The sequence below is a fragment of the Coffea arabica genome, chromosome 9e (genome assembly GCF_036785885.1).
Source record: "Coffea arabica cultivar ET-39 chromosome 9e, Coffea Arabica ET-39 HiFi, whole genome shotgun sequence".
Lineage (NCBI taxonomy): Eukaryota > Viridiplantae > Streptophyta > Magnoliopsida > Gentianales > Rubiaceae > Coffea > Coffea arabica.
This window is the reverse complement of record NC_092327.1, coordinates 38336757-38441033: the sequence shown is the minus strand read 5'-3', so window position 1 is coordinate 38441033 and position 104277 is coordinate 38336757. Positions and strand designations below refer to the sequence as shown.

General features: G+C 35.1%; 11 protein-coding genes and 2 long non-coding RNA genes across 14 annotated transcripts; 8 read left to right on the top strand and 5 right to left on the bottom strand.

Moving 5' to 3' along the window:
• Positions 1-7958: 7958 nt before the first annotated feature.
• Positions 7959-11706, bottom strand: LOC113709406 (caffeoylshikimate esterase-like). 2 transcript variants are annotated; one of them, XM_072066293.1, is made up of 2 exons: positions 10914-11706; positions 7959-8520 (listed from the first exon to the last, which is right to left on the bottom strand). In XM_072066293.1, exons 1-2 carry the CDS (start codon positions 11550-11552, stop codon positions 8140-8142), a joined length of 1020 nt encoding a protein of 339 aa, XP_071922394.1. In that variant the 5' UTR covers positions 11553-11706; the 3' UTR covers positions 7959-8139. The 2 variants fall into 2 exon arrangements, with proteins under 2 accessions (XP_071922394.1, XP_027087963.1); XM_027232162.2 differs by lacking the exon at positions 7959-8520 and adding an exon at positions 9737-10303.
• A 7590-nt stretch (positions 11707-19296) lies between these two features.
• LOC140014717 (uncharacterized) lies at positions 19297-20061 on the top strand. Its single transcript, XM_072065820.1, has one exon. It carries the CDS (start codon positions 19297-19299, stop codon positions 20059-20061), a length of 765 nt encoding a protein of 254 aa, XP_071921921.1.
• A 9547-nt stretch (positions 20062-29608) lies between these two features.
• LOC113709407 (caffeoylshikimate esterase) lies at positions 29609-31536 on the bottom strand. The gene is made up of 2 exons (XM_027232163.2): positions 30756-31536; positions 29609-30126 (listed from the first exon to the last, which is right to left on the bottom strand). The coding sequence occupies exons 1-2, from the start codon at positions 31392-31394 to the stop codon at positions 29773-29775; spliced, it is 993 nt and encodes a 330-aa protein (XP_027087964.1). The 5' UTR covers positions 31395-31536; the 3' UTR covers positions 29609-29772.
• A 3432-nt stretch (positions 31537-34968) lies between these two features.
• LOC113710648 (U-box domain-containing protein 35-like) lies at positions 34969-39023 on the top strand. The gene is made up of 9 exons (XM_027233764.2): positions 34969-35235; positions 35887-35984; positions 36118-36236; positions 36395-36636; positions 36724-36778; positions 36871-37126; positions 37316-37417; positions 37502-37840; positions 37964-39023. The coding sequence occupies exons 1-9, from the start codon at positions 35046-35048 to the stop codon at positions 38723-38725; spliced, it is 2163 nt and encodes a 720-aa protein (XP_027089565.1). The 5' UTR covers positions 34969-35045; the 3' UTR covers positions 38726-39023.
• Positions 39024-42546: 3523 nt separating this feature from the next.
• On the bottom strand, positions 42547-44619 carry LOC113710329 (aquaporin PIP2-4-like). The gene is made up of 4 exons (XM_027233275.2): positions 44180-44619; positions 43389-43684; positions 43130-43270; positions 42547-42996 (listed from the first exon to the last, which is right to left on the bottom strand). Exons 1-4 carry the CDS (start codon positions 44484-44486, stop codon positions 42874-42876), a joined length of 867 nt encoding a protein of 288 aa, XP_027089076.1. The 5' UTR covers positions 44487-44619; the 3' UTR covers positions 42547-42873.
• Positions 44620-50384: 5765 nt separating this feature from the next.
• Positions 50385-63432, bottom strand: LOC113710400 (uncharacterized). Its single transcript, XR_003452862.2, has 2 exons — positions 59498-63432; positions 50385-51868 (listed from the first exon to the last, which is right to left on the bottom strand). It is a non-coding gene; the product is annotated as an uncharacterized lncRNA (long non-coding RNA).
• A 3720-nt stretch (positions 63433-67152) lies between these two features.
• Positions 67153-69178, top strand: LOC113710649 (exopolygalacturonase). The gene is made up of 4 exons (XM_072066388.1): positions 67153-67501; positions 67608-67916; positions 68080-68595; positions 68705-69178. Exons 1-4 carry the CDS (start codon positions 67307-67309, stop codon positions 68954-68956), a joined length of 1272 nt encoding a protein of 423 aa, XP_071922489.1. The 5' UTR covers positions 67153-67306; the 3' UTR covers positions 68957-69178.
• Positions 69179-72654: 3476 nt separating this feature from the next.
• Positions 72655-74432, top strand: LOC113710650 (polygalacturonase-like). The gene is made up of 4 exons (XM_027233766.2): positions 72655-72823; positions 72983-73294; positions 73405-73920; positions 74016-74432. The coding sequence occupies exons 1-4, from the start codon at positions 72692-72694 to the stop codon at positions 74268-74270; spliced, it is 1215 nt and encodes a 404-aa protein (XP_027089567.1). The 5' UTR covers positions 72655-72691; the 3' UTR covers positions 74271-74432.
• Positions 74433-78773: 4341 nt separating this feature from the next.
• On the top strand, positions 78774-80598 carry LOC113709394 (polygalacturonase-like). The gene is made up of 4 exons (XM_027232143.2): positions 78774-78945; positions 79108-79419; positions 79529-80044; positions 80140-80598. Exons 1-4 carry the CDS (start codon positions 78814-78816, stop codon positions 80392-80394), a joined length of 1215 nt encoding a protein of 404 aa, XP_027087944.2. The 5' UTR covers positions 78774-78813; the 3' UTR covers positions 80395-80598.
• Positions 80599-82443: 1845 nt separating this feature from the next.
• Positions 82444-85889, bottom strand: LOC140014519 (uncharacterized). Its single transcript, XR_011821277.1, has 2 exons — positions 85526-85889; positions 82444-82711 (listed from the first exon to the last, which is right to left on the bottom strand). It is a non-coding gene; the product is annotated as an uncharacterized lncRNA (long non-coding RNA).
• Positions 85890-88804: 2915 nt separating this feature from the next.
• On the top strand, positions 88805-90626 carry LOC113709396 (polygalacturonase-like). The gene is made up of 4 exons (XM_027232149.2): positions 88805-88976; positions 89136-89447; positions 89557-90072; positions 90168-90626. Exons 1-4 carry the CDS (start codon positions 88845-88847, stop codon positions 90420-90422), a joined length of 1215 nt encoding a protein of 404 aa, XP_027087950.1. The 5' UTR covers positions 88805-88844; the 3' UTR covers positions 90423-90626.
• Positions 90627-94877: 4251 nt separating this feature from the next.
• Positions 94878-96700, top strand: LOC113709397 (polygalacturonase-like). Its single transcript, XM_027232150.2, has 4 exons — positions 94878-95050; positions 95210-95521; positions 95631-96146; positions 96242-96700. The coding sequence occupies exons 1-4, from the start codon at positions 94919-94921 to the stop codon at positions 96494-96496; spliced, it is 1215 nt and encodes a 404-aa protein (XP_027087951.1). The 5' UTR covers positions 94878-94918; the 3' UTR covers positions 96497-96700.
• Positions 96701-101022: 4322 nt separating this feature from the next.
• Positions 101023-102845, top strand: LOC113709392 (polygalacturonase-like). The gene is made up of 4 exons (XM_027232141.2): positions 101023-101195; positions 101355-101666; positions 101776-102291; positions 102387-102845. The coding sequence occupies exons 1-4, from the start codon at positions 101064-101066 to the stop codon at positions 102639-102641; spliced, it is 1215 nt and encodes a 404-aa protein (XP_027087942.1). The 5' UTR covers positions 101023-101063; the 3' UTR covers positions 102642-102845.
• The last annotated feature ends 1432 nt before the right edge of the window (positions 102846-104277 follow it).

Below are 104277 nucleotides of genomic sequence, written 5' to 3'. Positions count from 1 at the left end.
CTGAAAAACATATATCAGTGCAAAAAATAAGGACCTCTAGTTTGCATTGGGTGATGTTCAAATTCCAAATACAATATTACAGGTCACAGAATATTTAATTCAATTACCACCACTTTCCTTAGGTGCAAAACAGATGCAAAGAAGATATTGCAACATCTTCCAGTATTTCAATCTAAAATGCTTTTTTTTAAAAAAAAAAAAAAAAACTATACAGAGCATGTCTCTTTCATTTTAAGACTAAAAATAATCATTATCTAATTAGTCCATGAACATAATGCTACATGTCCACATAAGTTAAACCTTATTAAAAAGTATACAGTTGGAATACTTAATTGATGAGCTAATAACATTCTATGGATCCTTCCTACCACCTTCACCATTGGTGGTATATACCCACCACATAAATCAATTTATTGAATGTATCAGAAGTGTAGAGAGAGTGCACATAAATTTAAGAAAACTCCTTCGACTAACAAGAGACAAACATAAATTAAGGAATGAAAACTAAACAGAGTAAATAAATGTTATAAGTACTTTGTCTCGTGAATGTTCATTTATTATTTATTTTTAGTTCCAGTTTTTTGCCTTTTTTTATTTTCATTTGATGTTTATGCTTTAATGGTTGTGCATCATACATTTCTCATGCTTTAATACAGTAATATAGTCCTGTTTTATTATCTATGCTATTCAATTATCTGCTACTATATCTATTACTTGTAACATTTCTAAATAGAATCTGTCGATCAATTAGATGGATAGGAATGCTTGTCGGCGTAAACGTTATGCAGAAATGCCATTTACTGAAAAGGATGCATTGTTTCGACACTGACTAGAGGCTTATGCAACAAAGAAAATGAACTTGCCAAATATGGCTTGATCCTCTGCTGCTCCTACTGGAATTAGTATGACAGGTTTAGGCCATGTTAAAACTGGAATTTGCTTTCCAGAACCTAAGTTTGAGGCTCAATGTCAGCAAAAACAAGCTGAAATCGATAATAGTTATTATAATGCTGAGACTTCTGTTTCTGCTACCACTACTTTTGCCACAAACTCTAAGGATTAGTCCTCTTGTTTTCAAAACACTCCTTGTTTAGATGATTCGCAATTAGCTCAACTCTTTGAATAAATCCTCAACAAACTTGATACTGATCAGCCTACTTCAAATCCTGACACCTCTTTTAATCCGGAACAAGCTTCTACATCTGTAGATCATATGCACATTTCTAATTCTAGAGGTAAAATATAATTCTTTTTTTTTAAATCCTTGCTCATCAATGGATTTTAGATCCTTCCTGTGCTACACATATGTAATAAAATTTCCTCACAATCTCCTTTTTACGTATACACCAATAAACTACTGGTTTTTTCTTTTCTTTTTTTTTTATAATTTTTATCTTCACACAATTTTTCTATTGTATAAAGGTTCATTCTTTGTAACAATCTCGGGTTCTTCTTCGTCAAAATTTAAGACATTGCAGCATGTCTTAATCAAAACTAGGAATGTGCTAGAGAATTCCTCCTCTTCTGCAGCTAACAGAGTTGGGGCTGATCAAAATTCTGGAAAAGCAACACAGTCTTCCACATTAGGTGTTATAGATTAGTTAGCTTTCTGATAAACCTCCAATTTTCCTAGCTTTCTCCTTTTACCTTTTAATAATCTTCCAAATGCCCTTCCTTCACCAGTATCCAAATCATTCCAATCTGCTGCAGTGAATAAACATCCACGCAAAATAGGTTGATATTCTATTTTTCCCTTCCTGTTAGTCATTTGTAGCAGCCATGGTTTAACAATACTAAAGTTTTGTTTTCCTTCGAATCTCTTTTATTTTCTCCCAGCATCAAAAAAAGGAAATAGGGGTCAGCAAAAACTATTTCCATTACATTCAGTTCCAACCAAGACTGAAAGAAAGTGTGCTATAGTCATTAGAAGACTTGCTACAGTTAGCCCTAACGAGGGCAAATGCTATTATCTTAAACTCCTTTTCTCGCATATTGCAGGGCCAATCTCATTTGAAGACTTGGTGATTGTTAAAGGCTTCCAACTTGCTTTTTATAGAGAAGCTGCTTTACAATTGGGTCTCTTGAGCTCTAATAGTTATATAAAAGATACATTTGAAGAAGTTGCACTTTACCAAATGCCTTCTGCTCTCATATTTTTATTTGATGTTTTACTTGCATTCTGCTCGCCTAACAATTCTAAGCTTCTTTGGAAAAAATTTGAACCAAATTTTTCACAAGATTTTAACAGTCTCGAACATATACTGTTACACATCAGAACAAATTAAGTCTTAAGCTCTTCATGACATTAATAGATTCCTAGAGCAAATGGGGAAGTCGCTTAATGAGTATAATTTAATACCAGCATTTTCAAGTCTTACCCACCCGGAGAATTTTACAAAAGAAATTTTAGCTGAGTAGAATGTTTGCTTCCCAAATACAGACTTGCTTCTTGCTTCGAAATTAAATGCAGACAAAAAAAAGCCTATGATATTATACTCAATAGCGCCTTTTCAAATGCTGGACACGCTTTCTTTGTTGATGATCCCAATGGGACCGGTAAAACTTTTTTGTATCGATCACTTCTTGCTACACTAATATCACAGGGCTATATAGCTCTTGCTATAGCTACATCGGGAGTAGCTACATCAATCCTTCCAGGAGGTAGGACTGCACATTCAAGGTTTAAAATACCTCAGGATTTATCTGCTGTAAAAACCTGTCAACTTAACAAACAAAGTAGTACGGCAAAGTTGATTCAACAAGCTAAGCTCATTCTTTGGGACGAAACTTCTATGGCTAAATGTGATACAACAGAAGCATTTGATTTCTTGTTAAAAGATACCATGAAAAGTGAATAGCCCTTTGGCGGTAAGGTAGTTGTTTTTTGTGGGAATTTCCAACTAACGTTGCCTGTTATTGACAATGCACCAAAAGAGGTGCAGATTCAAGCAAGGTTAGTAAACTCACATTTTTGGAACTCTTTTCATAAACTAAAACTTATAAGAAATATGAGAGCATTATATGATCCAGCTTTCTTTGATTTTTTATTGAGAATTGGAAAAGGTACTGAACCAATGGATGAAATTAGAAAAATCACTCTACCAAATGATATGGTTATTCCATTTGGTAGTAAAGAAACCTCACTACAAGGGTAAGAACTGATGCAATACAGTAGCACCTTTGTTTTTTCTTATTTTATATTATTGTTCTTGTGAATAAATTAACATTTCCTCCTAACAATCATATTTTCTCAATAGCTTACTCAATTCTGTTTATTCCAACCAGCATCTCTATTCAGAAGATCCGTATAAGTTGATAAACAAATGTCTGTTATGACAAACCACTTTCCAGGTAAAGCGCATGCTTATACAAGTACAGATAGAACACTTGATGAACGCTATCAAGGAGACTATAAGGATTTCCTTAATTCCCAAAATCCAAAGGGCCTTCTACCCTACAATTTGGTCCTTAAAAAGAGCTGTCCTCTAATACTTTTAAGCGATCTCAATCCAACCGAAGGCCTTTGCAATGGAACTCGTTTAATTTGTAGAGAATTGAAACCAAACACTATCTCTGCTAAAATTGCTGCTAGTCCTCACAAGTGGAAACAAGTTCTACTGCCTAGAATTCCGCTGCAGACTCCTGACAATGACAAGAATAGCATTCCTTTTAAGAGGATTCAATTTGCTGTTAGGCTTTGCTTTGCAATGACTATTAACAAAGTTCAAGAACAAACGCTTGATTATGTGGGAATATATCTTAGAGAACCTACTTTTACTCATGGTCAGTTATACGTACGTCGCTCTTTCTAGAGCTAAGACTTCTAACTCAGTTAAAGTTTTGATTGTGCCAGAAACTTTTAGTGATCCCAAAAAAAAATTGTAAAACTAGGAATGTAGTCTATCAAGAAATTCTAAACCTGTCCAAAGCATAGCATATATTACCATCTATATATGTATGAACACAAATGTTGTTACATTAATTTAGTCCATATTCTATTGTCCTTTTACTTGCCTTTATAACTAACTTGAGTTTGCTATTATATTAATATCTTTTAACCAACCTTATTGCATCATTTATTTTCCCATAGAATGGATGATTGCTTATCAATCGAAGAAATTCAACCAGGAATGAAGTCTTGGTCAGCGAAAATAATTGTACAAGAAAAACATCATCCTGCTACAACAAGTGCTTCATCGACTTGGTTGATGCAATAGTTAAAAGCTTCTTTCTAAAATAACTTACTCTCTTGAAAATTATTGCATTTTCTTTTTATTCAGCCTTGTAATTAGTTGTATAATATTTTATTGATATTGATACAATTGTAGGGATCTCGAGTTGAAAGAATTCTCTTCAATCATATCCTTCAAGTTATGGGGCCACATCTTACTGTTTTCAAAAGATACAAAATCTCAAATGCTAAAATTCGGCTTGTTGATGAAAAATACAGAACTGATGGCTTAACTACTCAATGGATCATTTCTACCAAAATTATTGTGGAAGAGCTGCCTGATGATACAAATATAATGCCTACAAGATTCTCCTATACTATGTTCAAAGATCTCGCACAGTTTATAGAGCAAAAAACCAATTTGTTGGTTAGTAACAATACTTCCTTTATATTTATCTAGAATATCTTTTTCCTATCTTAACTGCTAATTATTGCTTGTTTCATTTCTTAGATATCCTAACTGTGGTTATTTTTGTATCACCAGTGACTTCTTTCATAAACGAATTTGGAATTGGAAGCATACAAAAGTTTGTAGTAGTTAATGAAGAGTTAGTAAATCTACAAATATTCTTTTTATTTTGTATTTCCTTTAAAAATGCATCTCTTTATCTTATTAACTAATCAGTAATAAATTCTATTCTCACTAAAAAACAACAGGAAGTTAGCTCTCCAACTATCACTATTTAATGAGTTCATCGATAATGAAGGCTAGAAAATTGGCGAGAACATGAACAATTTTCCAATTATAGTTTTTAAAAGGTTAAAGGTCAAGCCTTTTAATGGTAGTTAAGCCAGCTATCTTATTATACATTTACACACTATCCTTTATCTTACAACTGTATCATCCTACCTCTTACTCTTAACTAAGATTACTACTTTGTACTTTTTTTGCAAAAGAATTGCTCTATCTATTAGGAAATACTTAGCTATGTTGATTGATCCACCTATTCAGGAGGTTATGCAACTAAAAAATTGATAATCTCTACTTTTTACTGGAATAGTTATTGAGAGACTTTTCTTTTTTAAATTTTAGGTCCTAACAATAAAGAAATTATCACAGGGCTACAGAAAATGCAATGTTGTTTGTATAATTCATCAAAGATAAATCCTATGCTTGATAATAATCCTGACCTTTTCACTCATTTATTTCAGGCTTATTTACTTTCTCCAATCAACTCAAAAGGTAACAACATACGAATTTATACTCATCACCCTTTGTCATAATTATATTCCTGATCTTTACAATTTTCTTGATTTAGTTTGCATGGGTGAGAGCTTCTATGTCATTTGAGAACATTTTCCAGCGCTATTGGTATATGGCGTGTAAAAAATGCTTCAAAGCAACAGATGTCTCGTATGGATATTCATACTCATGCAATAAGTGTTCTGAGTATCAAAAAGCTACTCCAAGGTTTATTATGATTATAGTTGTTAACTTACTCTTATTTGGACCAATTTGCTATCATCACTAATATTAGAAAAATGCATTCTAAAACAGGTGTCGATTTGATGTTATCTTTTCTGATAAAAGTGGAAGAGTACCTGCAACTTTGTTTGGTGATTTAGCTGAAAAACTTTTAACTTATTCTACCTTGGATGCAATGTAGTACTTTCATAAAGTAATTTCTTCATTACATCTATAGTACTTATACAACTTTTATTTTCTGAAATGCACTTCAATAATAACATTCTATTGATTCTTGATTTTTCCCCAGAATATTGAGCTTCCATTAATGCATGTTCATGAAGCTTTACGGACTAAAGAATTTGCAGTTCAAATTCAACCAGCTGCGAACCATTATGGAGATCTTCAGCAGCGCTATACAATTCTTCATTACTATGAGTCAAATTTTGCTAAAATTTCAACACAGCAAACTATTGAATCTCTCGATTTTTCTTACTAGAATCTCCCTTGCAAAATCCTACTGCTGAAACACAAGGTATTTTTCCATAAATTCCAAAGTTATTCAACTGTATGCTGGTTTTATTATAGAATTCCCATTAATTTGGCATATAACATCGATGTTACTGGTTTTTTTTTGCTTATATTCTTCTGACAGAGATGTGCAAAGCCCTATCACAAGTGTTCGCATTAATCTGGCAAGCAGATTTGATGAAGCAGCCACACCTCAAGCAAACAGCCCAGAGACTAGCTCTGAAGTTATCTCTGCATCTAAAAAGACAAAACTAGCTTAATGCTCTCCATCTCTTTACTTGTATCTACAATCATGTTTCTTCATCAGGTCAAAAAGCTTTCATCCTTGAACAACTAAGTTCCAGGTAAAAATTTATTCACCTCTTTCATTCCTATTCTCATCCTTGTTTTATTTCTATATTAACCTTTTGTCTACTACATTCATACTAAAACTCAACTTACACTGCTTCCTGCTAGCTACTACAAAGGCCTTCATTGCTCTACCATGGCTATAAACACTGATTTTGCAAGTTCATTCGTACCATCAACACCAATGGACAATGTCACAAAATGTTGCTTTTTGCTAAAATGCAGCAACAAACAAAAGGTCTTCATATTTACTTTCAATACTCTATAGCTTTTTAATTAATCATATACTACATATTGTTTCACTCAACTCAATCTTTAACAAAAAAAATATTCTGTAGAGCCTTTCAACTGAATTCATCTTTCTATTGGAACATTATAAAAAATGCAATATTACAATTGTACAGAGCTTCAAGTCATGGAACCTTGAGGTTGATAATGGCAGCTTTGCATCTGGATGGTTGGAATTTAGAAAAGACAACCCGATCCATACAGACAGCAAAATACTTCTTTGACACAATGGAGACTTGAAGTTTGATCTAATGTTATTCTCAAAGTTCAAGATGAACACAAAATTCCCTTGGACAGTCCCACTCTCTGATATACTAAAGCAACATGTTCCAGGAAGCAATGGTATGTTAAGCTCAAATCCTTTTCTACCAAATCCAAAAAGATTAGCTACATAGTCATATCACACAAATTTTATTATTCATCACTTATACCAGATAAAAAGGCTAAATACATCTTATATCAACATGTTTGCTCATCAATAAAGCCAAACATAGTTCAAGATGAAGCAGATTCTATAGCTTTTTATCAAGTTTATAACAAGAAAAATAGAGACAAATTTGTAAGTCTATGTGCTCAGTCCTTTTATCATTTCCTTAACTAATCTCTTATACACTACTTTACACACATGAACTATTTTTCCCTGCCTTTTTCATTAGAAAATTCCAAAGTTTCTCGAACATATCATAGATAGCAATAAAACTCCAGTTGTCACTTTAAGAACTGGATATAAAGCTTTTTAAGTTGGAATGCAAGGAAGGCAATTCACAAGCTACTAGGAAATCTTCATCAAAACACATGAGTTGGAACTAGGCGAGACTTTGGTCTTCATCCCATAGTCCATTAATAGCTTTATAGTCTAGATTTACAAACCAAATGGAGTTGAGAAACTTTTTCCTAGGTATCAAGTATTATGTGTATTCTTATTTGTAGATTCCTTTCAGATGCTAACTATGAACAAATAATTCATCTTTTCTTCAAGTAAGATTCACTAATGTCTTTTGTCAATTGTATGACAATATAGATTCTTACTAACATTTATGTGCTATAACAGTTTAAGTTTTAAAGATTTTATTTACTTTGCTTTTCCTTCTTTATCAGATAGCACCAATAGATTTTTCCTTTTTAATTTGTCACCTTTTCATTTACCAAGTCATATACTGCAATAAACATCAAAACTTTATCCAATAATCTGCATAGATACACATGACCATTAACAACAAATTATTAGACAAATAAGCAACTACTTATTTAATAATACCACAACACATAAGCTATTAGCTGCAAGCTACAAAGTAATAACTCCAACATCTATCACACACCAATTACAGCAAGTTTTTTAGTCATTTTGACTATAGAAACTATGAGAACTCTCAAGGGAAGGTGATATTGGTTGCCGCAGCATTTGCTCTTCAACATCTGCCTTCATTCTTGAAGCAATTAGTTGCAACATAGGTAGACTTCTACCACTTACTAAAGCACTGTCCAAAACAAATCCCCAACTTTCATGCCTATAAAATTGCTTGAACAAATCATAGATCTCATTTTTTAGCAGAATACTATTTGCTTGAGCTCGTGCAAGAGGTTCAGCTTGCCGATTGTGACAACTATTACCCATAGGAAAACAAGCGCCACCAAGAATTGTCAATCTATTCAATTCTTCCTCCAACTCTAGATAATCATCTTGAACATTTGGAAACCCTTGACTTGCAGCTGCCATCTAAATACAAATAAACCGTACAAAAATGTTAGTTTCAAAAAAAGCTCATCAACCAACAAAGACCTAAATATCTAAGCATAAGATCCTTACCTCTTATCTAGAACTCACATCACATATATATTTTGCTACCTTTAATACAAACACGTCATACCAAGATTAATGCTGTCAAAAGTAAAAAATAACAGATTTCTACTGTGCACATGTGAATCCTAAAAGCAAACTTCCAGTGCCATCTAACTTCAATAAACACAAATTGGATGGCAAATTTTTATCCATAGGATTCTTCACGCGAAACACAACCAAAACTCTAATAAAAAAATGATGTGTCAATGCAACACAATTAAAGACAACCTTACGTTATTTAACTACTATCAAAGAAAAAATATGTTTAAATAAGCTATAATTTTAACCTATTCATTAAATGCTTATTTCAACCTATCCTCTAAATATAGACCTTAATTAGCCAATTAATTTCGTAAACATCTTAGTTATCAATATATTTACCAATAGATAAGTCACACAAATAACAAATATAATGTATAAGAAAATAATATATTACATTAATTTTAGATATCTTAATGATCTATTGCCATTTTTTTGTTCTAATCAATTCTCTCTCTTTTACATTTCAAATATCCATCCATACTAATTAAACTCAAAACAACTACATATTACAATATTTATACAAAACATTGGATTTATATTTAAAAAAATTCAAACCTTAATTCAAATCCATCCCTCTTCTCTTAATTTCATATTCCAAAACTAAATTAAAATTTGAGATTCAAGTTTTTTCTATTTTGCATTATGAATGTTTAATTAAGAACAAACTCTCCCATTCTATGTTTATATCCATAAATAAACACTTAGTTTAATATGCCTTTAATAAGTAATTTATAACAAGATTAATACTTGTCAAAAAAATCCTATTCCAAATGCTTTGGTATAAAATACAATTATACAGCGATACAAATTTCCAAACAAAAAAATTAAAAATCTTGTTTTATCTAAACATTACTAAGTATAGCTATCTTATTTCCAAAGAAATATTATTCACTTTAACTATTATTCATTAACCTAAGTTTTATTACAATAGAATTTACTACATTTATTCTACATACTATTAATACTTTCTTTTTATCATACAGAGTTATACATGCTTACAACATACAAAATGCACAATTTATTCACCACTTATATTCATATACGACATTCGTTCATTAAATTTATATTAAACATTAATGATCTTCTTTCCCAACCTTTGTATATCCATAGTCAATTACTAATATTCATATAACACTCATAATAGAACAAAATACAATTTTTTCAAAGATGAGCTGGCACAAATCTTGCGCTGCATCGGATTGCCTTTTTTTTTTGTATAGAATTCTTATAACCTAGTCTGGCCTAAGCTAAGGCTCTAACAACCATCTCCGCTGCCGTTCTCAATGTCTCGTTCAGCTCTAGTCCGAAGCCACTCCACAATGTCTCCAAACACGCGCTCGACATCCTCGTCAGACTCACCAACCAGCTGGTGCCACATGCCGGGATATATGTGGATGGTCTTATCCTTACTGGCAGCGCGTTTGTACAAATCCTCCGCACACGCGGGGTCGCATATTTTGTTATCACCACCGTGCACTATCAGAAGTGGCACCGTCACCTCCTCAAACCTGCCTTGCAATTCCCTGCTCAACCTCAGCAGTTCCTGCGCCGTGGCAGCCCGTGGCATAGCCAATGGCCTTTTTGGGCTTGCCACTGCTAACTTCCTCTTCCACTCCACCTTTGATTAACCAAAATGAACAAGAAATACGTGATGAAAACTTCGATTACTTGAAAAATTTTATGCCAAATCGGCATTTTCAATGAAACCCATTTCTTTTTCATATAGCTCGTATGATCATATGAACCAATAAGAGCATGCCGGACAAGATTTGTTGCTTGTTATTAACTTCATAAAAAGGGTACTAAATAAGTGTAAAGTTTCAAATTTACCTACAAACGAATGACGCTACTCGATTGGGTGTGTTCGACTTGTTAAGACTCGTTGGAACGACAATTAAGTCAGACTCCGATACGCTTAAAAAAATCATTAACAGAATCAAATCAAGCTTTAATGTTATAGTTTAGAGTTGTTTATAACCTAATTATGCAGGTCTAATTCATAAAATATCACTTTGTATTCGTAATAGCGTGCGTCTATTTTTTTTCTTGCACAGAAATGATCAATGTACCTAATCACCAAAAGGAACACAATATCATGCGAAAAACTAACAATTACTCCGACGAGGTAAAAGAGAAATAATTGCTAGAACACAATTGCTGAAAAGGAATCAAAATTACTAGGGAGTAGTAAAACAGTTGCTCTAAAAGTTTTCACGTAAGAATCTGACCTTGAAGGAGACCTCAGGAATCCTCCCGCGAGTGGGGATCACAGGCCAAGTGGGAACCACAGCGGCAACGATGGGAAGAAAATGCTCCAGCGGCCACGGCGGCTTAAACTTGTCGCTGACGCCACACATAGCTCCATTCAAAACGATGCCGTCGTACGGCCTTTTCAAGTCCTTCCGGAGGGTAATCAAGAGCGCAATCGCCCCACCAAGCGACTCCGAGTACAGAAACGTCGGCCAATCGGGAGGCGCATGGCGTTCACGGAAGTCATCAAAGAAGGCTGCGCAGTCGTCGACGACGGGATTGATGTCGGGAACGTGAGCCTGGAGACCCTCCGAGAACCCGTGGCCCTGGTGGTCGATAGCGCAGACCGCGAATCCCTGTTTGGCGAGATGGACGGAGGTGAGCTGCACGAACCAACTGGACTCGCAGGTGAAGCCATGGACGACGCAGACGACGCCGAATAGGGGCTTGGCAGAATCGGGAAGTGGGATCCACCATTGAGTAAATAGTTTAAGGCCACGAGGATTCGTGATGAACTCGGTGCCATGAGTGACCTTATGGCGAGCGTAGAATTCCTCCGGAGTCAACGACCCAAATGGGCTCTTCTCGTTAGCTTCCGCAACTGGGTGCAAGGACATTATCTTAGTTTCTTGCTTTCTTTTGATGATTATTTTGTAGGGGACGGAGGTTTCTGGCCGTTGAGCGTGGGGCGTGGAGTATTATATGCTAAGCCAACGCCCCCCGCCCCCTCTCTCTCTCTCAGTTGCTTGGAAACTCTGCTGCAAATGCCCTTTTTTTCCTACTGATGCATGCTTAAACATTAAGCAGTGTTTTGAAAACCGGATCGGATCGGCCGGTTGAACCGCAAATCGGTCATGGCACCGGTTCGATTTTATGTTAGTGTTGATTTTGTCAGAAAATCAGTCAAATTCGATCAAAATCATGAAAATTGCTGAATCGGATCGGACCGGATTGAACCGGTTTTCAAGTTTTCCCCCCCCCCTCCTTTTTTTTTTAAAAGTTTTGCAAAATGCTTCTATCAAGACCTTTGCAATACAAAACCAATATAGTAACCATTGCACCATCACATCTTATTTGTTTTTTTTTGATAACTTATATATAAATATATATAACAAACATCCATATTTCTTTTTTCCATTTTTCCTACAAAATCTCATTCTTTCATGACTCTTTTTTTTTTTAATCTTCAACACACACACACACACACACTCTCTCTCTCCCCTCTTTTTTTTGTCACTCTCTTTTTAATCAAACCTCTTTAGTTTTTATTTATTGATGTTTTCTTCCATCTTTTTAATTTTGTTTTTGTCCATTAAATTGAAAAAAGTTAAAAAAGAATTATTTTTCTTTAACCCAAATTATTTAATGCTACAACCACTCATTTTTTGTTTCTTATCAAGTTTACATTTCTATTTTTGATTCTCTTGACTTCTTCGAACTGCAAATTTTTTTTTTAAAATTGCAATCTCTAAATCCCAAAGACGTAAATTAAAATTTAAGTTCACAATGTCAAATTCTCATAGACTTGAATTTCGTATAATTTCAAGATATTGTGATATTTTTGGATTGGATTTAAGATTATTTTGGTAAATATAATTGAAATTGAAATGAAATTTATTTGTTTTAACTTATAATTTAAAAATTTTATTTTTGAAAATCCAAGTTATTCAAAAATAGTAAATTTTTCATCATATAAAGTTTTAAATTAGTCTATTGCATGTCTTATTTTGTGCATATATATATATTTATATAAATTATTTTTTTAAAAATTCATTGAACCGGGATTGAACCGATCCGACCGATTAAATCTCGATCCTTTCACTTCATCGATTCAATTGACGGTTCGGATTTTAAAACATTGACATTAAGTGTAGAATTGAGAAAACCAGAGCTGATTTGATAGCCATTGTTGGAAGAATTTTGATGGGGACGGAATCATGCAAAATGTCACCATAAAAGTTGGCCCAGCATCACAAGCTACCAAAAAGAGGAAGGCACTTTTTTTTGACGCGCAAAGGAGGAAAATTCAGACTAAGAACAGGAAGGCACTTTTTTTTTTTAGAATAAGAACAGGAAGGACGAAAATTGATGAGAAAAATGCTTTTTTCATCATTTCATATCTCCCATAATTATTGACGGGACTTCGCACCGTCCATGTTTTGGAGCAAAGATAAAGATGCCCTGGTAAATAGTATACGACTTTATGTGGGTGGACTGGAGTTGCCATCTAAGTAGACCCTTGAGAACATCTAAAAGTTGACAAGCCAGTGTCGCAGAGTTTTCTAAGAAAAAGGCAATAATTTCCATACCCCAGTTTCACTCTTCATCGAGCTTGAATCTAAGCTTAGCTCCATCGCCAGGGCCAATTTGTCATTTTCAATATTCTTGTAGGACTTTAGCACTTGACTTGGAAAAATTTTTAAAAAGAATTGTTGCAGTATTATTTCAAAAACTTTTAATCAGTTAAATTGATAGGTCGCAATTCTGTCATTTATTTTATAATTAATTCCCTCATATTATCTTATCAAATATATATTAATTGGTGAATTCTATTTACTTTTGGTATTTGTACTGATCACAAGGAATTAGAGCAAAATGTGGTAAAAATGTGCAAATTTTGCACTACAAATGCTGTTTGGCGTGATCGCGTCAACTCAGATCTTAACGTGTTCAGAAGGTGCGGGAAAGATGTGTGACACCAACTCTCATTTGGAAGTTCAACGTGGTGCCCGGAATATTCCATTAATGATTGTTTAATTTGAGTTGACAAAGGTAGTTTAGTAATAATAGGAAACTTACTAATTAGTAGTTTCCTTGTTTGTGGGCGGCGGCTCAATAGGAAAGGAGTCAAATTGGAATTTATGATTCCCAGTTTTATTGGTTAGTTTTTGGGAAGAGCCAGCCGCAGGAAAATGGGGGAGGGAGGGCGGGGGTTTGCTAGTTTTCCTACTATTCCATGGTGTGCCGCAGAGGCAATCAAAAAACTTTAGTCGGTCTTTTGACTTTGTAGTTTTTCCTTATTCTTATTCATTCGGATTTTTCATCTGAATTGAGGACGATGCACTCAACAATTATTACTGCAATTTTGCGTGGGATTATTCCAACAGAGATGAACTAAATCTTTTTTTCTAGTTAAGAAATAACAGAAACTTTGGTTCATCTAAAAATTGTGAGATTGAATTAATTTTATTTATTTCTTTTATTTACTAGTATTTACATATTCTCTGATTGTAGTACTTATGGTGGTTCTATTAATTGAGTATTCAGGACTCGGACGTTGAATTAATTTAGCAATCTAATGTCAATTGGAGCGTTAAATCCGTAATTGTTTAATTGTTTCAAAATAGTGACAATTAGCGTGATTGGATTTGTATCAGTGGAATACGCGGGCTAATCTAAAATAACCCTGATAGTGTGTTATTTGGTTAGAATAGGACTCTTCTAATACGCAAGGCAACTGGGGAATTAAATATTACGGTCGTACCTAGAATTATTTCTCGATTAAAGTAGTGATTCATGGTCGTACCTTAATCACCGACATAGTAAGGAGGAGTTGACTGTCATTGCTTGTTTAGCAGTTATAACTTATTTATTAGTCAATAATTAGAATTACCTTTGCATCGATGATCAATTAGGTGAACCATTGCTGAAATTATTTCTTGGCTAGAGCTTAGTTATTAATTTGGTTTTAATAATTTGCCGTTTAATTTTTAGTTGGTTATTTGTTTTTATTTGCATCGTTTAATTATTATCATTTATATACGAAGACACCCCCTTGTCAGTTTGAATTTCAAAAGAGACAATTATCCTTAGTTCCTGTGAATTCGACCCTACTTATCACTATCTACAGATATTATACTATGTTTGAGTAGGTTTTTATTATTGCACGGCTCGACAACCTATCAATTTTTTAAGTTAAACTGATTAATTAGTTATTTAATCAGTTATTTAACTGATTAATTAATTATTTAATTTATATTGTTCCCATATGTATGTTGCCGACGACGGTATAGACTTTGTCAAAGAAAACGAACTCCACAACATTGTGACACGTCGCACAAAATCACCAGCCATGAAACCACATTTAGCAATCAAGCAGCTCCTTCAGCTAACTCTTTCTTGATCAATTTTAACATGTCCAAAACCTGCATAGTGCAGTCATTTAGACGACAGACGCTAAGTAAAACTTGCAGGAGACAAAAAAGAGGCAAAAGAAAGCAGTGCAGGAGTGAAGTAAGCCTTATGTAGTGTTTCAGTATCTTACAAAGCCCAGCATTTATGTAAAACATAATTCTGCTCACCCCAAAATATGGAGATAGAACTGCTGAATATTGGCGTAGTATTAAGTATATGTTCTCGAGTAGGCATAGAAGTTTGCCCACTTGATTCCCAAGCAAATCAACCTGTACAAATGAAGAAATCGCTGGTCTGTAGGGTATAAAACATTCAAAGCTCATTGTAATCTTGAGCTTTTTTTTTCGTAAAATTCTAATGATATAGGTTCCGTTTGATAAAACTGAATGTGAATTTTGAAGTCTGAATTCTGAAATCTGAATACTGAAACAATTAATTTGCTGAATTTTAAGCACTGAAAAGAAATATATGAATATCTGAATTTTAATGCTAAACCTATTTATACCGTTTGATAAATTTTTATAACTGAATGCTTAATAAGTTTAATTTGACAATTTTACCCTTATATCTTTTCATTCAAAAAAGAAATAGAACCTATGATTTAATTAGTTTAAAATAATTAGGTATAAAAATGACAATATTTATTTTTAAATCAAATTAATATAAAAGATGAAATATATTATATGAGGAGTACGGAGAAAATGTGAAAGTCATTAAAAAAGGAGAAAAGAGAAACTGAAAACCATTAGATAGAAAATATCGAGTTGTTTAATTAGATAAGAATTTTGAACATAATTAACAAATAAGGGTAAATTTGGTAGATAGATAAGATATTTGAAATAATTCTATTGATTCTTATCAGAATTAAGCATTCAGTTAGGATCATTGTACTGAAAAAAATACACACAAGTTCAGCACTGCTTAACAAGTTTGGTAGATAGATTTTCATTTATCAAACACTCGAAACATCTGAATGTCTGAAAAGGTTCAGTTTCAGCGTTTTTTATGTTATCAAACAGACCCATATTCGATTATAGAAAAATATAGTAAACAAGAAGTAAGTTCTGTTTCAAGATAATTGGCAGCTAGTTTTTGAAAAATTCACTTGTGCTTTCAGCTACCTCAGTTTCAGCTAATTGCAAATTGTGGGATCTAGTTATGAAAGCCTTCTTGTAAAGCGACTTCTTTTTTCTTATTGAGGTCGCAAGCTGAGCTAATCCATTTGTTTGATGCTTCAGCGTCTCCACCCTGGAAACAGATTTTTAAAGTCTCATAAGCTTTCTTATGATCCCAAGATACAAATGCTTTCCAGCAAAATAATCAATTTACCTAAAGACAAAAATATTTGCAGACTAGTAGTTTGCAGACACCAAATAAAGAGATTGATCCTTCTTCCTTGGCTCAAATGGAAGGGTGCAACAATGTACAAGTTTTAGAATTCTTTCTTGAGATAAATTAATACGCTGTCTTGGTATAATTATTTATCACTGCAACCCAGGGGCCCTTAGAATTCTATAGTGGGGGCACTGGGACCTTTAAATTTCTATAGTATTCATAGAATTTTAATATAATTTCAAGTGTGTCCCCTAAAATTTTGTGTATCCATTGGTTTATATGCTTCTAATGTTGGCTTTAATTTTGTCTGTTGCTACAACTACTGTAGAAAAGATTTTTTCAGTTATGAATATAGTGAAAAATCGGCTACGAAATAGAATGGGAAACACTTGGATTAATGATTGTTTAGTTCTTTACATTGAGAAAAATATATTTCGTAAAGTTCAAAATGAGAAGGTTGTAAACCGTTATCAAAATATGAAAACTCGTTGTGAATAATTGTAAATGATTTAGTTTTCTTTTTCAAATAAATAATTATTACATTAATAATTTTGAGTTTGTTTTTTATGTTTTTCATGGAACATATACATCATTTGTACTTGTTCGTGAAATTTTTTTTTTTTGCCTAAAAAACTAGGAAAAAAGTAGGTAAAAAATTTTAGAATGACTTTTGCCCCCACTAAGAATTTTTTTTGGTTTCGCCGCTGGTGCAACCGCCCAAGTGCTAGCAATAACTCTATATAGTAGAGTACTAGGATACTGGTTGAAAATTTTAAAGATCTGAGTTAGATACCTCAAACAATACGATTCTAACTTTCTGTGTAACATTTGCTCAAAATCCACTACTAGTCGCTGAAATCCCACGACAGGGGAGAAAACAGATTGATTTTGTTGAAGCACTTCATTTTCTTCAACTTCATAGGCGTATTGTCCTTTGGAGTCAACCACCTCTGTAGGATATATCAAGGCATGATGATCATCTTCTTTTTGGTCTTTAGCTATGGAGCCTGAACTATTCTCCATATGTAGTACCGATGCCTTGCTTTCAAGCAGTTTATCTGATGATATTTATAATAATTCGCTCTTTGTACTGAAAGTTCTCTCAACATCATATGACAGTAATTCCATACTGTAATGCTCAGCCACCTCAACACAACGATCTCTGAGTTCCTTTGTCTGATTACTTGTGTTCACAATTTCCTCTTAATTGCAGTTCCTAAAATAGGAGTCAGGCTTTTCAATTAGGTTTTGCTCTTCATACATATCCAATTTTGTAGAAGGAAAATCTTTAGAAATTTGCATCCGGTTCCATGTTTTGGATTGTCCAATGGGTAACACAAAATTCTTTCACCAATTCAACCAAGACAAACTGATATATCTCCTCTTTTACTAGTATCTCAATGTTATAAGCATCTCTTTCTGTTCTCAATGTATTGAAAAGCTCTCCAAAGTACACTATATAAAGTCCTCTTTTAATAGGCTGCCTACAGTCTCTGGCACCATGTCACTGCTGTGGAGGTTATCAATCAAGGTTTCAAAACCTTCAATTTCTATTTGAAGTTGCCTTATAACCAAATTGCCACTCTTCTCAATACATTGCAATGTCTCACCAAAGACGACTTCCATCAGCTCTTGCTTCAGAAGGTAATCATCAGCATTTTGTTAATGTTCGTATCCAATTCAATAACTGTTTCCTGAAAGTAGACTGAATATACATTCTCCCTAATAGAGCTTTCCGGGTAATGCTGCAAAATTTCGCATGCAGTTTCTTCTTCAGATTCGCCTACCTTCTGAATTTGAAGATCGTTTATTTTGACTCCATGATCATCTTCGGAATCATTCAAAGACAGATTATGACTACCACCTCTAATGAGGCTCTTGTTGTTTTCATTCAAGAGAGCAAGGTCTAAGTTTTTTGCAAAACATACAAGAATTAATAAGTAGATTTCGTCAATGATGAAGCTCTGCAATTTCAGATCATCCCTTTCTTGCTCGAGTTTCCTTATTTTATTACTCAAGTCTACCCCACTTTCTGCATTTATGTTCTCATTAGCTGTTCTATCAATCTTTGTCAAACTTGCCTCCAAAACTGTTGTCTTATCACAAAATCCTTTATTATATCCTAGATAACCGTCCCACATCATAAGATTGTCCAGTCTCTCAATAACTTTCCGTATTCTACTTTCCAGTTCATCAGGATCCTTGTCTCTCTTAATAGATGAGGTCCCCTTCCTTCGAAGAACTTCTCTTGCTAGCCAATTCCACTCTTCACATTCACGCTGTTTCTGAATAAAGGACTCATGATTCTTTACCATCTTTGAAACTGTTAGGAGAATATCAGTAGTCTTGTAGATAATAAGTTAGTAAGGGTATTCTTGTAAATAGTTGGTTAGGTTTGTACTCCTATAAATACTAGTTGGTCACTCATAATACGGTGACTAGATGTTTTCCTCCCAAGATACCTGTTAACATGGTATCAGAGCAAGAGTCCTAAGGTTCAGGTTAAACATCTAGCAAAAGTATTGTTCACGCCGCACTGTTCATCGCGGCACTGTTCACGGCGCACTGTTCACGCGTACTGTTCGTCTCGAGTTTTGACCCTTTCTTGGGTTTGAAGTGCTATTCGCTATGGCTGAAAGTTTATCAAAAGGTATTGTGACGTCCACTAATATTATGCCAATGGTGATGCCTCAAATCACAAATTGGAAGCTGAATGATACCAATTATCAACAGTGGTCAAAAGCTGTTAAGATTTATCTGACAGGCTTAGGAAAGCAACGTTATCTCACAGATGACTCTCCTACGGAGGGCAGCAAGAAACTAATGTGGATTCAAGAGGATGCTTAAATTCTTGGAGCAATATGGAATTCTATAGAGCCACGAATTGCTTACATGCGTTCTCCTTGTGAGACAACAAAAGAAGTTTGGGATTATGCCCGATTATTATATTGCAGTAATCTCTCACGGATGTATGATATTTCTTTGGAGTATTTTCAGTTGCAACAAGATAACAAGACAGTAACTGAATACTTTGCTGATCTTAAGCGAGTCTCAGAGGAATTAAATGTTGTAATGCCTTTCTCAAGTGATATCACGGTTATGCAGAGGCAAAGAGAACAAATGCTTGTGCTCAAATTCCTGGCTGGTCTCAAGCCAGAATTTGAACCAATCAAATCTCAAAATTTAGCAGGTGAACAATTACCATCCTTTGCAGAGGCGTATGCTTGGGTCTTACGTTCTGCATCTAAGGACAATGCACAGGGTGATGGTGCTCTAATTATTGACAAATCTGCTTTAATTGCTAATAACAATCGGACAGAGCAATTTAATTTTGGACGTGGCTCTCGTGGAGGAAGAAGTAGAGGAGGTCATGGGGGTCGTGGAGGTCGAGGCACCCGTGAGTGCAATCATTGTGGTTTAAAGAATCACACTCGTGATACTTGTTGGGATTTAAATGGAAAATCACCTCGGTTTGTTAATACGGTTACCACTGACCAAGCTGAATCAAGTTCTTTAGCACAAGGGTCTCAGAAGACTGTTACCATATCTGAGAAAGATTATATCAAATTTCTGCAGTACCAAACTGTAAATCACGCATCTCTTCCCTCTACTTCTGTAGCACAAAAAGGTAATGCTATGGCTTGTCTCTCCACATAATCTAATTTTGACTCATGGATCATTGATTCCGGAGCTACTGATCATATGTCAGGTACCTCTAGAAATTTTTCTAATTTTCAAGAGTCTACTTCCTTCCCTCATGTTACTTTAGCTGATGGATCTACAACTAAAGTTAAAGGACTAGGCACTGTAGAAATTAACTCATCTCTTCTGCTGCCTTCTGTTCTTTACGTTCCCAATTTACCTTTTAATCTAATGTCCGTTAGTAAGTTTACTAAATCTCTATAGTGTTCAGTTATTTTTTCTCCTGATTTTGTTGTTATTCAGGATTTGAAGACAAAGAGGACGATTGGTGGAGGACATGAGCATAATGGTCTTTACTTTCTCAACTCTAATGGTCCGATTGCGTGCCCTGCTACTGTTTCTCTTCTTGAAATTTACTGTCGTTTGGGTCATCCGTCTCTACAAAATTTGAAGAAGTTGGTCCCTACTTTGAGTCAGTTGTCTTCATTAGAATGTGAGTCTTGTCAATTAGGAAAGCATCATCGTGTTTCTTTTGCTCCTAGGGTCAATAAACGGGTTTCGAAACCCTTTTTGTTAGTTCATTCTGATGTTTGGGGTCCTAGTCGAGTAACTTCAAAGTTAGGTTTTAAATATTTTGTAATCTTTGTTGATGATTTTTCCAGAATTACATGGCTTTATTTAATGAAAAATCGTTCAGAACTATATTCCATTTTTTGTGCATTTGTTACAGAAATAAAGACTCAATTTGGTGTGCATGTACGTATACTTCGCAGTGATAATGCGAAAGAATATTTTTTCACTCCTTTTGATACCTTTATGACTAAGTCCGGTATTTTTCATCAGTCCTCTTGTTCTCACACTCCACAACAGAATGGAGTTGCTGAAAGAAAAATTGATGCCTTTTGATGCAGTTTTAACTGCATGTTATTTAATTAATCGCATGCCATCCAATATTTTTGGAGGCCAACTACCTCACTCTATTCTTTTTCCTCAGGATCCTATATTTAAATTACCTCCTCGTATTTTTGGTTGTGTGTGTTTTGTTCATCAGCTTGCTCTCGGGGTGGATAAATTAGATTCTCGTGCCATTAAGTGTATTTTTCTTAGGATACGCACGAGCGTAAAAGGGGTATAGATGTTACAATCCAGTTTTAAATCATTTTTTCACTTGTGCTGATGTTATTTTCTTTGAATCCACTCCTTATTTTATGAAGCAAGGTATGTCTTGTGAGTTAGACCAGTGTTCCTCTTTTCCTCCTCCTGTTTTACCAGTCCCTTCATCTTTATTACCTGAGTTATTTGGTTCACCAGATTTCACCACTCGATTATCTCGTCATCATCCTCAAGTTTATTCTCGTCGTTCCATGGTTGAGAAAGTTCCTGATATGCTACGCACTTCACCAATTAACTCTCAATCTTCATATCCAGGTATGACGCCCTCCTGTGAGTTAGATCTTCCTATTGCTTTACGTAAAGGTAAGAGACATTGTACTTCTCATCTTATTTCTAATTTTGTCTCTTATTCTCGTATCTCTCTGTTATATTCTTCTTTTGTTGCATCTCTTGATTCGGTATCCATTCCTAAGTCTATTACCCATGCTCTCAATGATCCTGGTTGGAGGTTTGCTATGCAAGAAGAGATGCTTGCTTTGGAGAAAAATGGTACTTGGGATCTTGTCCATCTTCCGTCGGTAAGCCGGTTGTTGGTTGTAAATGGGTGTACACTATAAAAGTACAACCTAATGGTTCTATTGATAGATTGAAGGCTCGTCTGGTAGCTAAAGGATTTGCTCAGGTGTATGGAATCGATTACTTTGAAACATATTCTCCTGTTGCAAAGATTATCTCTGTTCGTCTTCTTATCTCTTTGGCAGCAACATATAATTGGCCATTGCATCAGTTGGATGTGAAAAATGCATTTCTGCATGGAGATTTGGAAGAAGAGGTATATATGGAACAACCTCCTGGATTTGTTGTTCAGGGGGAGAATCCGCGGTTGGTTTGTCATTTGAAAAAGTCCTTATATGGATTGAAGCAATCTCCAAGGGCTTGGTTTGGCCGGTTTAGTAGTGTTCTCATGGAGTTCGGTCTGACAAGATGTGGAGTAGATCACTCTGTATTTTATCGACATTCTAATGCTGGTAAAATTTTATTAGTTGTTTATGTGGATAATATTGTGATTACAGGTGATGATGTTGTGGGGATCCAGAAACTTAAATCCAATCTGCAGGCAAACTTTCAGATAAAGGATTTAGGTCATCTACAGTATTTTCTGGGTATTGAGGTAGCTCGGTCTAAATATGAGATTTATTTATGTCAAAGGAAATATGTACTCGATATGTTGAGTGAAGTTGGGATGTTAGATTGTCGACCTGTGGATACTCCTATAGATCCCAATGTGAAATTAGCAAGAGATCAAGGTGCATTACTTGATGATCCTAAGCAATATCGAAAACTTGTGGGTAAATTAAATTATCTCACTGTAACGAGACCTGACATTTCGTTTGCAGTGAGTGTTGTGAGTCAATTTCTTGATACCCATCGTACTAGTCATTGGGATGCTGTTGTACGGATTTTCAGGTATCTTAAGAGTGCTCCTGGAAAAGGGTTACTGTATCAAAATCATGGACACACTGATATTGAAGGATATAGTGATGCAGATTGGGCTGGTTCTGCCTCAGATCGAAGATCGACCACAGGATATTGTGTGTTTGTTGGTGGTAATTTAGTGTCGTGGAAGAGTAAGAAGCAAACAGTTGTATCCAGATCAAGTGCAGAATCTGAATACCGCGCTATGGCTCACACTGTGTGTGAGTTGGTTTGGTTGAAAAGCATGTTACTTGAACTTGGGTTTGAGCATAAACAGCCTATGAATTTAGTGTGTGATAATTAGGCGGCTGTCCATATTGCGTCTAACCCAATGTTTCATGAAAGGACAAAACATATTGAAGTTGATTGTCACTTCATTCGAGAGAAATTGCTTGACGGAGTCATCAAGACATCTCATGTACCATCTGTAGATCAATTGGCTGATTTGTTTACCAAGAGTTTAGGGGGTTCTAGGGTAAAATACATTTGTGACAAGTTGGATGCTTATGATATATATGCTCCAACTTGAAGGGGAGTGTTAGGAGAATATCAGTAGTCTTGTAGATAATAAGTTAGTAAGGGTATTCTTGTAAATAGTTGGTTATGTTTGTACTCCTATAAATACTAGTTGGTCACTCATAATACGGTGACTAGATGTTTTCCTCCCAAGATACCTGTTAACAGAAACATAGTGGCTTCCTCCTTGATCTGAATCCTTCTCAGGAACCTTACACAAAACTTCTGGTAAAGGCTTACTGGTTGTTCGCTTGATTGATGATGGGAAACGGGAAAGCTCATGCATTTCTAATCTTTTCTCCTCTATCTTACCCTGGCTGCACAAGGCACTTAGTTCATCGTGCAAGGCTCTTGCATCATTGATCAATTCTATCCATTTCTCCCTGCTGAAGCCAACAGGAAAAGACTAGCCTCTCTTCTCAAATCCTATTTTAAAATTTTGTTGAATGCCATTTATGAAGCCCTTAACTGAAATCACAATTACATCTTTCTCAATGCTTCACGTCCACTGCTTCTCTAATGGAAACACCTCAGCACTTTGCAACATCTTAAAGGCGAGATCTAATGTTCCTTTTAGAATATCTATGTCAAAACTCATCTGCTAAATCATCACATTGTTCTTTCTAGGGTTTATTGAATTTTTCAGCAACTTGTGTTAGGTTCATAATTAAAGGATTATGAATCATATTGATCCAAAAGATAGAGATAGAGCAGTTAACATGTAAGTAATGATCTGAAACCTAATAATTTAAACTTTTGGATCAGAGTTGGGTTTCTGACTTATATATTGGACTCTTTGGTGGATTCTTTCGAGGCGTTTTTCTCCATCAAATTGATATTAGAGTTTCAAATGGAGTTACGCATGAATGCAAGATTTGTTAGGTTTATGAGTAAAAGATAATGTCCTACATTGGTCCAAAAGAGAAAGGTAGATCGGTTAATATGTAAGTAAGGATTTAAAACCTAATAATTTAAATTTTTGGGTCATGGTTGAGTTCCGAACTTATATATTGAATTCTTTGGTGGATTCTTTCGAGATGTTTCTCCCCATAAACTTGAATCTTGAAACATGGTCGTGCACAAAACCTTGTCTTCTATCCATCCAGAACCTGTATATGTATCCTCGTCGAAGAGTTTGGAATAAAGTTCACTATCGAAAGACCTGGAACTTCTACCTCTAATCCTTCTTGTCAAAATTTGGTGCTCATCCTCCAATTTTTGCTTGATATTTAAAACTTGCTGATCCACGGAACTCTTCAATTCACGAATATCACCACCTTGGGCTCGGTCATCCTCAATATCTTCACTGCTTGGAATATAATCCGGGAGGTCTGCACCTGTGTTTTTAAACTCGGACCGGACCGGCCGGTCTGACCGATCGAACCTAGAACCGGCCAGGCATCTGGTCCGAGTTGTTCTTCAAAATCGGAAGACTAAAAATCCAGTCAAAAACCAGGTTTGGCCAGGAAAAAATTGGAAAACCGGTTCAACCAGAGCAATTTTTAAAAAAAGATCAAACTTTTTCAATATTATGTTTTGACCTCTAAATTGTTAAAACTTGTTAATATATCTCAAATATTTCATACTTTATAAATGTTGTCCTAAAATTTGATGTTATTTTTCAATCAAATCCATAATTTTAATTCTAAACTTGTTAATGTTCATTAAATAATATAAATTACTACTTGATCACTCTAATTTCTTTGTATTTTCTTGTTAAATATATTTAAAACATCAAATATATATAAATATATTTTTATTAATATTAACATACTTTTAGATATTTTATATACAATATAAAATTATGAGCTCGACCCGATTAAACTCGGTCGAACCCATTGACCCCTGAGCTCGACCGACTCTATACCCGGTCCGAGTCTGAAAACATAGGTCTGCACCCTTTGTTCTCTCAGTCTCTAGTTTCTCCCGTAAATAAGCCAAGTCTCTTGCATTTAACTCCGCTGCACGCCGAAGCTTCAACTCATTCTCTACCCTCTCCATTAGTTCCTTGTCTTTCTCAATTATCAAAATCCTCATTTCTGCAATGCATCTCTGCAGCCAGTGTTTGATTTCTGTAAAGTTAGAGAGCATTTTCTTGCGGTTTGTTTCTTGAATATCTTCCTCTTCTTCAACAATGTTGAGACTACCATCCACTAGAATTGCTGCCAATTCATAAAATTTTGATCTTTGAAGAAATTCAATAGGTCCAATTTGAGATTGAACTTTTTCATGTGCTTCATCCATAGCAGATCTCAAAAGCCTCATCACTATTGAGTTTGACTTCGAACTGCAATTGATTTCTTCAAAGAGGACATCCATTCTTAAAATTAGAAAAAGGGACCGGAATAATTCTTGAGCAAGTTCACAACTACATTAATTATTTCATTAGCACGGTATATAACATATAGTATATGTTAAAATTGAATAGTACAAGGACAATTAAATAGGTCTCCAAAAGAAGAAACAAATCTTGTAGTATCACTTCGTGGGCTAAGAAACTTAGAGTGAGGAAGAGAAGAGTGTTTAACTTGGTTAGTCTCCTAAAAAGATGGAGATTGAGGAGGACCTGTTCTTGCCTGTTACAAGGGCCAAGGGACTGAGCCACTTCACATTTTTTGGAGGATGACATGTACTACTCCACACGATTTGGCATTATCCCCTTCGGTCTCTTCTGTTTTATGTCTAAAAAATCCAAGAAGTCATAGAAAAAATAAGAAGAAGAAGAAGAAGAGGGATATTATTATTAATACATTTTCTGGGAAACTAGTTCGAGCTTACCAAATTGCCTATAGTGTTCATTGTGCTAACTCTAGGTTCAGGTTCCTACTCCAACATTTGGGGTGTTTGAGGGCTCATACACATTCACTTGTTATGGTATTTTAAAGATAATGAGATAAATCTCTAATACTAGTAAAAATAACTTCAATGCATACTATCACCATAAAAAAATTGTAGGAAAACCATCTTTTCTTTCTTATCCCATTAGAATCAATGGCTACCAATGGTTTATTATGGTTTGGCTTCAGCTCAACTTTTCCTTTTTCTTCCCTATTTTTCTTTTGGATGAAGAAAATAAAATCTTTCCAATGTTTTTTTTGGCATATTGAGCATATTTATTAAACTTTGCATGGCAAGGAACACTGCAAAAGGACTGAGCGGATGATTCATTGGTTCAATAGGCAAGTTGGTGGTTAAACCAATGGATCGCTAAAACAATATTTATAAATACTTGTAATATATTAGTTAGCTTAATATATGTAGAACTTATAAATAAACTAGTTTTAAATATTACTAATTATTACATCTAGAAAGATATATTAGAAATATATAAACATTAATAAATGGCTCAATTTTCTTATATCATCCTTTACAAACATAAAACATGTATTCAAAAAAATTATTTTATTTTGTAAAACAACAAACTTTGAATGAAATAGAATTAAAAAAATTTTAATACTTTACCTAAAAAATTATTTCTTTAATTATCAACCATTTTTACATAATAATACGAACACTTTTAGTATGAAAGTTGGATTCGTTATACAATAAAAAAGTAAATAAATACATCTGAACGAACGTTTCGTCAACAAGGATGAGATTCAAGGATCAAACTTTTACATTTGGCCCAAAAATGAAAAAAAAAATCAACCAATTATTGAGAATCCATTTGGATTCCTCGGTGAACTACTGAATCAAGTGGATTGCACCAGATTTGACTGGTTTGGCTTCTTATCCAATGAAATTAGTAACCCGATCTGGCCTGGTGATTGGTTCATCGGGTTGAGTGATTAACCGGACGAGTTTAATAATTATATTTGAATTTTATTTGTAAATAATTATTTGCTTGTGCCACAAATACGCTTTACAAGAATTCTTTTATCTTTTCAATCACATATTTTTTCAGATGTATCGCATCATAGAAAGTACTATACCAATTATTTCAAATAATCTACTATGTACCAAGGTTGTGAGGTCAGTTTCCTAATACACTAGGAATGGAAAATCAAATCACTCCTATTTTGACATACTTGAAATGGTTGAATATCAACTATTCACCATAATATAGATTTGAGAGTTTGGATTTGAGAGTTTTTGAAATACTTGTTTTTCATCTACAAATCTACAATAGTACACTCCAAAAATACCACTAAAAAACACTCCTTATATTTCAAATACAACTTAAAAAATAAAAATAAATCTAATCACCTTTTCTTCTTCCTCTAATCACCATCACCCACCACCCACCACCACCATCTACCACTTCCTCCTTTCTCCACCGTCACTATTACCTCCACCGTTGCTCCTCCCCCTCCCTTTTCCCCCCTCATTCCTCCTCTTCCTTCCTCCTTCCTCTCCTCTCCTCCCCCAAGAACCAGCAGTAGCTCCAGCTGCGACCTTTTGGTCACACTAGTCACAACCTTCTGACCGCAACTTGATCCGGAGGAAGGTCGAGTCAGCAATTTCAGGGTGGACCTACGGGGGAGTGGAAGAGAAGTAGGGAAGAAGGAGAAAGAGAGGGAGAAGGAGGGGGAGAATGGAAGGGGGAGGGGATGAAGGAGAAAGAAAGGGAAAAGGAAGGAGGGAGGCCCTGGTGGAGATGAGGGATGGTGGTGAGTGGTGTAAATTTTTAAAAAAATATCCAAACATGTTTTAAGTTATAAACATACCCTAAAATACATCCCAAATATCCCCAAAAATACCTCAAAAAATACCACCAAAAATAGGGGAGGGGATGAGGGATGAGGGGGAGGAGGGACGGGGAGGGAGTTGTGGTAAGATTTTATGCAATTTTAAAAATACCTCATTAAAATTTTAAATCTTAAAAATAGCCAAAATATATTTTCAAAAGCACCCCAAAAACACCATTAAAAACATCTACAGTAAAAGTTTTTCACATATATTGCTACAGTAAAATATTTCAAAAATACCCCCAAAAACAGCTAATCCAAACGGAGCCAGAATTTTTTAGATTGCAGCAAGCTTTTTGTGTTGGCATGAAAAGGTGTTATTAATGGCCCAGATTAATGGAATTTGAGGGTGGGATGGTACAGCAACATGTAAATCAACTCGAAAACAATACAAATTAGTAGCACATTTTTTGGGCAAAATGTCCCAGCAGCCCTAAAACTATTATAAAATTTAATTTTTGACCTTCTAATTATTAATTGATAAGTTTTAGCCCTCCAATTGATTAAAACATATAATTCTAACCTTTCTGTCAACCTAAGCCATTATGTTTAACAAAAATAGCAGGACATGCGCAGCAATAGCCCTCAAACTATTATAAAATTTAACTTTTGACCCTCCAATTATTAACTGATCAATTTTACGCCTCCAACTAATTAAAACATATAATTTTAACCCTTCCATCAATTTGAATCGTTATATCAAGCACAAACATCACCACATGCATGGTAAGGCAATAATTGAGGGATGTTTTCGTTTTCACAGGACATGTACTAGGGTAAAATTATTTTACCCCATTTGACTGATAAATTAATTTACCAAATCTCCAATTGCTGAACATGACCAAAATCAATTGAAAATCTAAAACCCAAAACCCTAAATAGAGAAATTTTATTAAGGATAGGCAACTTGAATTAATTGAGTTGATAGGGAAATTAACTCATTTTTTGGTATTGTTCCAAATTCATTGGATTCACTTGCTTCTCTTAATGACATAAATATGGCACACAATTCATTTTCTAGGAATATTCCATCAAGTCTTGGTTCACTTCCAAGTTTGAACTTTTTAAATCTCTCAAATAATCAATTCTCTAGTAAAATTCCTCCAAACTTTACATCACTATATCTAAACTTTCTTAATTTATCAAACACTCGGTTAGACACATCCCAAATTCTTTATTAATAGATATTTCTATTCAACATAACAACTCAAGTTGACGGAAAAGAGTAGAATTATACGTTTTAATTAGTTGGAGAGTTAGAACTTATCCATTAATAATTGTAGGGTCAAAAGTTGAGTTTTATAATAGTTTGAGAGCCATTAGCATCTCATGAATCCTTTTTCTCTGTTAAACATAACCACTCAACATAGCCACTCAAGTTGACGGAAGGATTATAATTATATATTTTAATTAGTTTGAGAACTAAAACTTATTAGTTAATAATTTGAGGGTTAAAAGTTGAATTTCATAATAATTTGAGGGTCACCGGCCATTTTGCCCTTATTTTTAATATGCACGGCATATATTAAAATCAATATGTATCTTGTAAACTAAATCATACATTTTTTTTGTCCGTCAATCAAGACCGTGAACCTTTCACGAACCGTCGCTATTGTCCAAATTCAGATTAAGGGCCACATTGGCTGGGCTGTTACGTGCGACTGCACATTGCCCTCATCGTCACTCAACCCCACAATCCCCTCTTGTCAAAATCCAAACACTAAATAGCCTCAATTTTTAGACGCACGAAAACTTTGCAATTGCAGATGTGAGATAATGCAGTGGTTAGCAGCCACCTGCATTCAATCAATAATGCGTACCCACACGTTACATCCAGTACCACCCACCTACTGGGTTTTCTACGGCTTTATTATTATTTACTCTAACCACCATTCTCCGGCGGCATTCTGCCCTCTCATTTCTCGTCATCTAACTAGGAATAGGATGAAGAGGCGGCGCGTTCAGCTCTAGTCCGAAGCCACTCCACAATGTCTCCAAACACGCGCTCCACATCCTCATCAGACTCACCAACCAGCTGGTGCCACATGCCAGGATATATGTGGATGGTCTTATCCTTACTAGCGGCGCGTCTGTACAAATCCTCCGCACACGCCGGGTCGCATATTACGTCATCACCGCCGTGCACTATCAGAAGTGGCACCGTCACCTCCCCAAACCTGTCTTGCAATTCCCCGCTCAACCTCAGCAGTTCCTGCGCAGTGGCAGCGCGCGGCCTAGCCAATGGCCTTCTTGGGCTTGCCATTGCTAACTTCCTCTTCCACTCCACCTTTGATAAACCAAAATGAACAAGAAATACGTGATGAAAACTTCGATTACTTGAAAAATTTGATGCCAAATCGGCATTTTCAATGAAACCCATTTCTTTTTCATATAGCTCGTATGATCATATGAACCAATCAGAGCATGCCGAACAAGATTTGTTGCTTGTTATTAACTTCATAAAAAGGGTACTAAATAAGTGTAAAGTTTCAAATTTACCTACAAACGAATGAAGCCACTCAATTGGGAAATGAATGAAGCTACTCAATTGGGCGTGTTCGACTTGTTAAGACTCGTTGGAACGACAATTAAGTCAGACTCCAATACGCTTAAAAACTATTAACAGAATCAAATCAGGCTTTAACGTTGTAGTTTAGAGTTGTTTATAACCTAATTATGCAGGTCTAATTCATAAAATATCACTTTGTATTCGTAATAGCGTACGCCTATTTTCTTGCACTGAAATGATCAATGTACCTAATCACCAAAAGGAACACAATATCATGCGAAAAACTAACAATTACTCCGATGAGGTAAAAGAGAAATAGTTGCCAGAAAAGAATTGCTGAAAAGGCATCAAAATTACTAGGGAGTAGTAAAACAGTTGCTCTAAAAGTTTTCACGTAAGAATCTGACCTTGAAGGAGACCTCAGGAATCCTCCCGCGAGTGGGGATCACTTGCCAAGTGGGAACCACAGCGGCAACGATGGAAAGAAAATGCTCCAGCGGCCACGGCGGCTTAAACTTGTCGCTGACGCCACACATAGCTCCATTTAAAACGACGCCGTCGTACGGCCGTTTCAAGTCCTTGCGGAGGGTAATCAAGAGCGCAATCGCCCCACCAAGCGACTCCGAGTACAGAAACGCCGGCAAATTGGGAGGCGCGTGGCGTTCACGGAAGTCATCAAAGAAGGCTACGCAGTCGTCGACGACGGGATTGATGTCGGGAATGTGAGCCTGGAGACCCTCCGAGAACCCGTGGCCCTGGTGGTCGATAGCGCAGACCGCGAATCCCTTTTTGGCGAGATGGACGGAGGTGAGCTGCACGAACCAACTGGACTCGCCGGTGAAGCCATGGACGACGCAGATGACGCCGATCAGGGGCTTGCCAGAATCGGGAAGTGGGATCCACCATTGAGTAAATAGTTTAAGGCCACGAGGATTCGTGATGAACTCGGTGCCATGAGTGACCTTATGGCGAGCGTAGAATTCCTCCGGAGTCAACGACCCAAATGGGCTCTTCTCGTTAGCTTCCGCAACTGGGTGCAAGGACATTATCTTAGTTTCTTGCTTTCTTTTGATGATTATTTTGTAGGGGACGGAGGTTTCTGGGCGTTGGGCGTGGAGTATATTATATGCTAAGCTGGTGGGGAACTTAGAGAGTTGGGGATGGGCAGAATCGGTGTGATCAGCTCAGGCATTATTTGCCACTACTTATAGTTGTATAATTATTGCTTACTATAAGGAGGAAACAATCAGCCAGCCCTTAAATTTTTCGCTTTACACGATTTGGCCCCTCAACTATAAAATATCTTAAAAATGCTCTTGAATAAAAAAAAAAAAAAAAAAGCTAAGTTTAACTTCTTTTGTCAAATTTATGCACTGGTGGTGGAATGAGGGGAAAACCCGACTGAATAGAAGAAGGTAACCCAAGAAATGAGTCAAAAATATTTTTAGAGCATTATTGTAGCTCCTAAACTAATGCTATAGCACTGTTGTAGCCCTTATACTCCATTCCATATATTTAGTTATGTTTGGGAATATGTACTTTTTATGCATAATACACTCTAAAATTTCTTAAAAATGCACTTGAAAAAAAAAGAAGAAGCTAAGTTTAACTTCTTTTGTCAAACTTATGCGCTAGTGGTGGTGGAATGAGGGGAAAACCCGACTGAATAGAAGAAGGTAACTCAAGAAATGAGTCAAAAATATTTTTAGACCATTATTGTAGCTCCTAAAATAATGCTATAGCACTGTTGTAGCCCTTATACTCCGTTCCATATATTTAGTCATATTTGAAAATATGTACTTTTTATGCATAGTACATTCTATTAAAAAGTTTTTTCTTTTGTTCCACTTTTACCTTTAATCATATGGTAGTCAAAGTAAAAAATGAAAAACAATCCCAGTACATTTGTCTTTATGCGTCATTAATGAAGGGCATAGGGAAAATTTTAGAGTATAAAATAGTTAGAAATGTCAAATATAACAAATATTTTAGGATAGCCAAAAAAGAAAAATATGACACTTTCAATAGGATACTAGTGATTTTTGTGTTTAGTCGATTTTGCCCCTCATTCAGCCACCAGTAGCATAGAAAATTGACAGAAGTCCTTAAACTTGACATTTTCTTTTGTTAGGGAATTGTTTGAGACAATTTATAGTTGAGTGGTCAAAATCTTGCAAAATGAATAATTTAGGGACTGGACGAATAGTTTCCTCTACGATACGCTAGCTGTTGAATGGGAGGGTCAGATCTGGTGTTTTGGAGTCTACCTGGAAATAATGAGGATCCACCAATTTTATTGCCTATTGGCTGACCAAAATAGAAAAGGTTCTTACCCGCCAACGCCCCTCTCTCTCTCTCTCTCTCTCTCTCTGTCGCCTTTATAAAACTCTGCTGCAAATGCCCTTTTTTTCCCCTACAGATGCATGCTTTTTGTTTGTTTTTTTTTATAAACATTTTGCAGCCTGTGTCATTAGACTTCATACTTTCTTTTTATGCTGTTTTCTTTAAACAATACAAAAGTCTTCGGAATGGACTCATATTCCTCAGGAAATGCTGTGTCCGTAGTCAGTTTTAGGCAATGCAAGAACAAAAGAATGCATTTTGAGAGTGCAAGGCAAAGACTATGACAGGGATTTGGTCTCATAACCCTGAAAATGGTGCTAGTTCTTCCTCAATTTGGAAATGCTGAATGGACAAAATGCACCACGAGTATTCTGTAGAAGATATGTCTCTGCTTATATGTGAAAAGCACATGATTCTTGTTTATCCTCAAGGCCACTTATCATTATGACATTGACACATAACTCTGTTAATCTTAAAAAAAAAGACATAATGTGGTTAAGATTCACTCTGAACTTTGTGCTGAGAGATGAGGACTTGGAGCTTGATGTAGATGCCTTGGTGACTACTGAATTTGATACTTGTTTTTCCCCCTCGAGCATTCTGTTCCTGCATGTTTCACAATAAACAGAACTTTTTTCTGTTGTGGAGGCTAAATTTTTTTGTCAAAGATGCACTGAGGCTGCAAGGTGGGAAGCAATGGTGAAGTGAATAAAGCTGATAACCTTAAACCATCCACCGATCTCAGCAACAGTCCAGTTTTCAAAAGGAAAAAGAGATAAATCTGCTGCTCTTTCCAGTACTACCAAGAAGAAACGGAACAAGAAGCATGCATGATATCTTAGCCGGTGAAGTCTCAAGACTGCATTAATACACCTCAGTGGCCATGTAGCTGGCTTAGATGAAATTTCAAAGTTAAATTCCTAGGAAGAGAACGGATGATTACTACTGCCCTATTAGGTCAACTCTACAGATAAGACTGAAGTGAGGAAGTTGAAGAGAATATGTCATCAATTTCATGCACCTGGAGATTATCATTATTGCGCATGAAATTTTTAACCTCAGGCTTTATAACTGATGCGATTGTTAACCTTTCCATATTAAGTCTGTGAAAAGATGCGAAGGTTCCTTCTTCAGCAGTCCATATACTGATTCTTGAAGTCAAAATCTTATGAAATCTATCCAAAATTAACCTAAAAGCCTTGATTATCTAAGATGATTTGACATGCCAGATTATATGTTTTGCTTGTTATCTAATATGGTATAAACACTGTTTTTTTTTTTCTGGATTTGGAGGCTAATTCCCCCGGTTGGGCAGAGTTTCGCCCCAAAAATACCCAACAACGATACTACGTGGGGGTCGAACTGGAATCTTGCTGTAACTACAGATGACCAGTCCCAGCCGAGCTATCCACGGGGGGAAGATTAATTTCTTTGTTAAGAAAATGAAATGCAGCACTAAAATGATAACTTCTGCAAAATTAATTACCCAAAAAAAAATGAGTGAAATTGGAAACTAGAAGAGTCAAAATCCATTTTCCATTCAAAGACTGTAGTCTTCTGTTATACATCACGGGAGAACAATCTTTTCCTATTTATTAGGAAAAGGAAATCGAAATGCATCTTGCTGAGCTGGCGTATATATTTTCTGTTTTAAATTATTTTCTTTTACTAGACAATCTTTTCCATAAACTCATTTTCCAAACAAAAAATACTAATGGGCATCGTTACCCAATAAAAAGTCAAATTAATTTTTATGAAATTAGTTCATGCAAAAAAAAAAAGAAGAAGAAGAAAAGAAAGGAGTCATTTTTTATCAATCACTTGATGATTGCTTATGGTTGACCAATAGTTAAGTTAAATGACATAAAAATATCAATGCATTAATTTGCTCCCAAAACGAAAGATGTTTCACTGCATTTGGTTTTTGTGTTTCATCTACCTTCAATTTATTAGCGGGAGTATGATATCTATCTAGAAAAGTTGACCATCACCAATTTCCATATCAACTGGTGGCAAGTAATGCATCCTAAGAAAGTGCAAAGCATTTTAAGGAAAGACACATAATTCTCCACGTCTGAAGGTGTATGGATTGAATATTTTCATATTCTAAGACAAGGTCGTTGCAAAAGAGACATTTTCGGTAACCTATGTAACCTTTACCCGAATACTTTCATTTTGAAGTCAACAAGGACTTGTGGTGTTACCAATTGTTCTCATTCTTTGGAGGTATTTATGTATGGCTATAGAGTTTTAGCGCAGGAAAGCTAAGGAGAAGAATTTTCTGTCACGTATTATTGAGAGGAAAAGTTACTATGAGTCAGAAGTGATCAGAACGAGGGTCGGGAAAAAACAAAATGTATGGTCTTAGCTCAAAAGCAAGCAATGCAGGAAGGAAACTGGGGAGGAATGGGCTGGTTGCAGTTGCTATTGACAAGGATAAATCGAGTCAATATGCCCTTAGATGGACAGTTGATAATCTGCTTGTTAAAGGCCAAACTGTAATACTCATCCATGTACTCCCCAGGTCATCATCCACAGCAGCAGGTAATCCTTCATCTCTCTCTCTCTCAATCCTCACGAACGTCCACACATTCTTGATTGTGACGAATTCTATTGATCAAGCAAAATTGTGATAATGGGCTCTTACAAAAGAGGATGTAGAAATGGAAAAAAATAAGAGAGAATATGCAAGATCGATCCTATGTGTTCTTTTATTCTCCGACAACCAATAGCTCTACGATGCTTTCCCCTTTACATTATAATGTAAAATCAAGTTTCTTCACTGCCTTTACAAGATATAAGATTTTCCAATGCACATGATCTAAAGCACCAAATTTGAAGAAGGGCCTAGTTGTAGTGTATATGAAATGCATTTTTGAGTTAAGTTGGAGCAAGTGGCTTACTATATTTGAATATGAGCTATTGACCTAATGCTTAATGTGATAGTATTGATTTGGTCTCTATGGTAAATAACATCCTGAAATGATATCAGATGTTGACTTTCATTAAAAAAGATGACTACCCGTATATAATCCAAATCAATAGACAGGAGAAATAGTTCCCCATCTTGAAGACTAAAATTGCGATTCTCAATTTTGAATGGTTGTATACCTGGTGGACGACTGATAAGTTAGTTTCCTGTGATTAAAAAAATTGAGCTAACGAACAATTTTTTCGGGCCATATGTGATTGCAGCTGGAAACATATGTGCACTTAATGATGCTAATCAACAAGTTGAGAAGCCAGCCAAAGATCTGTTCCTCACCTTTCATTGCTATTGCACACGAAAAGATGTAAGTTCTGGAATTGGTTCTTTCTTTTTAATGCATTTTATGAAGATGAATTCTTATTCTTCAAAGAAATGCTCTTGCAGCTTACCTTTTATTTTGTTTATTTATTTTTAATGTTTTCCCTCTGAGGCAATAGATACAATGCTTCGATGTTACACTTCAAGGCAATGATATAGCCAAAGCTATAACTGAATATGTAGCCCAAGGTGCAATCGAGAGTTTGGTTCTTGGGTCATCACGGCATGGCTTTATCAGGTAGAACTTTTCTCTTGCTTGTATCATCAGTTGCAGAGATGGTTTAGTTGATCCGCACCAGAGCAAGCAAGATATATAGTAATTTATCAGACTTGTAGAATCAACATAACTATTCTTCTAGTTAAATATCTGACCACATTTTCATCTTCATGATGCAGAAGATTAAAGACAATTGACGTCCCTACTGCAGCACTAAAAGGAGCACCGGATTTTTGCACAGTTTATGTTATCTCCAAAACGAAGATCTCCCAAGTTCGAAATGCATCTCGACTGGCTCCATTTACTTCTCCTATTTATAACCAAATAAACCAAATAAATCAAGTGCAAGATCAATTTCAAGTTAGCAGGTCTACTTGCACGTCTCCAGATCTACGTCCCAAGCAAATCCCCGTTATGAGAGGTTTGTACTTTTTCCTTTGTACCATATGAGAGGTTAAATTTTGCTTGTTTGCGCAACTCCATTAGAGATAAAATGAACTTGGAACAGGAGACGTCACTCCTCGAAGACCTTTTATCTCACGAGAGGACCATGAATTAATCAGGTAGGTTAGATATTGAGCAAATCATCTGTTTATTATTTCCGAACTTGGCCTGTGTATTTAAAACTGGGCTAACAACATCTTACGTGGAATAGGTCACCATTTGCTAGGGGAAGAGGTTTTACTGGGAAAACGTTTGGAGACCTGTCGGAATCAGAATCTGATATTTCATTCATAAGCTCTGAAAGGCCAAGTGTTGATAGAATGTCTGCACTTTACGAGGGTATGGATTCGGGGCGAACCTCACGGATATCAACTAGTTCAGACAGTAGCTTTGGCTCTGAACGTTTTGGATCTAAGGCCAGCGACTTGAGTTCTTTCTACGAATTCTCATCATCTTCAATTGAAACTGTAAGTTAATTATTTCCAGTATGAGACGATGAGTTGAAGCACATTTTACTTTCCTCTCATCTCAAATGAAGTTGTGGCAATTTTTAACTTACCAATCACAAGGATATGGTGATAATTGGATTCATTACTGTCAGTTTTATCACATCTAGATGATTGTTCCTGATAGTTGTTGTACTTATAAATGTACAGGATGATGCAGAAGCAGAAATGAGAAGGCTAAAATTAGAGTTGCAAAGAACTATGGATATGTACAGTACAGCCTGCAAGGAAGCTTTAACTGCCAAACAAAAGGTATCATTTTTAATAGCAAAAAGGAAAAGCTACATTGTGCATATATGAGATTCTAAGATAATAGGAAATCTGTATGTAATGCAGGCAGCAGAGCTCCATCGTTGGCGAATTGAAGAAGAAAAAAGATTAAAAGAAGCTCGACTAGCTGAAGAGGCAGATAAGAACAAATCTGAGTCTGCGTCTGAAACAGACCAAGCATCTCAAACAAGCCAAGCCCAAAGTCCTCCAATTTACTGCGGCTTTAGGTATAGAAGGTATACTATTGAAGAGATCGAAGCAGCAACAGACAATTTTAGTGAATCTTACAAGATTGGAGAAGGCGGTTATGGTCCTGTCTTCAAGTGTTATCTTGATCATACTGCGGTTGCTGTTAAAATCTTGCGTCCAGATGCTACCCAAGGAAGGTCACAATTTCAACAAGAGGTAATTGAAATTATGAATGTAGTAGTAATACGTATAGTAGGCTAGTAGCTGATAGCCTACTTTCATTTTGTTTAATACATAAATTCTAAGCTTTCCTTTCCTAAACAAGTGTATTGTATATAGGTTGAAGTTTTAAGCTGTATGCGGCATCCAAATATGGTGCTCCTGCTTGGAGCCTGTCCTGAATATGGTTGTCTGGTGTACGAATGTATGCCCAATGGAAGCTTAGAAGATCGTCTGTATCGAAGAGGAAATACCCCTGCTCTCACATGGCAACTTAGGTTCCGAATTGCAGCAGAGATTGCAACAGGTTTGCTTTTTCTTCATCGAACTAAGCCAGAACCACTAGTCCACCGTGACCTTAAGCCCGCCAATATTCTGCTTGACCAATACTTCGTAAGCAAGATTGGTGATGTGGGATTGGCCAGATTAGTCCCCCCTTCGGTTGCTGAAAATGTAACACAGTATAGAATGACATCAGCTGCAGGAACGTTTTGCTATATCGATCCAGAGTATCAGCAGACAGGAATGCTTGGAGTTAAATCTGATGTATATTCCTTTGGAATCATACTTCTGCAGATCATTACAGCCAAGCCAGCGATGGGGTTGACTCATCATGTTGCAAGGGCAATCGAGAATGGAAACTTCACTGACATACTCGATCCCAATGTGCCTGATTGGCCTGTTGAGCAAGCGTTAATCGTGGCAAATTTAGGCCTTCAATGTTCAGAATTGAGGCGAAAGGATCGACCTGATCTCGGCAGTGTTGTGCTGCCTGAGTTGAACAAGCTGAGAGAACTTGCTGATCAAAGTATGGGCCATCTTTTGCTTGGTGGTATTGGTAGTGCTGGCCACTCTCCCTACAATAGCCAAACTTCTGTGTAAGTAGTAGTATTAAGTTAGTGAGCCGAGGAGTGGTAGTGTTTATAGTAATGTGTAAAACCATTTCTGTAGGGCATACTTATGAAGACGTTTTCTAAATGTCCGAAACTCAGGGATAAACGTTGCTGCAAGTGTTCCGATGTTTGAACAAATAAGTGCAAACATCGAGGATAATCTGATCATCAATCTGACAATGTGTAGCTACTATTGGTTGTTATCATATCTCTTGATATTGTAACGATGATACTCAAAAACACTTTACCTATATAGCCAGAAAGTTTTTATTTTTGATTTTTTATCATATATAGCCAGAAAGTATGTTAAGAAAAAGTTTAGAAGGGTTCAATTACGATATCTACCATGAGTTAGAGTATGCCTTCGAAAGATTCTGTTATTTTATGATGCTTGTTGTGGCGTGCAGTATGCGGATATCATTTGTTTCGTATTCCCTAATAAGTGCGCTGGTTGTTTCAATTATTTTCCAGATCAAATTATACAATTTGGACAAGAAGTCATTTTGCTCTACTCAATAAACAATTAGCCAAGCTAGACTAGTCTCCTTGCACCCTCCATAAGACCAAAAAGAAAAAAAATTTTCAATGAACAGTTTTCTCCAAAAGATTACTTTACAATTAAAAAAGTTAATAATTTACAAAATAAGAGGTTTTAAAAGTTGTTTACTAAAATGTTTAAGATAAATTAATCATGAAGGTGGCAAGATTCTTTGAGATTAGGGATGTACTCGAGCCGCTATACTCGAACTCGACTCAACCCATATGTAATTAGGCTCGAGCTCGATCGAGCTAAAAAATCATAACTCGAGGTTTGATTCGAGAAAATCCCTTTAAACTCGAGACTCGACTCAATAAGGCTAGACCTTTAGTCAAGCCTTATCAAGCCGAGTCTAATCAAGCTTTTTGACTCGACTCGGAAAATGTACATTTTTCTAGACATTTTTTCTTTTTAGGGCTTTTTACAATTATGTTATTACTTTTCTGCCACTATGAAATTTTATTATAAAGAAGAGTATATTGTAAATTCAGTATAAATTATACCCATAACGGTCATTTTATAATTATAATACATATATATTATTTAAATATATTCCGATTCGACGAGTAGCTCGACGAGCCACAAGGCCCAAAATACTGACTCGAAACTTGACTCGAAATACATTCGAGTAGCTTGAGACTCGGCTCGAACTCGGTTTAACCGAGTTCGAGCCAAGCTATTGACCGAGCTACTCGCGAGCTACTCGAGAGTAACTCGGCTCGCATACATCCCTATTTGAGATTAGCGTATTAACTTTCACAGAAACTAAAACTACTGGTTTCTGGTGAGATAGAAGGAAAAGTCTCGTAGCCCATTTTACATTCTTCGGTTTAATCGACTTAAAGTCCAAGATCACAATGATGCATTGGGCTCGGCTGGATTTAATAAAAGCCCATAGATGCATGCCGATACTTTGGCACAGAAAAATGTCCCGTTGTTTTTCCTGAGGATTTGAACTTCGAGTTTTGGGCATTAGCACCACGGGTGAGGTCATCTTTGGCAATGACATGAGATCAAGAAATGTTTACTATAATCAATGGCGACAGAAACGGTTCCAGCGTCACGATTTGTGGAGAGTCGTACTGGTCATAGCTAAGAAGTTCGTTATCATCACGTTGAGGACTGCATGAATCAATATGCCTAGCAGCATGGTCACTTTAGAGAAAGGGAATCTGGAAACCAGCTGCAAGACGAAGCAGAAGCTTGTCAGGTTATGCATCATCAAGGCTTCAGAAAAAGGGTGGAGGAAAATCAAGATTGAATGTTCCAACAGGAAGCAGATGACTCTGATCCAGTCTAACATATTAGGGGAGAGTGGCGGAGCCAGAAAAAATTTTCAATGGGGGCAAAAGCAACACTAAAATTTTTTTCCTACTCTTTTGCTAGTTTTTTAAGTAAAAAAAAATATTCACCAATAAGTTAAATGAAAAAAAAAAAATTGAACTTATTTCAAAATGGAATTTTGTGACCCATATATTCTTTTAGAATATTAGTTCATGAACCAATTTAAAATACCACGTAATTCTTTCACTTATTTCATAAAAAAACTTTGAAGACACACTTAAGATAATATCAAAATTTTATGCATATTGTAGGAATTTAAGGGGGAGCAGTGGGGGCCCGTGCCCCCACCTTAAATCCGCCAGTGGCTACAATTATGGAAAATATCCAAATATTGACATGTTTTTGTTTCAGGTGTGCTCCTTTTGTGCAGTGGATGATGATATATGCATTGAGTCAATTGCAATTGAAAGGGGAACTTCTCAATTGCTAGCACCAATGTCCCTTATTGTGTTTATGTTTTGGCAAAATTTGGCGTGGATTCATAACTAGATGTCACCTTATTTTCCAAGTTTCCTTATAACGTGTAGATTTGATTGGGTGCTTCCATCAATGCTCAGTTGCTATGCAATTCGTTGGATATCTCGAGCTAACAAAAAAAAAAAAAATCGCTTAAAAGTTGTGTATTTATACTACAAATATAGACAAATTCTCACAAAACGAAGGAGAATTGAATAGGATGATAAAAGAAGCACGAGATCTTGAATTTAATATTCTCTACATATAAAAATAAAAAAGCTCACAGAACAAGTTGCATACCTAAAGATAGGACAAGGGGCAGGAACGGTTGCACGCGATTTTGATCATTTTCAACAGCACGTAACTTTGGTTGCACACGACATAATTTTATTTTCACAACGTGTAACTTTAGTATAAAATTTTGCGGACCCCACACACGTTATGAAAATTGATGTACAACTAGTGATTTGGACCGCACATTTTTTTTTTTGCCAAAATCTGATCGTGAACGGTTCAGGAGCGGTGACCGCTAGTGATCTGATGACCGCTCCCCTGCCCCTCATCCCTAAAGATACACCACAATACGGGTAACGTGTGGATGTGGTTACCTTTGCTAGGATGTGATATGATAAATAAATAAGGGCACCTTTCCATGGTGTCTTTAAGCAAAACCTAGAAAGGGAGTATGTTTGTTCGGATTCGTGCCTGTAGCTGATGATGACTCAAACAATTATAAATTATAAAGAAAAGAAAAAGCCCCCAGTTTTTATTAGACAAATGATGCTTCAAAAATTATGTTGCCTCTCTATTTTCATGCATCCAGCAAGCGTCTTCTAACAATCAAATTGAGGATGTGCGTAATGTCCATTCTCCAACATTGCAAAATTCCAATGGAAATTACAAGCAAAAATGTACCGAATTCCCATGAAACTGAACATCTGAAAAATGTACTACAAATCTTCTCCTAAATCAAATCACATGATGTGATTAGAAGAGGCGTTTACCAACTTCAAATTCACTTTAATTATCTCTTCAATTAATCCAGGAACGTTTCAGCAAGCTAGCGGTCATATGCCAAAGATGCTTGCTTGTGCAGAAAAAATATGCAGTGAAAATCTACAAACAGTTACTGCTTCCATTGACAAGATAGCTCCTGGACAAGGCAGATGGATTGGAAACTATACACCTGTAAAGTCCCTTTTTCCAGTCGGTGAGGATGAAATAAATGTCTAACAATAGACTAGTGTGTCTTCATTCAATTCGAGCTAAACGAGAATCAGATGCTTCTTTGTGCGTGTAGCACTCAAATTCCCATTTCCATGGACCACGTTTCCTATTTCCTGCAAGAATTTCACCATTGCCAAATTTCCCACCAGCGACGCACGCAGCCATCAAGAATTAAATGCCAAAATTAAGGAAATTTTTTATGCAGAACCAAATTTTGATAGAAGCCCAGTGCATATCTGACATCATTTCCAGGTAAAAAGATTCATTACACATAAATGGAGGACCAGTACAAATTCCATGCCCAAATAAATAGCTGGAGGAGGACAACAATAACAACAAGAGCAAGAAAGGAAGAGATTACAAAATGCTTTCTCCTTTCGAGTTTCAACGCCGAACTTTTTTGCTTTGTCTATACACTTCTTCCATGGCTTTCTTCCACTGCTCAAAAAAAAAAAACCTCCTAATACATAAAAGACTAGTAACATCGCCATGGCTTTTCTTATTCCTGGCCATGGTGGTTCTTGGTGATGGAAGAGCAGGTGTAAAAGAGGAGGACATTTGACTTGATCTGATCAGACGTGGGAACTGCTGCTCCTGAATGAACCAAGAGCTTTAACTGCTCCTGCTCTCAGGATGAATTGGTGGTAGAAAGCTGCAATTGCTGCACCAATGAAGGGTCCTACCCAGAAAATCCACTGAAAGGAGTGGTTGAAATTTGTCAGTATAATAAATAACTCATGGAGTACATAGTATGGTGTACCACTCTACTTATTACTGCACAAAAGCCAATTGACTACTAAGAATGTTATAAATTGGTATAGTACTAACTTGGTCATCCCAAGCTTTGTCCTTGTTGTAGATAACAGCAGCTCCAAGACTTCTGGCAGGGTTAATGCCTGTGCCGGTGACTGGAATGGTGGCCAAATGCACCATAAACACCGCAAATCCGATCGGAAGTGGTGCTAAAATCTACAAATGAATCAATCGTGCAGATTCAAAACTGTTAGTAACATATAATTCATTCATTATTCATCTGTAGTATTATTTAAGGAAGCTTAGAAGTCAAATCAGTGATATATATACTTACAGGGACATGGGAGTCTCTAGCACTCCTCTTGGGATCAGTGGCAGAGAAAACAGTGTAGACAAGAACGAACGTTCCGATGATCTCCGCAGCCAAACCTGTGCCGGTGCTGTAGCCATCCTGAAGCTGGTTGGCTCCTCCGCCGTATGTGACATAGTAGGACCTCTGGAAGGCCTTCACAAGCCCCACCCCGCAAATGGCACCTACACACTGGGCCACCATGTACGCCAGTGCTCGGGTCAACGACACCTTACGTGCCAGAAACAGCCCGAATGTCACTGCAGGATTAATGTGACCACCTACAACCAAACATACCAAAAAATATATATATATATTATTTTCTTTATGGGAACATAATTAACAATTATTGCTTCCTAGTTCTTCTTATTGTTTTAACTGTTTCCATTGTTATAAATAAACAGGGGAGATTCTACCCATAAGTAATTTACTAATGGTTAGGTGATGAATGAAAGAAGTATTATTATTGATCTTTAATAGATTAAATATTGTTAAATATTTTTAAAATTTAAACTATTTATCCTTGACGAGATATACAAGTCGAGGAAATAATATTCAAAAGAGACCATATAATTTTTCTATAAATAGAATACAGTATAATGTTTAATATGAAAAATACTTTCATGGACTGAGATAATTTTTTTTTTTTCAGCATAAGTGGGAGATTCTAAACTAGAATTTCTCATTGATGTAAAATATACAATCAATATTTTGTTTTATTTTTTCAGAAGGAAGGCGGTGGACAATGTAAGGGGGGAAAAAGAAGGAATTGTTACCAGAAATGCCAGCGGTGCAGTAGACAAGAACAAAGATCATGCCACCAAAGGCCCATGCAATTCCAAGAATTCCCACCCCGCCGCACTGGTCACCTTGGTGGGCAACGTCAATCTGGCTTTTGTAGCCAATGACGGTGAGAACAGTGATGTAAAGGAAGAGAAGGGTAGCTATGAATTCAGCAATTATAGCTCTGAAGAAGGACCATTTGGTCAGCTCTTCAAGGTCAATCAGCGGTGCTGGTGGTGGATCATGGTAGTCCTTGGTCGTAAAAGAACCATGCTCTGCCACCCCCATATCCTTTGCCATGGCTCACAATGAAAAAGAAAAACAAAATTTGTGCAAAAAAAAAGAATCCAACAAGAAGATGATAAAATGAAAGAAAGTGAGAAACAGGAGGAGTAAAGCTTTTTGTAGTGAAGAAGAAGAATAGAGTGTGGCAGTGGAGTGAGTGAGAGGCGTAGGGGTATTTATATATGGGGTTGGAGGGGGAAGAAAATTTTGTTGGTAAATGAATTTCTTTTTTTTTTATAATTTGATATAAAAATGGATTTCTTTTTTTACTAATTATTTCTAAGGAAGTTGAAAAATGGCCGTCCAAGAGTTATAGCATTAGCCGTTGGTGGGCGTGGTGATGATCAAGAAGATTTGGGCATCTCGCTTTCACCGTCCCACCAGAAAATTGCCCCACCACCTTCTCCCACTCTCTCTTTTTTCTTTAAACGGCTAGTCCCGTGCACCGCATTGATGCGAGTTTCTATCATGACTCGTTAGTGATTCTACCGCCACAAGAAAAAGGCCAAAAAAAAAAAAAAAAAAAAAAGAGGAATGGTTTTTCTGGTGGAAGATGCCGACAAGTTTCACCACATGCTAGAAAAAAAAGAAAAGAAAAAAGAGTGTCCGAGAATTTTTTTTGTTTGGATGATATGGCGATTTGCAGTCTAGAATGGATGCACAAAGTTCTTCAAAAAGCACGAGGCTTCACTCATGTCATGGAGAACTTTCCTCTGGCGATTTCCCAAAAGGTTACAGGGTCATAACTTTTAGGAATTATTGGGGTACCGCTTTTGAACTTTAAACGTTGTTGCTAAACCTAAACCTAAAGTAGTTGAACGGCTAGCTATTTCCAAACTCATTAAAATTTGGCTACACCCTCGATTAGTAAGTAGGTAGCAGGAAACTTAACAAAGAAATTAATGTTGGAGGTGAGAGATGATAGCAAAAGGTTCATCTCACTTTCCAACCCATCCAGCAAATCAATACAAATTAACAGCTAGTATATAAATAGACTCTATTAAGTCATCATCCTTTATTAAGCAACATTGCCCCAAGGTCAAGACTAGCCAGCCCTTCCCGCGAAAGGACGTACTCCCTGCGTTCCACTTTAATAGTCTTAGTTCTTTTTTCACACAGTTTAAAAAAAAAGTAGTTAATTTTGTTGGAACAATCAATTTAGGTAGCTATTTTTCTAAAATACCCTCACATTAATTAGAGTACAACTTTATGGGAACTTGAATTGATGGTAAAAAAAGAATAAACTCTCATTAAATGGGATAGGTTTATAGTAACAACAATTTACATTGAATAAGGGTATTTTAGGAAAATTAAAATACAACTACATTCTTCAATTGGAAAGTGGACAACAATTTGGAACAGACGAAAAAGAAAAATAGGACTATCAAAGTAGGACGGAGGGAGTAATTTTTTTGAAAGGAAAAGTCTAGAGTATGTCTTGTGCTTGAGACTATATATGCTTTTTGGGCAAAGCTAGCCAGGACAAAAGCAGATTAATCTTATAGCAAGTCTGTGCTGACCAAGAAATATGCATAAGTTCTTTTTCCTTGTTTGGATTGCTTGTTTCCGTCGGAAGTGTGTTTGGATTGTAAGTTATTTGAAATATTTTTACTGTAGCACTTTTTGTGATGTGATGTATGTGAGATAAAAAAGTAATTGGGAAGATAAAAAGGTGTATTGGAAATTGTAATGGTGATGTCAGCAAATATATTTGGCCAAATAATTGGCTGTCCAAACACACTCATTAATATTTTCCGTGATCACATTTCCCTATCACCTTTTTCCCTCACATATATCAAATCGCTACAGTAATTTTTCCATGAAAAATGACGGAAAATGCAATCCAAACACAAAGCTTGTTCGTTTTTGTAGTTTTAATGAATTGTAATTCTTCTTATCATCCATAAGTTCCTTCTTATCTTATCACCAAGAAATAAAAGAAGAAGAAGAAGCATAAATTAGTAAAAATGTATAAAAAAAAAAAAGATAGTAGTAAATAACAATTAATTGCAGTAAAATTGTCAAACATGTATTGTTAGGTATTTTATTTTCTTCTCCTCAAACTTGGAAGTCATTTCTGCTCATAGAGTATTAGCACATTGCTTTAAAAACTTGCACCGGCCATTGACTCATTTTTCTCATTTTCTGACCAGTTCATTTGGGAGACCAAATGGTCTTTTTCCATACTTTAATACACCATATATAGTAGACAGGACGTTTCCTCAACGGTACCTTGATGAGAGCAAATTTAATCAATGTTCGTGTCTTGACATATGATGATGCTTAGTTGAAAAGGTCTAATTAGAAAAGTACCACATGTTGGGTGAATTTTCCCATACTTATTGATGAATGATTAAAAGGTTAGAAAAATTGATGAATGATAAAAAAAAAAAAAAGAGTAGTCATACACCAAAACTCAACGTGTTTATGAGAATTGATACTTGAGAGTAATAGTCAATCTCTCTTCCAATGACTTGAGTAGGATCACGTATGAAGGAGTTATTTAATTAAGTGTTATTATCTTTGCTAATTTGCTGTATTGACCTTAGAGTTGCTTTGGTAGTTAGCCTAAAATATTGGTTTCACTGGAATTTCATGCTAATTAGTCATTTAGAATTGATAATAAGGCACCTACAATGTTTATTAATGAATTATACATAGTTTTCTACCATTGTTACAACTAATAATTGCCATTGTTGAATCTTGTAATTATTAGATTTGTGCTAATTCCATCCTTATCTAACTATGGTTACTCTTGTTCAAATTCTTGCCGATCCTTTTCCATTGTAATGCTTTGGGATTCGGTTTTCCTTTTCAAAACACAGAAACAAATAGGATATAATCGTTGCCTTTTTTTCTCTTAAACTTGCTTAAGGTTGCATGTTGAAATGAAATTCTCCATACCTGCTATTTAATATTTTTCTACCCTTTATTATATTTTTATTTGTTGATAAATTGCAGGGAGTTTGTCTTTCCGAATTTACTGATCAAACACGTCTATATATTATTACTTCAAATGAGTGGATTACCTCTTACAATTTTCTTTTGCTTTGTTTCATTCTCTTATTAATTATTAAATCATACTAATTTGTTAATCATTATTATTTCAGTAACCCTTTCTTTCACGCACACCGGGCGTATTGCGCGGGGTAGCAATAGAATGCCGCTTGCTCAAATTGTCCAGATAGGTACATATGGACGTTTTTGGACCAGTTATTGCTACGCTGGGGCCTACAACGACACAATTTCTGCAGCTTGTCGACTAATGCAAGGCTTGGATTTGATTGGCGGTTCGTCAAATTACGAGAATGTTTGGATTCTACAAATCTTGACATGTTTGGATTGATGTTTTTGACAATTTTTTTTAAGCTCCTTTGTAAGTACAATTTTTTATCTCGCGTGTATCAAATTGTAACAATTTACAAAAACTAACACCAAACGAGTTTGATTTCAAATTTTCTCTATTGGAGTATAGCAGATAAAATAATAAGGTTTTGGTTTTGTTTTACCTACTATTTTATTAAGAGTCTGGTGAACCCATCACAAAATAATAATGAGGGGTTTCGAAATCAGCTGATTTCTTCAACAAAAAAAAAAACATCCGAAATGATTTTATAAAGAGAATCCAATAATACTACTTAATTAAGCACAAAAACTAGTACTCCAATACACTAAACTATCATTGAAGAGCGACCCTACGTACACCTTTTTTTATTTTACGTGAAATGCTGAAATTGTCATTCTTAAACGGTTTGAAGTACAACTAGACTCACTCACTCATGCTTATAATTGCTTATGATCGGAGGATCTCTTGCTTGTACAACTCCAATTCAATTTACCTTTGCTCATACATGGCCACTAGTTTGAAAACAGCAAAATGCACACAAAGCTAGAAGTATATGTACATGTAATTTGGATCCCTTTTTATTAATCTGCTGAATTTTGAAATCTGACTACTGAAATAATTAATTTGCTGAATTTTAAGCTTAAATGGTGTTCCAGCATAATTTGAACCAGTCATGTTCTCTAAATCTTGCCAAAACCCAAAACACACAAAAGAACAAAAACAAAACTGTGAAGCACATGAAGCAAACCGTGGAAATCCTACTCGGATGGATCTCACCCCCCACCCGACAAATTTTGTCCAAATTCCGAAAGTTAACTTTTATTATTGGCAAAACTGATAACGCATCCTAGCAAGTAATGATAAAAGCAAGAAGCAGTTGATGGTTCACGGGGTCCAACTACGGCTATCAGGCAACCCGTGCATCTACGAAAGCAGATGTCTCAACTTCTCCACTATTCTATTCTATGTTGGCTTCCTCTTCATCAGAAGCAATGAATGGTAGGCACTCATTCATTCATTGCTTCAATATCCCACTTTTCCTCGTTACGAAAAAAAAAAAAAAAAACTTATTTCTTGTTGATAACTAGAAACTAGTGGGCAATCCTATGAATTCAGTTCCGGAGCTAATAAAGAAAATAGCACAAAAGGGCAATTTGGTGTACACAAACTACGAAGTCTTGAGATTAATTTCCGTTTGTAAGATCATGCCAAGCACTTAACAATAATGTCTTGAATGTGATTCTATTTTCTCTGTTTGTTAGCGGGACGTAGGGGGCAATCATTCGACTTAACTTTTTTTTTTTTTTTTAGCAGCGATGAGATGAAATTTAAGAAGCCGATAAGAAGAAGGGACATTTGAATCCTAAACAGATCATTCTTGAGTAAGGAATTTATTGATGCTCTCCTAGACTTTTATCTCTGTGAATGAGGATTTAAAGGGAGTCAGCTACCTATTTCGGCTCGCATAATTCTCTTATTCCTAACAAATGATCAAAGAATTTGCAGCCTCAAAAAAGGGAAAATACAATTAAAAGAATTTGCTTAGGAATGAGAGAATTTGGTTAGGCATGATATGCACGTGGTTTTTACAATTTTAACTAGCGTCGCGATCATCATCATATCCCTGTATGCAGAAAGCTGCCTCATCCATGCCAGCAATTATGGCTCTTTTAAATTTGTTGTGTGGCTTCTGGCCCCTACTAAAAACCACCGACTACAAAAGTTCCTTGGTCAAGTTTTGCTGCTACGGCCTACGAGCCACCAAGCCAATCCAAATTTGTCACGTCTCCAAGTTCATCTTTCTTGTACTGTCTGATGACAGATAGATCGTCTGCAATCTTAGTGAAAGTGCACTGTGATGTACCCAATCTTCATCTCTTACGACTCTCTTATTTCCAATGTCTGGCTTTTCCCGTTTCCTGCTGCAATATGATTAAGCACCTCATGTGAAAACGTTTCTATTTCTCCATCACTTGGACTTTGATTTTTTTTTTTTTTTTGTCATCACAGAGGGTATTTGGATCCATGGACTGGTAATACCGTACGACCCAACTAATCCCACTGCGTGACCAGGAGAGGCTGCCCAACATCACCGACCAAAGGTTATCCGAGGATTCGATCCCTGGACGTGACTCTCGCCCAACTGGACTACAACCACGGGACCGAACCCGAAGGGCCATCACTTGGACTTTGATTGTTTCAAGAGTGATTAGATGTGACTGTTGAAGATTCGGGATTATTATACATTTATACTATACATGAAATTACTCTTTACTTCATCATAATCTTGAGGATTTATCCCTAAGAATAGAATTTGTCTACTCAAATCTGTTTCACATTATGCCTAAAAACAAATATTTTATGCATAGAGACTTGTGTCTTGCGATCATAGAGAAAGGGAAATCAAATGGCAATGAACCAACCAAGATACATGATGTATAAGCAGTTCACAGGCTCAATTTATGTTTTTGAATCATGCCATTGCCATCTGTCATCAAACATCAAAACCAGAATGAGCAAATAGAAAATCACAATAGAGAACTCCATAGAAAACGTCAAAGCCAGAATGATTCCCGAGCGTCTTCTGCAAAATACTCATACCCAAGTCGAGAAAATACAAAGAAGATAAGATAAGCCATAAAAGGGAAAAAGGGATAGCGCCTATATAAATGGGGCTTTACCAAAGACATGTAACCCAAAAAACTGAAGCACAAGCACAGTAATGACTCCAAAAGAAAAGGAAAAAAAAAGTGAAGAAAGGTGAAAAGGAAAATCGGACCAAAATATAGGATAACACCAGTTAGGTATTATCCAACATATAACAGAAAGGAATACCATCATTCAATAGGCAAAGTAATACAGAAGATGCGTAGGCAGCATAACTGAAACTAAGCAACATGTCGTCTTTCAATAAGAATTTCCAGCATAACCAAAGACAGCTGCTGCAAAAACAAGCAAGAAAAGACAAAATGTATAATTCAATAGCGTAAATAGACCACACAACAGAAAATCTAAAGTAAACTAATCAATGTTTTAAAAGTAAGCAATAATAAGCATTCACTAATATTTTTTGCCCAGGATACTCTAGTTGCATGACTCAAAAACTCCCAAGTGGTTTAAACTTATGCCTTCTATCCCTTTGCAGCTTACAAAAAAAAAAGACCCATAACCCATCAAATGAATAGGCATACGAGTAGATAAAATAAGCCATAAAGGGCAGATGGAATAGTATTCAAACTACCGGGAGTTTGTGATTTAATCACCTACACTATCTGAGGCCAAAATATCCAGTCAATCATCTACTGGCTTCTTTTCTTTTTTTATTCTTTATCAGAGTATGAAACATGATATACATGCAAGCAGTTTTCAAGCTCAATTGATGTTTCTAATCATGCCATTTATCATCAGATATTAAAACCCAAATGAGAGAATAAAAAAAATTAGAATACAGAATTCCATATAAGTACTCTAAAGCCTTGAAGCATGACATAAACATGTACAAATAACTGGTGATCAATTTTATGCTATTTAGCTTCTATAGAAATAACTGGTAATCAATTCATTTTTGTCTTTCTATTTTTTAGTTTCAAAGTGCTTCAAAACAAAAACAAAGATTGTCTAGATCTCCCTTAAAACAGAACAAAATGAAGAGGCACATAGGAAAATTCCTAAGACCTTCAGCTTCTAACATGCAAAAACCAGAGTTAAACAAATTAAAAAAACAGCAATCTACACCATCGGGACTCAGTAGGAAGCAAGAATCCATAAATCGTGGTCTACAGCTACTATATGCAAACTCATGTACAGGGACAATATTCACAAATAATTTGGGATTAAGTCATAATTGATATCAAATAACAGATGAATCAGTTATATGCAGCAAGCAAGCATAGAACTCAAAAGAATCTAATCTACAAGAACGGGGGAAAAAGAAACACTAAAGAAATAATACTCATCTGAAAGCGTTGCTCCTCAAAAATCTTTCTCCACCGCAGGAAAAGAAAGCAATTCTCTTCACATGAACCTTTCTGCCCTTTCTCTCTCCCCCTCTCTGTTTTGAATTTTTGGAAGGTTAGAATACAATTGCAAGCTTTATGTAGAGGCTACTGGGTGTCAGTAAATGGCTAATTTTCACTGATGAGTGTCATCCGAATACCAATGATAAACTCAAACGGGTTGGTTTGGATGGATTAGTCATCATAAATTGGTAAATTGGGTTGAATAGAATATCACTCGGGAAAAGTTGAAATCTAATTGAGAGGTGTCTGTAGACAGTTGACATGGATAGTAAGTCAGTAATGTAGACAATAGTGAGGGTCAAAAATATTACAGAATTTTAATTCCCAGAAAAAAGGAGATAGGCAAGCACAATGGGCTCCTCTGGCACTGAAGATGGTGGCATTAATAGTAATACATAAAGCACTTTCATTGGAACCAAATTTTCAATCTAAGAATCAAGAATGCAAATATAAAGTTGATGTTGTTTGGATCAAAAGAGTTCATTTTTATGAGTTTAGACTATTGGAAGTACTTCATAGGTCAACTAACGATTTTCGTATACCTCTTTGTGAATTCTTGGCCTACTGATACGGATATGAAATGTTTGCAAGGGTACAAAAGTGCTTTCGATATGCTATTCCATTCCCTTGTGTCTTTAGGAAATAAGCGTGCCCAGGGAAGTGGATAGGTTTACAAGAAGATAAGATAACCAAAGGGATAATAGGATAGCATCCAAAAAGGGTCTTTAACTAAGACATGTAACCCAAGAAAGGAGCACGAACAGAATAATGATTCCAATAAAAGAATTGAAGAAAGATGAAAAGGAATATCAGACTAGACAAGAAATGATGGATAGAAAGGCCCATTCCTCTGGGCTGACAGCCAACTAAAAGTTTCATCCTAGAGAAATGACTCTCAGAAGCTATATCAAAGAAACTATGACAATGTTCAATGGTCTACATGAACTCCACAAAGAAATGCTAAATTGATTCGAAGAAATCGTAAGAAGACAACCTCCAAATGAACCTTGGTGCAACATGCTTTCTTGTAATTCTTCAGGATTTCTAGAATCTGAGATTCACTTTCTAATGACACCTTTTGGATCTCCAATTTATTTCTCCAGAACACTACTTATTCAACAAAAGATTTGTTGACTATCTCCCAAACTTGTAACAAACCCACAAATAAGTTCCAGGTAACTCGCCTATATTAATTTCAATTCCCTAACACAATATCAGAATCCAACAAAATGAAAATAACATCACTCCTCCTATCACCATCTAAATATTCAATTTAAATCCTTCAAGGCAACGTCCGTACTACAAGAGTCAAACTTTAACTTGCAAAGGGATAAAACTCTGCACAGTTCCACAAGGTACTTACTAAGCTTGGTATACTCTGGCTACCCCTTGCCTTAAACCTTGTAGACTGGTCAAAAACAACCTCCAAACGAACCATTCTATCATATGCTTTTTAGAAATTCCTCTGGATTTCCAGAACATAAGTTTCAAAGTTATTAACGTTATTTCTTTTCCCACACTAGTGCACAACTCATCTACCAAAAAATCTGTTCTCAATATTCAAAAATTATAACAAACTGACAGATGAATTTCAAGTCACTCAACTACATCAGACAGAATACAACAAAATCTCAGAATCTAATAAGACATAATACATAGTTCATTGTGTCACCATCTGAATACATAAACTCTAAAGTACGACGTTAGAAAGAGTCCTATATTTGCCAGCAATGGAACTAAACTCGGCACAAATGTAAGAATTTCACACTAAACTTAGTATGTTCTTGTTATTTTTTGCCATCAACCTCATAGAATGGTGAAAACCAACCCATAAACCTTGGTGCAATATGCTTTCTTGTAATTCTTGGGATTTATAGGACCTAAAATTCAGTTTCTAGTTCACCTTTTTTCTTTCTCCAAACGTGCCACTTATCTGCCATTGAAGTCATTGACAACAATCCAGACTTTTTTCAAACTCAAATAGATTCCAAGTAACTCACATAGATTAATTAGAATCCAACCAAAATCTCAGAATCCAAAACTATGCCCATATACTCTGTTCCACCTGGCACCCATTTAAATACTCAAATAAAGTGCTAAACTGCAACTTCATTACATGAGAGTCCTATATTTGCCTGCAAAGGGCAAAACATTGCACAATTCACCTAATTCTGGACAAAACCCATCCAAATGAACACTGTTGCAATATGCTTTCTAGTAATTCTTGGGATTCATAGAACCTAAGTTTCAGTTTCTCTAAAAAAAAATGTTTCAGTTTCTAATTGACCATTTTCTTTTCTCCAAAGGACCACTTATCAACCATTAAAGTATTTGAAACATTCAAAATTTTTAACAAACTCAAATAGATTCCAAGCAACGGACCTACATTAATTATAATCAGACAAAATCTCTAAATCCGAAGCACATATACTTTATTCCACCTGTCATGCATTTGAATAATCAAATCAAATGCCAAAAATGACAAAGAGCAATGGCATTAAATAAAAGTCCTATAATTTCCAGCAAAGGACAAAATTCTGGACAACTCACCTAAAATGAACCTTGCTACAATGTGCTATGCTATCTTGTAAATCTGGTTCTAGAAGTTCACTTTCAGATTCTAAAAACCAATTTTCTTTTCTTTGCTTATTGCACCACAATACTTCTTGCCTACCACAAAATCATTGGTAATACGGCAGATTTTAACAAACCCACAGATAAATTCCAAGTAACTCACCTAGATTAGATAGAATCCAAAAAGACGCAATACTAAGTTCCTTGTGTTGCTATCTGGGCATTCAATTTAAATCCCAAAACGCAACGTCCTTGAATATAAGTCCTCCCAAATTGCCTGCGAAGGAACCAAACTCTGCAGAAAGCCAACAAACTATGAACTAGACTTGGTATGTTCTGGTCACTCTTTGCCTTGAGCCTTGTAGAATGGTAAAAAAACCTCCAAATGAATTATGCTGCAATATGCTTAGTAGTAATCTTGGGATTTCTCGAAGCTAAGTTTCTTTACTAAATAACCTTTTTTCTTTCCTCTATTTAATTAACAAGAACACTACTAATTGATCATCAATACAGCAAATATTTAACAACCAACAAATAAATTTCAAGCCGCTAACCTAGATTAGAAAGAATCCCAAAAGATGCAATACTTAGTTCCTCATATTACCATATGGACCAATCAATCTAAATCTAGAAGTGAAATGTCCTTGTATATGAGTCCTCCAAATGCTTGCAAATGAACCAACCAGCAAACTTCCAACTGAACTTTGTATGTTCTGGTTAATCTTTGCCTTAAGCCTTGCAGATACTTAGTTCCTCATGTTACCATATGGACCAATCAATCTAAATCCAGAAGTGAAATGTCCTTTTATATGAGTCCTTTAAATGCTTGCAAATGAACCAAACTCTGCACAATATCCAACTGAACTTTGTATGTTCTGGTTACTCTTTGCCTTAAGCCTTGCAGAATGGAGAAAAAACAACCTTAAAATTGCCTTACTGCAATATTCTTACATGTAGATTTAGAATTTCCCAAACCTAAGTTTCTGTTTTAAATAACCTTTCTTTTTTTCTCCATTTATTTAACTAGAACACTAGTAATCAACTGTAAAATTCATTGGCAATACTCCAGTTATTTAATAACCCACAAATAAATTCCCAAAAACTCACCTCGACCAACGAAGACCAACAAGATACAACATAAACTTTGCTCTTCCTGTCACCATTTGTATATTCAATTGATACCTAAGTCTGCACGACACCAGTAAACTTCTAATTAAACTTGGTATGTTGTAGTTACTCTTTGCCTTAAGCCTTGTACAAAGGTTAAAAAGCAACTACAAATGAACCTTGCTGTAATATGCTTGCTTGTAATCCTTGGGATTTCTGAACCTAAGTTTCTGCTCTACATGACCTTTTTTCTTTTCTCCATTCAACCGGAACACCAGTAATCTATCATAGTATTCAATGACAATACGCCAAACTTTAACAACCTAGAAATAAATTCCAAGCAGCTCACCTAAATTAATTAGAATCCAACAGCACACGAACATACTTTGTTCCTCCTATCACCATTTGAGTATTCAACTGATACTCTAAAGTGCAATGTCCTTACTCAAGAGTCCTATATGTACCTGCAAAGGGCAAAACTCCGCACAATTCAAACTTCTAATCATCCTTGTCTATATACCATTTTTCTGATTCTAAATACCATTTCTTTTTTTGTCCATCTATTTCAATTCAATACTACTTCTACCATGAAATTACTGACAATACTCGAAAATTGTAACAAACCAGTAGATAAATCCTAAGTAACTCACCTAAACTAAGCAGAATTCAAAAGATGCGATATTCAGTTCCTTGTGTCACCATCTGGCCAATCAATTAAATTAGACTGAATCCAAAAGATGCGATATTTAGTTCCTTGTGTCACCATCAGGCCAATCAATTAAATCCCAAAGTGCAATATCCTTGTTTATGACTCCTCTAAATGCCTACAAAGGAACTAACTCTGCACAATTAACACAGCAAACTTCTAACTAAACATGGAAAGTTCTGGTTACCTTAAGCCTTGTAGAATTCTAAAAAATGTTTCCAAATGAACCTTGTGGCAATACTTGTAATTCTTGGGATTGCTCAAACATATTTTCTTTTCTCCACTTATTTAACCAGAACACTACTAATTGATTATAAAATTCATAGGCAATACTTCAAATATCTAACAACTCATAAATAAATTCCAAGTAATCAATTAGTTTGCAACAAGATGCACATACACTTTGTTCCTCCCAAAGTGCAACGTCCTTACATACGAGTCCTATATATACCAGCAAGGGATATAAAGTCTAAAAAATTTCAAACTTAGTGTGTTCTTGCTACTCTTTGCCATTAACCTTATAGAATCGTAAAAACCAACCTATAAACCTTGGTGCAACATGCTTTCTTGTAATTCTTGGGATTTCCAGAACCTAAGTTTCGGTTTCTAATTAACCTTTTATCTTTTCTCCAAAAGCACCACTTATTAAAGTCATTGACAACATTCCAGATTTTTTACAAACCCAAATAGATTCCTAGGAACTCACTGAAATTAATTAGAATCCAAACAAAATCACAAAATCCAATACAATGTGCATATACTCTGTTCCACCCACCACCCATCATTTAAATACTCAAATCAAACGTCAAGTTGCAACTTCATTACATGAGAGTCCTATATTTGCCTGCAAAGGACAAAAATCTGCACAATTCATCTAAATCATGACAAAACAACCTCCAAATGAACCTTGGTGCAATATGCTCTCTAGTAATTCTTGTGATTTGTAGAACCTAAGTTTCAATTTCTAATTGACCCCTTTCTTTTCTACAAAACACTACTTATCTACCATTAAAATCATTGACAATATTCCAGATTTTTAACAAACTCAGATAGATTCCAAGCAACTGACCTAGATTAATTATAATCAGGCAAAATCTCAAAATCCAACTTGCATAGACATTATTCCACCTATCACCCATTTGAATACTCAAATCGAATGCCAAAGTGCAACATCATTAAATAAAAGTCCTATAATTGCCTACAAAGGACAAAACTCTGGCCAATTTACCGAACTTCTCACTAAGCATAATATGTTTTGTTTACTTATTGCCTTAAACACTGTAGAATGATCAAAAACAACCTTTAAAATGGACCTCACAACACTGTTCTTTCTTGTAAATTTGGTTCTAGAAGGTCACTTTCAGATTCTAAGTACCAATTTTCTTATCTCCATTTATTGCACCTGCATACTTCTTGCCTACCACAAAATCATTGGTAATACTCCAGATTTAACAAAGCCACAGAAAAATCCAAGTAACTCACCTAAATTTAGATATGCAATACTTAGTTCCTTGTGTCACCATCTGGACATTCAATTTAAATCCTAAAGTGCAACATCCATGTATATAAGTCCTCTAAATTGCCTGCAAAGGAACCAAACTCTGCAGAACACCCGCAAACTACAAACTAAACTTGATATGTTCGGGTTACTCTTTGCCCTGAGCCCTGTAGAATGGCAGAAACACAACCTCCAAATAAACTTTGCCGAGATATACTCAATTGTAATCTTGGGATTTCTCAAAACTAAGTTTCATTCCCAAATAACCTTTTTTTTTCCTTTTCTCTATTTATTTAACCAGAACAGTACTAATTGATCATGAATTTCATTTGCGATGCTCCAGATATTTACCAACCCACTAACAAATTTCAAGCCACAAACCTAAATTAGAACGAATTCCAAAAGATGCAATACTTAGTTCCCCATGTTACCTTATGGAAAATCAATCTAAATCCTGAAGTGAAATGTCCTTGTATACAAGTCCTCTAAATGCCAGCGAAGGAACCAAACTCTGCACAACACCAACAAACTTCTAACTGAACTTTGTTTTTTCTAGTTACTCTTTGCCTTAAGAATTGTAGAATGGTGAAGAAACAACCTCCAAAATGCTTTACTGTAATATTCTTACTTGTAAATAATGGAATTTCTCAAACCCATGTTTCTGTTTTACCTAACATTTCTTCTTTTCTCCATTTATCTAACCGGAATAGAAGCAATCCATTGTAAAATTCGTTGGCAATACTCCAAATATTTGATAACCCAAAAATAAATTCCCTGTAACTCATTTCAACCAATTAAGACTAACAAGATGCAACCTAAACTTTCCTCTTCGTGTCACAGTTTGAATGTTCAATTGATACCTAAAATGCAATGTCTTCACATAAAAGTCCTATATACACCTGCAAAGGGCAAAATTCTAGACAATTCTAAATAGTACTTATCTCAATATCATTTTTTTGGATTCTAAAAATCATTTTTACATTCTCCATTTATTTCACCACAATTATACTTGTCTACTATAAAATTAATGACAATACTCAATATACCTAAGAAACACACAGATAAATCCCAAGTAACTCACCTAAATCAGATGGAATCCAAAAGATACAGCCCTTAGTTACTTGTGTCACCATGTAAACATTCAATTTAATCCTAAAGTGCAATGTCCTTGTTTATGAGTTCTCTAAATGCCCACAAAGTAATCAAAGTCTGCACGACACCAGCAAACTTCTAATTAAACTTGGTATGTTGTAGTTACTCTTTGCCTTAAGCCTTGTACAAAGGTTAAAAAGCAACTACAAATGAACCTTGCTGTAATATGCTTGCTTGTAATCCTTGGGATTTCTGAACCTAAGTTTCTGCTCTACATGACCTTTTTTCTTTTCTCCATTTGTCAACCGGAACACCAGTAATCTGTCATAATATTCAATGGCAATACGCCAAACTTTAACAACCTAGAAATAAATTCCAAGCAGCTCACCTAAATTAATTAGAATCCAACAGCACGCGCACATACTTTGTTCCTCCTATCACCATTTGAGTATTCAACTGATACTCTAAAGTGTAATGTCTTTACACAAAAGTCCTATATATACACCTGCAAAGGGCAAAACTCGGCACAATTCTTAATAATCCTTGTCTATATACTATTTTTCAAGTTCTAAATACCATTTCTTTTTGCTTCAGCAATTTCACCTCAATACTACGAGTACCATGAAATTACTGACAATACTCGAAATTTGTAACAAACCAATAGAGAAATCCCAAGTAACTCACCTAAATTAGACAGAATCCAAAAGATGCGACACTCAGTTCCTCGTGTCACATCTGGACCTTCAATCAGATCCCAAAGTGCAACATCCTTGTTTACCAGTCCTCTAAACGCCTGCAAAGGAACCAAACTCTGCAAAAAACAGCAAACTTCTAACTGAACTTGGAATGTTCTGGTTATCTAAGTCTTATAGAATGCTAAAAGAGGTCCAAATGAACCTTGTGGCAATACACTTGGGAAATTCTTGGGATTTCTCGAACTTATGTTTCTGTTCTAAATAACCTTTTTTTTTCCTGTTCTCCACATATTTAACAAGAGCACTACTAATCAGCATAAAATTCATAGGCGATATTCCAAATAATTCACAATCCACAAATCAATTTCAAGAAACTCAATCACTTTGCAACAAGATGCATATATACGTTGCTCCCCCTGTCACCACTTGAATATTCAATTCATACATCAAAGTGCAAAATCCTTATATGAGAGTCCTACATATGCTAGCAGAGAGTATGACTCTACCCAATTCACCTAACTTCTTACTAACCTTTGCATGTTTTCCGTACTCTTTGCCTTAAACCTTGTCGAATAATCGAGAACAACCTCTAAATGAAACTTAGTGCGATATGCTTTCTTGTAAATGTCTGGAATTTCTAAAAAGCTCACTTTCAGTTCCTAATTAACCTTTTTCTTTTCTATATTTATTTCACCACAGTACTACTTATTTACAATAAAATCTATTGATAACATTTTAAGCTTGTAACAGACCCATAAAATAGAATTGGAGTAACTCATCTAGATTTGATAGAACCAAATAGATCTAAGAATCCAAAAAGATGTAACTTTAGTCCCTCATATCATATTCAATTTAAATCCTAAATTACAATACCCTTACATAAGAAGCATACAAAGGCCTAAGCAGTTGACGAATGAAGTCTTTCCAAGAGTTTAAACACATAGGAATGAATTCTTTAGACCCAAACAACATCAAAAACAAAATTGCATTCTAGATTCTCAGAATTGAAACTTTAGTTCTAATGAAAGCCTTCAGTTCTCTACCCATGGCACCCACAGGAATGCTAGAGGAGTTAATTGCATACGTATTTTCTCTTTTCTGAAAATTAAAATCCTGCCCTTTTTTGTCCATCACTACCCTAAGCATCACCCAATGCTTTCCATTAAGTTCATTAGTCTCCATTAAAAATCTACAGCCATTTCTACATTAGAATCAAAATTTTCTAATGCGATTTAGGATTATCTCTGTTGGGTTTCAATCTCTAATGATAAGCAGCATAGATAAAAAATATAACTGAGCTCAAAGGACTGATTGTGCAGTTTTGTTTCGTTCTTCAGTCTCAAAATGTCTAAAATCATCAGAAGTATTAGTCAGAGATTTTAATGTAGGCAACAAGTAAATCATTCACTTAAGAATTTTGGCCACAAATAGTGTACTTGCATGACTCAAAAACTCCATATGGTACCATCTATCCCTTTTTGGCTTACAAAAAAAGAACCCATTCCCTATTGAAAATGAGTAGATAAAATAAGCCATATAGGGCCAACGACACGTCATTTAAACCATAAGAGGTCTTCAGTCATGCAATGACACTATTTGAGGCAAAAAAAGTTTAGGAAATAATGACTTGTAGCCTACTTTAAGCACTTTGACTAATATTTCTATTGATTTTAATCATTTTCAAATTGAAGTCTGAAATAAACTGCACAATCAGTCACAACGTACTCCACATATATTTTTGAATTATGCCAATACCATATGAGAACGAAACCCAGTGGAGAGAATCGAAAATCACGCTAGAAAATTTGAAATCTAACTGTGAGGTGGTTGTAGAGAGTTGATATAGACTAATGAACCTACTGGGACTAAGTCAGAAATGCTTGCAGTAATGAGGGGCCAAAAAATTGCAGGATTTTAAATCCCAGAAAAAAAGGAGATAGGCATGCGCAATTGGCTGCTCTAGCACTGAAGATGGTGCCATGGATAGTAATAAATAAATGGCTTTCATTAGAACCAGATTTTCAATCTAAGAATTAAGGAAGCAAATTTGTGATTGATGTTATTTGGGTCCAAAGAGTTCATTTTATGTGTTTAGACTATTCGAAGGACATCATGGGTCAACTAACACTTTTTGTATACCACTTTGTGAAATGCTATTCTACTCCATTGCATCTTTGGCAATTACTCATACTCCATGAACTGGACAAGAGGATAAGATAAGCAATAAAAGGGAAAATGGATAGCACCTAAAATGGGGGCTTTGCCTAAGACATGTAACCCATAGACAGAAGCACGAGCAGAGTAATAATTCCAACAAAAAAATTGAAGAATGGTGAAAAGGAAAATCAGACCAAATGACAGGAAATCATAAATGGAAAGGCCCATCCCTCTTGGGTGACAGGAAGCTGAAATTTCCTCCTAGCAAAATGACTTTCAGAAGCTATATCAAAGAAAGTATGACAATATATTTTCTAACCCTTGTAACTTACAAAAGAGTACCTGTAGCTCAAAATGAAGGCTGATGGAATATAAAGAAACCAAAAGTGGGTCATGTGCATTCTCACGAGCGAAAAATCAAAGCCTAATGAGGGAAAGCAACAATTTATTGCCATTCAACAACAAAAGAAACTATCAGCAATCAATTCTAAGTCTTTAGTAACTGAGACAAGTCTGTTTTCTTTTTCTTTCTTTGTTTTTTTTTTTTTGAGAATTTCCATCTAAGCATCAACATCAGTTAGGTACCATCCAAAATATAACAAAAAGGAATACCATCATTCAATAGGCAAATTACTACAGAACATGCCTAGGCAGCATAACTGAAACTAAGCTACATGTCTTTCAATAAGTACTTCTTGCATAACCAAAGACAGCTGATGCAAAAACAAGCAAGAAAAGATAAATTGCATAATTCAACAATGTAAACAGACCACGCAACAGAAAATCTAAAGTAAACTAATCAAAGTGCTAAAAGTGAGCAATAAGTATTCACTAGTATTTTTTGCCCTGGATAATCTAGTTGCGTGACTCAAAAACTCCATATGGTTTAGACATATATCTTCTATCCCTTTGCGGCTTACAAAAAAAAGGACCCATAACCCATCAAATGAATAGGGATACGAGCAGATAAAATAAGCCACAAAGGACAGATGGAATAGTATTCAAACTACTGGGAGTTTGTGATTCAATCACCTATATTATCTGAGGCCAAAATATCTAGTCAATCATCTACTGGCTTCTTTTTCTTTTTCTTTTTCTTTTTTTTCTTTATCAGAGCAGGTTTCAAGCATGATATAAACATGTGCAAAGAACTGGTGATCAATTTAACGCCATTTAACTTCTATAGAAATAACTGGCATCCAATTGCTTTTTGTCTTTCTTTTTTGATTTTCAAAGTGCTTCAACATAAAACAAAGAATGTCTAAATCTCCCTTAAAACAGAACCCATGCACAGGGACAAGTTCACAAATAATTTGGCTTTAAGTCATAATTGAATGCAAATAACAGATAAATCGGTTATATGCAGCAAGAAAGCAGGGAACTTGAAGAAGATTATGCAACAAGAAAGCACGAAACCTGAAGAATCTCATCCCCAAGAAGGGGGGAAAACAAAGAAACAGTAAAGAAATAATACTCATCTGAAAGCGTTTCTCCTCAAAAATCTTTCTTCATTGCTGGAAAAGTAAGCGATCCTCTAAGCAAAAATTGAATTCATCCCCCAATTTTCTGATTTCCCTGCCCACTCTCTCCCCCTCTCTTTGTTTGGAATTTTTGGAAAGTGAGAAGACAAGCGCGAGCCTTATATATAGGCTGCTGGGTGCCGCCAACGCTAGTGTGGTCCGAATACCAACGGTAAACTCAAACGGATAGATTTGTTACTTGTAATTTGCAAATGACAGACGGGTTTGGTTCCGAATTTCATTTGTCTAACCGGGCTGGAGCACTCATTATGGGCCTCAGATTTTATTTTCTTAAAAGAAGTAGTGTATGTCATCCCAAAAAAAAAAAAGTGACAAAATACAAAGTGAACAATCTATTTCCTAAATTTTTCAATGCTTCTTAACATAATACAAATAAACACTCAGTAGAAGTGACTTAGATACATTGTGGTTAAGGCATACCCAATGTGTGCGCTACTAATAAAAAGATATTAAAAATGATTAGTATTATTTTTATTGAAAAATAGTAATTTAAATAATTATACTGTTGTAGTATTTTAAAAAAATGGTAGTTTTTTGTAAGTTGAGTGGTAGTTAATTCAATAAATCTGAAACGGTTGTAAGGAGGTGAATAGTTAAAATGATGTAATTTTCTTTAGAATTAAGGGTAAATTAGGCAATACATTAAATGACACAATTTGTTTATATCGAACCCCTCCCTCCCAATTTATATATAGTAAGATATTTGTCCTTACATTTTTTTTTTCTTTCTAAAAGTGACCTAGGTGCATTTGTATCAAAATCATTTAATTTCATTGGGGCATAATCTATTCTTTTATTGTACTATGTCATGTGCCAGAATCCAATTTAATTTGTAATTGTTAGGTTGATTGTATTGTATGAGGAAAAGTTGACAAGTAAAATTGACCTACTAGTTAGTTAAATAGTGGCAATCATTGGCACTTAAACTCACAAGGTGTTAATAAGTGTTATCCAATATCAAAATATCAAAAAGAAAAAGAATGAAAAAAAAATACTTCAACAAGTGACTCTATTTGCAATGTTATGTTAAAAAATTACTGCAGCGCCCTTTTATGATGTAATATATGTACTAAAAAGATGAGTATGAAAATAAAAGGTATTTGAAATAATGTTTTTCTAACAGGTGCCCATTAAACACTCATTAACACACTTAAATTTTGCTCAATCTACCATATATGCACACACATACCACCCTCCCTGTTATTTATATGATTTTCCTAATTAATCTTACCTTTCAAAAAATTTAACATCTAAAGTACAGCTTAACAAGTGTCAAACCCATTAGACAACTCTATTGAAAAACGTATTTGTGATGCAAGCACAAACATTATTTAAAATAATCACTTATCCAAATGCAATACTTGATACATGTTTCCTAATATATTATTGAACGCTTAATACTTTCTTATAAGAAACCTCTCGAGAAAATTTTAAATAATTAGAAAAGTAAGTGTTTTTTATATGATATAGATATAGGTATAGATATTTTTTCGGTCCTTCACAATATATAGACATAAGTGTAAATTCACTAACCAAGTAAAGCAATCCACAACATCAACTATCAATTCACAAAAAACATCGTTTAGACTCCCCTGTGGTAGAAAATGGATTAGCAAACTCATAGAAAAAATCATCCAGACTCATAGAAAAAATCATCCAGTCTTATTTTTTTGTCTTTTTTTTCTTTTCCCTAATTGGAGCATTCTAGTCGCTAGGATCATTCCCATCTTCTTCTTATTGAGGTGATCGATTTTGATATTCTAAACATGCATGAGTACAAATAGTCATGAAGTGCATATGACCATTAATCAAATATCAATATTTAAAACAACTCTTCTTTGTTTTGTCCTTTCTATCGAATTCTACAGTATATATCCACGTTTACACAAGGGTAAAAAATCTCAGCGGCCACTAAACAACTTAATCAGTAAACTCGTGACCATTTAGTCGATAATTACTCTTAATTTGTAAAATTAGCAGTTAATCGGTGAAATAGGATCGTGTAATTGTTGAACAAAATTACCCCGTACTTTGCCACGTGTACAACTAATTTCACAGATTAAGAGCAATTATCGACTAAATGGTCACGGATTTTCTGATTAAGTTGTTTAGTAGCCAATTACTGACGAAAAATAATTTGATGGCCAAAACATGATCTGACCAATAGTTTAGTGGTTGCTTAGGCTTTTTGCCCTTCACACAACCATAACCCGATAACAAAAGTACCAGCCACAACTCAATACCATAGGTAACAAAACTTTTCAGGTAATTTATATCGCAAATCGGTCTTAAGACTTTGAAAATTAACATTGACTTTATATATGATGCTTAAAACGAGAGTCTGTTTAACCAATTAATTGGTGGCTATTAGACTTAGCTCCACCATTGGCATTTGAGGCATAGCAATAAATTGGCTTCCAAGGGCTTCCTTCGAAGATGTGAAGAAGGTGCAGGAAGGTAATAGATATAAGTGATACTATATTAATACGAGAGAGTTTATTAAATACGAGAGAGATTTGCCAAAAAAAAAAAAAAGTTGTTTGTGCACGCATTTAGATGATGAGTTGAGTCTAATGAGTATCCCGAATAAATATAGCTAAGCGGTGTTTAGTGATCACTCATGATTTGTCTTGTCTAGGGCACTCAATTATCATTTTAAAGGGGCCAAATATTTATTTTATGGAAAAAGGTAAAGTTTTAATATCAGGAGACCATACAACAAATCGTAGCTTATGGGTTTATATGTTAAGTTGTGTGTATCAATGAGCCAATTGGACACATTAAAAAAAAATCCAGTAGGGTCTCGCCAATACTTCTATGTAGGAAGAAGTTAAACCAATTAATTATAATGTTGAGCAATCGGTACGCCAGAATATTGCCCCATTTGGCAAGTGAATTTTTTGGGTGTTTGTCTAAAACTTTACTGTAGTTTACTGTAAAAGTTTTTAAAAAATTTTTTAAAGTGTGTAAATTTTTGAATATTTTGAAGTGTATAGTTTAAAAATTTTGAAAAGTTTTTTGAGATTACTGTAGTTAAAATTTTTAAAAAACTTGTAGCAAATAAACTGGGCAAAAAACTTATCTGCCAAACAAGGTTGTTTAGATTCTTAGTTACGATCACCATCATATTCTTGATTTTATGGTCGATCTTCAAGGAAGTCTAGTACGTGGTATTAACCTCTCTTTTTAATGGCGAAGGCCTGCTTACTTTCGTTTTTGGGTCCGTGCTAATTAAGATAATTTTCAATTTTCATTTTATCCACATCTGGATAGCGTTTTGAAAATTGGATTGGATTGATCGGTTTGATTGGGCAAACCACAAATTAGCCTTGATTCTGATGTGATTCATATTTTGGGTTGACTAGACCTAAAAATCGATCAAAACCGTATGAACCATGCGAGCCAAAAACAAACTGTAGTTTTATACTTTGTCAATTAAATTGAAAAGGAAGAGAAAAAAAAAGAATAGCTTTTTTTTGAACCCTAAAGATTAATTACTAAAATTTATCTTTAAAGGTCCAAGTTCATTTGAAATGTCAAATGATGTCTTAAATTAGTCAATGGAATGTCTTACTTTGTACACCTATATTTATATATTTCATTCTTTTCAAACAAAAAAATTATTGAACTTGGATTGTATCAGTCAGATTGTCTGAACCACAACCCGAACACTTCAATGATTCACTTACCCGTTTGACTTGTAAAACATTGCATAGGGACGTTATCCTACAAGCTCTTCACGAAATAATTTTCCATTGGAAAAGGAAAAACAGAATTGGTCTTGATTAATGTTACGTGTCATACACAATGGACAAAGTAGGTGCCGAGCGGGCAAGGTGCATGAAGAAATGAAAGTTTGGATGAAATCATGGCATTTGAGTGGCCTTAAGTTACAGGCAAACAAATCCTCCGAGAGCAATGCGTGTAACCAAACGAAGCAAAGCACATTTGGAAAGTAAGTTGAACCACGACAATCCAGCTTCCTGTGAGCCTCAAATTCTCATCTCAAAATTTGTTAGGAACACTACCGGTGCTAAAGCTCATCCTCACCTCCATGGATGTATATATTTATAAGTAGCATCAAATAAGGTTTAAAGTACATGTACGGTTTACGTACAGTTAGCAATCAATATAAACATTTGACCGTAAATTATTCAGAAGTGATGAGTACTACATTTTGCATCACTTTATTCTCTTCATGGCTACTCCTGGCATCCATTGTAGGCGCCCAATCAAGACCTTTAGATGTCAGAAGCTTTGGTGCAAAGGGAGATGGAGTTTCCGATATCAGCCAGGTAAATAAATTTACACGCGAGAGATCGACAAAATTTTAATTCTGTTATCCTATCCAAAGTGTGCATTATCATTTGCATGTCATTCTGATCAACTGATGTTTCTCAGGCATTATTGAGTGCTTGGAAAGCAGCCTGTAATTCTCCAAAACCAAGCACGATTGTGATTCCCAGAGGCACATTTGGATTACTTCAAGCATCCCTTGAAGGTCCTTGCAAGGCCCCCATCGAACTTCAGGTACAAGGCACTCTCAAAGCTCCACAAAATCCTAACCTAATCAAGGATGGTGAATGGGTGACCATCCAGTACTTGGACCATTTTACACTCTCAGGCTCCGGTACCTTTGATGGCCAAGGAGCCAGAGCTTGGGCCCAAAATGATTGTGCCAAAGCCTCCGATTGTAGCAAACTTCCAAATGTAAGCCTCTTAATGCACCAATTATATACGAGTAAAACACAATTTTCACGCACCAGTTCTAATTGGATTCTAGATCAGAGGCCAAGTTACTCATTTAATTAAAACAGTATTAGTACCTCGCACCAGTTGATTCTTTATTGTGCTTGTGGCTTGGAGTTTGCAGAATTTTAGCTTCAACTTCCTCAACAATTCCATTATCAGCGGCATAACTTCTCTGAATAGCAAATTATTTCACATGAATGTTCTGGGATGCAACAATGTGACGCTTTCACGCCTTACAATCACTGCTCCAGGAACTAGTCTGAATACTGATGGAATCCACGTGGGGCGTTCCAGCGGAGTAAACATAACAGACTCAACCATAGGAACAGGGGACGACTGCGTCTCACTTGGAGATGGATCCAAGCAAGTTAGCATAACCAATGTCGTATGTGGACCTGGACATGGGATTAGCATAGGAAGTCTTGGAAGGTACAAAAATGAAGAACCTGTTGTGGGAGTCTTTGTTCGAAATTGCACTCTCATCAACACGTTAACCGGTGTTAGGGTGAAATCCTGGCCTTCAGCCACTACTGGTGCTGCAACAGATGTGCATTTTGATGATATTACTATGCGAAACGTTACAAGTCCTATTGTCATTGATCAGGAGTATTGCCCTAACAACCAATGCACACTTGGCGTAAGTCTCAGAAATACTAATCACAATCCCATTGGATCCAACTATGTTAAGTTTTATCTGTGAAATCAATTTCTTTTGTGCTTTTTCTTGATCTGCTTCTCCTTTGCAGGCACCTTCACGGGTTAAGATCAGTAAAGTGAGCTTTAATCACATCAGGGGTACTTCGGCATCTGCACTTGCTGTGAAGCTTGTTTGCAGCAAGACTTTCCCATGCGAAGGTGTGGAGATTGGTGACATAGATTTGGCGTACCATGGAAGCCTAGGCAATATCACAACGAACTGTGCTAATGTGCAGCCAACCTTCATGGGCAGACAAAACCCACCAATTTGTGCCAAGAATAACGCTGCCCAATCTTCTTGAATTCACCACCTCAAAAACTCAGCATGGACAGACTTTTTTTTTTCCCCTTCTTTTTTAATTTTCCTAGACAATTCGATTTTGGTTGGTTGGTAGAATTTTGTACTGGAGTTTGCCAACAACACCAACTCCCTCCTTGCATAAGCATCATGTATGGTTGACAGGTAGTTGGTTTTACAACTCTGCAAGAGAAGTGGAGAATAATAGTAAAATTTATGAAATTTATACTGAAGTTGTGATAATCTTACTCGTGCAATTTGGTGTTTACTGGCTTCTTAGAGATGATTACGAATTCAGGGCAACTAAAAACAAAACTAGAATATTTACTGTGGAAGGGGTGAATAGAGCATATACGACATTATCATGTTTCATGTGAAAGAGCTTTAGAATGATCTGGAGTCAAATATAAATTAAATTTCGAATTGAGTCTTGTTATTTTTGAAGGCATTCAAGAAACAATTATGTTCGATGAATCTATACTCTATATAAAAAAAAATTATGAGTCTTGATACTTTTCAAAATAAGCAAAATGTTGCCTTGGTTCTTGCCATATCCGAATATCCTTGATCTTATAAGTATGTTTATTGTCTTTCAATTAATTGTGTCAATACTTACAAAGATTGAAATTCTCCTTACAAAGATGAAATTTAACTTGTAATGGTTATTAAAATAACATGCTCCCAATTAAAACTTATTGCTTACATTACACTCCATCTTGAGTTATATTTCGTGTCAAAGTTTCTTATTCATTACCAATATCTCTAATAAAAATTGTACTTTTGGGACAAAGAAGTTCTTTTTATTTGTGCTTAAAATTTGAGAAGAGAAAAAAAAAAGTTATCTCTACCAATGAACAACTATAGCCAGAAACAATCAGATATAGTGGATTACTTGTATCTTGTCATTAACAGACATTACATTCAAAAGAATGCATATAGCTCATATTCAAAGAATATACATCTATTCAAGTTAAAACGAAAAGCACGCATACAACACCTATGCAAAGAATTACTTTCTCTCGGTATAAAAATTCAGGTCACTAAGTCCAAAGAAAAACAAAAAGTGTTCATCTACTTTCATATTCACATAGTTAACCCATAACTGAAATATTACAACTTGTTTGTCATATATTTTTCAATTTGAATAGGGCTTAGGCATGGTTGGTGTATGAATTTGCTGGGAGGGTAGTCGGGAAGGGTTTAGTGGGTGGCACAACAAAACAAATAATATGGAATGATAAAAATCCAATAAGCCAATTCCTTTATAGAAAATGACCTTTCATAGATTAATGTTACAGATTAAGCCCTTGATCTAAACTCTATTGTTTGACGTGCATATGCATATCTCTCACTTAACAGTATTGCTTTGTAGACAGAAAAATCATAATGTAATTATTAAGCATAATAATATTATGAGTGTACAATAACTTGTGCAAAAAAATAATAAAAAATGACAGTATCAAATTGTGCCATAGAATTGAAATTATCAATAATCTGAAAAACAACAAAAGAAAAATAGTTTGGAGAATGTTAGATCTATTACTTCATATTTAAATAATTTTTTTTGAAAAAATTTGGTTAAAGAAAATGAAAAATAAAGAGTAGTGTATCATAAAGTTGGCAATGAAAATTTCATATGGCTAAAATATATTTCATTTTGAGATAATATAATCACAAGTAGATGGTTTAGGAAAGAACAAATTAAGTTACCAACAACTCAGGGTACTCATATATTCAACAAATCATTGGCTAAACACCACAAGCTTGTCTTTTCTTTTTTTTTTTTTGCAGATGAGATTATTTTTTATCACTTTGTGATTGTGCACAAATTAAGATATATCACTGTGCCCTCTGGGAATTATTAGAATATCTCGCAAGTATATCTTCCCAGATTATTTTTTTTCAGATGAGATTATCATTTATCACTTTGTGGTTATACACAAATTAAGATATATTACTGTGCCCTCTGAGAATTATTGGAATGTCCAATCAATTATGATCAAGGATGTACACAAATTAAGATGTATCACTGTGCCCTCTATGAATTATTGGAATATCCAATCAGTTTTGGTCAAGGATTTAGATAAATCTACCTAAAATCAACCAATAACCCAACTAGACTCACCATAAATACAAGTATAATGACACCAACAGTGTGGAGTAAAACTTGTCTCAGTTCTTAAACCTTTTCTAACCCAATATTTCTGTAACGATACTGCTGCATCCAGTCTGAGCAACAAAAATTGGGAAAAACATCATGAAAAGAGAAAATAGCATGCTGGCCGGAGAGTTGGATTTCTGGTATTGGCAATGCCTTCCCTCAACCGGCAGGTAGCCCGTTGCACAAGGAGATCATGGAAATCATTCATTGAAAAACAATAAAGTTTCTGGAGGTTAATTTGGACGAAAATAAAGAACGAGATTTGATTAGTGTTTGTGAATTGGTGAATAACTTTGATAGCTTTTTGATATCAATCTTCATCAGATGCAATATATGTGATTAGTGTTGCCTGACGTTTCAAAATTTAAGCAATGTCTACGTTATATGTATAAACCAGGGAAAAATATTGCTTTAACAACTTTTCTATTGGGAACAAGAACATGTTCATGTTTTCACTTAAAATGAGAGTATGTGGACTCGTGCAAATTCTGAAAAAGAAAAAAAGAAATTGTTAAATCACATTTTATATGACATAGTTACCTTTTTTTTATATAAAATGACATAGTTACCTTGAATCTTGATTCTTTGTGTATTTGTATTGCATGACCATCTGTTGTGATTCTCAAAAGGTTATATTACACTAGCCTTTCGCGAAGTTTGTCAAATTAAATAAAACGCTGCCCCTAGTTTTTTGAGGTTATACACTCTTTATTTCTTGATATATAAGCATTTTCACTTTGAGATAATGATAGCATAAAGGACATACACTTTTTTTTGAGGAAAAAAATGGAATTTGATAGCATAAAGTATATACACTTCAACCACCCAAAATTATCCTTGTGAAATTTTATAGATCCAAATGGGATATTGTTTTCAAAATCGAATTAATTATATGGAAAAAATCAAAATAAAGGAGAAGAACTTGACAATCTTGAATAGGGAAGTCATTGTAGTTCTTCAAAATCACTACAAGGGATGGCTTCGTATTATGACAAACCTCAAAAGTATATGTATGTAGGCCAATATAAATCTTTTCTAAAATCAAACATATTCTCTTTCAAAGAATTTGATTCCAAGTAACTCAATTTGGATAATTTTGGAATCCTATTAATGCAATAATCCTTTTAGTTTAGCGCATTGTTAATCATTTTCCTGTGAAGAAATATAAGCTCCGAAGATTTTGAATTCCTATTCAAAGTTGCAAACCATTGACTATTAGGAGATTCACCCACGTTGGAAAAATCCGTCCGGTCTCTATTACTCGTCAGCTTAATTAACCATTTTTAGCTAATACAAGATGAACGGCAGCAACTTGGTGGACATTTTGGCCAGATTAGGAGTTCCAGAAAGGATAGATGTTTGGAGGGAGAAAGGGCAGATAGGTAACCGAAATAAGAGCCACAACTATACCACAACATTCGAGCTTCTTACAAACCACAAACATAAATTTTGGTAACTAATGGTGCCAAACTCCTTATCACCACTATAAAAAGGCAACAAATGCAATTTAGATTACGCTATTCAGATAAAGTAAACACAAATAGTGGGAAAGAACAAAGAAAAAAAGAAAAACAAAAGATGGCAGGAGCATTTGGCATCACATTGTTGTGTTCATGGCTGTTCTTTACATGCATTGTCCAGGCCCAAACTGGACCTATTGATGTCACTCAACTTGGCGCAAAACCTGATGGCAGTGCTGACATGAGTCAGGTAATTAATCTTAATCTTAATGCAGAAGCTACATGCATCGAAATCGAGTTGGTTGATTGATCAATTCACCAGAATTTGAAGAAAAGTTCGTGATTTGTTGAAAGCATTGTCCCCATTGAAATAAACAATTGGGCTCTACAAGATTTGCCATTGTTGCAGGTTTTGGCGGATGCTTGGAAACAAGCATGTAATTCTACAACAGCAACTACAATTTTGATTCCAAAGGGCACATTTTTATTAAAAGAAGCGAGCCTTGTAGGCCCTTGCAAAGCACCCGTTGAGGTTCAAATACAAGGCACCATCAAAGCACCTGAAGATCCCGCACAAATAAGCAAGGATAAGGAATGGATGACAATTATGTACGTTGACCAATTGACACTCACCGGAGGTGGTACCTTGGATGGCCAAGGAGCCAAAGCTTGGACCCAAAATGAATGTCGTGTGAAAACCGAATGCAGCAAACTTCCAAATGTGAGCCAGCTTTTATAACATTGAATACATACCTATGAATGTTTTGCCAACGATACACGAGTTCAATTAGTAATCTGATTGTTGTGCTTTTTTTTAACTTGAAATTGCAGACTTTGAGCGTGAATTTCGTCAACAATACTGTCATCCGCGACCTAACTTCTTTGAACAGCAAACTGTTTCACGTGAATCTTTTCGGATGCAACAATATAACATTCCAACACTTCACAATCACAGCACCTGGGGACAGTCCCAACACTGATGGTATTCACATTGGACATTCCACTGGAGTTGTCATCACAGATTCAAACATAGGAACCGGGGACGATTGCATCTCAATTGGTGATGGTGCCAAACAAGTTAACATAAGCAAAGTGACATGTGGACCTGGCCATGGAATCAGCGTTGGAAGTCTTGGAAGGTATGACAATGAACTACCTGTTGAGGGTATCTTTGTTACCGACTGCACCATCTCCGGTACTTTAAATGGTGTAAGAGTAAAGAGTTGGCCAGCTGCTAAAAGCGGTAGTGCCACCAATATGCACTTTGAAGGTATTATCATGCAAAATGTCAGCAATCCAGTGATCATTGATCAAGAATATTGCCCAAACAACCAGTGCACAAACACTGTAAGTTAAAAAACATGCATGCTAAGACAATCAAATTCTAAAGTATATTTCTTTTCGACCTAATTTTTTTTTCTCCTCATTGTTTTGATTTACAGGCCCCATCAAGTGTTAAGATTGCTCAGGTCAGCTTCAAGAACATCACTGGCACTTCAGCAACACCAGCTGTTGTGACTCTTCTTTGCAGTAAGAGTATCCCATGCGAGGGTGTAGAGGTTGCTGACATTGACTTGGCATACAATGGCAATCAAGGGAATGTGTCAAGCAATTGTGCCAATGTAAAGCCAGCTCTGAGTGGCAAGCTGAACCCTCCAATTTGTGCCAATGCCACCATTCCTGCTCAGGCTGCTTAAATTTCTGCAAGCATAGGAACAAGCTCGAAATTTTTTTCTCCTTCTTTTTTCTTTCACCTTTTTTGACAAATAGATTTTAGGTCTTATTATTTTTTGAATCCATTCAAGAAGTAATTCTATTAGATGAATCCATACTCTGTATGAAAATATCATTAGTTTTGATACTTTTAAAGACAAATAAAATATTGTCTCAATTTTGCCATATCATAATACCCTTCATCTTATAATTATGTTTGTTGTTTTTCAATTAATTGTATCAATAGTAACAAAGATGAAATTCTCCTTTACAAAGATGAAATTTAACTTGTAGTGGTCATTAAATTACAACACTCCCAACTAAAACTTTTTATCTATATTACACTTCATCATTAGTTATGTTACATGTCAAACTTTCTTGCTTATTGTCATTATCCCTAATGAAAAAGTACTTTTGGGAAAAAGAACTTTTTGCTTGTGCTTTGAGTTGGAGTGTACTTAAAATTAAAGAAAAAGAATAGAGAAAAAGAGAGAAAACCAACTATCTCTGCCAATGAAGTTTCAACTAATGACAATAAACCACTGTAGTAAAAAAAAATCAGATATATAGGATTACTTGCACCCATTGCTAATAAACACTACACCCAAAAGAATGCATATAGCTCATGTTCAAACAATACATCTACTCAAGTTAAAAACCATTGCATCTTACTTCATATTAAGCAACTTTATTGCTATACTAATGAACTTTTTATTTTCTATCCTCTCATCGTTCCCCATATCTTTTCTGTCCCCAACTACTAGTCTAAAGATTCGACCTGAAGCCTTCCCCTAATCATTGGGTCAACATCAGTCGTTGCAACATTATCGAACTTTTTCTCATGTAATAAGAAATAATAACAATGATAAGCATGCATACAACTTCTACCCAAAGAATTACTTTCCTTTGGCAAAAAAATTCTGGTCACTAGTCCAAAGAAAAACATAGTATTTGTTCATCTACTTTCATATGTACAAAGTTAACCCAATAATTGAACTCTCACAACTTGTTTGTCATTTACTATCAAGTTGAGCAACACACAGGTATGGTTGGTAAATGAGTTTGGTGGGAGAGAAGTGGAGAAGGATTAAGCGGGCGGCGCAGTGTAACAAATACATGGAATGACACAAAGTCAATAAGCAAATTCCTTTTTACAAATGACGTTCTATAGATTAATGATACAAATTAAGCCATTGATATAAACTCCATTGTTATTCCCGCCCTTTCATGTGCACATTCATTTTTCCCACTAATAGTATTACTTTGAAGATAGAAATATCAAAGTGTAATTATTAATCATAATAATATTATGAGTGCACAATAACATGGGTAAAAAATGACAGTGTCATAGATTTGGAGTTATAAATAATCTAAAAATCGTAAAAAGAAAAAATAGCATGAAGAATGTTAGATATGGCACTTCAAACTCAAATAAAGCTTTCAAAAAGAAAATTGGTCGAAGAAAATGAAAAATATAGAAATAATGTCTCATAAAGTTGACAATGTAAATTTAATATACATACATACATATATATATATATAACATGTTACATTTTGAGATAATATTATCTTATTATCTTAATCAGATGGATTAGGAATGAACTAATTACTTTAGCAACAATTCAGGAATACCTATATACACAACAGATCGTTGGCTAAAAAAACAATAAGCATGCCCTTTTTAGGTCTTGAAAATAAAATTAGCACCATACAAACAAACTCACATGTCTATTTACCCAGAATTTTTTTCCTTTTTGCAGATGAGATTACTAGTCTTAGTGATTGTACACAAATTAAGATATATTACTGTGCCCTTAGGTAATTATTGGAATGTTTTTTTATTTTGGTCCAGGATTTAGATAAAGCTGCCTAAAATCGACCAATAACCTAGCTGCACTCATCATAAATACAAGTATAATGACACCAACGGCATGGAGTAAAACTTGTCTCAGTTCTAAAACCTTTTCTAACCCAATACTTCTGTAACGATAATGCTGTTTCCAATTCCAATTTGAGCATAAAAAATTGGGATAAATATTAAGAAAAGAGAAAATAGCATGTCGGATGGGGAGTTGGATTTCTGGTACGGATAACGAGCAATTTTCAAAAACAATATTGAAAAAAAAAACAAAAATGGGACTCCGCCATATCTATTTCTTCTTCTAGCATCCTTGCACATAATTTTTTAACCAAAATATGCGACAACACATTAATTTTTTTAACATTCCAGTCCCTCGGGACTGAAATGCAAAATGCCAATGTTTTTTTTTTTCAAGTATAGCTGCACATGACTTTGAATCTTTTTTTTTGAATTGTTAGTGTAGTCTCAATTGAGTTTTTTTAGCACATCCTAGGCCTCATACCAGTGTAACCAGACTACTTGTTTTCCCATCATTTAACACCATGCAATCTTTTCAATAGTTTGGCAAACAAACTATCTTCTTAAAATAACATTTTACTTATTGGCAGAATCTCAATTGTTTTTCAGATTTCTCAAGCAACACATATACTTGACTTTCTTCAAACTCATACAACAAATCTCTCTCCAATAGATCCAAAAGCTTGTCCCCAGCTAGGTTCATATTTTTTTAATGATATGTACTATTAAGCAGTGAACAGATATATTTCATATAATTCTCCTATGAACCGCAAACGATAGTAATGATTTTACACATATACGAAAATTTTTGCAATGACAAGTATAAATTACAAGTGAAGTACTTCAAATTATCAATTGTTTTTCCCTTTGGACACCAAAAGCATAGAATGCTTTAAATTTTCTTTTTCTTCTTTGGATAAGAATCATAATCATTCCAAGTGTAACTGCACTCAAAAATTTTTTTAAAAAAAACTATCAGCGTGTAACCACACATGATATATGCAGCTACACTATTCGTAATTTTTTATTTGACATTTTGCATTCTATTCCCTAGGGACTAGAATGTAAAAAAAATAATATGTCACCGCACATGTGTTGGTTTAAAAAAATTTAAGAAAAAAAGAAAATTTAGCCAGTCGCCATACACGAGATATGCGGTCCTTATGTACAGCGATGCTACAATATGTGACGGATATGATAGAACCCGACAAATACCTTCTTTTACCATTATTTTTAGAAATCTGCTTCGATTTGCAATCAGCCAGTTGCACCCGTATATTGTGGATATTAGTCATTGAAAAACAATAAAGTTTCTTGAGGTTAATTCAGATGAAAATAAAGAAAGAGATTCGATTACTGTCTACAAATTGATGAATAAATTTGATAGCTTTTTGAAATCAATCTTGATCAAATGTCATAATCATATATGCGATCAGTGATGCCTGACCTTCCAAAATTTAAGCAATGTCTACGTTTATAAACCGGAGAAAAGATGTTTACTTTAACAACTTGCCTATTGGGAACAAGAACATGTTCATGTTTTCACTTAAAATGAGAAAATATGAACTCGTGCAAATTATGAAAATAGAAAAGAGAAACTATTAAATCACATTTTATACAACATAGTTATCTTGAATCTTGATTCTTTGTGTATTTGTACTGTACAGCTATCTCGTCCACCAATTGTGATTCACAAAAGATTATATTACACCAGCCTTTCTTGAAGTTGGTCAAATTAAGCAAAAAGCTACCTCTAGTTTTATGAGGTTACCACTCTCCAATTTTAACATGGTGATATATAAGCATTTTAGCTTTGAGGTAATAATAGCATAAAGTATATATGCTGCAAACACCAAAATTTGTCCTTGTGAAATTTTATATATCTAAATGAGATATTGTCTTAACAGTCGAATTAAGTACAGGCAAAAATCAAAATAAAGAAAAAAATTGACAATCTTGAATAGGGAGGTCATTGTAACTCTTAAAAATTACAAGGAATGTTTTTGTTTTATGACAAACCTTAAAGGACCATAGAGAAAATAGTCATTTGCAAAAGTATATGTGCATAGGCCAATATATATCATTTCTAAAATAAAAAATCATTTCTTTCAAAGAATCTGATTCCAAGTAGCTCAGTTTGGATAATTTTGGAATCCTATTAATACATTCCAAGCAGCTCGATTTGGATAATTTTGGAATTCTATTAACACAATAATGTAATTAGTTTAGCATATTGTTAATCACTTTATTGTGAAAAACTAAAAGCTCCAAAGATTTTGAATTACTATTCAAAGTTGAAAACCATTGACCATCAAGAGATCCACCCACATTGGAAAAATTCATTCGATATCCGCAAGATTGATTAACCATTTTTTGTCACTACAAGGTTGATGTTTTCACCAGATTAGGTGATCAGGAAGGGAGATATGGTTGGATTGAGAAAGAGAAGAAAGGTAACCGATGTCACAGCCACAACTGCACCATAACACTCGAGTCTCTTATGAACCACAAACATAAATTTGGTAATTAACGGTGCCAAACTCCTTATCACCACTATAAAAAGGCAACAAATGCAATTTAGATTACGCTATTCAGATAAAGTAAACACAAATAGTGGGAAAGAACAAAGAAAAAAAGAAGAACAAAAGATGGCAGGAGCATTTGGCATCACATTGTTGTGTTCATGGCTGTTCTTTACATGCATTGTCCAGGCCCAAACTGGACCTATTGATGTCACTCAACTTGGCGCAAAACCTGATGGCAGTGCTGACATGAGCCAAGTAATTAATCTTAATCTTAATGCAGAAGCTACATGCATCGAAATCGAGTTGGTTGATTGATCAATTCACCAGAATTTGAAGAAAAGTTCATGATTTGTCGAAAGCATTGTCCCCATTGAAATAAACAATTGGGTTCTAAAAGATCTAACATCATTGTTGCAGGTTTTGGCGGATGCTTGGAAACAAGCATGTAATTCTACAACAGCATCTACAATTTTGATTCCAAAGGGCACATTTTTATTGAAAGAAGCGAACCTTGAAGGTCCTTGCAAAGCTCCCGTTGAGATTCAAATACAAGGCACCATCAAAGCACCTGAAGATCCTGCACAAATAAGCAAGGATAAGGAATGGATGACAATTATATACGTTGACCAATTGACACTCTCCGGAGGTGGTACCTTGGATGGCCAAGGAGCCAAAGCTTGGACCCAAAATGAATGTCGTGTAAAAACCGAATGCAGCAAACTTCCAAATGTGAGCCAGCTTTTACAACATTGAATACATACCTATGAATGTTTTGCCAACGATACACGAGTTCAATTAGTAATCTGATTGTTGTGCCTTTTTTAACTTGAAATTGCAGACTTTGAGCTTGAATTTCGTCAACAACACTGTCATCCGCGACCTAACTTCTTTGAACAGCAAACTGTTTCACGTGAATCTTTTCGGATGCAACAATATAACATTCCAACACTTCACAATCACAGCACCTGGGGACAGTCCCAACACTGATGGTATTCACATTGGACATTCCACTGGAGTAGTCATCACGGATTCAAACATAGGAACCGGGGACGATTGCATCTCAATTGGCGATGGTGCCAAACAAGTTAACATAAGCAAAGTGACATGTGGACCTGGCCATGGAATCAGTGTTGGAAGTCTTGGAAGGTATGACAATGAACTGCCTGTTGAGGGTATCTTTGTTACCGACTGCACCATCTCCGGTACTTTAAATGGTGTAAGAGTAAAGAGCTGGCCAGCTTCTAAAAGTGGCAGTGCCACCAATATGCACTTTGAAGGTATTATCATGCAAAATGTCAGCAATCCAGTGATCATTGATCAAGAATATTGCCCAAACAACCAATGCACAAACACTGTAAGTTTAAAAACATGCATGCTAAGACAATCAAATTCTAAACTGCATTTCTTTTCGAGCTAATTTTTTTCTCTCCTCGTTCTTTTGATTTACAGGCCCCATCAAGTGTTAAGATTGCTCAGGTCAGCTTCAAGAACATCACTGGCACTTCAGCAACACCAGCTGTTGTGACTCTTCTTTGCAGTAAGAGTATCCCATGCGAGGGTGTAGAGGTTGCTGACATTGACTTGGCATACAATGGCAATCAAGGGAATGTGTCAAGCAATTGTGCCAATGTGAAGCCAGCTCTGAGTGGTAAGCTGAACCCTCCAATCTGCGCCAATGCTACCGTTCCGGCTCAGGCTGCTTAGATTCCCGCAAGCGTAGGAACGAGTTCGAAATTTTTTTTTCTCCTTTTTTTTCTTTCCCCCTTTCTGACAAATAGATTTCAGGTCTTATTATTTTTTGAATCCATTCAAGAAGTAATTTTGTTAGATGAATCCATACTATGTATGAAAATATCATTAGTTTTGATACTTTTGAAAACAAATAAAATAGTCTCAATTTTTGTCGTATTCTAATACCCTTCATCTTATAATTATGTTTGTTGTTTTTCAATTAATTGTATCAACTGTTACAAAGACGAAATTCTCCTTTACAAACAGGAAATTTAACTTGTAATGGTCATTAAATTACCACACTCCCAACTAAAACTTTTATCTACATTACACTTCATCATTAGTTATGTCACATATCAAACTTTCTTATTTATTGTCAATATCCCTGTTAAAAAAGTACTTGCGGGAGAAGGAACGTTTTGCTTGTTCTTTGTGTTGCAGTGTACTTAAAATTAAGGAAAAAGAATAGAGAAAAAAGAGAGAAAATCAACTATCTCTGCCAATGAAGTTTAAACTAATGACAATAAACCGCTGTAGTCAAGAACAATCAGATATATAGGATTACTTGCAACCCATTGTTAATAAACACTACACCCAAAAGAATGCATATTGCTCATGTTCAAACAAAATGCATCTATTCAAGTAAAAAAACATTGCATCTTACTTCATATTAAGCAAATTTATTGCAATGCTAATGAACTTTTTATTTTCTATCCTCTCATCTCTCCCCATATCTTTTTTGTCCCCAACTATCAGTATCTAGATTCGACTTGAAGCCTTCCCATAATCATTGGGTCAACTTTAGTGATTGCAACATTATCGAACTTTTTCTCGCATAATAAGAAATAATAACCAAGATAAGCATGCATACAACTTCTACGCAAAGAATTACTTCCCCTTGGCAAAAAAAATTCAGGCCACCAAGTCCAAAGAAAAACATAAAGTGTTTGTTCATCTACTTTCACATGTACAAAGTTAACCCAATAACTGAACTCTCACAACTTGTGTGTCATTTACTATCAAGTTGAACAACGCACAGGTCTGGTAGGTAAATGAGTTTGCTGGGTGGGCAGTGGAGAAGGATTAAGTGGGTGGCGCAGTATAAAAAATGACATGGAATGACACAAATCCAAAAAGCCAATTCTTTTATACTAATGACCTTCCATAGATTAATGATACAAATTAAGCCATTGATATAAACTCCATTGTTATTCCTGCCCTTTGATGTGCATAATCGTTTTACCCACTTAACAGTACTGCTTTGTAGATAGAAATATCGTAGTGTAATTATTAAGCATAATAATATTATGAGTGTACAATAACATTGGTAAAAAATGACAGTGTCATAGAGTTGGAGTTATAAATAATCTAAAAACCATAAAAAGAAAAAATAGCATGAAGAATACCAAACTTAAATAAAGTTTTCAAAAAGAAAATTGGTCGAAGAAAATGAAAAATATAGAAATTCTGTCTCATAAAGTCGACAATGTAAATTTAATATATGTATATATATATATAACATGTTGTATTTTGAGATAATATAATCTTATCCAGATGGATTAGGAATGAACTAATTACTTTAGCAACAATTTAGGAGTACCTATATTCACAACAGATCATCGGCTAAGAAAACAATAAGCATGCCCATTTTATGTTTTGGAAATAAATTAGCACCATACAAACAAATTCACATGTATGTCCACCCAGAATTTTTTTGCTTTTTCCAGATGAGATTACTAGTATTAGTGATTGTACACAAATTAGGATATATTACTGTGCGCTTAGGTAATTGTTGGAATGTTTTTTTATTTTGGTCCAAGATTTAGATAAAGCTGCCTAAAATCGACCAATAACCCAGCTGCACTCATCATAAATACAAGTATAATAACACTGACGGCATGGAGTAAAACTTGTCTCAGTTCTTAAACCTATTCGACCCCAACACTTCTATAACAACAATGCTGCTTCCAATTCCAAATTGAGCATAAAAAATTGGGATAAAGATTACGAAAAGAGAAAATAGCATGTCAGACTGTGACGGCTCGGTCTTTTCCTAGGGCATAACCTAGAAGTTAGCGGACCGCCAGCCTGGCTCTCGCCAGGACTCATTCACTAACATTAATTTCAGAGATAACATTGTGGTATATTAAAACCACACGTTCAAAACTTTTACAATGCCAAGTTCAATACAAAAGTTTTAGCCGTGATATGATACTAGATAATTTATAATCACGAAAGTCTTCACGTTAATTCCCTAAGTTCTCTCGTTCGTTTCTCCGACCACCAACTCCTGTAAGGAAAACAAAACTAAAGGATTGAGCTAAAACTCAGTGAGGTTTGCCGAGCAAGAAACATTTAATAAACACTTAAATCATTACAATTAAGCAAGTAGTACACATTTCACTGTACAATCACTTTCATTAAGCAATGGAAGAAACACTTCACTAAACAATCACTTTTAAAAGAATACGGTGCTCGCATTAGAGCCACTTCAATGTCATTGAGCATTCATTTCAGTGTCAAGAGACACTCATTTCACTGTTATTGTACATTCATTTCAATATCATTGCACATTCTGCCGATTCACCTCCTTATGTCCTCCAAAACAATAAACAATCCCCTACGTTGAATAATCAGTTCAATAATCTCCCAATCTCATGGTAATACTCGAGTATACCGAAACATTTACCCAAAGTTACCGTCCTACCCGACCAAGCCCTTTGCTGGATCGAATAGTCCATTGAACAGAGGGTTTTGGGACCTAGTTCAGTCGATGCGGCGAGGTACACATACGGCTTACATTTATACACACTTACAGTAACATTCAGTCAATTATCGACCTTCAAACTCGACTAAGCCGAGTGCGATAAAGTACACCATCGACTTAAAAGGCGAGGGACAATTGAGATACACTTCACAAGGAATCATTTAGTAATAATTCATGATAAGCACATTTGTCACATAATTTCACTTAGATACACATAAACAGTTAAACACATAAATTCGAAAAACACTCACCAAATACCCAAATAAATTATTCTCGAGTCTCGGGTTCGTTTCCTGGCTCACAGCTACTTCCTGAGATAAGTTCATAATTGCCATAATAATTTAACTACTCATTTGATGAAATTCTGAAGTATAATCAACATATGTGTTGTATTCTAGCCTTAAGTCACCATTCCACCTGAATTCTAAGTTATTGCTATGTTCAGTGAGGTGACTAGTGCATTTCTTACATTCACTCGTCATTTCGACCTTTAATTTCCAAAAGAGAGGAAGTTTAAGTACCAATTCCAATATTGTGACTTCATTACTTTTATACTGCTAGATTTATCGTACTAAAAGCAACATTAACCCTTAATAAGGTAAATTTTAGAAATAACTACCTTTAAGGTACTTTATTGTCCTATAAATCTCTTTTCCTTAAGATCATGAGTAAAACTAGTTTATTACCTTAACGGTGAACATACAATGCTTATAAGGCTGTTTGAATCATGTTTTATTTGTATATTTTTTTCATATAAGTTTTATAGCCTTTTAGATCCCTATAGTTGATATAACAACTTTTCTCATCCATTTATCTTTATGTCCGGCTGTTAATCACTCACCAATTTAAGGTTTAAATTACTAGAACTCAAGTCCCTTAGCTTATCACACAAGATGCAACAATTCCAGCAACCTTCCTCACATTTTTCTTCAAGATTAATCAAATTTATCAACTTAAACAAGGGAAATATTCATGTATACCAAATTTAAGGTCTTGTGAGGTGTTTAAGCTAAGATTAAACCATTTTCAACCCAATATTCAAGAATTAAGGCTAGTGAGCTTTTCTTTTCTTCCTTTGAGCTGAACCAGATTCAAGTTCACTTATGGTTTAAATTTGCTCAATTTCATCAACCCTCCAAGTCTTAGAATCAATAAAATGTACACGAGAGGCAAGGTTAAGATGTTATAAGATGTTTTATACAAGATTACAATCAATTATCCTAGAAATTTCGAAAAATAACATGAGAGTTTCAACCCCTCACTCTCTCGGCCAACAAGGCTAAATTTCCAGCAATATTACTTCAGATTTTCAACAAAACTTCATTCTTTTACTTGCTTACATCTTTAAGTACTTTAATGTGCTTTCGGTCCAACATAAGCCAAGGCAAGTAATACTTAATTCCAGCAAATGGTTCAGCCAAGAAGCCATATATACTAATCTGTCATCAGCTAAATGCAGCAGTCATCAAAATGGTAATTTAATAGACAACCACTTCCTTAATTTCTTCCATGTTACCTCCAACTTGACATGCAAAACATGATTATCAAGCTACAGAGTAGCCTTAAACAGAACATATAAAAGTTCACAACTAAAATTCGAAAGAAAGACTGATCAAAAGTTCATTTCTCTCTCTCTCACTCGGCCTTCCTAGCGGGTTCCATCAGCTTTTAATCAAGAATTTTCTCCATTAGTCTCTTCTTTATGCACTCAAATCTAACAAGAATGATAAGACGGAAATGTTATATAATGAATTAAACCTCAATGTAGAAGGTTAGAACCAGAATCCATGAAGAAACCGAGAATAATTTTCTTATTCTTTCTCTCAGCCGAACCTATCTGCAACTAGATTGAACTTATCTTTCCTTCAATGTTCACTTCAGTTTATACTCATTTCTGCTTTGCTTGATGAAGTTAAGATGCTTTATGACACATTACAGCTTAATACGAAAGTTTAAGAGCTAAAATTTGCCAAAGACAGCTAGAGTTTCTTAACTTCCTTGCTCTCAGTTGGGGCTAACAGATTTCCAGCAGGTTTCTTTCAATAATTTCAACTCATAGTTCCAACTCTTCACAAGTTTCTACAGCTAACCTTCTTTTAATACTTAAAGTAGACATAATACATGCATTTCCTATCATTAGTTTCCATCCTTTACTGTTAGCAAGCAGTAATTCAACAAATGACCCTCGATTCCCACAAAATTTCAGCTCAGCAACTACTCAGTCTCAAACCAGAATTTTTCCTCGGTCAAAAATTCATTTCCATGCTAAAACTTAACATGCAGCTCATATATTCACTTATACTTAATAAGTAAAGGTTTATTACAGAATTTTTTTACCTCCTTTCCTTTAGAATTCAACAGTTGCAGACTGCTCCAGTTTTTAAGCTTCGGTTCCTCCAAATTGCACCAGCTCTCACTCTTTTCCTTCCTTGCGTCCTTCTTTTCTCACGGTCGAAGCTGATATGTGATGAATCTAGCTAAGTTTCTCTTCCTATTCCTCACCTTAGCTCTCGGTTTTGGTGTTTTGAGAAGAAAGGCTGATGCCCTGTTTTTTTTCCTTTCTCGGTTGTTGCCGCTTAAGGAGAACTGGTAAAATCTCTCATTTTCTCTCTTTCCTCCAGTCGGTCACCACTTGGATTTGGCTAACCATTGGCAGCTACATTCCTCCCCTTACACTCACTTAGCTCCTCTCATTCGGTGACCGACCAGTCCAGCATTTCCTCCACTCGGTTCCTATTTTAGGATTCTAGTAACCTGCTTGCTGGTTGCATGGTTATTTGTTTAGGCGTTGAGGTTAAAATGGTCTTTTGACATTAATTTATTTACTTGCTAAGGAGTTATATTTGTATTATTTCTTATATTAACTCCTGACTTTATTTGTGTTTTCTTGGAAAATTACTTACATTGGTCTAGTAGATTTTCACGCATTTGACTTTAAGAAAATTAATTAGACATTTAACTAATTCAACTATATAATAAATTCAAATGATAATTTGCCATATGCCTACCATATGTTTATTTGATTCCTAAAATTTTCTACACCATTCTATCATTTTGCTTATATGTTTTATTTATTTATTACATCATTTTTTTTAAATTTTCAATTTTATAGGAATTCAATTATGCATTTAATTTAACCATTCATTTGTTACATATAATATTTCTAATAACAGATTAAATGTAATGAAATAAATTCAAAGTGTACACATAAATTTCTGAGTTCTCACACGGACGGGGAGTTGGATTTTTGGTACTGATAACTACCAATTTTCCAAAATAATATTTAAAAAAAAAAAGCAAAAGTGGTACTCTGCCATATCTGTTTCTTCTTCTAGCGTCCTTGCACATAATTTTTTTTAACCAAAATAGGTGACACCACATTAATTTTTTTAACATTCCAGTCCCTCGGGACTAAAATGCAAAATGCTAAAAAAGGTAAGAGTACAGCTGCACATGATTTTGAATTTTTTTTTATTTTGAATTGTTAGTGTAGTCTCAATTTAGTTCTTTTAGCACATCCTGGGCCTTATACCAGTGTAACTAGACTACTTGTTTTCCCAGCATTTAACAGTGTGCAATCTTTTCAATAGTTTGGCCAACAAACTATCTTCTTATAAAAGCATTGTACACATTGGCAGAATCTCAATTGTTTTTTAGATTTCTCAAGCAACACATATACTTGACTTTCTACAAACTCATACAACACATCTCTCTCCAATAGATCCAAAAAAGCTTGTCCCCAACTAGGTTCATATTTTTTTAAATGATATGTACTATTAAGTAGTGGACAGCTATATTTCAAATAATTCTCCTATAAACCACAAACGATAGTAATGATTTTACACATATACAAAAAGTTTTGCAATCACAAGTATAAATTACAAGTGAAGTACTTCAAATTATCAACTGTTTTTCCCTTTTGGACACCAAAAGCATAGGATATATTACTCCAAGTAAAGATGCTTTAATTTTTTTTTTCTTCTTTGGATCAGAATCATAATAATTCCAAGTGTAACCGCACTCAAAATTTAAAAAAAACTATCAATGTGTAGTCACACATGATATATGTAGCTACACTATTCCTATTTTTTTGTTTGCCATTTTGCATTCTACTCCCTTCGGACTTTTAGCCGGTCGCCGTACATGAGATATGCGGTCCCCATGTACAGCGATGCTACAACATGAGACGAATGTGATAGATCCCGACAAATACCTTTTTTTTTACCATTATTTGTAGAAATTTTCCTCGATAGGCAATCAGCCAGTTGCACCCGAATATTATGGATATTATTCATTGAAAAACAATAAAGTTTCTTGAGGTTAATTCAGAAGAAAATAAAGAAAGAGATTCGATTAGTGTCTACAAACTGATGAATAAATTTGATAGCTTTTTGAAATCAATCTTGATCAAATGTCATATATGCGATCAGTGGCACCTGACCTTCCAAAATTTAAGCAATGTCTACGTTTCATGTATAAACCGGAGAAAAGATGTTTGCTTTAACAACTTGCCTATTTGGAACAAGAACATGTTCATGTTTTCACTTAAAATGAGAAAATATGAACTCGTGCAAATTAAGAAAACGGAAAAAAGAAACTGTTAAACCACATTTTATATGACATAGTTATCTTGAATCTTGATTCTTTGGGTATTTGTACTGTACAGCCATCTCGTCCACCGATTGTGATTCACGAAAGATTATATTACACCAGCCTTTCTTGAAGTTTGTCAAATTAAGCAAAGTGCTACCTCTAGTTTTACGAGTTTACCACTCTTCAATTTTAACATGCTCATATATAAGCATTTCAGCTTTGAGGCATTAATATCACAAAGTATATATACTGCAAACACCCAAATTTGTCATTGTGAAATTTTATAGATCCAAATGAGATATTGTCTTCACAGTCGAATTAAGCATAGGCAAAAATCAAAATAAAGGAAAAAAACTTGATAGTCTTGAATAGGGAGGTCATTGTAGATCTTTAAAATTACTACAAGGGATGTCTTCGTTTTATGACAAACCATAAGGGACCATAGAAAAATTAGCCATTTGCAAAAGTATATGTGTGCAGGCCAATATACATCATTTCTAAAATAAAAAATTATCTCTTTCAAAAGAATCTGATTCGATGTAGCTCAATTTGGATAATTTTGGAATCCTATTAATACATTCCAAGCAACTCGATTTCGATAATTTTGGAATCCTATTAATACAACGATCCCTTTAGTTTAGCACATTGTTAATCACTTTACTGCGAAGAACTATAAGCTCTAAAGATTTCAAATTACTATTCAAAGTTGCAAACCATTGACCATCAGGAGATCCACCCGCGTTGAAAAAATCCATCCTATATCTGCCATTCTAATTAACCGTTTTTAGTTAATATAAGGTTGATGTTTTGACCAGATTAGGAGATCAAGAAGGGAGAGATGGTGGGATAGAGAAAGGGAAGAACGGTAACCGAAGTTATGGCCACAACTGTACCACAACACTCGAGTCTCTTACGAACCACGAACATAAATTTTGGTAACTAACGGTGCCAAACTCCTTGTCACCACTATAAAAAAGCTACAACTGTTGTTAAGATTACACTATTCAAATAAAACAAACGCAAATAGTGGGAAAAAAAAAGAAAAAAAAAAGAAGAGCAAAAGATGGCAAGAGCATTAGACATCATATTGTTGTGTTCATGGCTGTTCTTTACATGCATTGCCCAGGCCCAAACTGGACCTATTGATGTCACTCAACTTGGCGCAAAACCAGATGGCAGTGCTGACATGAGTCAGGTAATTAATCTTAATCTTAATGCAGAAGCTACATACATCGAAATTGATTTGGTTGATTGATCAGTTCACCAAAATTTGGAGAAAAGTTCGTGATTTGTCGAAAGCATTGTCCCCATTGAAATAAACAATTGGGCTCTAAAAGATTTGCCATTATTGCAGGTTTTGGCGGATGCTTGGAAACAAGCATGTAATTCTACAACAGCATCTACAATTTTGATTCCAAAGGGCACATTTTTATTGAAAGAAGCGAACCTTGAAGGTCCTTGCAAAGCTCCCGTTGAGATTCAAATACAAGGCACCATCAAAGCACCTGAAGATCCTGCACAAATAAGCAAGGATAAGGAATGGATGACAATTATATACGTTGACCAATTGACACTCTCCGGAGGTGGTACCTTGGATGGCCAAGGAGCCAAAGCTTGGACCCAAAATGAATGTCGTGTAAAAACCGAATGCAGCAAACTTCCAAATGTGAGCCAGCTTTTACAACATTGAATACATACCTATGAATGTTTTGCCAACGATACACGAGTTCAATTAGTAATCTGATTGTTGTGCCTTTTTTAACTTGAAATTGCAGACTTTGAGCTTGAATTTCGTCAACAACACTGTCATCCGCGACCTAACTTCTTTGAACAGCAAACTGTTTCACGTGAATCTTTTCGGATGCAACAATATAACATTCCAACACTTCACAATCACAGCACCTGGGGACAGTCCCAACACTGATGGTATTCACATTGGACATTCCACTGGAGTAGTCATCACGGATTCAAACATAGGAACCGGGGACGATTGCATCTCAATTGGCGATGGTGCCAAACAAGTTAACATAAGCAAAGTGACATGTGGACCTGGCCATGGAATCAGTGTTGGAAGTCTTGGAAGGTATGACAATGAACTGCCTGTTGAGGGTATCTTTGTTACCGACTGCACCATCTCCGGTACTTTAAATGGTGTAAGAGTAAAGAGCTGGCCAGCTTCTAAAAGTGGCAGTGCCACCAATATGCACTTTGAAGGTATTATCATGCAAAATGTCAGCAATCCAGTGATCATTGATCAAGAATATTGCCCAAACAACCAATGCACAAACACTGTAAGTTTAAAAACATGCATGCTAAGACAATCAAATTCTAAACTGCATTTCTTTTCGAGCTAATTTTTTTCTCTCCTCGTTCTTTTGATTTACAGGCCCCATCAAGTGTTAAGATTGCTCAGGTCAGCTTCAAGAACATCACTGGCACTTCAGCAACACCAGCTGTTGTGACTCTTCTTTGCAGTAAGAGTATCCCATGCGAGGGTGTAGAGGTTGCTGACATTGACTTGGCATACAATGGCAATCAAGGGAATGTGTCAAGCAATTGTGCCAATGTGAAGCCAGCTCTGAGTGGTAAGCTGAACCCTCCAATCTGCGCCAATGCTACCGTTCCGGCTCAGGCTGCTTAGATTCCCGCAAGCGTAGGAACGAGTTCGAAATTTTTTTTTCTCCTTTTTTTTCTTTCCCCCTTTCTGACAAATAGATTTCAGGTCTTATTATTTTTTGAATCCATTCAAGAAGTAATTTTGTTAGATGAATCCATACTATGTATGAAAATATCATTAGTTTTGATACTTTTGAAAACAAATAAAATAGTCTCAATTTTTGTCGTATTCTAATACCCTTCATCTTATAATTATGTTTGTTGTTTTTCAATTAATTGTATCAACTGTTACAAAGACGAAATTCTCCTTTACAAACAGGAAATTTAACTTGTAATGGTCATTAAATTACCACACTCCCAACTAAAACTTTTATCTACATTACACTTCATCATTAGTTATGTCACATATCAAACTTTCTTATTTATTGTCAATATCCCTGTTAAAAAAGTACTTGCGGGAGAAGGAACGTTTTGCTTGTTCTTTGTGTTGCAGTGTACTTAAAATTAAGGAAAAAGAATAGAGAAAAAAGAGAGAAAATCAACTATCTCTGCCAATGAAGTTTAAACTAATGACAATAAACCGCTGTAGTCAAGAACAATCAGATATATAGGATTACTTGCAACCCATTGTTAATAAACACTACACCCAAAAGAATGCATATTGCTCATGTTCAAACAAAATGCATCTATTCAAGTAAAAAAACATTGCATCTTACTTCATATTAAGCAAATTTATTGCAATGCTAATGAACTTTTTATTTTCTATCCTCTCATCTCTCCCCATATCTTTTTTGTCCCCAACTATCAGTCTCTAGATTCGACTTGAAGCCTTCCCATAATCATTGGGTCAACTTTAGTGATTGCAACATTATCGAACTTTTTCTCGCATAATAAGAAATAATAACCAAGATAAGCATGCATACAACTTCTACGCAAAGAATTACTTCCCCTTGGCAAAAAAAATTCAGGCCACCAAGTCCAAAGAAAAACATAAAGTGTTTGTTCATCTACTTTCACATGTACAAAGTTAACCCAATAACTGAACTCTCACAACTTGTGTGTCATTTACTATCAAGTTGAACAACGCACAGGTCTGGTAGGTAAATGAGTTTGCTGGGTGGGCAGTGGAGAAGGATTAAGTGGGTGGCGCAGTATAAAAAATGACATGGAATGACACAAATCCAAAAAGCCAATTCTTTTATACTAATGACCTTCCATAGATTAATGATACAAATTAAGCCATTGATATAAACTCCATTGTTATTCCTGCCCTTTGATGTGCATAATCGTTTTACCCACTTAACAGTACTGCTTTGTAGATAGAAATATCGTAGTGTAATTATTAAGCATAATAATATTATGAGTGTACAATAACATTGGTAAAAAATGACAGTGTCATAGAGTTGGAGTTATAAATAATCTAAAAACCATAAAAAGAAAAAATAGCATGAAGAATACCAAACTTAAATAAAGTTTTCAAAAAGAAAATTGGTCGAAGAAAATGAAAAATATAGAAATTCTGTCTCATAAAGTCGACAATGTAAATTTAATATATGTATATATATATATATATAACATGTTGTATTTTGAGATAATATAATCTTATCCAGATGGATTAGGAATAAACTAATTACTTTACCAACAATTTAGGAGTACCTATATTCACAACAGATCATCGGCTAAGAAAACAATAAGCATGCCCATTTTATGTTTTGGAAATAAATTAGCACCATACAAACAAATTCACATGTATGTCCACCCAGAATTTTTTTGCTTTTTCCAGATGAGATTACTAGTATTAGTGATTGTACACAAATTAGGATATATTACTGTGCGCTTAGGTAATTGTTGGAATGATTATTTATTTTGGTCCAAGATTTAGATAAAGCTGCCTAAAATCGACCAATAACCCAGCTGCACTCATCATAAATACAAGTATAATGACACTAACGTCATGGAGTAAAACTTGTCTCTGTTCTTAAACCTATTCGACCCCAACACTTCTATAACGAAAATGCTGCTTCCAATTCCAAATTGAGCATCAAAAATTGGGACAAAGATTACGAAAAGAGAAAATAGCATGCCGGACGGGGAGTTGGATTTTTGGTACTGATAACTACCAATTTTCCAAAATAATATTTTTTTTTTTTTAAAAAAAGCAAAAGTGGTACTCTGCCATATCTATTTCTTCTTCTACCGTCCTTGCACATAATTTTTTTTAGCCAAAATATGTGACACCACATTAATTTTTTTTAACATTCCAGTCCCTCGGGACTGAAATGCACAATGCTAAAAGATGTAAGAGTATCGCTGCACATGATTTTGAATTTTTTTTTGTTTTGAATTGTTCGTGTAGTCTCAATTTAATTCTTTTAGCACATCCTGGGCCTTATACCAGTGCAACCAGACTACTTGTTTTCCTAACATTTAACAGTGTGCAATCTTTTCAATAGTTTGGCCGAAAACTATCTTCTTATAAAAGCATTGTACACATTGGCAGAATCTCAATTATTTTTTAGATTTCTCAAGTAACACATATACTTGACTTTCTTCAAACTCATACAACACATCTCTCTCCAATAGATACAAAAAAGCTTGTCCCCAAGTAGGTTCATATTTTTTTTTAATGATATGTACTATTAAGTTGTGGACAGATATATTTCATATAATTTTCCTATGAAGCACAAACGATAGTAATGATTTTACACACATACAAAAAATTTTCCAATGACAAGTATAAATTACAAGTGAAGTATTTCAAATTATCAATTGTTTTTCCCTTTTGGACACCAAAAGCATAGGATATATTACTCCAAGTAAAGATGCTTGAAATTTTCTTATTCTTCTTTGGATCAGAATCATAATCATTCCAAGTGTAACCGCACTCAAAATTTTAAAAAAAACTATCAATGTGTAGCCACACATGATATATGTAGCTACACTATTCCTATTTTTTTGTTTGACATTTTGCATTCTACTCCCTTCGGACTTTTAGCCGGTCGCCGTACATGAGATATGCGGTCCCCATGTACAGCGATGCTACAACATGAGACGAATGTGATAGATCCCGACAAATACCTTTTTTTTTACCATTATTTGTAGAAATTTTCCTCGATAGGCAATCAGCCAGTTGCACCCGAATATTATGGATATTATTCATTGAAAAACAATAAAGTTTCTTGAGGTTAATTCAGAAGAAAATAAAGAAAGAGATTCGATTAGTGTCTACAAACTGATGAATAAATTTGATAGCTTTTTGAAATCAATCTTGATCAAATGTCATATATGCGATCAGTGGCACCTGACCTTCCAAAATTTAAGCAATGTCTACGTTTCATGTATAAACCGGAGAAAAGATGTTTGCTTTAACAACTTGCCTATTTGGAACAAGAACATGTTCAGGTTTTCACTTAAAATGAGAAAATATGAACTCGTGCAAATTAAGAAAACGGAAAAAAGAAACTGTTAAACCACATTTTATATGACATAGTTATCTTGAATCTTGATTCTTTGGGTATTTGTACTGTACAGCCATCTCGTCCACCGATTGTGATTCACGAAAGATTATATTACACCAGCCTTTCTTGAAGTTTGTCAAATTAAGCAAAGTGCTACCTCTAGTTTTACGAGTTTACCACTCTTCAATTTTAACATGCTCATATATAAGCATTTCAGCTTTGAGGCATTAATATCACAAAGTATATATACTGCAAACACCCAAATTTGTCATTGTGAAATTTTATAGATCCAAATGAGATATTGTCTTCACAGTCGAATTAAGCATAGGCAAAAATCAAAATAAAGGAAAAAAACTTGATAGTCTTGAATAGGGAGGTCATTGTAGATCTTTAAAATTACTACAAGGGATGTCTTCGTTTTATGACAAACCATAAGGGACCATAGAAAAATTAGCCATTTGCAAAAGTATATGTGTGCAGGCCAATATACATCATTTCTAAAATAAAAAATTATCTCTTTCAAAAGAATCTGATTCGATGTAGCTCAATTTGGATAATTTTGGAATCCTATTAATACATTCCAAGCAACTCGATTTCGATAATTTTGGAATCCTATTAATACAACGATCCCTTTAGTTTAGCACATTGTTAATCACTTTACTGCGAAGAACTATAAGCTCTAAAGATTTCAAATTACTATTCAAAGTTGCAAACCATTGACCATCAGGAGATCCACCCGCGTTGAAAAAATCCATCCTATATCTGCCATTCTAATTAACCGTTTTTAGTTAATATAAGGTTGATGTTTTGACCAGATTAGGAGATCAAGAAGGGAGAGATGGTGGGATAGAGAAAGGGAAGAACGGTAACCGAAGTTATGGCCACAACTGTACCACAACACTCGAGTCTCTTACGAACCACGAACATAAATTTTGGTAACTAACGGTGCCAAACTCCTTGTCACCACTATAAAAAAGCTACAACTGTTGTTAAGATTACACTATTCAAATAAAACAAACGCAAATAGTGGGAAAAAAAAAGAAAAAAAAAAGAAGAGCAAAAGATGGCAAGAGCATTAGACATCATATTGTTGTGTTCATGGCTGTTCTTTACATGCATTGCCCAGGCCCAAACTGGACCTATTGATGTCACTCAACTTGGCGCAAAACCAGATGGCAGTGCTGACATGAGTCAGGTAATTAATCTTAATCTTAATGCAGAAGCTACATACATCGAAATTGATTTGGTTGATTGATCAGTTCACCAAAATTTGGAGAAAAGTTCGTGATTTGTCGAAAGCATTGTCCCCATTGAAATAAACAATTGGGCTCTAAAAGATTTGCCATTATTGCAGGTTTTGGCGGATGCTTGGAAACAAGCATGTAATTCTACAACAGCATCTACAATTTTGATTCCAAAGGGCACATTTTTATTGAAAGAAGCGAACCTTGAAGGTCCTTGCAAAGCTCCCGTTGAGATTCAAATACAAGGCACCATCAAAGCACCTGAAGATCCTGCACAAATAAGCAAGGATAAGGAATGGATGACAATTATATACGTTGACCAATTGACACTCTCCGGAGGTGGTACCTTGGATGGCCAAGGAGCCAAAGCTTGGACCCAAAATGAATGTCGTGTAAAAACCGAATGCAGCAAACTTCCAAATGTGAGCCAGCTTTTACAACATTGAATACATACCTATGAATGTTTTGCCAACGATACACGAGTTCAATTAGTAATCTGATTGTTGTGCCTTTTTTAACTTGAAATTGCAGACTTTGAGCTTGAATTTCGTCAACAACACTGTCATCCGCGACCTAACTTCTTTGAACAGCAAACTGTTTCACGTGAATCTTTTCGGATGCAACAATATAACATTCCAACACTTCACAATCACAGCACCTGGGGACAGTCCCAACACTGATGGTATTCACATTGGACATTCCACTGGAGTAGTCATCACGGATTCAAACATAGGAACCGGGGACGATTGCATCTCAATTGGCGATGGTGCCAAACAAGTTAACATAAGCAAAGTGACATGTGGACCTGGCCATGGAATCAGTGTTGGAAGTCTTGGAAGGTATGACAATGAACTGCCTGTTGAGGGTATCTTTGTTACCGACTGCACCATCTCCGGTACTTTAAATGGTGTAAGAGTAAAGAGCTGGCCAGCTTCTAAAAGTGGCAGTGCCACCAATATGCACTTTGAAGGTATTATCATGCAAAATGTCAGCAATCCAGTGATCATTGATCAAGAATATTGCCCAAACAACCAATGCACAAACACTGTAAGTTAAAAAACATGCATGCTAAGACAATCAAATTCTAAACTGCATTTCTTTTCGAGCTAATTTTTTTCTCTCCTCGTTCTTTTGATTTACAGGCCCCATCAAGTGTTAAGATTGCTCAGGTCAGCTTCAAGAACATCACTGGCACTTCAGCAACACCAGCTGTTGTGACTCTTCTTTGCAGTAAGAGTATCCCATGCGAGGGTGTAGAGGTTGCTGACATTGACTTGGCATACAATGGCAATCAAGGGAATGTGTCAAGCAATTGTGCCAATGTGAAGCCAGCTCTGAGTGGTAAGCTGAACCCTCCAATCTGCGCCAATGCTACCGTTCCGGCTCAGGCTGCTTAGATTCCCGCAAGCGTAGGAACGAGTTCGAAATTTTTTTTTCTCCTTTTTTTTCTTTCCCCCTTTCTGACAAATAGATTTCAGGTCTTATTATTTTTTGAATCCATTCAAGAAGTAATTTTGTTAGATGAATCCATACTATGTATGAAAATATCATTAGTTTTGATACTTTTGAAAACAAATAAAATAGTCTCAATTTTTGTCGTATTCTAATACCCTTCATCTTATAATTATGTTTGTTGTTTTTCAATTAATTGTATCAACTGTTACAAAGACGAAATTCTCCTTTACAAACAGGAAATTTAACTTGTAATGGTCATTAAATTACCACACTCCCAACTAAAACTTTTATCTACATTACACTTCATCATTAGTTATGTCACATATCAAACTTTCTTATTTATTGTCAATATCCCTGTTAAAAAAGTACTTGCGGGAGAAGGAACGTTTTGCTTGTTCTTTGTGTTGCAGTGTACTTAAAATTAAGGAAAAAGAATAGAGAAAAAAGAGAGAAAATCAACTATCTCTGCCAATGAAGTTTAAACTAATGACAATAAACCGCTGTAGTCAAGAACAATCAGATATATAGGATTACTTGCAACCCATTGTTAATAAACACTACACCCAAAAGAATGCATATTGCTCATGTTCAAACAAAATGCATCTATTCAAGTAAAAAAACATTGCATCTTACTTCATATTAAGCAAATTTATTGCAATGCTAATGAACTTTTTATTTTCTATCCTCTCATCTCTCCCCATATCTTTTTTGTCCCCAACTATCAGTCTCTAGATTCGACTTGAAGCCTTCCCATAATCATTGGGTCAACTTTAGTGATTGCAACATTATCGAACTTTTTCTCGCATAATAAGAAATAATAACCAAGATAAGCATGCATACAACTTCTACGCAAAGAATTACTTCCCCTTGGCAAAAAAAATTCAGGCCACCAAGTCCAAAGAAAAACATAAAGTGTTTGTTCATCTACTTTCACATGTACAAAGTTAACCCAATAACTGAACTCTCACAACTTGTGTGTCATTTACTATCAAGTTGAACAACGCACAGGTCTGGTAGGTAAATGAGTTTGCTGGGTGGGCAGTGGAGAAGGATTAAGTGGGTGGCGCAGTATAAAAAATGACATGGAATGACACAAATCCAAAAAGCCAATTCTTTTATACTAATGACCTTCCATAGATTAATGATACAAATTAAGCCATTGATATAAACTCCATTGTTATTCCTGCCCTTTGATGTGCATAATCGTTTTACCCACTTAACAGTACTGCTTTGTAGATAGAAATATCGTAGTGTAATTATTAAGCATAATAATATTATGAGTGTACAATAACATTGGTAAAAAATGACAGTGTCATAGAGTTGGAGTTATAAATAATCTAAAAACCATAAAAAGAAAAAATAGCATGAAGAATACCAAACTTAAATAAAGTTTTCAAAAAGAAAATTGGTCGAAGAAAATGAAAAATATAGAAATTCTGTCTCATAAAGTCGACAATGTAAATTTAATATATGTATATATATATATATATAACATGTTGTATTTTGAGATAATATAATCTTATCCAGATGGATTAGGAATAAACTAATTACTTTACCAACAATTTAGGAGTACCTATATTCACAACAGATCATCGGCTAAGAAAACAATAAGCATGCCCATTTTATGTTTTGGAAATAAATTAGCACCATACAAACAAATTCACATGTATGTCCACCCAGAATTTTTTTGCTTTTTCCAGATGAGATTACTAGTATTAGTGATTGTACACAAATTAGGATATATTACTGTGCGCTTAGGTAATTGTTGGAATGATTATTTATTTTGGTCCAAGATTTAGATAAAGCTGCCTAAAATCGACCAATAACCCAGCTGCACTCATCATAAATACAAGTATAATGACACTAACGTCATGGAGTAAAACTTGTCTCTGTTCTTAAACCTATTCGACCCCAACACTTCTATAACGAAAATGCTGCTTCCAATTCCAAATTGAGCATCAAAAATTGGGACAAAGATTACGAAAAGAGAAAATAGCATGCCGGACGGGGAGTTGGATTTTTGGTACTGATAACTACCAATTTTCCAAAATAATATTTTTTTTTTTTTAAAAAAAAGCAAAAGTGGTACTCTGCCATATCTATTTCTTCTTCTACCGTCCTTGCACATAATTTTTTTTAGCCAAAATATGTGACACCACATTAATTTTTTTTAACATTCCAGTCCCTCGGGACTGAAATGCACAATGCTAAAAGATGTAAGAGTATCGCTGCACATGATTTTGAATTTTTTTTTGTTTTGAATTGTTCGTGTAGTCTCAATTTAATTCTTTTAGCACATCCTGGGCCTTATACCAGTGCAACCAGACTACTTGTTTTCCTAACATTTAACAGTGTGCAATCTTTTCAATAGTTTGGCCGAAAACTATCTTCTTATAAAAGCATTGTACACATTGGCAGAATCTCAATTATTTTTTAGATTTCTCAAGCAACACATATACTTGACTTTCTTCAAACTCATACAACACATCTCTCTCCAATAGATACAAAAAAGCTTGTCCCCAAGTAGGTTCATATTTTTTTTTAATGATATGTACTATTAAGTTGTGGACAGATATATTTCATATAATTTTCCTATGAAGCACAAACGATAGTAATGATTTTACACACATACAAAAAATTTTCCAATGACAAGTATAAATTACAAGTGAAGTATTTCAAATTATCAATTGTTTTTCCCTTTTGGACACCAAAAGCATAGGATATATTACTCCAAGTAAAGATGCTTGAAATTTTCTTATTCTTCTTTGGATCAGAATCATAATCATTCCAAGTGTAACCGCACTCAAAATTTAAAAAAAAACTATCAATGTGTAGCCACACATGATATATGTAGCTACACTATTCCTATTTTTTTGTTTGACATTTTGCATTCTACTCCCTTGGGACTAGAATGTAAAAAAAAAAAAAAATGTCACCGTACAAGTGTTGGTTTAAAAAAAATTTAGAAACAAATAAAATTTAGCCGGTCGCCGTACATGAGATATGCGGTCCCCATGTACAGCGATGCTACAACATGAGACGAATGTGATAGATCCCGACAAATACCTTTTTTTTTACCATTATTTGTAGAAATTTTCCTCGATAGGCAATCAGCCAGTTGCACCCGAATATTATGGATATTATTCATTGAAAAACAATAAAGTTTCTTGAGGTTAATTCAGAAGAAAATAAAGAAAGAGATTCGATTAGTGTCTACAAACTGATGAATAAATTTGATAGCTTTTTGAAATCAATCTTGATCAAATGTCATATATGCGATCAGTGGCACCTGACCTTCCAAAATTTAAGCAATGTCTACGTTTCATGTATAAACCGGAGAAAAGATGTTTGCTTTAACAACTTGCCTATTTGGAACAAGAACATGTTCAGGTTTTCACTTAAAATGAGAAAATATGAACTCGTGCAAATTAAGAAAACGGAAAAAAGAAACTGTTAAACCACATTTTATATGACATAGTTATCTTGAATCTTGATTCTTTGGGTATTTGTACTGTACAGCCATCTCGTCCACCGATTGTGATTCACGAAAGATTATATTACACCAGCCTTTCTTGAAGTTTGTCAAATTAAGCAAAGTGCTACCTCTAGTTTTACGAGTTTACCACTCTTCAATTTTAACATGCTCATATATAAGCATTTTAGCTTTGAGGCATTAATATCACAAAGTATATATACTGCAAACACCCAAATTTGTCATTGTGAAATTTTATAGATCCAAATGAGATATTGTCTTCACAGTCGAATTAAGCATAGGCAAAAATCAAAATAAAGGAAAAAAACTTGATAGTCTTGAATAGGGAGGTCATTGTAGATCTTTAAAATTACTACAAGGGATGTCTTCGTTTTATGACAAACCATAAGGGACCATAGAAAAATTAGCCATTTGCAAAAGTATATGTGTGCAGGCCAATATACATCATTTCTAAAATAAAAAATTATCTCTTTCAAAAGAATCTGATTCGATGTAGCTCAATTTGGATAATTTTGGAATCCTATTAATACATTCCAAGCAACTCGATTTCGATAATTTTGGAATCCTATTAATACAACGATCCCTTTAGTTTAGCACATTGTTAATCACTTTACTGCGAAGAACTATAAGCTCTAAAGATTTCAAATTACTATTCAAAGTTGCAAACCATTGACCATCAGGAGATCCACCCGCGTTGAAAAAATCCATCCTATATCTGCCATTCTAATTAACCGTTTTTAGTTAATATAAGGTTGATGTTTTGACCAGATTAGGAGATCAAGAAGGGAGAGATGGTGGGATAGAGAAAGGGAAGAACGGTAACCGAAGTTATGGCCACAACTGTACCACAACACTCGAGTCTCTTACGAACCACGAACATAAATTTTGGTAACTAACGGTGCCAAACTCCTTGTCACCACTATAAAAAAGCTACAACTGTTGTTAAGATTACACTATTCAAATAAAACAAACGCAAATAGTGGGAAAAAAAAAGAAAAAAAAAAGAAGAGCAAAAGATGGCAAGAGCATTAGACATCATATTGTTGTGTTCATGGCTGTTCTTTACATGCATTGCCCAGGCCCAAACTGGACCTATTGATGTCACTCAACTTGGCGCAAAACCAGATGGCAGTGCTGACATGAGTCAGGTAATTAATCTTAATCTTAATGCAGAAGCTACATACATCGAAATTGATTTGGTTGATTGATCAGTTCACCAAAATTTGGAGAAAAGTTCGTGATTTGTCGAAAGCATTGTCCCCATTGAAATAAACAATTGGGCTCTAAAAGATTTGCCATTATTGCAGGTTTTGGCGGATGCTTGGAAACAAGCATGTAATTCTACAACAGCATCTACAATTTTGATTCCAAAGGGCACATTTTTATTGAAAGAAGCGAACCTTGAAGGTCCTTGCAAAGCTCCCGTTGAGATTCAAATACAAGGCACCATCAAAGCACCTGAAGATCCTGCACAAATAAGCAAGGATAAGGAATGGATGACAATTATATACGTTGACCAATTGACACTCTCCGGAGGTGGTACCTTGGATGGCCAAGGAGCCAAAGCTTGGACCCAAAATGAATGTCGTGTAAAAACCGAATGCAGCAAACTTCCAAATGTGAGCCAGCTTTTACAACATTGAATACATACCTATGAATGTTTTGCCAACGATACACGAGTTCAATTAGTAATCTGATTGTTGTGCCTTTTTTAACTTGAAATTGCAGACTTTGAGCTTGAATTTCGTCAACAACACTGTCATCCGCGACCTAACTTCTTTGAACAGCAAACTGTTTCACGTGAATCTTTTCGGATGCAACAATATAACATTCCAACACTTCACAATCACAGCACCTGGGGACAGTCCCAACACTGATGGTATTCACATTGGACATTCCACTGGAGTAGTCATCACGGATTCAAACATAGGAACCGGGGACGATTGCATCTCAATTGGCGATGGTGCCAAACAAGTTAACATAAGCAAAGTGACATGTGGACCTGGCCATGGAATCAGTGTTGGAAGTCTTGGAAGGTATGACAATGAACTGCCTGTTGAGGGTATCTTTGTTACCGACTGCACCATCTCCGGTACTTTAAATGGTGTAAGAGTAAAGAGCTGGCCAGCTTCTAAAAGTGGCAGTGCCACCAATATGCACTTTGAAGGTATTATCATGCAAAATGTCAGCAATCCAGTGATCATTGATCAAGAATATTGCCCAAACAACCAATGCACAAACACTGTAAGTTAAAAAACATGCATGCTAAGACAATCAAATTCTAAACTGCATTTCTTTTCGAGCTAATTTTTTTCTCTCCTCGTTCTTTTGATTTACAGGCCCCATCAAGTGTTAAGATTGCTCAGGTCAGCTTCAAGAACATCACTGGCACTTCAGCAACACCAGCTGTTGTGACTCTTCTTTGCAGTAAGAGTATCCCATGCGAGGGTGTAGAGGTTGCTGACATTGACTTGGCATACAATGGCAATCAAGGGAATGTGTCAAGCAATTGTGCCAATGTGAAGCCAGCTCTGAGTGGTAAGCTGAACCCTCCAATCTGCGCCAATGCTACCGTTCCGGCTCAGGCTGCTTAGATTCCCGCAAGCGTAGGAACGAGTTCGAAATTTTTTTTTCTCCTTTTTTTTCTTTCCCCCTTTCTGACAAATAGATTTCAGGTCTTATTATTTTTTGAATCCATTCAAGAAGTAATTTTGTTAGATGAATCCATACTATGTATGAAAATATCATTAGTTTTGATACTTTTGAAAACAAATAAAATAGTCTCAATTTTTGTCGTATTCTAATACCCTTCATCTTATAATTATGTTTGTTGTTTTTCAATTAATTGTATCAACTGTTACAAAGACGAAATTCTCCTTTACAAACAGGAAATTTAACTTGTAATGGTCATTAAATTACCACACTCCCAACTAAAACTTTTATCTACATTACACTTCATCATTAGTTATGTCACATATCAAACTTTCTTATTTATTGTCAATATCCCTGTTAAAAAAGTACTTGCGGGAGAAGGAACGTTTTGCTTGTTCTTTGTGTTGCAGTGTACTTAAAATTAAGGAAAAAGAATAGAGAAAAAAGAGAGAAAATCAACTATCTCTGCCAATGAAGTTTAAACTAATGACAATAAACCGCTGTAGTCAAGAACAATCAGATATATAGGATTACTTGCAACCCATTGTTAATAAACACTACACCCAAAAGAATGCATATTGCTCATGTTCAAACAAAATGCATCTATTCAAGTAAAAAAACATTGCATCTTACTTCATATTAAGCAAATTTATTGCAATGCTAATGAACTTTTTATTTTCTATCCTCTCATCTCTCCCCATATCTTTTTTGTCCCCAACTATCAGTCTCTAGATTCGACTTGAAGCCTTCCCATAATCATTGGGTCAACTTTAGTGATTGCAACATTATCGAACTTTTTCTCGCATAATAAGAAATAATAACCAAGATAAGCATGCATACAACTTCTACGCAAAGAATTACTTCCCCTTGGCAAAAAAAATTCAGGCCACCAAGTCCAAAGAAAAACATAAAGTGTTTGTTCATCTACTTTCACATGTACAAAGTTAACCCAATAACTGAACTCTCACAACTTGTGTGTCATTTACTATCAAGTTGAACAACGCACAGGTCTGGTAGGTAAATGAGTTTGCTGGGTGGGCAGTGGAGAAGGATTAAGTGGGTGGCGCAGTATAAAAAATGACATGGAATGACACAAATCCAAAAAGCCAATTCTTTTATACTAATGACCTTCCATAGATTAATGATACAAATTAAGCCATTGATATAAACTCCATTGTTATTCCTGCCCTTTGATGTGCATAATCGTTTTACCCACTTAACAGTACTGCTTTGTAGATAGAAATATCGTAGTGTAATTATTAAGCATAATAATATTATGAGTGTACAATAACATTGGTAAAAAATGACAGTGTCATAGAGTTGGAGTTATAAATAATCTAAAAACCATAAAAAGAAAAAATAGCATGAAGAATACCAAACTTAAATAAAGTTTTCAAAAAGAAAATTGGTCGAAGAAAATGAAAAATATAGAAATTCTGTCTCATAAAGTCGACAATGTAAATTTAATATATGTATATATATATATAACATGTTGTATTTTGAGATAATATAATCTTATCCAGATGGATTAGGAATAAACTAATTACTTTACCAACAATTTAGGAGTACCTATATTCA

Coding starts and splice junctions, on each gene's coding strand:
- LOC113710649 (XM_072066388.1), top strand. CDS start 67,307: ATGTACGGTTTACGTACAGTTAGCAATCAATATAAACATTTGACCGTA. Junction 67,917..68,079: donor ATTGTAGCAAACTTCCAAAT/GTAAGCCTCTTA, acceptor TGGAGTTTGCAG/AATTTTAGCTTCAACTTCCT. Junction 68,596..68,704: donor ACAACCAATGCACACTTGGC/GTAAGTCTCAGA, acceptor TCTCCTTTGCAG/GCACCTTCACGGGTTAAGAT.
- LOC113709407 (XM_027232163.2), bottom strand. CDS start 31,394: ATGTCCTTGCACCCAGTTGCGGAAGCTAACGAGAAGAGCCCATTTGGG. Junction 30,127..30,755: donor TTCCTGAGGTCTCCTTCAAG/GTCAGATTCTTA, acceptor GGTTTATCAAAG/GTGGAGTGGAAGAGGAAGTT.
- LOC113709396 (XM_027232149.2), top strand. CDS start 88,845: ATGGCAAGAGCATTAGACATCATATTGTTGTGTTCATGGCTGTTCTTT. Junction 88,977..89,135: donor GCAGTGCTGACATGAGTCAG/GTAATTAATCTT, acceptor CCATTATTGCAG/GTTTTGGCGGATGCTTGGAA. Junction 89,448..89,556: donor AATGCAGCAAACTTCCAAAT/GTGAGCCAGCTT, acceptor TTGAAATTGCAG/ACTTTGAGCTTGAATTTCGT.
- LOC113710648 (XM_027233764.2), top strand. CDS start 35,046: ATGTATGGTCTTAGCTCAAAAGCAAGCAATGCAGGAAGGAAACTGGGG. Junction 35,236..35,886: donor GTCATCATCCACAGCAGCAG/GTAATCCTTCAT, acceptor ATGTGATTGCAG/CTGGAAACATATGTGCACTT. Junction 36,779..36,870: donor GAGGACCATGAATTAATCAG/GTAGGTTAGATA, acceptor TACGTGGAATAG/GTCACCATTTGCTAGGGGAA.
- LOC113709397 (XM_027232150.2), top strand. CDS start 94,919: ATGGCAAGAGCATTAGACATCATATTGTTGTGTTCATGGCTGTTCTTT. Junction 95,051..95,209: donor GCAGTGCTGACATGAGTCAG/GTAATTAATCTT, acceptor CCATTATTGCAG/GTTTTGGCGGATGCTTGGAA. Junction 96,147..96,241: donor ACAACCAATGCACAAACACT/GTAAGTTAAAAA, acceptor TTTGATTTACAG/GCCCCATCAAGTGTTAAGAT.
- LOC113710650 (XM_027233766.2), top strand. CDS start 72,692: ATGGCAGGAGCATTTGGCATCACATTGTTGTGTTCATGGCTGTTCTTT. Junction 72,824..72,982: donor GCAGTGCTGACATGAGTCAG/GTAATTAATCTT, acceptor CCATTGTTGCAG/GTTTTGGCGGATGCTTGGAA. Junction 73,295..73,404: donor AATGCAGCAAACTTCCAAAT/GTGAGCCAGCTT, acceptor TTGAAATTGCAG/ACTTTGAGCGTGAATTTCGT.
- LOC113710329 (XM_027233275.2), bottom strand. CDS start 44,486: ATGGCAAAGGATATGGGGGTGGCAGAGCATGGTTCTTTTACGACCAAG. Junction 43,685..44,179: donor CTGCACCGCTGGCATTTCTG/GTAACAATTCCT, acceptor GTTTGGTTGTAG/GTGGTCACATTAATCCTGCA. Junction 43,271..43,388: donor CTAGAGACTCCCATGTCCCT/GTAAGTATATAT, acceptor ATTCATTTGTAG/ATTTTAGCACCACTTCCGAT.
- LOC113709394 (XM_027232143.2), top strand. CDS start 78,814: ATGGCAGGAGCATTTGGCATCACATTGTTGTGTTCATGGCTGTTCTTT. Junction 78,946..79,107: donor GCAGTGCTGACATGAGCCAA/GTAATTAATCTT, acceptor TCATTGTTGCAG/GTTTTGGCGGATGCTTGGAA. Junction 80,045..80,139: donor ACAACCAATGCACAAACACT/GTAAGTTTAAAA, acceptor TTTGATTTACAG/GCCCCATCAAGTGTTAAGAT.
- LOC113709406 (XM_072066293.1), bottom strand. CDS start 11,552: ATGTCCTTGCACCCAGTTGCGGAAGCTAACGAGAAGAGCCCATTTGGG. Junction 8,521..10,913: donor TTCCTGAGGTCTCCTTCAAG/GTCAGATTCTTA, acceptor ATTTGTATTTAG/ATGGCAGCTGCAAGTCAAGG.
- LOC140014717 (XM_072065820.1), top strand. CDS start 19,297: ATGCGTTCTCCTTGTGAGACAACAAAAGAAGTTTGGGATTATGCCCGA.
- LOC113709392 (XM_027232141.2), top strand. CDS start 101,064: ATGGCAAGAGCATTAGACATCATATTGTTGTGTTCATGGCTGTTCTTT. Junction 101,667..101,775: donor AATGCAGCAAACTTCCAAAT/GTGAGCCAGCTT, acceptor TTGAAATTGCAG/ACTTTGAGCTTGAATTTCGT. Junction 102,292..102,386: donor ACAACCAATGCACAAACACT/GTAAGTTAAAAA, acceptor TTTGATTTACAG/GCCCCATCAAGTGTTAAGAT.